Source organism: Juglans microcarpa x Juglans regia, chromosome 2D (genome assembly GCF_004785595.1).
Source record: "Juglans microcarpa x Juglans regia isolate MS1-56 chromosome 2D, Jm3101_v1.0, whole genome shotgun sequence".
In the NCBI taxonomy this organism is placed as follows: Eukaryota; Viridiplantae; Streptophyta; class Magnoliopsida; order Fagales; family Juglandaceae; genus Juglans; species Juglans microcarpa x Juglans regia.
In genome coordinates this window covers 35,879,704-36,023,882 of record NC_054596.1, presented here as the reverse complement: position 1 = coordinate 36,023,882, position 144,179 = coordinate 35,879,704, and the positions used below count along the sequence as shown (strand labels likewise).

At 35.9% G+C, this 144,179-nt stretch overlaps 7 protein-coding genes and 3 long non-coding RNA genes across 19 annotated transcripts; 6 read left to right on the top strand and 4 right to left on the bottom strand.

Annotated features, from left to right (window-relative positions):
• Positions 1–2,633: 2,633 nt before the first annotated feature.
• Positions 2,634–9,040, bottom strand: LOC121251108. Its single transcript, XR_005937920.1, has 3 exons — positions 9,030–9,040; positions 3,423–3,427; positions 2,634–2,696 (listed from the first exon to the last, which is right to left on the bottom strand). It is a non-coding gene; the product is annotated as an uncharacterized LOC121251108 (long non-coding RNA).
• A 30,030-nt stretch (positions 9,041–39,070) lies between these two features.
• On the top strand, positions 39,071–65,805 carry LOC121251107. Its single transcript, XR_005937919.1, has 3 exons — positions 39,071–39,084; positions 54,683–54,697; positions 65,633–65,805. It is a non-coding gene; the product is annotated as an uncharacterized LOC121251107 (long non-coding RNA).
• Positions 40,309–43,079, top strand: LOC121251076 (protein IQ-DOMAIN 14-like). Of its 2 annotated transcripts, XM_041150391.1 has the most exons (4): positions 40,309–40,437; positions 41,067–41,511; positions 41,847–42,050; positions 42,165–43,079. In XM_041150391.1, the coding sequence occupies exons 2-4, from the start codon at positions 41,110–41,112 to the stop codon at positions 42,846–42,848; spliced, it is 1,290 nt and encodes a 429-aa protein (XP_041006325.1). In that variant the 5' UTR covers positions 40,309–40,437; positions 41,067–41,109; the 3' UTR covers positions 42,849–43,079. The 2 variants fall into 2 exon arrangements, with proteins under 2 accessions (XP_041006325.1, XP_041006324.1); XM_041150390.1 differs by lacking the exon at positions 40,309–40,437 and having other exon boundaries at positions 40,490–41,511.
• On the bottom strand, positions 63,209–66,355 carry LOC121251078 (probable pectinesterase 53). Of its 2 annotated transcripts, none has more exons than XM_041150394.1 (5): positions 65,812–66,355; positions 65,267–65,456; positions 64,972–65,178; positions 64,629–64,864; positions 63,209–63,769 (listed from the first exon to the last, which is right to left on the bottom strand). In XM_041150394.1, exons 1-5 carry the CDS (start codon positions 66,168–66,170, stop codon positions 63,727–63,729), a joined length of 1,035 nt encoding a protein of 344 aa, XP_041006328.1. In that variant the 5' UTR covers positions 66,171–66,355; the 3' UTR covers positions 63,209–63,726. The 2 variants fall into 2 exon arrangements, with proteins under 2 accessions (XP_041006328.1, XP_041006327.1); XM_041150393.1 differs by having other exon boundaries at positions 63,209–63,603.
• Positions 66,356–75,030: 8,675 nt separating this feature from the next.
• Positions 75,031–90,221, bottom strand: LOC121251048 (serine/threonine-protein kinase VPS15). The gene is given in 13 exon segments (XM_041150348.1): positions 75,031–75,467; positions 75,597–75,696; positions 75,782–75,791; positions 75,794–76,028; positions 76,804–78,071; positions 78,074–79,910; positions 80,022–80,198; positions 80,450–80,555; positions 83,320–83,399; positions 88,752–88,912; positions 89,006–89,051; positions 89,141–89,263; positions 89,732–90,221. Coding segments are annotated over 13 exon segments (4,593 nt in total). The 5' UTR covers positions 90,005–90,221; the 3' UTR covers positions 75,031–75,290.
• A 13,370-nt stretch (positions 90,222–103,591) lies between these two features.
• Positions 103,592–114,756, top strand: LOC121251073 (arginine--tRNA ligase, chloroplastic/mitochondrial-like). Of its 5 annotated transcripts, none has more exons than XM_041150386.1 (17): positions 103,592–103,933; positions 104,129–104,265; positions 104,411–104,486; positions 104,580–104,681; positions 104,877–105,092; positions 107,473–107,553; positions 108,174–108,257; positions 108,393–108,497; positions 109,192–109,370; positions 110,373–110,457; positions 110,559–110,745; positions 110,940–111,009; positions 111,872–111,941; positions 112,391–112,480; positions 113,049–113,117; positions 113,236–113,334; positions 114,709–114,756. In XM_041150386.1, exons 1-14 carry the CDS (start codon positions 103,925–103,927, stop codon positions 112,427–112,429), a joined length of 1,440 nt encoding a protein of 479 aa, XP_041006320.1. In that variant the 5' UTR covers positions 103,592–103,924; the 3' UTR covers positions 112,430–112,480; positions 113,049–113,117; positions 113,236–113,334; positions 114,709–114,756. The 5 variants fall into 5 exon arrangements, with proteins under 5 accessions (XP_041006320.1, XP_041006319.1, XP_041006318.1 ...); XM_041150385.1 differs by lacking the exon at positions 114,709–114,756 and adding an exon at positions 114,031–114,160; XM_041150384.1 differs by lacking the exon at positions 114,709–114,756 and adding an exon at positions 113,598–113,898.
• A 41-nt stretch (positions 114,757–114,797) lies between these two features.
• On the top strand, positions 114,798–115,229 carry LOC121251106. Its single transcript, XR_005937918.1, has 2 exons — positions 114,798–115,025; positions 115,111–115,229. It is a non-coding gene; the product is annotated as an uncharacterized LOC121251106 (long non-coding RNA).
• Positions 115,230–115,351: 122 nt separating this feature from the next.
• Positions 115,352–125,540, bottom strand: LOC121251080 (mitogen-activated protein kinase kinase 6-like). 2 transcript variants are annotated; one of them, XM_041150397.1, is made up of 9 exons: positions 125,356–125,540; positions 124,765–124,849; positions 120,157–120,291; positions 118,820–119,044; positions 118,533–118,715; positions 118,116–118,339; positions 117,486–117,531; positions 117,318–117,392; positions 115,352–115,517 (listed from the first exon to the last, which is right to left on the bottom strand). In XM_041150397.1, the coding sequence occupies exons 1-9, from the start codon at positions 125,427–125,429 to the stop codon at positions 115,503–115,505; spliced, it is 1,062 nt and encodes a 353-aa protein (XP_041006331.1). In that variant the 5' UTR covers positions 125,430–125,540; the 3' UTR covers positions 115,352–115,502. The 2 variants fall into 2 exon arrangements, with proteins under 2 accessions (XP_041006331.1, XP_041006330.1); XM_041150396.1 differs by lacking the exon at positions 115,352–115,517 and having other exon boundaries at positions 117,062–117,392.
• A 4,572-nt stretch (positions 125,541–130,112) lies between these two features.
• Positions 130,113–134,009, top strand: LOC121251051 (probable RNA-dependent RNA polymerase 1). Its single transcript, XM_041150352.1, has 5 exons — positions 130,113–130,393; positions 130,700–132,358; positions 132,395–132,540; positions 132,661–132,811; positions 132,986–134,009. Exons 1-5 carry the CDS (start codon positions 130,172–130,174, stop codon positions 133,805–133,807), a joined length of 3,000 nt encoding a protein of 999 aa, XP_041006286.1. The 5' UTR covers positions 130,113–130,171; the 3' UTR covers positions 133,808–134,009.
• A 1,737-nt stretch (positions 134,010–135,746) lies between these two features.
• Positions 135,747–140,448, top strand: LOC121251069 (glucan endo-1,3-beta-glucosidase 13-like). Of its 3 annotated transcripts, none has more exons than XM_041150374.1 (5): positions 135,749–136,141; positions 137,660–138,934; positions 139,727–139,757; positions 139,849–139,938; positions 140,077–140,448. In XM_041150374.1, the coding sequence occupies exons 1-5, from the start codon at positions 136,087–136,089 to the stop codon at positions 140,129–140,131; spliced, it is 1,506 nt and encodes a 501-aa protein (XP_041006308.1). In that variant the 5' UTR covers positions 135,749–136,086; the 3' UTR covers positions 140,132–140,448. The 3 variants fall into 3 exon arrangements, 2 of the variants coding, with proteins under 2 accessions (XP_041006310.1, XP_041006308.1); XR_005937914.1 differs by having other exon boundaries at positions 135,751–136,141; positions 139,849–140,067; positions 140,206–140,448; XM_041150376.1 differs by lacking the exons at positions 139,727–139,757; positions 139,849–139,938; positions 140,077–140,448 and adding an exon at positions 139,152–139,708 and having other exon boundaries at positions 135,747–136,141.
• The last annotated feature ends 3,731 nt before the right edge of the window (positions 140,449–144,179 follow it).

Genomic DNA, 144,179 nt, shown 5'->3' with positions numbered 1-144,179 from the left:
TCAATATTACAACTCAATGTAATTTTGAAATAAAATTTAAACGGATTGATCCATTATCGACCCATTTATTAACCGCGTTTTAATGAGTAAACCTTTTTTGACCCGAACCTATTTATATCAAAACCCAAACCTTGTTTTTTTTTCCCAGTAGTACGCAGGTCATGCGCGCCATGATCTGTAATGATTAAATCTAAAACTTTTTTCTCTTTTTAATTAATATTATAATTAAAGAACTACATTTCTTCAAAACACATCTTTAAAATTAGAATTAACCAATGATTTAACACTGCTTAATTTACTACTTCACCAAAGATATGATATACCAAACTAATATAAATTCAATACGAATCAATAATATTCATGACTTTCGCATATATATCTTCTTCATTAATAATGTTTTGTGGGCAATGACAAGATTGAAGCTGTCATGTTTTCAGATGAATTCCAATGCCATATTCCTATCCTTAATTATCATTTTCTTTTTGTTAGAGAGTACTTATAATATATAGTGTTCACTGACTTTGCATTTGTCAACCCTCTCGAGCGGCGGCTCGATCGATCGTCTTGTTTAAAAGTGCTCATGGCCGGCCAACCTCACCAATGATTTGATCAGATATTAAACGTACATGGCCACGCATATGATAATCTAAATACGCACTCAAACTTTCAAAACTGGCTTGTGCCCGTCTCTCTCGAACCCTCTAAACTCCCGTCCCTCTCGAACCCTCATTACAGACCTGTCTCGAGGGGGTGGGAGCTTCGGCTCCTTCCCCCTCCCCCCATCCTCCACCGTCCCCGTTGTGTAGTGCTCATTTTTTTTGTGTTTGTTGTGTTTGCAGGTTAAATAAGGGAAAATCGCGAATCTTGAATGTCCGGCGACTGTAGATCAGCACGCGCCTCTCCATGGCGTTGCCAAGCCACCAATCTTCAAGACTTCCAAAGGCGGCGCCAATTGGAGCGGCGAGTTACTCGCACGCGCGGCCAAAAGATCTCGGAGACGTTCGGCGAGTGGCTCTCTCGCGACGCCAGGAGGCCCTCTGCCGTCGTCACGCGCGGCGCCACTGGAGTCTATGAGTCCGGATCTTCCAAGATCAGTCGGCGGTTTTCTCCCAGGGCACGCGCCACCGTAGCCGCGTGGAGCATTGTTCTTTTATGTTTGCTACAATAGTTTTTCCATTCTATTTTTTTTTATGTCCTATTTTTCTTTTTTTGAAAAATAAAAAATTCAAAAATATTGTCCCTTCGGACCTTGGTCCAAACAATGTGATGTCCCCTCTCCGCTTAGGCGGTGTATGGGGTTGGTGCACCCTACTCCACATAGTCGGGGTATGGGTTTTGTCGTTTAGTTACTATTTCTCTGTCGGGGATAGAGTTTGTGCACGACGGATCCTTTAGACCTGGTCTTTAGAGATCTGTCGTCTGGACTAGACCATGTCAGTCACGGAAGTGTGCTGGAGAGCTATTAACGTCTGTAACTAACTTTTTTAAGTCAAAATTGTATGTTCTTTATGAATAAAATGTGATCCCTTTTAAAAAAAAAAAAAGACGCACTCAAAGGTTCTGTTAAATTACTACTTAATTAGTCGACATTTATACAAAATTTCCTTAATTAAACCGAAGCCTGCAAATTATAAAAACACACACACACATAGCACGATCAAAAGGCGCATGTTTGCTTCAAACCTGATGAAAAAACGATGACCAGCTGCATGCCAGCCATGCGGCATGCATGTTTTTCATTTGACAAAACGATATCGCTTAATTAGTCAGCCCAGGCATGCAACCCGATGTCATGAAGATGATCATTGCGTACAGCTCCTGCCATAATATTTATCGCAAAGTACTCCGATCCCTTTAGTCAAATGATCAATTCGATCGTAATTACTTTCCCTTTTATGATTTCACTACAAGAAAAATAGTCTTTTTCAGTACTAAAAATCGTCAAAAATAACCCTTAAAATCACCGTATTTGATCTTTCTCAGCAATTTTTACTACGCCAAATGTTTATCGCAAATGTTTACTCAATTATAAGTCAGAGATATGCAAAAATCGTTGGAAAATGCCTTCTTGTTTAATGTTAAATCGTTGAGAAAAGTCACTAGCAGCAATATATCGTCGCAAAAAGTTAAAAAACCGCCAGAAAAGCTTAGATATTTTTCTAGTGATTTTTAATGATCGTTGCAATTATATTTTTCCAGCGAAAATTATTCGCTGCAAAAGAATAGTTGCGGCAATATTTAGTCGCCGCAAATAAAAAAATTATTTCCAGCAAACTGTACTCGCCAAAAATGATGTTTTAGAAAATAAAAAAAAATGCACAAAATAGAATAAATAAAAAATATAGTACACATCCAAATTATATTCACTATGAAATTTTTGGATGGCCACACAAAAGCTCAAGCTATATAAATTGCAATTTAGTATTTATATCAAACAATAATTAATCAACTATACAACCACACCACCTTATATAACCAAGAAAATCTCTAAATTCGATTCCCATATCTTTTCTTTTTTCACTTTACCTAGTTCCACTCATAGAAATGTGGAAACTACCAAATCAAAAAAACAATCAAACAAGAAAGAGAGTAAAATGGAGAATAAAAAGTGAAAGGGTGCTCACAATATCACACCAAGTGACAAGTTCTCGTACATGTGGTTACAACAAATTTTAGATTAACATCTATAGGTCATTCTTGTCCATATGCAAAAAAAGAATTAGAAATAAGAAAAATAATAGAAGAATGTACATTATTGAGGGAAAAATTAGTTGATTGGCATATTCTTGTGAAAACCTGTGTAAAATTGAGTTATAACAAATGTTGAAGCAGTGTAATATAAAAAAGATTGAAATGTGCTCAACATGGCTCAACTAGCGCTCAACTGGCGCTCGAGCGGGACCTTCCAGAGAGGTTCACTCGACGTGCGCTCGAAGTGCGCTCGACTCAGCGCTCGAGCGGAACCCATACAGAGTGTTTCGCTCGATGTACGCTCGACGAAGCGCTCGAGCGGAACCATACAGAGAGGTTTGCTTAAGGTGCGCTCGACGTGGCGCTCGAGCGGAACCTATCCAGAGTGGTTCGCTCAAGGTGCGCTCGACGTGGCGCTCGAGCAGAACCTATCCAGAGAGGTTTGCTCAAGGTGCGCTTGACGTGGCGCTCGAGCAGAACCTATCTAGAGAGGTTCGCTCAAGGTGCGCTCGACGTGGTGCTCGAGCAGAACTCATCTAGAGAGGTTCGCTCGATGTGCGCTCGACGTCTCGCTCGAGTGGTTTCAGAAGACAACTTGCGCTCGACCTTCGCTCGACACCTCGCTCGAGCCAATGTTCAAGGCAACCTAATTTTGAGCGCCGTGTCTTGCTGGGACTATAAATAGAACAGGTTATTTCTGTTCTTTGGTGTGAAGAAAAAAGAGCAAAAACACAATCTCTTTTCAAGAGCATTTGAGAGAAACTTTTCTCTCATTCAAAATTGAATCTATTGGAAGATTTACCTTCACCAAATCACACTCAAGATAAAAACATTGTAGAGTCTATTGAAGTGGACGTATTCATTGGCCGGAAAGTTTCCGGAGCTGCCGTGCTGCAGAGATCGAGAGGTTCTTGTGGGATACTATAAAAAGGGTTATTTATAGAGTTGCAAGCCAAGATTTAGCTACTACAAATGTTTTGTGAGTGTTTCTAAATTGGTTGTAACGAACTTATATTTCTATAGTGGATTTGTGGTGGTGACCTACACCCGGAGTGGTTTTATATTTTGAAGAAGTTCTTCAAATGAGTTTCCACTCCGTGAACAAATCTCTGCTTTGATTACTTGTGTGATGCATATTTTTTATTAGTTGTATGGGTGTCAATATGTTTAGTAGACTAAGAAAATTTTGAACTACACCTATTCACCCCCCTCTAGGTGTTGTATTGGGTAGAACCACTGCTTTTTCAGTACATATTAAGAAAAACTAGTTACCTCAAACACAATTTGAAATGAAAATGCGAGTGAGCAGTAATGAAGTATCATGTTTCAAACACAACACTTCATTTAGAAAACAACCCTCCCCCCACCCAAGCCGAAAGAAAAAACAAAGATAGAAGTATCCCAAACATCATGCAATTTCACATAGTACAATATTAGAAATTAAAACTGACAAATTAAAAAAACTAAAAAAAGAACATAAAATTATGTTAGCATTAAAAAAAATCAACAAAACCAATCAAAATTGTGATACTATTATTGTAAGCCCACTTATTGACACCAAATGAATCACCTTGTGAGTCATCCCATTGTTGCTATCTACCAATTTCTTTGGTACCAAAACTTCATAACATTCATTTGGCCCCTCATTTATGTCTTCATTCATACATTCTTTTGTTTCATTTAAATCATTTTGTTTTAACTTTCATTTCATCATTGATTTCACTAACTATATAGTAACACAAACATCCAAGAGATCCAAACCTTAACTTCAAGGCTTGTGGCATCCTTCATTAAATACATCCTTATACCATCCATGGCTTTATCACTTAGATCAATAGGTACTCTTAGACACCCCATTACAACACTTTTGCAAACCATGGTTCATAACCTTTGAACCATAGGTTTTAGCACATCAATCTCAATAAGGAACCGGAGACTTAACTTACATAACTAATCCATAGCCTCACCATTTTTTCTAAACAAACTTCATGCTCCGTTCACTACATACTCTTAACTTCAGAGCCATAATCAAGGAGTCCTTAAAGTCACACATTTCCAACTTATTACATCCAATCCATGGCTCTACACATCCCTTGCATCTTCTAAATACAACTCCATTTAATATCTAATTCTCAAAGTAAGCCTCAAAGTGAGCTTTCATGCTTCACTTTATAGTTCATTACAAAGATCCAAGAACTTCGTCATTCCATTCAAACGCCCATTTAAAATTTAAAACATCAATCCAAGCTACACAATTTAATTCAAATTCAATGTAAAAAGCCTTTCCTCCATTGCTACACAAAAGCTAGCCCAAAAATACTACACAATACATATTCATTCAAGTTCCATTCACCTTTTCATATTCTATATTACATAAAAAAATTCAAGACCTTCCATTGAACAAACATAAATGTATAACTTCAAACTAACTTCAATCACTAAACATCACATTTATACATTACATGGAAACAGTTTCCAAACAAGAGATAATATGTCCAACTAGTATATATGCTTCATTATCCCATAAAACATCAATCCAAATGGAGCCACAAAAGCTTTAGCGGCCAAAAATGCATATATATTGAATGAAAATATTAATTGGCAATTTATACCATCGCATGGCATGCAAAAGAATATAACTTCCAATATAACTTCATTCTATTTGGAAAGCTTTCCTCAAAAAACTGGCAACAATTTTCCAACTAGAACTCTACAAAAAAATAGTAGAACAATAGATGAGGGTCATGAATCAGGAAAATGATAGCAATAAATTACTCTAAAGGATGAGGCAACTGTTGCTGCCTCAGGCAATTGTCACACACTATGAAGAAATGTGGGAATGGCACCAGATGATGTTTTGATAGAAAAATAACTTCCAATAAATACAAGTACTCAAAAGTAAAATACCAAACCATACACAAAGCTTCACAAGTGAAAAATGAAGGAAAAGCAGAAGAGGAAGTGATGACAATCAAACACTAATAATATCCATGTTGATCAATCAAACACAAATTTAAGCAATTAGGAAAATATATGCAATAAAATCTTAGTAATTGGCAGAACCCTATGCTTAAGGCTATATTTTTTTATAGGTAAAATTAAATACTTAAGGCTATATTTTGAAACTAAATGTATATATTACAAAAAACAAACCTCCCCAGATGTAACATGCAGGAGGAACTTAGCCTCAAATTCACGGCAAAGTTCCAGGGCTAGAGCTCAGGTGCCCTTAGAACTTTGAACCAATTGCTCACCAAGCCTCACCAGCTCATCCTGAACTATTTGCGACTTCCCTTCTAACCTGCAGAAATGAAAAGAATAGGCATTGATAGGAACCCAATTTCATCATGCTTGATAGGAAAAGATATTGATATGAATCCATTCAAAAGCAGTAGTTTCAAGAAAGGTATGTGGCTAATTATGTGCATGTTATCAAATTTAGACATGCAAAATACTTAATAAACTAAATCTATACAACCTAGAAAGCTGGATTTATTGGTTCAATACAATCTGCATGTCAGCAGTACTTGATAGTGTGGACTCTAATCAAAGTAGACAACTCAAAATCTGGGAGACTTTTTGAAACATTTGGACGTGACTTTGTTTCCTCTATATTTATTTTTTGTATGCTGAACTGGATTGTCCCTTTCAATAAAGTTCAATTACTTATGAAAAAAATCTCATTATTATGACTCGAAATACTTTTTTTATAAGTGCATAAAAAACTACACTAGAAAGATACATAAAAAATATTAGGCATTACAGGAACTAAACTTGCAAGTTAAAAAATATATATCTAAAAGATGCATAAAAACATGAAAAGATCAAAATAGAATGTCGTATAGCATCAGCAGAACACACACCCAGAGAGGAGGTTTGGAAGCCGAACGTTCCTGTGATTCCTAATCTGCTGCGCCAGAGCATCAACCAAAGCTATTCTCCCAAGCTTAGTTTGCGGGGCTCCAGTTAATATGGACTTAAGACTTTCACTCTTTGCTCTCCATGCAATTAACATATAATCATCTCACATGCCAAAAATATCAAACAGAGAAGTAAACGGTAACCTCGCAACTGGACCATTATGTGCATCCCCTTCAACATCTATACGGTCAACTGTAAAGCAGGGGACTAAATTATTGAAGGAAACCTTGCTAAAATAAATAAATAGCAAGATTAACAATCTTAAGCCTTAAACATTGTCCAAAAACTTATCTTGCATTGAAGGACGTGGGTTGCGAACAGAGCAAGGGAGAGAGGGAGGGCCTCGGGCTACTGGGCTAGGCGTGAAGGAGAAGGGGGCTCCGATGGCGGACTGGCGATGGTGTAAATGTGTGATTGGTGGCGAACGACACCCCTAGCAGCGACGATCATAGAGAAATCTGAGAGATAGAGAGAGAGATGAGGTCAGATTCTAGAAAATTGATATTTTCGACATGGGGGTTGGGGGAGAAGGAAGGGGTGACCTTCGAGGTGAGGTGGCAGTGCTGGCGACGGGTTGTGCGCGGCGGAGGCTTGAGGGAGAAGAGGGATTAGGGAGAGAGGGGGAAGGGGGGAGGGTGACCCGGGGAGACTACGCTGGAGGGAAAGAAATGAAGGGAAAACATTAGGCGCGGGGTTTAAATTTTATTAGCTTTTTCCGGCTACAATATTCACCTTAAATATTATGTATTGCGGCGATTTTTCTAATCGACGGAAATTTAATGCCGCTACAATTAAAAATACTTTATTGCAACGAAAAAAATCGCCGCCATAAGTACAATAGTCGCCGCAAAAGTGAATTGTAAATTAATCTACTTTGTGATTTCTCACTTCGCACTGGATATTAAGTGGCGACTTGGAATTCACCGGAAATAAGGTCTAATTTTTTTTCAACGATTTTAAAATCGCTGAAAAATGCCTAATTATTATTTGCGGTGATTGTTAAGTAAAAAAATTGCTGCAAAAGGCCACTTTTGCTATTGCAGCAATTAACAAACCGTCGTAAAAAGTTTTTTAATATATATGCCAGCGAAATTTTTTTGTGGCAAAAAATGAAAAATCGCTACAAAAGACCAATTTAGTATTTGCGGCAAATATGTCTGTCGAAAAATCGCCGCAAAAGCCCAGTTTCAAAATTTTATGTAAAAATATCGCGGCGATGTAAAAATTGCTGCAATTAAAAGCTTTATGCGACAATGCAATTTTCAACAGACATAAAATCACTGCAAAAAGTCTTATTTCTTGTAATGAATTTGATTATTTGTTTATTGACCGGGACTTTTTCATGTGTTAACATGTCATACTGACTATATTTAATTGTATCAATGTGCATCTTATTGTAAAAAGAATTTGTATATACTATATTTAATTAATCACTATAATGAATATATTTTATATATATTTCCTTTTTTTTGTGGTGTTGGGGGGGGGGGGGTCTATATATCTTCACACCAAACTAGACGATGTAGGCCGGTATGACTATTTTGCCCTCATTCCCATGTATACATATTGATAACTTTTTATCCTGAAACATCACCCCAAGCGTCTGTGCTGCATGCATGCCACGTACTATATATATGCATATGCATATATACATGCAATACGCGCATATATGTAGTATATTAAAATTAAACTACCGAGATATAAATGGAGAGTAATTAATTCTACCTACCATCTCATTTACCATTATTAATCTTTCACTATTTCATGACGTGATATTTAATGATTAATAAAAATTATTTATTATATTTTACTTGTGAGTCAATTATTTAATATCATATTAAAAATGTTGAGATCAGGATATGAAAAAAAGATGGTAAATAAAATTTTTCATAAATAGAAATTAATTATACGGTACGTCTGTAGGTGGTCGTGTGTGTATACAGAAAAAAGAAAAAAAAAAAAAAACTATACAGAATTAATTACGACGAAATAACTACATTCAACGAAAAACGAACCATACATGCTCTCTCTGATCTTATCGAAATGATTTTCACAAAATGCAGAAAAAGCCAACTATTCATGCCAAAAGTACAGTGATGTATGTATGTATGTATGTATGTAATAATAGTATTCAGGTTGTTGTTCGTTCTGATCCCTTTTATGTTTGAGGGGCCGGGATGACCCCATGATTTTAAGTCGAAGAGAATATCATGTCATTGTGAAGATAAGGTAGACCCCTATTAATAGTTTTGGCACTGCATGTCCACCAAAGAAAGAAGGAAAAAAAATCCTGATCACTTGTATGTATACGGAGAGAGAGATTCAATTATGTCCCCCCATGTACATATATCCATACAGATAGATACACACATATATAATAATATATGAAAAATTCTATTCATCATGCCGTCCCAAACACCACACAACACAACACACATTTTTTTTTATTATTATTTTTTTTAATCTTACCAAATGAGTGGTATATGAATGATATATACACGAATTCAATAAGTTTAATAAGAATAAAACAAAAAAAAATTAAAAAAAATATCATGTGTGAAAATAATGAATAACAAAGTTATATATATACATATAAAGATGCTCTTGGCGTTTGGTTGGAAATAAAACAAAATGCAGACATAGATGACTTTGGTCGTAGATGAAGCTTATAGTTGGGCCCCAAAGCGCGCGCAATGAAAGAAAGGAATTGAAGAGTAGTGGCCCAATGGCCCCAATCAGGAGGTATGGTGAATTGCAACTTTGTAGGGCTGTTAGTGATCCTAGATCCTAATTTCTAAAGCGCCATGGTCCTGCATGCTGTCACAAACAAGACCATTATACAGTGTATAAAATGCCATATTTTTTCTGCAATATGTAACATGATGAGCAGACGTGGTCCTCTTTGTGCACTAAAATTTCTCAGGTTGTCTCCTGCTTTCATATCATGCGAGACTTGACCCGGCCCCTAGCTAGCACCTGGAGGCTGGAGCTGGTCAGGACAAACTCAAACTTAATATCAGTGCTAGTTAGTCAGAATCACGTACCCTTCCTTGGTCATGTATCGCTCAATGATACTATTCTAACAGGTCGTGAAGGAATGATGTCGAATGTTGTAAAAGACTTGATCGAATGCGCATATATTAACACCAATTAATTATTAAGTGAATTGACAGACAAGATAAACAAAAGCAAATTACTTGTACCGATTAAGCACGTTTAGGTTGTAGAGATAAAAGTCCTTTTTTTCTTTTTTTTTTATTTACTACTTTCGACAGCGTATATATGAGTCATAGAAAACAGACTAGCTAAACAGTGATTAGGCAAACTCAATCATCTAGTTTGGTTAATAGCGGATGCGATTGGATATTGAATTAAGTTGAGTTGAGTTAAGATGAAAGTTAAAAGTTGAATAAAATATTGTTAGAATATTATTTTTTATATTATTATTATTTGGGGATTTGAAAAAATTAATTTTTTTTATTATATTTTATGTTAAAATTTAGAAAAATTATAATAATTAAATAAAATGAATTAAGATGAGTTTGGGATCAAAGCTGGCTTACAACTAATTAAGTCTCGCAGCTGGTGGTACATTTCGAAAGAAGTGAGGATCGATCATGGCAGCCATTCCTTTGGTACTAAAATAGAAAGGCAGGAAGCATATACGGAAAGGAAACCTAGACAACATCTTTTTAGACCATCATGCTTCTCACATGGATACCCTTTACAGCAACTACCACCACACCCCATTTTTCCCTCCATCTATGACCCTTTTTCTCTGTCTCCTTATCTAAAACTTCTTTTTTGCTTTTCAAGACTTGTTGCCATTCTTTCATAACCCCCAACAGCCCGATCATAATTCAAAGTTCAAACAGCTCCATCATGCCTGTCCCTTTGTATGAAAGAAAGAAAACCCTATTGCCTTTTGTCATGAATATATCTGATCAGCATTGTAGGCTAAGTTTGCGCATAGGAGTGGCCTTGTCCAGCTTAGAAGTAACAAGAATGGCACATTTCACATACTTTTTAACATATATAATTCCTCCTTGAAGCTCTGCGTACGTAGGGTTAGTTTCATGATTTGCCCAACTTGTTGTTACTACTTTTAGTACTGTATAATTTCCATTGGCATGACATGATCTATGGCTGGCTTCCATGATCAGGAGCTGCTGATCCGATCTTACACATGGCTTTTCTGTGGCATCATCTATGCAGCCAGCAGGTACTTAGGTCTCACTTAATTGCTTACCCATCATGCCCTACCCCTTGAGAAGCCGACACGTAGGCCCACTCTAGATGTGGGCGAGTGATTAATTAATGCAACAAATTCTACGTGAAAAAAACTAATATATATATGCATACATGCATTGTGTTCTGTGTGGATAAGTAAGCGTACTTAAAGAAATTGCTTTGTTCATGGGCATATCTCTTCTTGTACGTATTATATATAGGGCGTATGGTATACCAAATCTGGTTGGAATTGTTAGGCTGATGTTTATTAATTCGTGTTAGGTTTTTAGTGCCAATAAATTATTATGTGTTAAGATTTGTTTAGGGTTGAGCTGATATATATGCAAATTTCTGTGAAAACTAGTCATGTCTGTTCTAGCTGTTAGCTAGCAATTAGCTAGATGTCTTGGACATGAATTCATAACTCTCTCATGAAGTTAACAAAAGTTGCAAAAAAGATGTTTTGGAGATTTAACTAGCTAGCTAGGCGCCTCTCGTCGTATCGATCGATGGTTGATCATCAGCGAAAATTGTGAGATTCCAACTGCAAGCTAGCTAGCTAGCTAGCATGCATGACAAGATCAGTACCTATCCTGACGACAACATGCATGCGCGCGCGCGCGTCTGGAGCCAATCCATAATAATGCAATTTTTTGAATTAAAGCTAGCCAGGGGTTGATTATATTATAAGGAGCTATTTTCTCATGACTTTCCATGGCATGCATGACCCAATCGATCACATGTACAACGTCTAGGAATGGGTCATAATTTGTCGGTACAACTTCTAAGGATCTTGCTTTTGCGAAAAGTTTTGTTGAAAAGAGATGATTTGTAATTAGATTAATTTGTAAGTAAATATTTAAAAAGTACTGGATTTATTTTAATTTCTAAGCAGGACGTGATTATATATATATATATATATATATATATATATACATACTCACTACAAGAAAAACGGACTTTTGTGATCAATTTATTGTAACCAAAATACTATTCGCAATCAATTTTAATTACAAATAATCATTTCGTTAGAATTAACTAATCACAAATAAGTAATTTTCTTGTAGTGACTGCATGGCCGAGTATTAATTTTAAGTAGAAATAGTACTAGTTTCACTTCCTCTATTATCAAACTCGTTGTTTCTTTTATTAATGTTTATTAAACATGAAACTATAATTAGAATACAGATCATATGCTCTTGTACGTCAATCAAAACTAGATCTGTATAATATTTTGATTTCCTAGACACATGCAGTACGTACTAGTACTGTTACATGCATCATGCACGTACTACATTTATTCACCCAGACGTACGAACGTAGATCTTGCTTAATTTTACACAAATGTCTTTTAATTATTTTATGCCATTTCTAGAAAGGAAACTACTACTTAACATGAATTAGTTCAAGTTTATAACTATCGATACTGTGGCTATAAATATCATCTCGTGAATTACTCCACGTAACAATTCCTAACCTAATACATTGGTCATGAGTTAGCTAGCCATCATGATGAGTTTGAGTTGGTAGATTCATTACTCAAGTTCTAATTAATTATACCCTTGAAACTTTAATTAGATTCGTAAAATTACAAAGAAGGGAAAGCAATATTAAATTATTAAGAATTATTCTATTCAGCAGTCTTACACCACACATGCACCAGTTGAGGGAAACAATAAAATGATAAAAAATAAAAACAGTACCAAAGGTCATTCTAATGAAATACATTTAATCAAATGATATTGTTCAAATGTGAATTAGGGACGAAAAAAATTTGTCCCAAAAATTCTGTACGAATGTAATTGTTAGCGTTCAAATGACTATTAGGGACAAAAAAAATTTGTCTCAAAAAATCCGTTCAAACAAAACTATTGGTGTTCGAACAACTATTAGGGGCAAAAAAAATTTTGTCTCTAAAAAATCCATTTGAACGGACCTATTGACGTTCGAATGATCATTAGGGACAAAAAAAATTGTCTCAAAAAAAATCCGTTTGAACGCTTTCAAATGGTTCTGCCCAATTTCTTCTCTAAAAATAATTTTTTGAGATCTTCAAAAACCTTTTGAGACAAAATTTTTTCTTCTTCAAAAACTTTTTGAGACGAAATTTGGATATTTTGAGACAAAATGATTTGTCTCAAAAACCCCAATCTCTTGTAGTGAGTGTAAGGTATAGAACTGCAGATTGGAATTTCTCAATTAGTAGTAATTAGATTAATTCGAGTTCTTTCCTTAATTTTCAGAATGAGCAATTTGAAATTTCGCTTCTCGCACATGGGTACTCGATTCATGAATATGCATGGTACTTAGTTAATTTCTTAATTAATTTTTCTTCAAAGGTCTTTTAATTCGCATACCAATGTGATCTATTAAACAAACAAAACGCAAACAGAAGTTCATGATAAATGCTAGCTGCATGCAATTCAGTACTACTCTCGATATATAAACCAGTGTCCCAACACTCCGAGTCTTTTTAGTTTTATGTTCTGAACATGATCAGACAGTATCGTTCTCGAATGATTTCAAAAATCAATAAATTAGCTCAACCATTCCACCGACCATTTGGGTGGGAAGCTGTCTCTCTCTCTAATGCTTTTGGACCAGACTACACTAACATTACAGCCTTAGAAAATCTAGGTTAGGCCTGTGAAAGTTATATATCATGCTTTTGGCCCAGACAGATGGATATCTTACATTTCACAAGCTGATCATGATCTGCAGCAGGCTAAGTTGGCAGCATTTTGTCACCTCACATGCCTAACTTGATGATCTATACCACTATGCAAGCAAATGACATAAGGATTTGGCCATAATGGCATGCAGAACAAAAGATTTCCCAACATTTTTGGCAATTTTAAAGTACGCAGCACATGAAAAGCAAGGCAACATACGTACTTTTCAAATGTACCTCAGCCTACATCACAACATAATGGGCCTATAAAGTTCATGCCTGATGTTGTAAAATAAATGCATGGGTTTAGAAAAGGCAGGCCTGCTTAGCATCAATCTCAAGCTTGAGAAGGCCTTTGACCTATTGCCTTCGTATATGCATTGGTAGCTAAACCTGGGCCTTTTTCTGTTATTAGTCTCCCAAATCGGAAAGTCTGCAGCCCTTTTTTTTTAGGGAGTAGTCCATATGCTGAACCCAACACAGCAAAAGCCAGACAGCTCTGGCCTTAGCCCAATAATGATGAAATCCAAGTAGAGATTAATCCAGCGGAGCCTCCACCAAAACTCACTTAAACTTTCGAATAATATTAAATACAATCATAAATTATATAAATATTACGTACTCTTTTAAAAAAAAGTAAGATTTATTATTAAAAAATTAATTTTTTCATGTGATTCATATTTACACATTTTTTTCAAAGAGTGCGTTTGTGCACTCATGACTGCAAATATCATTTCTCTAATTTAAAATTCATTCTTGTATAATTTTTTTAATTGCATGAACAATATTACTCAATAATATTTCGTATAATATTTCAAAAAAATATCATCATTTTTCTTCCTTAATTTATAAAGAAGAGTATTAAGCGGTGGCATATACCAAAAGCCCCTGCAAAGATGGAATATTGCCAGTATCAGTATTACGGAAAAGTGGCAGTCTGATGCAGTTTAGGATGGAATATAATTTGCCAGTTTCTTGTGTATGAGGGAAAACGCCAGCAGCAATATTACATATATTTCTCAAACGATCACTTTATTTTTCTCAAATTGCACCTTGCACACTTGAAACCCAAAATCACCTAAAATGCACACTTTAATCAAATGCTAATATTACATATATATATATATATATATATATATATATCTAACCTTAAGTTGCAATAAAAAAAATAAACAACAAGATATCAATAAATTATTAAATATAAATAATAATAAATAAGTAACAAAATAGACATCTCACTTATTTTTATTTCTGTATTGACTCATAATTATTATTTAAATTAATAATCTTCTTAACAGTTTTGATTGAATATGAAGAATGGTACTCCATTACAAATTTCTAAAAAAAAAAAAAAAAAAATTCTAGCATTTAACATATATTTATTTGGATTTGAATTTAATTTATAAAATAAAATAAAACTCAAATATAATAATGTCGAAAGTATGGTTCGTTGATACTCGAAGCTAATAATTTCCAGCTCAGTTATGGTAAGAAAAATAAACTATAGTTCCATAAAATTAAAGTCAAACGAGGGTTTGTTTTTTTATGATTACATGCATCCGTACAACTGTACAAGAATGATACCAGCCTGAACCTGCTTCACAACTTTATTTAGGCTTTGATTTGGATACTTTGAATAAGTTATCTCATCATCTTGAATTTTATTTTAGATTTATTCTAATGTTTAAACACATAAATTTTAAATCACTAAATATCACTTAATTTAAAATATTTTTACACGTAATACCGATAATATTTTTCAACTAAACATTACTTTATATTTGGGATCCACAATTTTTTTTTAATTTTCTATAAATAGATCTAAATTTATCTTAACATTTAAATATATTTAAATTTATCTTAAGTAGACTATAAAATTCATTTTATTAACTTAACTCAACATCTCAACTAAAGATTTGAGAAGAGTATAAATTCTCATCCTTATTTTCATACTAAAGATTATATGTGAAATAGAAGACAATATTGACCCAAATTCGGAGATGACACACGATTTTGTATGTGGCAGGCCAGCCAGCTAAGCTAGGGAAGCTAGAATTTAGTTCGGGAATCAATCAAAGAGAAGTACAGATTCCGAACTGAGGAGTGTTATTTATTTTTATAAAGGGGGTGGGGGGTTTGAAGTTTGAACATGGTTCTTCCAGAGATCAAGCTTTATACCATCCAGTCCAATGAATCTTGGCGAGAAGTGTGTTATTAGTCTAACAGAAATGATTGGTACAAGTTATATTAGTTATAAAAAAGTGTATTCAATTAGAAAAAAATGTATAAAAAAAATACATTTAAAATGGAATCCACGTTTTTACAAAATGCCTATACAAGATTTATTTATTTAGAACTTTTAGAGTATTAGTAGTGGACTCAATAAAATTTAGTTAAAATTTGACTAGAGAATTCATTTTTATAAATTTAGTTATCTACTTTTCAACAACATCAAATAACAAACTCTCCAAATCTATTATTATACTATTAAAATATTAATTTTGACATTTTCATTTATTTTAATTCTAATTATAATTTGAATATTTATTTATTATTAAAAAAATACACATTAATTTTCTAATGTTGGTATAGATTTTAAAAGAAAAAATTGGCATCAACTAATTATAATATTACAGAACTAGAACTTGAAGCACTCTAGCAAGATGATACTTTTGAGACGAAGAGGAATTTTCTAGAGTTGTGAGCTTGGGATTGGGCGCTTCATGCTTTTGAGATGAAGAAGAATTTTCTGAAAATGTGAGCTCGTGCGAAACGAATAGCACGCTGGAGAGAGAATTTTTTATGTCAAAATAATATTTGGCCATCAACTTGGACTCAACAGATTTGGCTAGTGAAACAGATTTGGCTAGTGAAAATGATCAAAGTTAAAAGTACTGTAGTTTTTATGCAATCTAGTTAAATTGTGGCCAAAATATAATTTTGTTGAGTTCACTACTAGTACTCTTAACTGACATTACTAATCTCAACTCACGCGTAAAGATTTTATAATTTTTTCAATAATTTTTTACATTCTAAACCTAACGTAATTTGAATTCAGAGATAAGTTGAAATGAGTTGAGATGGTTTGTGAATAGTAGAATAAAAGTTAAATTGTTTATTATATTTTATATGAGAATTTGTAAAAGTTGTTTTGAAATTTGAAAAAGTTGAATTGTTTATTATATTTTCTGTGAAAATTTGATAAAATTGTAGTAAAGAGATGAGATGAGATGAATTAAGATAAATTAGGGTGAGTTTTGAATTCAAACGAGGCCAGGTACGTTTAGTTACCAAACTCATCTCAACTCATCATTATAATTTTTTTAAATTCCAAAACAAAATATAATAAACAATTCAACTTTTTCAAATTTTAAAAAAATAATAATATTAAAAAATAATTTTCTAACAATATTTTATTGTCTCAACTCAATTCAGTTCAAGATTCAAACGCAGCCTAATATCTAAATCTTTATATTCTAGGAGGGTGCTACGGCACTGACAAAATCTACCAAGACTTTGTACATATAGTATTAAAAATATTTTTATTTATTTTATTCTTTAAAGAATTTTGTTGTGTTTATTTAAAAAAAGAGAAAAAAAAATACAATACTATAAAATAAACAAACACAAATGCTAAAAAGAAAAAAGAAAAAAAACTTCTTGTACAAATAATAGGTACACTTTCTCGGTATACCTATCATTTTCCTAAATTCTAAATCCTAAATTTTAGACCCAATAATTATTATTTTGATCATCATATGAGGTGGCAACCACCTTTAGATGTGACTAAAGATCTACCTTGAATAAGAGTAATGTAATAAATTACACTCTTATATTACACTCTTATAAGATAATAAATAATATCTTCTTATTATGTAAAATGTGGCAATCTCACCATCTTTAGATCATCTTTTATTTAAAAAAAAAAAAAAAAAATCTACATGTTGATGGACAATGCCACGTCATCATAACGAAATGAGAATGGGATGAGGATATAACCTATAGAATTTTCCCTTGGATAAGGGTGTGTCTCGCAAAATGTAGAGTATAGTCTTTAGATTTTTGAATATGAGGAGTAATTAGCAGTTTAAATTGGATGATTTACCACTTCGCCTTCACAAGGATCTGGTCTTAACTGAAGAAGAGCGTTCTGATGTGTTCATCTCTGCAACAGAAATGGAAAATATTGTCCACAAAGGGGAATGCTGTTTATTAGGGCTCCTTGTTTCTGATCAAGTTACCCAAAGTGAAATTGTACAGAACATGATGCGCGAAGTTTGGCGTTTGAAGGGGTCTCTCTAATTCTCTAGTGTGGGTCCGAATGCCTTTCTGATCAAATTTGACAACAATGACGATATCCACAAGGTGAGTTAGGGTCGTCTTTGTTTGTTTGATAACTGCCTTTTTTCTATTCAAGATATTGATGGGCTTGTTTCCTCACATGATTTGCATTACTCTATGGAATCTTTTTGGTAGGGGCGGCTCAATACAAGTTGAGACCTAAGGTAAAATTTAAATAAATTATTTATAATAATAATACAATAAAATATAAATTATTGTATAGAATATTTTCAATAAAATGAGATTTTATTTAAAATCTTTAAATACAGTTTTTGTAAATTTATATTTTCAACAACTTAAAATGAGGTTTTTTTGTACCTCAATTTAGCAAGGTCTTAAAAAACTTATTTAATATATAAATAATTCATTATATTAAATATTAAATTTAGTATTATGAGACCTTGCACACATTGAAAACTATAAAAATTATTTAAAATTTTATTTAATGAAATGGTTTTTATTTTTATTTAAAAAAAAAAACATACCTTATTTTTATTTTTGGGGGCCTTAGGCAACGGCCTAAATGGCCTTAGCATTGAGCCGACCCTGCCTTTTGGGCTCAGTTACACGGATTGCCCTTTGGTTGATGAACTGTCAAGTTGGAGAGCATATTAGCGGTTCACTTGGGACAGTGGAGCAAGTTGATGTGGATCAAAATGGTATTGGTTGGGGCCAGTTCTTAAGGGTCAAAGTGGCATTCAATATCCCCAAACCTCTTGCATGAGGGAAATCACTGGTGGTTCAAGGTCAATCACTCTGGATTTCTTTGCGATACGAACGACCTCCCGGATTTTGCTTTGTGGTATAATCAAACATCCTTCAAGTGGGCGTCCACTTCCTTCTAAGACAACCTTACATGGCGGTTCTTCCAAAGTATGGCCTTGGATCCGTGCAGCCCCAACTTATATTTCTCCAATGCTAAAAAAACCTCGTCCTCCTCCACATTCCATTCCTCAACCTGCAAAGGCAGTTACTCGAGCGAATTTTACGATGGTTGAATCGGTTGATAGTTTATTGGCAAACCCAATCGTTGTCTCTAACACATTTCAAGGGGACAATTATGCAGTTACTAAGGACGAGTTTTATGGATTTGGGGGATGGAAAATTTCAAATTTTACCCGTGCCCAGTCCGGGTTAACATTGATCATCCAACTGAAGTCGTGGAGGACTCGTCTGCTCCTTTTGGTTTGGTACCACTACAAAAAAAGGTCTTTTGCTGCGTTTTTTTTTTTCGGCAACTAGATTTCGTGGCAAAAGGTCTATAATCACCCACACCACATGAAAATGCCGTCGATTAAGTCTCACGCCGCAAAAAACCATACTTATTGCCGCGGAATCTAGCCGTCACAAATAAGATTGTAGGTATAGGAGGCGTTAATCGCAACGACTTCCATAATCGTCGAGGTAATACACAATTGTGGTGCTTTCGTTTCGCCATAACAAAACTATTTGTTTCTGACACGCATTTAATCGTCACTAGAAGGAAATTACGGCGAAATATTTGTTACGGCAGAAGGGATGCTCGCCAACATATGAGTTTGTGTATTGCAGCGGATTACGGGTCGACGTAATAAAGATATTGCGGCAACGACTTATCTACGTGTAACAGACTTTTGACTTGACGTTTATTACAGCGGAAAGAATTCACCATAATAACCATTATATATATATGAACTCTAATTGCAGGCTTCTCTCTACTCGCGTATTTGGAGGCGAATGACGTTTCCTTCCCCTTTCGTGATTCCTAATCCTAGTCGGAAATGGATTCCGCCACTCCTGCCACCGTGAGGCTGCTGCTGCACTGTTGCCTAAATAGCAGGTAAAAATCCCGAAGTCTCTGATCTGATATGAGATCATCTTCATCGATCTTCACTCTCTCTCTCTCTCTCTCTTTCTATAACTCTGACTCTGATCTGTTTGTCTCCCCCTAGGCTGTGCCCCCCGTTTAACTGCAGCCCCACCGGTGCCGCCATACCAGACAGGAGTTGTGGATCTCTGTTACCACCGTACCGCATGGTAAGATCTATCCTTTTAGTATAAGCTATTGCCTTCAATTTGAATGGGTCTATACACAGATCTATCAAGTAGACTCATTTCTTCTAGATTAGTTGTTGTGCAATATATATGTACCCACACGATTGAAACATGGCAATTTCATGTGAAACAATTAATCACTCAATTTCTAGATTACAGTAGATGATGTTGTAGCCGGATTTTTGTTGAGGCATATTGATTGTATCATAGGTCCATACTCCTGACACAGAAGCTTATCAATGTTAAGTATTATATCCCAACTGTCATTAAACGTCTGCTATGATTTGAGTGATTGTGAATGCCACCAATGATGTTATGAACTGTTTTTTTTTTTTTTTAAGTGATGTTATGAACCTATTTGGCAACGCAACGTTTTACATCTAGGACACCAGCATTTCATTCCTTGTTTATTATTGGGTTGGTAGTCATCCCTGCGTTGATATGAGAGGAGTGAGGGAATTCATTTTGGTTATCTGAACATTTGCTTGAAGCTGGAATTATTGGAGGAATTGGGAGCCTCGAACTTGGATTGGCGTGGATTCTATTATCTATGTTGTACTTCCTAGACCGATTCTATTATCTATGTTGTACTTCCTAGACCCCAAATACCCTCTGTAACAGTCTCAGTGAATGAAGGTTATGCATATTTTCCATTGTCATCCAATCATTTGCTTATACACGTTACACTAGTCCTCTTATACACATTACACTACATATCAGATTATCTTTGAGTATTCTCATCAAACATATTCTGTGCATTTCTTGTATTACTATTTCCATCTTGTGCTTCCATTTCCTTTAACCAGATTACATACCAAAGCAGACTATGTTATCGACTACTGTTTCTTGTGTTCTTAGTTTCCAATTTGTGTTCTTCATCTATTCCTCAATTGGAACCATAACAGAGGGTATCTAGAGCCGTCAATCCATGCTATGATTTTAGTGATTGTGAATGCCACCGATGAATTATAAATTCCCAGATTGATCAACAAAAATTTACCCTAAAAACATAGGAGAAAGGGTTAGTCAGCTAATTAATGTGGTCATCAAATTATTTGTATACAGTGAACTAATTCTATGTAAATAATTAAGAATATATAGAATTAATTCTTTGGCTAGTAGGTTCTTAAAATCTATTTTCCTACTTTAACTTACATAATCTTGACTCTGTTTGGTCAATATTAGGTGTCAACACATCTAGAGTTTGAACACCTTTCATACATATGTGTGGATAAATTAAATTTATTTGATCAGACTATCAAATTTTATAGCAACTTGGCGTAGTTTTCTCATGGGGTTTGACCCTTTATTTTCCTTATTCTTGTATTGTTTAAATTAATTTATCATTTTTAGCAAAGTAGCTTAACTTGAGTCATTGTTCTGGTTAAGGTTTCATTCATTTCCCCCAGTCGATTAAGGTTGAAATGGATAAGACTTGGATGCATGTGCCAAACATATTTACGTCACTGAATACTTAGAAAGAATTAATAATCTCCTCACAATTGCAAAATGCAATGCTCCGGGAAGTATTACCTTCAAGTGTTCATGTCGGAGATGCCGTAATAACCAATTCCTACCAATCAATGAAGTCGAAGATCATTTATTCACGATAGGTATTGACCCAAGTTATACACATTGGATATTTCATGAGGAGGGTGAAAGTTGGAGTGTGAATTCATCAAACGGTGATGACGATACATTTAATGACTCATAATTTTGTTGATGATATGGATGACATGTTAAAGGACACGCGGGTTGCATCATTCATTGACCATCCATTTGGGGAACATGGTACCACTTCACAACTCACCATGAGTGATTGGCAATCAAAAACATTTGAGCAATTGTTCAAGGATGCGAGACGTCCACTTTGTCCAAGTTGTGAGAAGTTTTCTAAGCTCACATTTATAATGAAGTTGCTTCATATCAAAACTGTTGGTGGGTGGACTATCAAGTCATTTAACATAGTTTTACAATTGTTAAAGTTAGCTTTTCTAGATATTGAGATACAAACTCATATCACGAGGCCTGACATTTAGAATGTGGTTTGGGTTTTAGTTATGTGAAGATAGACGCCTGTCCAAATAATTGCCTTTTATTTTGGAAACACAATGCAGACAAAGAAGTTTGTCCTAGATGTGAGGAGCCGAGATGGGTGGCAACGAGAGGGAAAAAGAGAAAGATTCCACAAAAGGTTTTGTGATACTTTCATCTGAAGCCGAGGTTACAAAGACTATTTATGTCTAAAAATATTGCAATGTCCATGAAATGACATAGAGAACAATGAATTGATGACCATAGTACCTTAAGGCATCCTGTTGATTCAAAGATGTGAAGACAATTTGATAAAGACCATAGTTAGTTCGCCCAAGATGCTCGCAATGTCAGACTGAGACTAGCAAGTGATGGGTTCAACCCTTTTAATAATATGAGCAAACTTTATAGCATATGGCCAGTAATATTCATTCCATACAACTTGCCCCCTTGGTTATGCATGAAAGAACAGTACTTAATGTTATCCTTCCTTATTCCTTGTTCGAAAGCACTAGGAAACGACATCGATCTGTATTTGCAATCTCAAGTCAATGAATTAAAAAAGTTATGGGAGGACGGTGTGCAAACCTATGATGCTTCAAAGCTTGAACACTTTTGCTTACATGTTGCACTACTATTAATAATTTTCCTACATATGCCCACCCTTTTGGGTAGAGCACAAAGGAAAAGATGGCTTGCCCGTTATGCAACAAGGATATTGATTCAATGTGGTTGAAACATGGGAGGAAACATTGTTGTATGGGTCATCATCACTTCTTGCCATCAGGTCACCATTGGAGGAAAAAAAAATCACCTTTCAATGGAAAAGAGGATCATCGGGTGGCTCCTTCTGATCTCATGCCTTCCTCTGTCCTCCAGCAACTACTGCATGTGGGTGATGTAGAATTTGGCAAAGGTTCTCGAAAGAGAAAATGAAGACCAGATGAATTGAATTTGACTAAACAAAGTATATTCTTTGAATTACCCTACTGGTCAACGTTGCCTCTATGACACAATCTCGATTAGGGGTGCTACCCGTAGGGCCCCCACGCTGCCCCCCGCCCCCGCATGGGCGGGGGGGCATTTTTGAATCCGTCCCCCGCCCCCAAAGTGCGGGGGCAGGGGACCCCGTCCCGAATAACGGTGTGCGGGTGGAAGGGGTCCTCTGTCTGCCCCCCCGCACCTTACTGGGCCAAAGGCCCAGAAACCGATGAAATGTGCCTAAAATGGCCCAGAAATTTTGGGCCCATAAAAATGAACGTTTTTTTTTTTTAAAAAAAAAAGAGATTAAAAAAGAAAAAAAGTTACATGAATAAAAATAATATATACATACACAATTTTATATAATTAAGACTCTAATGAAGTACTACTATAGATTACAAGTCTACTACCTAATAAACTAATAAATAATAATAATAACTAAACTATTACAAAAATAAAATGGAAAGTCTAAACAATTACAAAATTACAAATCAAATACATAATACGTACATTTGATTCAAATTTCAATATTCTAAGAAATTAATAATCTAAAAAAAGAGGCGAGCTGTTTGGGTCTTTGACTTCAATTTAGAGGTTCAATCCAAAACCCTAAAATTTAAGGGGTTTCAATTGAAACTCCTAAATTTCAAGAATGGGTTTCGGATTGGAACCCTAAATTGATTTAAGGTTCCAAATCCGAACACCTAGAGGCCAGAAATAGTAAAATACAAACTACAAGAAAAAAAAAACGAACAAACAAAAACACACAATGAATCAAACACATGCACAAATTTCTCCACAGCACACAAATTCACAATTATTCCATCCTCCATCTTCGATTCAACCATCCTTCCTCCAATTTCCAATCCAAAACTAAAAAATAAAATTTAGGGTTTCGGATTTCTTACCTTTGAGTGGCGGCGAGTCAACGACGGTGGAGCCGTGGAGTGACTGGAGTCTCGGTGGTGTGGTGCTGCTCGTGCAGTTGTGCGAGACGGGGAGAGAGACTGAGAGAGCGCGAGAGAGATGAGAGATTGAGACAGAGAGAGAGTGAGAGAGAAGAGAGTTCGAGAAGGAGGGAGAAGGACGTGCGGGGGGGGGGGGGACCTTAACAACTTAACTAAAAGTGAAACCGGGGGGGGGGGGGGGGGGGACCTTAACAGCTTAACTAAAAATGAAACGGCGCCGTTTCACTTTTAGTTAAGCTTTAAAGTCTAAACGTGAAACGGCACCGTTTTGTCCATGACAAAACGGTGCCGTTTCACTTATGGGGCTTTTTTATATATATAATTTTAATTTATATATGTATTAAGCGGGGCGGGGGAAAAGCGGAGTGGGGCTTCGCCCCCTCTATCCCCTGCCTCCGCAGGAGCCCTGGGGTGCGGGCGGGGCAAACGGGGTTGGTCAGCAGGGTGTGGGGCCCTGTTGCCCACCCCTAATCTCGATATCATGCACATTGAAAAAAACATATGAGACAATGTCTTGGGAACATTGATGGATATTGAAGGAAAAAATAAAGACATTGTTAATGCACGTAAGGATTTGGAAGAACTTGGGTAAAGAAAGGAATTAGATTTACAGCCTTCAACTAGTGGGTACTCCATGTTGCTTGGCTCCTATATGTTGGATTTAGATCAAATGAGACGTTTTTGTGAAGGGCATGCAACTATAAAATTTCCAGATGGCTTTGCCTCAAATATTTCTAGATGCGTTTCAGTCGGTGGTGGAAAGATATTAGGAATGAAAAGTCATGACTGTCATGTATTCATGTAAAGATTACTTCCAGTTGCAATTGGTGGATTTTTCCAACCTGATATATGACTTGAATTAACCGAGTTAAGTTCCTTCTCTAAGGCTTTGTGACTACAATATGACATTGCAGTCATCCTTTGCAAGCTTGAGATGATTTTCCCACTTGGCTTCTTTGATAAAATGGTACCCCTCACCATTCATTTGTCCTGTGAGACTTTTCTTGGGGCCTAGTTCAATATAGGTGGATGTATCATTTTGAGCGATATTTGGAAAAATTCAAGGGGTATGTCAGAAATAAGGCTCGGCCAGAAGGTTCAATTGCTAAAGCCTATGTTCACGTTGAATGCTTGACCTTCTGCTCTTTATATATTCATGATGTGGAGACCATATACAATCGGGAGGAACGAAATGGGGATATAGATAAAGATACTAAATCTGGTGGCTTCCCTGTTTTCTCATAGAAGGTACACCCTTTGGGCTCCCCGACTTCCAACCGTATGGAGCAGACAATACTAATAAAGGCACGGTGGTGTGTGCTCAACAATTGTGCAAAGATTAGCCAGTACCTCAAGTAAGTAGGCTTCAGCTTTACTCTGCATTTACTTTGAGCAATATAGTAAAAAAAATGACTATATACGAAAAACATAAGTTTTGTTTTTATGGATTTCTAGTGAGCACTATACAAAGATTAAAGAAATTTCCCTAGATAAAGTAGATCGTAGACATCAAAATTAATTCCCAACTTGGTTTCGCACACGAGTAGGTTTCACTGACTATTTTAAGTTCACTTCTAACTTTAAACTTCTGGAAGTCGACTATTTCATACCTTTTGCAACCTAATATGGACATATTCAAGAAGAGCATTTAGAGAGTCCAGATGACTTATCTGATGACTTATATGCACTTGCTTGTGGGCCAAACCCATGGGTTTCATCATTTTCTGCTTGCATCATGAATGGCACCAGATTCCACACGTTGTCGTGTGGAGAACATCGTCGAACCCAAAATAGTGGGGTGGTTGTTAAAGGGAAACATAAATCTAAGCCTATTGATTTATATGGTGTTTTGATTGATATATTGCAACTACGCTACATGGGTTGGCGTCATGTATATTTGTTTAGATGTGACTGGCTTGACATTCGTGATACAAGGAGAGGAATACATTTTGGGGATCACATAACTAGTGTCAACACATCCCGCAAATGGTATAGAGACGAGCCATTCGCCCTTACCTATCAAGCAGGCCAAGTGTTTTTCATTAAAGACAATAGTAAATGTGATAATTGGTCTGTCGTCCAAAGGGTGAGCAATAGGAACATGTATGACGTTCCAACTAAACCATTAGTCAATGACGATGCTGAAGATGAGGAGCAGAATCTGGATGACGTTGCTTTCCAAGAGAACAAGCCCTCATATGTAGAAGTAGAACCTAATTATGATGATAGTGGCATGCAGAATCCCTTGCATAGGTCCGACGTAGAACCAATCCATTTCGCTGCTGAAACAACATTTGAAGATGCAACAAAAAATCTTGATGACAAAGCTTTTATTGATGACGATAAAGATGAAGATGACGATGTCGAGACTTGTTGCAGCGAAGATGTTGAATATGACTGCGGGACTTCATCTGACAATGAAGGTGTGCATTAATACATCCAATTAATATTTAATAGCAACATTTTACATTCAAAGTTTGTGAAAACATGTCCTAAACCTAATAATTCCATGCTCTTACTAAATATTAAAACTGATATTTTTTCTACAAGTGACTAGTTTGTAAATATGATGTTGAAAATAGCTACATGATGATGAAGACTAGTATCTCCTTCACTACTCCATGTGTAAGAAACATTACATATAATAATTGTTGTATGGGAAGTATTCTAATTTCTTGTTGTATGGAATTGATACTTGCTCATTATTACAAGCTTTAATTTACTTTCCATTCCATAAAAACAAATCTCTTACATGATAAAGCTATTCATTTGCATTAGTACCCAGATGCCTAGTGTTTATATCGACGATGTTTGCACTTCTTGGTTACCTTACAATAGATGACTGCTATTTCTGAAGTTCACGCAGACTTGTAATTTCTTTCAATTTTCTGTAATGCTAGATGGAAAGTAATTATAGTTAGTCATTCATTCACAATCTTGCATAGGTCAGCCATTCGAAAATGGTTAATGCCAAATGCATTCGGAATTCACAAGCAGATTGTTGTTTGTGAATTCTAAATGCAATTCCATCGTAAGTCAAGAGATGGCTTCCATGTTGTCACTCTGTTTTCATAGCATCTATAGCACATTAACAACCTTATTTCTACTGGTAAATATATTAGTTGGGATGAAATATTAAGTCAATCAAACCATTGTCAAAATGCAGGTCTAATAATGCTTCAAGATAAAAAAAAAATATATATATATATATATATATATATATATGAGGCCTTATCTGAGACGCCTACTAAGAAATAGGACATCCAATGTATACAGATACAACAAAGGAAGTAGCAGAGGCTGCTACTTACAAGATTTCTGAAGCAGAAAAACAAATGAATGATTCCACGGATTCAGAGGGAATTTTTGGTATGGCCAAAGACACGGATTCACTTGTACAGTTGGCAAAAGATATTTTTGACAAATGTATACTTTTGAGAAATGTTTATGGCTTAGGAATATGATTCCACTCTATGAAATTAAATGAATGACACCTCTGATTAGCATTTGAGCAACTTAAGTTTACTTTATTTCCATCCACATTTACTCCAGGTGTAGTCGAACTAGTTTGTTTTATTGGTTGTGAAAAAATGACATTATATCTTTGCTTGGTTTCTTCTCCTTTATGCTTTTAATAAAGTCGATTTATTAGTCAAGAAAATCATGATATTAGATCTCTCCAGACTAGGGAGATTGATGGTTGAAATTTTAATGTGTTTTCTAAAGTCTAGATGGATTTTACAATGCCAGATATTCTTCATGTTTATATTCTGTTTTTCCTCAATTTCTTAGAAACCAAGTTTGTATCATAGAGTAGTAGACAACTTTGTGGTTTGGTTCAAAAGTTGCAGATGAACAATATCTGTTTTGAAATAAAGGGAATGAAAAACTTTTGCTGAACATTTACAAACAATATCAACAGTTACAAGAGATATAATTCTCAGGTACAACCAAACAAAGGTGGCAAAGTTTCTTCTGATTCATTCGTTCCTATGTACTTCATCCATTATATATATGGAATCTCATGTGATTCAATAAACAAATGAACATTCTATCATTGCCAAATCGATCCACATGTGACATTTGATGAATAATGGGCAAATAATGGGATTCTTTTCTATGAAAGATAAATGAAAATGCATCGGGGGCTGTTTCCTATATATCCATAATATGTGGAAATATCAACTCTTATCCTGCTTCACCTTAATTGCTAGTTGAACAAGTAAAAGGTATTGTCTTGACAAATGTAGTTGAACATGTTTACATGGTAGAACCCTTGGCAAAGGTCCTCTCCCTGAAAACATATTAGAGATGGTTCAGTTTCACTAAATATATAGTGTATGACATCAAGTTATCTGTGGTTAGGAAATTTGTCTAAACTTGCCACAGTTCATAAATTTCAGCCAAATATATAAACCATGTATTGACTTACACCGAATCTTTTATCAAGTACTTCGTCTAAGGTCATTCCTCGATTAGCTTAATTATGAGCGATTTTATATTACACGAGCATAAATATTACCTATAATATATGGTGCATATTAATATTTTTTACATCCAAATGAAATGTAATATCCATATCTCATCAGTGTCTCCTCAAATTATTCTCACAGGTAGGATCACGTAATATTGATTGAGAAGTTTTAAATTCTATAAATCCAATATTTTAAACTTCACCTCTAATTTTGAGGCTTCATACAAATAAAGTGATTTCTAGGAGTCTATTTTTACAAAACTGATTCCATACATTATTCAGTAAACAACATGTGAACACATGAGCTGCATGTAGATTAAAAAATCAAAATAAAAGAAAGTGATGATAGCTGCTGCAGCTGATAATTGTCAAGTGAACATAAATCAACTATAGAACCGACAACATCTACTTCTTCCCAGTACAGAAGGCGCAGGAGATGGGATTTATTTAAGCGGGAGACAATATTTTCGTCACATCACACGCCAAAATAGAGGGGCAAAGGGCATTCGAAGACTAGAGGTGAGGATAGAGCATTTCATATGCTGAGAGGATATTTTTGTTGGCCAATCCTTGGAGGAAATCCAACTGTACTGCTTCATCTCATCTTCTTCTACCTAATATGTCCATCCCTCCAAATAAGGAAAAACTATACATACTCCAAAATCTGTCTAGCCTCCATCTATAATATTTTCCCATTTCATGTATTTATTTCTTTTGCCCAACATGCATGGACTACATACTACAAAAAAACATAATACAATATCAAAATACAGTTCATGTATTCATTTAACTTCCTAACTTGTATTTCGTTTGAATATGGTGCAACATAAATGAGTCAAGCAAATAGAAGGAGAGGCCGAGGAGCTGCTAGACCAACTCGAGGGGTGTTACCTCCAGCTAAACCAACCCCATAGCCAGGACCAGCAGGTTGGACTCTAAGGGATGAAGTTGTCATAGACTCTGATGACTCCACTCAACCTCTAAATGATGTACATGCATCGATTTTTCCATCCAATACTCCTACAGATAGTAATCCAACTGTCGAGGGTAAGTATAAATTTGGTTTCACATCTTTATTGTCGTATTTCATAAACTATACATAGGATATCAATCTGCTACATGGGTTGTAGAAACACAATTTCTGAAAGTTTGTGTTTATGGTATAGTATCAGTAGGTAGCAAACGTGGTAGGAGTGTAGCGAAAGGGACATGGTTTGAAAGGATGCGTAGGTATGACAAGATACCACTTGAAATCAAAGATGGGAAGATAGGTCTATCATACAACAACTAAACAGTATACACAACGAGAGTCACGTGGATCGTGAAACACTATGCAGAAATGAGGCATCTTAGCTAGAGTGTTGTTGACAAGAAAGAAAAAGATGAGCTTATACAACGTGTTCGGGTATGGCTTTCATTTAAAATGCTTTGAATTGTATACAATGTTGAGCAATGAATTAGGTTTCAGTTTTTGTATTTTTTGTTGGTAGAGGAATTACATCTGGTTATACACTTAAATAATGATTTATTCTCAACGTTTATCTATGTAAAACCTATGTTGTAATAAATAAATATATATATATATAACCTTTCATATATCCAAACCTAATTCAAAGATGGAGCCACATAAATTTTAACTCTTATATCAAATTGCTGAAGCTTTATTATGACTTAGGAGTTGTAATGTTACATTGGGAACTGGGCAATTAATATATCCTACATTATGAGTTTTCAATGGAATGAACTGAAATATACTTTAAACAGTTTATGAGTTATTAACAAGTGTGCTAACAAACTTAGAATATGCATGGTACATGGGTTTTAACACAATGGCATTGATAGGCTAACTTTGTCCTGGATTGGACCAAGAAAAATCACAGTGGACAGTCACCAGTCAACTATCTCATGCATAAAATGCGTTTCATTGCAAACAGCATATTAAATACCTGAGTTATGCAACACATGAGAAGGCATTAGCGAATGGAGGTGCATTGGTAGAGAAGCCAGTTTGGGAGTGGTTATGCGTTCAGTGGGGAGTGATTCATTCAAAGTAATAAATCTATTTTTCATGAGTACTTATATGCCATATTGTTAAGAAATTAGTAGTTGTAAGCCTATCAATCTAGGTAACCACGTGCATGAAAATGCTAAAGTTAATTGTAACAAATAGTAAACTGAATATGTGTAGCTAAAACAGATTCATAATTTCAACTAAGTGGATAGTGCTTTATGACTATTAACATGGAAAACTTAATCTGAGCCTATGAAATTGGAGAGGTTACATGTGGAAATATTATGGTGTAGATTCCTACATTAATTTAGACTTTTTTTGTGTACCAATAAATTTTACTGGAGTCATGTTTTATACTAGAAAATGTTAACCCAAAAAGGAGAAAATAAGAGTAAACAAATAGTCAACCACATAAGTGGGAGGACTTCTTTTGTTGTACTAATGGAAAGAAAGGTATGTGACATTTGATCAATTAATCTGGATGGTGTGGCCAAAGATAAATGCTGGATATTTGGAATAATATGTACAAGAGGTTGACTGGTATGGCTATGTTCGTGTACAAGGACAAGAATCTGATTGATTTTTACAAAGATGTGCATTGGTCAAACAAAAAGGGCAGATTTATCACACCAACTACAAAAGACAATTATGTGAGCATATATTTACCATGCCTGCATGTTTATATGCAAGTTTGAGTTGTTATTTTAACTTGTGTTTTTCATGCCACAGAAGCAGATGGTGGAAAAGCTGAATGCCAAAGAGCTAGAGGCTCGCATAGATGAAGCAACAACAACTATTTTTAGGGAGGTTTTAGGGCATAGACCAGGGTATTCGATAGGGCTAGGCCACTCTGTTATGCCCAAATCGAGTACGTACCTGGAGTACCCAATGAGGAGTATGAACAGCTTGCCGAGGAAAATGAACATAATAGGAAAGATGCAGAGCATTATCGAAATCGGTTTGAACAGGTTGAAAATGGATTCTTGGCTTTGAGGGAGCATATGGAAGAATATGAGGCACGCATGGGAGGCCGAATGTCAGAAATGGAGACACAGTTTGAGTCTCAAATAGAGATTCAAACTGCAATTCCTTAGTCATGCTGTGTTTGCTAGTAGTCACTACTTTTGTATTTTTATCATCATATTTTGGAAACACTTTTGATGAAGTTGTATTTTGAAGGATGAATTCTAACATGCATGCAACACTACTTTTGAGTATTTTGGAATGTTGTTTTCCCACCTGGGTGTTGGAGAGGGTGAAGGATGCATGAGAGGTAATGTGGTTTCTTGCATGTACATAATTATGCTTTACATATATATTCAAAGTTGACAGGTCATAGTAATTACAATGGCATCCTCATCATCTTTTTTAGAATCAAAAAGTGACTTGGGTTCAGAATTGTTCTATTAAATGTGATGTGTTGCTCAAGAAGGACTTTCTAGGCTTAACAAGACTATATGCAATGTGTGCTAAATTAAATGTTTTTGTAACTTAAGGAGAATTTCCCATTGTTGATTATTGACCATTAATGGAAATTATGAAAATGTCTTAGGAACTGCATGCAAATAAATTATATAGGTTACAATAGACAATTAGGCAGCAAACAAAATTAAATTATAACATGATTTGCACGGGCTGAAAATGATTTTTTGCTTTAAACAATTGTTTCCTAACTCAACAACTAGTATAGTGCTCTAGTGATCATGTGAACGAGATATATCATTAAACAAATTGTGTAAAACTAAAGATTTGAATAACTTAGCTTTTTCATACACAGGGTTGTCGAGCTAAAGTGGGCACATATGGAAATGAATGTAATCCATTTCTTTGACTGGTATGAGTTGAGGTTGTTCATGGCCCTATCAATGTGGGTAGACGAAAACCATCAGCTTCAAATGTCATTATAATTAAATGTATTAGGAACAAAAATTTGGTATCAACATGTAGCTAAATTGACATCCCACAACTTCATATAAACCATCAGCTATCACACATTGCAATACCCACCACAAATATATCCCATCTCAAGTCGAAGTTAAAATGAAGGAAAAATGCAACATAAATTTAAGGTAACTTGAAGTTGTTTTTTGTAGGATATTTTAAGGTGAAGGATGATATTTTGTCGATTTTATTTTTGAAGCCTATATGACATGTGGGGATTTTTGTAGCCTAATTTTATAGTCTACTTGTTAAGAAATTCTTGTACTGCATGATGCATGATTTCACATTCACCACTGCTAATGGTATATGGATTTTAATAACTTATAAAAGGTTGGTGGTCTGGTTGCAGGAATGCCTGCTATGGTCAAGAGCTTCCAAGGGCCAAGACTTGTTTTGGATGGTCTAGCCGATACCCCAAATAAGTTTAATGTAAAAATTCCCGTGTACATGAATATGGTACACATGTACATGTAGAAACATGTAGGACTACTGGCATGTTAAATTAGAAATCAACAAGTGATGCATTGTATAACCTATGCAATTAGAAAGAGTAATATACGGATGATGATTGAGGGAAAGATGACATTCTATATAGTACTACTTCATGAAGTCTTATGTGGATTACGGTTATTCTCTATCATCTAAAGTCTAATGGTAGTTGTATGCAATTTAGTGGAATAATGTTACATACCCACTTTAGTTTGTGACATTTGTGATTGATTTCCATGCAAAACACATGAACATGCAAGCATACAAAAAACCAGATGGCAGCTCAACTGATCAGGATATACATATATATAAATAGTGTGTGTGTGTGTGTCATGTGCAGATGCATGTGTATTTGTGAAAATCACCCCATGATCATGTGCAAACGCATTGGATTTTCAAAATTCAGCAAACAGAGTCCCTTACTCATGTGAAAACATATTCAAGTACTTGAATATTTGTGATACAGATTGTGTTTGGTTTGATTTGTATTCCATCCAGCGCATGCAAGTCATCAAAGTACACCAATATATATATTACATGCACAATCTGATCAGTTGGGAGAGATCAAGTTTCTATAGATTAAACTCATCAATATTTTAAGTCCCAATGCAAGTTTAGGTTTATGTATTCCAAATAATAATATATGATTGTTAATTTAGGTTCAATTTTGTAATTGCCCTAGATAAATTAACAAGTCATTTTCAAATTTCACTTCACGAGGAGTAATTATTATCAAATTAAAAGCAAAATTTAAACGCTGGTAATTAATCCATACCTAGGAATTATGGGTTATCATCGATCACAGTTCAACATCGTGAATGGTCTTCTGCCATCGGCTGAAAAATCTATTCTGGCAGTTCTTTCACTACAGCGAACTCCGCTCACTGGCAGATTTGGCCTCGTCGTGACCATATACTCAATTGCGACGAACAAATGGTCGAAGCTAGCTGATCTGAAATCACCTCAGAGTTTTGAGTTGTTGAGATGAACAGATGGTCACAGGTGACTGAATCTAGCATCGCCAAGACCATTATTGTTTACTGCGACGAACATACAATCGTAGCGGAGAGGATCTCCAATCACCAAGTGGAAGACAATCTCTTTCGACGATTAGGGCATCGCAACATTTACTATTTGGATTTTGCGGCGTCTGAGGGACTTGGTTGGCCTACAACAGCAGCAACAACGACCCGTCCATTTCTCGGTGGGCAAATCGACGGAAATACCCAAACCCTAGTTGGTGGTTCCATTGCGGCGAAGAAAAGAGCAAATGTCAGGCTAATTTTATTGCGTTTGAGTGGCGATAGGAAAACCGTGGCTTTAATGAATTTGCCACGGTTTTTCGATTTATTATGACGACAAAAGTGCACCGCAAAAAGCATTAATTCTTTTAGTGTATCTTGCACAAACTTGCTTCAACCATCAATAGAGATTAAAACTTGGAAAATAGGAGCTCGCATTGTTGGGTTTGTGGGGCCTGGTTTATTGTTGTGGCGACTCAACTTGATGACCTGTCTTAATAATGATTCGTTATGGTTTTTAAGTAGATTTTCAATGAGGCTCCTCTTGGGGGTTGTGAAAAATCTTGGCACAGTTTTTTACTCAAGAAATGTATACATAAAGTTTGCTCGACAGTGGGCTCAAGCGAAGCCAAGACAGATATTTCACTATACTTGGTGCTCAAGCGAACACCAAATAGAGAGTTCGCTCAATTGCTCGATCGACACTTCTCTCGAGCGAATATCACAGAAAAGTGAAAATTAGGATTTTCGTCGTGTAACCCTATAAATATGCTCATTATGAATAGTTGGCTGCGATGAACAGTAATATTTTGCTCTAAAGTGTATTGTGTGATTCCTCAGCATAATAAAATCCTCTGCAGCTGCGTAGAAATAAGTGTTGCCAAATCACGTAAATTTGTGTTGTGTGTTTATTGTTCGTTTATTTCTTGTTTACTTTTGCTTTCTTGTCATCATTTTTTGCAACACACCTTGGTAAGGAAAACATTTCACTGGCCATTACTCAGACTGCAATGTAGGATAAGAGGAAATAAGGTGTAGTCCTTTATGAGAATTAAAAGCCAGGTAAATTTTTGAAATTTCATAACACTCGATTGGTCAAGAATTTTTACTTTGAAGGATGTTGAGTAAGGTAATGAGATATCGGCAATGGCTGCATTGCAACTCTGCCAAAAATTATGAGTCCTATTAGTTGGAATTGTCAAGGGCTTGGAAACCCTCAATCAGTTAAAGCATTTTGTTGTCTAATAAAGGATAAGAAACCGCCTACTTTATAACTGCTAATATTCCTACTTAAGTAATGAAATGTGCTTTGTTTATAGAGAAAAAAAAGATGGCAGTGAGCCACCTAAAATCTATTTACTTCATTTTTTAACGTGGTTCATGGTACAAATATTCTCGATTTCGTTGAAGAGATTGATCTAAAACAAAGAAGCTTTTCTGCACAAATTTGAAAATGTTACCTTTAAAGAACATGATAAAAGAATCCAATTTCATCTATAGTTTTTTAAATGTATAATAAAGAAAACTAACCAACATCATTGATCAATGGTTTATTTGTAAGAGTAAGCTCATCGTAGAAGGTTACATTTCTTATGCAAATGTATGTTTCTGATTATTTTCTTCTTTCATGAAATATTTGAAAATAGGTCTCTCAATTGGCATTTTTATGACTAAAAGAACTTGTAGCAGACAATTTATTTGTTTCACAGTGAATAATCTAACAATTTTTTGAATTTAAATATTCTGATATTTTTATCTAAAACTTAAAGTTTTAGAGTGAGAGATCGTTAGACACATAAAATAAAGGATGTAATGTTTATTGAGCATTTAGTATTATTGAGAAATTCACTTATGTAGCCATGAAGCTATAATACAGTAGGGCTTATTGTTTGTGTCTATTGCTCTTCCAGTTTAGGCCATAGAATTTGGATAAAAACTTTAGGGGATCTAAAAAATATTTCCTTAGATACGATGGTTTCCAAGAAAAATCAGACATATTTTTTACCAGATTATCATTGCATATATTAAATCACCATTTATCTAAACAAAAATTAAGTCAAGACGATCAAATATATGAATTTAACCATTTAATTTATATCCTAAATATGTTTGTAACAAGAAGTTTGCAATCCACTCACCAACGTGTGTCCCTAGTAAGCCATCATCGTTATGGTCATCCAATCCTAACTTTTTCTTTTTTTAAGTAAAAATCTCATCTCCATTCCATTAAACCAAGGAAGAAAAACGTGAAGGAATCTCCTCCAATGTTACAATAAGATTAGAAAATGTAAGATTTTTTTGCTAACAAGTGAGCCATAGTATTGCCATTTCTCCTAATATAAGAAACCTCCCATTTAGCAAATTTTTGAAGTAGCATTTTAGCTTCACACATAAACATACTAGCACTATTCCAGCCTTCTTTATCACTCTTGAGAGCCTTAATAACTTGTAGTGAATCCCCTTCAAGGATAGCCTGTGGAAGGACAAGGACTAGCCCAAATTTGACTGCTTGAAGTGCACCAAAAGCCTCAGCAAGTAAAGGATCAGGGAAGAGATGTTTTCTAGTTCTCATTGTGGCAATAACCTGGCATGCACTGTCCTTGACAACCACTCCTACTCCAATTAGGCCTTGTACCTTGTCTACTGCCCCATCCCAATTCAACTTGAACCAATGCAAAGAGAGAGTCTACCATGAGTCTGCTAAGGTGCAAATCTTGTTGGTTCTGAGGCCTCTTCTTGTGCTCTCTTTTGCTAGTAGTTCAAGAGTGGCTCTAGCCTCCTTTATAATGACAGAAGAGTGGGCAAACTCTTCTTTATAGATGAATCAGTTCCTCCTCTACCATATTTTCCTAGCCACAACTGTAAATTCTTGAACCACCTGAGAGTTCATGGTACTGGGAAGAGCTTCAAAGAGCTGCAACATAGACAACTGAGGTAAGTAACATTTTTTTAGACTTTTTGCGCAAGCACCCTAGACATCCCTGGTAGATTCGCATCTCCATAGTGCATGCACTGTGTCTTCTATTTCCAGTTTTCAAATGAGATAGAGGGGTTGATCCACAATATTCTTCTTGAAGACGTTGGATTGAGTAGGAAGGTACTTTAGGCACGCTCTCCATAAGAAGACCTTGTCCCCAAGTGACACTTTGAGTTGCCAAAGTTGAAACCATACTTCTCTGAATGAGTTACTGCTCGAGGCTTGGGTCTTCTCTGAGAATATCCTTTCATTTTTCCATGTGATAGGCACTTCTAACAGAGAAAGTGCCATCTTTAAAACCTAGACAAATAAATCTATCTTTGCTATTTAGACTACTTATAGGAGTTTTCAAGATAGTATCAACTTCTCTTAGGACAAAAATTTCCTGCACAATATTAGTATGCCACTATTTAGATACAGGATCTATCAGGTTTGAGGTAGTAGCATTACTATCCAGCACCTTGACAGGGCTTAGGCTTTCGCTAGGAGTAGAATGTGCAATCCATTTGTCCTTCCATATGTGTACCTCACTGCCATTCCCAATCCTCCAGTAAGCACCTACTTCAATAAGAGGTCTAGTTGAGAGGAAGCTCCTCCAAATAAATGATGGCTTGGATCCCAGTTTTGCTTGCTGAAAGTTGGATCTTGGATAGTATTTGGCGTTCATCACTTTGGCTACAAGGGATTCGGGTTGTTGGATCAGTTTCTAGCACTGTTTAGCAAGCATGGCTTTGTTGAATGCCTTGAGGTCCCTGAAGCCCATACCCCCTTCTAGTTTACAATTCCCCATCCATTTCCAAGAAATCCAATGAATCCTATTTTCTCTGTCTTGTTGCCCCCACCAAAAATTATGGATTACACTATTAATGTCTTTGAGAAGAGAGTGAGGCAACTTCAATACACTCATGGTATAGGTGGGGAGGGTTGGAGCACAGCTTTGATGTAGATTTCCTTCCCTGCCTAGGATAACATCTTGACTTTGTGATTGCTTGTTCTCAATCTTACACCGTCTAGGATACCTTTAAAGGATTTACATCGATCCCTTCCAACAACAGAGGGCAAACCAAGGTATTTTTCATAGGGCATAGCAGACCTCATTCTAGCAATGGAGAGGATGTACCTCTGGGCAACATGAGTTGTATTCTTCCTGAACATGATTGATGTTTTTCTCAAGGTTAAGCCTTTGTCTCGAGGCTAACTCATACACTCTCAATAGACTAAATAACTTTCTCCATTCAAAGGCATTAGCCTTGCAAAATAGAAGGCTAGCAAAAAATAGGTGAGAAATTATGAGCTGGCCTCTAGCAATTGGAACACCATGAATTAGGCCAATGGCTTCAGCTTGATTGATCAGGTTGCTAAGTGCTTCAGCGCACAAAATAAAAAGATAAGGTGAGAGGGGATCACATTGTCTTATACCTCTAGTTGGATGGAAGGATTCTTGAGGTATGTCATTCACCAAAATTTCATAAGAAACTGTCTCAATATACTGCATAACAAGTTCCACCCATCGGCTGCAGAATCCTAACTTGTATAACACAGCTTTAAGAAAACTCCACTCAATTCTATCATAAGTCTTGCTCATGTCAAACTTTAAAGCCATGTAGCCCTCCTTACCTGTCATTTTACATTTCATAGTATGCAAGGCCTCGAAAGCCACTATAATATTTTCAGAGATAAGTCTGATAGGAACAAAAGCAGACTGGGTACAGGAGATGATTTGAGGCAACAATTTCTTTAGCCTATTGGCTACAACTTTAGAAACCAATTTATAGAGCACATTACACAGAGAAATAGGTCTAAACTCAGTCACCTTTGTAGGGCCTTTTGTTTTTGGGAATTGAAGTGATAAAGGTGTTGTTAATCTTAGCAATACTACCTTTGGAGTTTAGCACCAGTAAAACTACATCACAAACTTGAGCTCCAATGATAGGTCAGTGCTTTAGGTAGAAAGCTGCATGGAAGCAGTCTGGTCTTGGGGAGCTTAGTCTCTCCATTTGGAAAAGGGCATCGTCCACTTCTTGTTGAGTGTAGAGGCTTGTGAGTAGATCATTCTGAGGTGTTGTCACTCGAGGCTTCAATGAGGCTAAACATTCTGGTATATTATCTGGTTTTGAGGTGGTGAATAGGTCCTTGTAGTAGCTTTGGAAAAGTGCACTAATGCCTTCTTTGGAGTGAACTTCTTGGCCAAAGTCATCAACTAGTTTGTTAATCACATTGGTTTTCCTCCTCATCCAATCCTAACTATCAACCCATGCTTGATCAGCTTTTTGCAATTGAGGATCACGAGGAAAAAGACGTGAAGACCCCCCTTCAACATTGAAAATAGTTGACTACAATGTTCCCTCTTCAAATATGACCCAAAATCGTATTACAAGAATCTATTGGCCAAATTATAAAATGGCTTATTTGATAATTCTCTATTAAGTTCTCTAAAGAACATGGATCTTAATCTAATTTTTTGGACTCATTATCCATTTATTTGTTCTTTCTTTTACATTATTATTGTGATATCCATACTGTAATAAGGGGTTGATGGTGTATGAAGTCTAATATTGCTTGAGAATTAAAAGTTCATTCTCTTTATAATAAATACAATTGGGCTCCAATTGTATTATTGATTAGTCATTTTGGAGTATAGACTTATATGTGGTTTGAGACTCCCTTAGGGCATTACAAATGTTATTAGAGTTTATTTCAACTAGAAATGTTAGATTTGAACCGTACCACCTATGACGGACAAGCTCGATGAGAATGTAAAAAATTTAAGGAAGAGAGATTGTTATATCTATATTGTGATGATAAATGATATATAGTATATGAAATCTCATATTGATTGTGAATGAGAAGTCCTTGTTGTTTACAATTGATTTAATAAAACTTCAATTATATTATTAACTAGTCTTGAACGTTATAACTATTGTCTAATGCGATTTTTAGTAGGATGTATCATTCTATTCTCTCTTCTTATATGGTTGTATTCAATATTATCATAGTCTTACTTATATAAAAAGAAGAAGAAAAAGATAGAAAATAAGCATTCAAACATAAAGGTGTAAAAAAGAATTCTGAAAATCACTGTTAGATTCTGGCAACAACCAAAAGATCTTTTCAAACGCAAGGTAGAGAAATAAAAGAAGGTTGGGGCTAAAAGCGCTTCGGCCATCTGCCCATTTATAAAGAAGAGGGCACAAAGGAGCAAAAAATATTCAAACAAAAAACATATCTCTCATTGGCTCTGCTTTAATGGTGAAACAGAGAAAAGAGCACATGCCAGACAGAGCCACAGAGGCCATACGATTTGTTTCTCTTTGAAACCTCACGAAACCAATCGACACAATTTATTAGGTTACGGGGATTTTTTCTTTTTAAGCAGGTTATGGGGATTTTAAGAGCAAAAAGAAAGTAATAGGTCTCTCATTTCCATTTATTTGCTCGAAATGGAAGGAGGGAAACAGTAGCAGAGAATAGATAAAAAAGTTGTTTTGAAAAGAGAAGTCTACGTATTATGAGGCTGAGACATTAGACATACAAATATGTAAGGCTTCACGAGATTGTCAGAAGCTGAGGACACTGAGGTATCTTTCTTTTCAAGGACACGTCGCTCCAGAAAGCAATCAGAGAGAGAGAGAGATTTCAGTTTTCACTAGAGGTGAACTTTTCTGCTTTTAATATTAGTTTTCTGAGTTTCTGATTGGATTGAGAATTCGAGCGTTTCACTTTCATTCTGCTTTGCCTTGTTGCTTTTTCTTTTTTATTGCTTTTCGTTCAAGAATCTGATTCTATGAGGGTGGTTTTTTCTCTCATCTGTGATTATTTTACTTTGATTTTCCCTGATATAATGACCAACTTTTGTTGTTTTATTCACTTTTTTGTAACTTCTCAATGAGTTCCTACGTTTAGTTTTCTTAATATTTAATTTTAATCCTCCTGCACGTTCAGGCTCAGCGACAAGTTTTTGTCATGTAATACAAATTTTCACGAGGTTTGGACAGAGTTTTTCAGCTCTTTTTTTTAATCTTCCTTTTCCGAAAGGAAAATAAAAAATCATATTTCCACTGATCTTATTTGTTTTTGTCACAAAAACTTTTTCATTTTTCAATCATGAACAGATTCTTAGACATTTTCTTCTTTGAGAACTCTTTTCCACAACTTTTAGGGACATGGAAAGCGCCTAAAAGATTCCGAATTGTAACCCTATTGACAACATTTTCCTCTTAAAAAACGTTTTGACTTGCTTCTTACCGATTTCACTCTTCCGAGTCATTCCTTCTTCTGCAGTAACGTTTCTTGGGGTGCTCCCCACTCTACAAACTCGAAGAAAATGGGTAGGGCAACAAGGTGGCTAAGGGGCTTGTTCGGGATAAAGAAAGACAGAGAGAGTTCCAATTCCAGTGACCGGAAAGACAAGAAACGGGGAAGCTTTGGCAACTCCGGCAGAGACTCTAGCGGCTTGTGTCATAATCCGGGGACAATACCACCCAACATATCCGCTGCCGAGGCTGCGTGGCTAAATTCATACTACACTGAATCAGAGAAGGAGCAAAACAAGCATGCAATTGCGGTGGCGGCAGCCACGGCGGCGGCCGCTGATGCAGCAGTGGCTGCTGCGCAGGCGGCGGTGGCTGTTGTCAGGCTAACCAGCCATGGAAGGGGCACCATGTTTGGTGGTGGACATGAGAGGAAGGCTGCTGTGAAGATTCAGACCGTTTTTAGGGGATATTTGGTAAGTGTGTGTTAAGATTGTCGTGCTAAAATCAAATATTTGCTATGTATCAGTGTTTTTAGTCGTAGGTGCACTCTTTGAAACCTTGCGTATGGATTTGAATGTTCAAGCTTATGGTCTCAACTGAACAAAATTCACTGAAAATGAAGAAAAAACAAATGACTTCGGACTTGAAAGATCTAGTCAGTTGCTAAAAAACGAGTCTTTAAATTAGCATATCAGCTTTTGTTTTAGAGCTGCTAGGACCTGAATACTCAGTTTAGTTTCTAATTCTGTTATCTGTTTGGATATCTAGAAATTGAAATTTTTCCTTGGATCTTGGATTCTGAATATAGGCCAGAAAGGCCCTGCGAGCACTAAAAGGACTGGTGAAGATACAGGCACTGGTTAGAGGTTATTTAGTGCGCAAACAGGCGACTGCAACTCTTCATTGTATGTTGGCTCTTATTAGAGCTCAGGCCACTGTTCGTTCCCAGAAAGCTCGCGGGATCATCAACAATGAAACTAACAGATTTGAAATCCGAGCGCGAAAATCCATGGTGACAACTCAAAAACCCAAGTTTCAAATTTCCCACAAAAGTAAATAAAAATATGGAACATTTTATTATCTGCATTAGCATTTATAGTCATTATTGTTTGATCTAATTTTGCAGGAGAGATTCGATGACACTAGAAGTGAACACACAGGCCCACTCCACAGCAGAAGGCTGTCAGCTTCTCTGGACACCGCAATTAACTCCATTGATGAAAGCCCCAAAATTGTGGAGGTCGATACTGGCAGGCCTAAATCAAGATCCCGTCGAACAAACACTTCAGTTTCAGATTTTGGTGATGACCCAACTTATCAAACACTGTCTTCTCCACTCCCGGCAAGTGGCCTTCCTGCCCGGATTTCGATACCCGATTGCCGGAACTTTCATGACCATGACTGGGGCTTAACTGGCGAGGAGTGTAGATTCTCCACAGCACAAAGCACCCCGCGTTTCTTCAACTCCAATGCCCCGGCCACGCCTGCAAAGAGTGTGTGCGCCGACAACTTCTTCCGGGGATACGGGAACTTCCCGAATTATATGGCGAATACTCAGTCTTCTAAGGCTAAGTTGAGGTCCTATAGCGCTCCTAAGCAAAGACCTGAACCGGGGCCAAAGAAAAGGCTTTCACTGAATGAAATGATGGAATCTAGGAGCAGTTTGAGTGGAGTTCGGATGCAAAGGTCGTGTTCACAGGCTCAGGAAGTTATTAGTTTCAAGAATGCTATAATGGGCAAGCTCCAGAGGTCCTCAGAGTTTGTGAGAGAGCCAGCAGAGAGACATTATTCATTGCAGAGGAGGTTGTGAATATAAATTGAGGCTAGAGAAAGAGCATTGCTTGGCTTCTAAAAATGTGTTGTTCGCAGCCTATATAATAGCGCTTGAAGTTTTAGATGCTAAATTGCAATTGAGATAAAATAGTTCGACAGAAAAGAAAGATAATGTGGTAAGACATCCACTGGGCTCTGGACTAGATATTAGTACTCAGCTTCGAATGAATTCCTTTCTACATTTATCAAATGAATTTCAATTTCAATATCAATATATTTGGACATTGCCAACCCCAAGTGGTTGATATTGGGTCTGGTTTATATATTCCATCGGTATATGCTAGTGGTCATGACCTCTCTTTCACGTGAGACATGACAGATCAGGGAAGTTAGGTTTGGTTTTTGGCCACGGGGTCCCGTAATCTGGAAGTCTTTAAACAACAAAAAAGAAACGTAGTTCAATGCATATATGGTAGAAATTTCAAACTTTAAGAATGCGTTTAAGTATTAAATTGAGTTGAATTGAGATGATAAAATATTGTTAGAATATTATTTATTATTTTAAAATTTAAAAAAATTGAATTATTTATTATATTTTATATTAAAATTTAAAAAAATTATAATGATAAGTTGAGATAGATTGAAATGTATTTACTTTTTAAATAAAGCCTAATTATTGAGTTAGGACGGTTTATGTTTGTGTCTTTTTTTTTTTTTTTATTTATATATATATATATATATATATAAATAAGTTGATGTTGATGTGTTTGAATGTTAATTGATGATAGCTTGAAAATTTATTGAGGAATCAATCAACGCACAGTCGAATCCAAGACAGACTTTGTTATCAGAATCTGTCGGCCCAAGGATAGGATGAAAGACAAAATGGTATTTATGAGTTATGACCATTGGATGCTTGGTACATGATGGGTTTGTGGCTTCGAGATGGATGGCGGTGTTATCCTCCATGGAGTGAGTAGGGCCTATTGACAATACAGATCCTTCTTTTCTTTTTCTTTTTTTCTTTTTTTTTTTTTTTTTTTAAGTGAAGATTATTTTAATTAATTTAAATATTATTTTACTTATTTTAAAATTTATTAGATTTTTTGTTAAATTTATTTTATAATTTTTAAGTTGTAAAATTTATTTTAATATTAATTAGTGTTTACATTTGAATTACTCTTTGTTTTAATAAATAATTTTATTGTTGGATTTTAATTATTTTTATTTTTATTTTTTTCAACTTTTCCCTACGCACAACACTATCCATGCACATCTATCTCTTTTCATTCTCTAAGATTTTCTTATCACCCATATAAATATACACTTTCATCTTATACTTTTGAAAATTGCCTTGTACCGTCGCTGCAATCAGCCACAAGAACCACCCAGCCTCTCCTAGATCGACGCCAACCTCCATCTCCATGTAAAACCGACGCCCATCCTTCCACTGTAAACGACCATCACCAAGGCTCAAAGCCTCATCGTGCGCCACCACCTCCTTCACGACCTCAGCCGCAGCAACAAGCCATTACCGTGAGAACGTCCTACTCATATGTGAAGTTCAGCAACCGTGGGCAACCATTGCACCACGTCTGGCCACCATCGTCTGGCCACCGCCCAACTCCACGCACCTCCGTTGATAGCCAAAACTGTCTGCTTGGCCTTCATATGCACCTCTGTTTTTACATCTAAAAAACAGAGCACTACCAAAGGAAGTAAGACCCCACGTCCCTCCATTGACAGCCACTGTTTCTCGCTAAAAACGGCCACAAGACACGGTTGTAGCTTAGTCATGCTACTCTCGCATCCACCGTACGCAAGTCCCTCTTTCTCACCATGTTCTCTCTTCTCTCTACCTCTCACTCTCCGTGCTTTCTCTCTCTCATCACTCTCTCTCTATTTGTGTACACCGTCGTCGGTTCAGCCACCACTTTGCCGCTCGCAGCCTTGTGCTCTCTCTCTCTCAGTGTTATTTCACGTCGCCGACCACCTAGTACTGCCCCAATCCACTGTCGCGATGTCCCCTCTAGTGAACAAGGATCTGCCGCATGTCTCCCTTCCCTCTTGGTAAGCTTTCAAAATAGGAAAGTATTCACACGTAAAACCTTTACGTAGAAAGAAGAATAATTTTGAGATTTTATTACAATTTTGCCCTTTAGTATGATGTTTTATGATATGTTGTTACGTAGATTTAGTTTAATGGGTTTATGTTTTAATGGGCTTGGTTTAATTGGTTGTGTTTTAATGATTGGACTTGGTTTTTATTATACATAAAGAAAAAAATGATTATATTGTTAATTTGAACTATTTAGTTTTCAATTGAACTCATTTTTAAGTTGGCCTTATTTAATGGGATTTTAAGTAGCCATAGTATTCTATTAATCTATAATATGTTGTGGGTACTTTAGTATTTAAAAAAAAAAAAAAACACAGGTATTCAATTATCATAATATTTATTCGATTACTCACTTCGATATGGATTCATTTAAGTGGATATTGATGAAATTAAAAAGTGATGATATTTAGAGTTAAGAGAATTTTAAGTATTGAGGAATTAAAATAGGTACTTCAGGTGTAATATGAGATTTTTCTTGTTCACTGGAGATTTATTTAAGTTACATGAATTTTTATAGGTCACGAGTGACAATTGTTCAGTACTGTTGTGCAGAATTTCTGAATAAGTTAAGAAGTCCAGGTAGGCGGGGTTCCTATACTAGATTTTGCATAAAAGAAAATGAACTGAGGTTCTTTTTGGCAAATGTGCATGTTTTGTTATGAAAAGAAATCTGAAACGACTTCAGTTCTTTGTTCTGCATTACTCATGAAATTATGTATAAGAATAAAATATTTTCTAGCATGATTAGTGTAGACATGAGCTTATTCTTGGCATTCTGTTATTGAACTCAGAAAAATATAAGCGAATATAAAAATTGATAATTTTTTTGCATATGACGTGAAGATATTCTGAATCTGTTTTTGGAAAATGTGAAATGATCTGAATTTCAGTATTTTGCTTTGATATGATGTGGCATCTGAAAAACCTTTTGCATGACTTTCTGATTTAGTTCTGACTCTGATTCTGATTCTGATTCTGACATGGTGATTCTAATTCTATTTTGCTCTAATATGTGGTCTTGTCACTGGATATAATAGTGACCACTGGCCTTGTCATGGGATACAATAGTGACCTCTGACCCTGTCACAGGATACAATAGTGACATTTGGCCCGCCACGGGATATAATAGTGATTTTCTGTTCTGAGTGCAATCGCTTTAATAACATGGTGATTTATGTTCTGCTTGACTTTCCGCAGAATGCACAACCCTACCACGGGGGTTAAACACAGCTTCTGTTCTAATATGATGCTCTGATATGATATGATGAGATGAAGATGTTCAGTCATGTTGTGCCAAAGGAGTCATTAAATATGAAAAGTTGGTTTCTATATATGAAATGTTTTAATTGTCGCTCTAAATTTCTGATAATATGTATTTTTGAGATTTGCATATTGAAACTGAAATGTTTTGTTTCTGCATTCTGAACTCTGTGAAAATGCTCATGTTTACATACTAGCATATGTTTTCTGCTTACTGAGTTGTTGATAACTCACCCCTTATCTCTATAATATTTTTCAGATATTTTTATAATTTAGTTGGAGAACAAGAGTAGAAAGTATTGGAAAAGTTTGATGATCATAGATGAATGAGTACTAAGGGTACAAGTATTTTGGAGGATCATATTTAGTAGTTTTATCTCTAGCGGTTATTCTGGTACATCAAGTTATAAATAATTTGAGTCTTTGTGGAGATGTTATTTATTTTATTGAGGTTTTTATTTAGTATTTCTGTAGAGGGACACGGATTTTTGGATCGAACAAATAAGTTAGTATTTTGTGGATTTTTTGTTTATTTATTATTGATTATTGGAGATGTTCTTGGGTAATAGAAGTTAACTCTCCGGACCTCTAGGAACGGAGCGTTACAGTTGGTATCAGAGCCAGGTTTGAGGTTCTGCAGACTATAACATATGAGATTTTGGATATTGCGGGTTTAGGATGTAACTTCTCATTTGAGGTATAGAAATTCTAGGACTAAGAGATGATGAAATTTATATTTAAGGTTTTAGAATCTGACAGACTTTTGGGAATATGTTCTAGGAAATTTGAGGTCTTAAAGATTGTAAATTTTAAGAACCGATCTTCATGACATTTAAGTTTTTAGATCCAGTATGCTTTTTGATGGAATGTAGAAAATGATTTTGATAAGATTTAGGGTTTAGATTTTATAGGTGTAAATAAGCTTGATTAAAAGCCAGGTTTGAAGTTCCGTAGACTTTGATATATGAGGTCTTGAAATTATGGACTTTAGGAAATAAACTTTTGAATTGGGGTTTAGAATTCTGCAGACTTCAAGAAATAGATTACTGATTCGTGATATATAGCTTAATTGGTAGTGATGTTTTACGCCCAGTTATGTTTTTATTATTTTCTTCCTTTGAAACGTTTAACCAAGAATGAGTCTTCTAGGATGGCTGCTCGACGTCGTGTTCGAAATCTTGGGGGCTTGAATGTAGGAAATGAAGAGGACGGATGCACCATAGAGTAGTTCAATCAGATGCACCCTCCCACTTTTGATGGTCGTGGCGACCCAACCTTAGCGGAGGACTGGATCCAGGATATTGAAGAGATACTTTGTGTCTTGAATTGTACTGACAGACAGAAAGTATTGTACTGCGCCTTCAAGCTGATCGATGAGGCTAAAAGATGGTGAATATCATAGAGAACAATCAGGGAAGCTGATGGGAGGGGAGTGGTTAGCTGGCCCCACTTCAAGCAGATTTTCTTTGACCGTTTCTTCCCAAGATCGATTAGGGACACTAGAGCCAAGGACTTTGCGGACTTAGTGCAAGGTACTATGACGGTGCACCAGTATGCGGCCAGATTTGTTGAACTATCACGTTTTGCCTCATATCTAATACCTGATGAGGAGAAGAAGACCCCGAAAGTTTGAGGACGGATTGGACAACCAGATTTATGAGCGAGTGGTGCCCTTCAGATCCAGAATTTCTCAGAGTTAGTAGATAAGGCCACAATAGTAAAGCGAAGCCTCAAGGGAAGTGTTGAACTTCAGGAGCAGAGGAAGGGGTCAACGCCATTGGAGTTTCCCTTGAGCGAGAACCAAGGACCATGGAAGAGAATGAAGTTAGTGAACAACCCAGGCCAGAGCCAGGTACAGGAAAATCAACGGAATAACTCCTGCAAATCATGCAGTGTAGTACACTTTGGGGATTGCAGAAGGAGAACTGGACAGTGTTTTCGATGTGGGAAGCATAGCCACCTCGTCAGAGATTGTCCAAAGCAACTATGGGAGCATGAACCCCAACCCGCCTCAGATGACTGATTTAATGGCACGAGGCAGGAACCAACACAACGTAGTGTAGGCTCGAATTCAACTCAATATAGAGTGTGCAGTGGAAGCGTGATTAGCCCATTAGAAGTAGCAGTAGTTAGCTAAGCAAATTTCGAGGACGAAATTTTTTTTAAGGGGGGAGGATGTGATACCCCATATTTTAGTGTTTTTTTTTTAGTGAAGGATTATTTTAATTAATTTAAATATTATTTTTTTTGTTTTAAAATTTATCGGATTTCTCGTTGGATTTATTTTATAATTTTTAAGTTGTGAAATTTACTTTGATATGCTTTATTGATATTAATTAGTGTTTGCATTTGAATTACTCTATGCTTTAATGAATAATTTTATTGTTGAACTTTAATTATTATTATTTTATTTTTATTTTTTCAACTTCCCCCCCGCACGACACTACCCATGCACGTCTATCTCTTTTCATCCTCTAGGGTTTTCTTATCACCCATATAAATATACACTTTCATCTTATACCTTTGAAAACTGCCCTGTACCGTCGCTACAACCAGCCACAAGATTGGTAAATAAATTTGAGTTACAGGGATGTGCAATGTTTATAGGAGTTGCTCGCTAAAACAATGTGAAAAGATTTGGAAAAGCTCTGCATGTACGACTAGTGCCGGGAGAGTGATCTGCTATATATATAAAAGTATGAGTTACATACAAGGTATGAATTTCTGAACAAATATGGAAAAAATTCTTAATACAAGGCTGTAACAGATTCCTATAATCAAGGGAGAAAGATGTAGTGGCTTGACATGATCTGATCTGAATCAGTACTATTGGGCATGATTGCATGATGATCTTTTGAGGATTCCTTAATACGCCCTTGCAAACTCAACGGGGAGGGAATGACGTTGAGTTTGTCCCTTAGAAATGCAAAACGTGTAGAGACCACTGGCTTTGTAGAGACCACTGGCTTTGCTGGAGATAAACTGAACTTCCAAGAATTTGTGCTACACCTTTTCCCGAATAAAATGATAATCTATTTCAACATGCTTTGTGCGTGCATGGAAAACTGGATTGGCTGTGAGGTAAGTAGCTTCGATATTATCACACCACACAATGAGACATTGTTTGACAAAGACGCCAAATTCTTTTAAGAGGGATTGAAGCCAAAGAGATTCGGCAGTAGCATTATACTCTCAGCCTTTGTGCTTGATCGTGCAATGGTGGGTTGCTTTTTAGAGCTCCATGAGGTTAGATTTTTACCAAAATAGATACAAAAGTCGGAGGTAGACTGCCTATCATCTGGGCATCCCACCCAATCAGCATCTGAAAAGATTAACAGTTGAGTGGATGAACTGGGTTGAATGAGCAGGCTAAAGTCAACAGAGAACTTCAAATATCTTACTATGTGTTTCACGGCCGACCAATGATCCTCAATTGGTTTGTGCATAAATTGGCAAACTTTGTTTACAACAAAAGGCAATGTCAGGGCAAGTCAAGGATAGGTAGTGGAGGGCTCCAACATTGTTGTGATACAGAGAAGGATCAGCACAAGGATTTCCTGCAAAAAGTGAGAGTTGGTGAGAGGAAGACATGGGAGAAGACACAAGCTTGGCTTCATCCATATTTGTTCTTCGAAGCAGGTCCAAGATGTATTAGCGTTGAGTCAATAAAATTCCTTATGGTTATGGTGAGCTTCTATCCCCAAAAAATAGCTTAAATCTCCCAAATATTTCACAGCAAATTCTAGACTAAGATCACTAATGAGTTGGGAGATAGCAGTAGCACTGGAGCCAATAATTAATATGTCATCTGCATAAATGAGGACAAAGAGTGTGGTCAAACAAAGCAATAAATGAAGATGGAAGTGTCCGAGTTTGAGTTTTTGAAGTCGAGAGAGAGCAGATATTCATTGAGGCTGGAGTACCACACCCGAGGAGCCTATTTCAGGCCATACAGTGCTTTGTGCAACTTGCACACATGAGATGGGAAATTTGGATCGACATACCCCACAGGTTGAGACAAATAGACTTCTCCGAACAATATACCATGAAGAAATGCATTCTAGATATCTATTTGACAGATTTTCCATTGTCTGGACACAGCAATACTTAGGATCAATCGAATTGTTGTAGGCTTGACCATTGGACTAAAGGTTTCATAGAAGTCTACTCCTTCCTGCTAATGATATCCTTTGGTGACCAAGCGGGCTTTTCACCCATCAAGTGTGCCATCTGATTTCTTTTTGGACTTGAAAATCCACCTCGAGCCAACCACGTTCATCCCCTGTTTAAAAGGAACCAAAGACCAGGTCCCATTTTTCATGATGGCTGTAAATTCTTCATCCATGGCAGAGCGCCACTTTGCATGCTTGCTTGCTTGCCTCGGAATAACATGTGGGGGCATCAGGTACATTAGTGAACGTAAGAAGAGCTTTGGGCAAGGGGCACTTGATGGTGCCGTCAGTATGGAGCTTTGGTTTGCTGATGTTTTTTTTTTATCGAGTCACTATCTAGTGAGGATGTTGCACAGGGTCAGGGGCAGCAACAACAGCAAGTCTAGGAGAAGCTTGGGTGGGCTCGAGAGTTATGTGGACCACAGGAGTAGGTGAGGCTGGTGATGAAGCAGGTGCATGTTCATTAGCATTTGAGTACTCAGGAGGAAGATGAGATGTAGCTGTTGGAGTATGGATAGGTGGCGAGTGCATGAGGGAGTCGATGTCAAGGTTGCAAGAGTTTTGGTGCCTATTAAGTTGAGGAGATGACACGATAGTAAGCTGAGAGTTTTCGGTTGGCTGTAAAAAGAGTGGTAGTGAAGTGGTTTCAGGAGTGGAAGTGGTATTTGGTGCAGATTGATGAAAAGGAAAAGAGTTTTCATCAAATATGACGTGTTAGGATAGAAAACATTTTCCAGTAGATAGATCCAAACATTTATACCCACGGTGCATGTCGCTAATGCCCAAAAACACACAAGTTCTAGACCAAAAATAAAGTTTATGAGAATTAAATGGTCGAAAGAATTGGAAGCATGCACAACCAAATATTTTGAGAAGGGAAAAATTAGGGATTGTTTGAAAAGTTTTTCAAATGGGGATATACCAATAGGAGCAGTGGGCAAACGGTTGATAAAGTATGTTGCCATAACAAGGGCATCATCCAAAAATTGATGAGGAACAAAGCTGTGAGAAAGTAAAGAGAGACCCATTTCAACAACTTGTTGATGTTTTCTTTCTACCAACCCATTTTGTTGGGAGGTCAGGTGACACAATGTTGGACTCCAATGTCGGAAAAGAATTTATGAGCAGATCGATATTTGCCACCCCAGTCTGTTTGAACCAATTTGATTTTGCAATTGAATTGATGTTCAACAAGTTTTTTAAATGATCAAAAAGCTTTATAAACATCAGATTTGGTGAGGATTGGAAAGAGCCAAGTGTATTTGCTAAAATGATTGACAAAAGCAACATAATATTTATTTTCATTCTAAGACAATTTTGGAGAATGTTCCCAAACATCCGAGAAAATCAGATCAAAAGGACTATCAAATTTAGAATAAGAATCTATAGATGGTAAATGACGGCTTTTTCCTTGTTAACGTGCAATGCATATTCCAGGAATTTTATTGGAAGTAGAAGGTAAAGAAAACTTTGAGACAATATGTTGAACAATACGATAGGAGGGATGTCCCAACCGGCTGTGCCAAACTTCAAGGGGAATGCATTGAGTAAGAAAGGATTGTGATGCTCTGGAGGTAGTTGGAAATGTGTAAAGCCCGTCATTAGACTTGCCACGCAGTAACACCTTCCCTGACGTTTCATCTTTCATCTTTCACCAAAAAGAAAGAGGGATGAAATTCAATATAAACCTTATTTTCTTTAGTAAATTGACTTACAGAAATAAGGTTCTTTTGAATTGTAGGAACATGAAGGAAATTAGATAAAGTGAGATTTTTAATGGGAGTAGTGAGAGCAGAAGTTTCAATATTTTGGATGGTCAAACCTGTCCCATCACCAACTTGGATTTGATCACTACCATTATATGGTTCAACATGAATGTTCAAATTTCGTAGATCATGAGTCAAGTGATTTGTTGATCATGTATCAGGATACCAAGAGAGATCCTGAGCTGGTTGTTGGGACATCAAGTATGCTACCATGTTTGGAGGATTCCCTTTATACGCTTGATCAAAGCGATGGTAACATTGAATTGCCATATGACCAGTCTTCCCACACACTTGACAAGAGGGACGTGAGTTGGAAGAAGAAGGAGCTTCTCTCCCACGACCACAAGAGGTGTTGTACTAGTAAGCATATTGTTGAGGAGAATGTTGAAAATTATTTTTCTCTCCACGACCCCAAGAGCCATCATTTTTTGTGGCTATATTGACAGAGCCCATAGTAGCTTCTAGAGCTAAGTTATTTTGTTCCATTCTTAACTCAAAGTTGAGGAGATGACCAAAGAGTTCCTTTGCAAACATAGGATCAACTAGATTGGATATTGATGTGACTATGGCATCATAAATTGAGTCTAGTCCTCCAAGAAGATAAGCTTGGAACTCATCCCAGTGGAGAGGTTGGCCAACAGCTGCCAGTGTGTCACCATGGGACTTGATTGCCTAGAAGTATTCTAAAATGGACAAACTTCCTTTCATCATATTGGAGAGAGCACATTGTGTTTGCATGATCCATGCATTTGAGTGTGATGAGAACATTTTCTCTAACGCTAACCATACTTTAGCAGATGATCAGATGCCCACCATTTGGGCCAAGATGCCTTTAGACAGGGAAGACACAAGAACACTAAGTACAATTTGGTCTTGATCCTACCAACTGGAAAATTGTGGATTGGGAATTTCTATAGGAGCAGTGGGGGAAGACTTAGTTTCGAGGTTCCATATATGTGTGGGAGGACGAAGAGTGATGCCATCCATAAAACTGTAAAGTTTTTGTCCTCTTAGGTAGGGGACCACCCTGAGCTTTTCAAAGCAAGTAATTGTCCTTGGTTAGCTTAATGGTGACCAGATTTTGCATGTTCACGGGTGAGACAATGATAGAAGTGGTACCAGTTGCTGAAGACATTTCTTAGGAATAGAAAAAAAAAATAAATAAAGGAGGTCAAGAATGACTCTTGATACCATAAACAATGTGAAAAGATTTGGAAAAGCTCTACACGACTGGTGCCGAGAGAGTGATCTGCTATATATATAAAGTATGAGTTATATACAAGGTATGAATTGCTGAACAAATATGGAAAGAATTCTTAATACAAGGCTGTAATAGATTCCTATAATCAAGGGAGAAGATGCAGTGGGTTGACATGATCTGATCCCTATGAATGGGGAGAATGATCTTGCAGAGATGCTATCCCTTTGAATCAGTTGTATTGGGCATGATTGCAAGATGTTCTTTTGAGGATTCCTTAATTGTCGCCCTGATCTCTTTCTCTTGTTCTCACCTAAGCCGAATCTCTCACTTGTGTTTTTCCACCATTTCACTCCAATGCCAAGGGAGAGCTTCGGCTCTTACATTCCATTTCGCCTACTAGCACATGACAAGCTGAGCTATCTTTTTGTGACCTTTTTGAGATTTTTTTTTCATGGCTTTTGGTGTATAAAAACCCAACTATAGGTGAGTCCTAATACAATGTGGCAGTTCAAGAGGTTGGGTTCCACAAAGAGAGAGGGATTCTAAGGGAATCAAACTGTCTCATTGTGCCGGTTGTTTCTAAGCCTATGAGGTTAGTTACGTGGTCACGGCCTGCTACTGGTCTTTATAAACTGAATGTTGATGGTGGCTCCTATGGGAATCCGGATGCGTCAGGTGGAGGGGTTGTCATTCGAGATGAAATTGGACGTGTTGTGGCGGGTTTTGCACATTCTTATGGACATACAACAAACACCGTTACGGAGTGTCGTGTTTTTCTAGATGGTTTGAGGATGTGTCATCAGCTTGGCTTAAGGAATTTATTAGTTGAATCTGATTTGATTGTAATGGTGGGGTAGTTTATTTCGAGGACTTGTAATTATTGGTATTTGTGAGATTTTTGAGAATAAGCTATGGGTCTCGTTATTTCTCTCAATGTTCGAGTGCATCATATTCTTAGAGAGGCTAATATGGTCTCTGATTTTCTGACTAAAGAATGGGTTAAAGGTCAGGTTATGAATTTTATAGGATAGATGGCATATCCCTTATATTCGTCGGTAGTCTTTTTTTTCTTGTGGTTGATGTTTTTATTTGGGGTGAAGTTGTATTCATGGTTATTTCTCCACCACCTTAGTGAGGGTTATTTATTAATAAATTGAGGTTCTGCCCTCCTTCTAAAAGAAAAAGGTGACGAGTCCTAAAACTCAAAAGGCGAGAAACCCTAGCTCAAGTTATAGCCAAGGAATGATGGCAATAAAGGTGAAAAGAAAGAGTTTGCAAGGAAACAATAAGCAAATGGCAAAAAACTACCTAGTTAGATGGAAGGCAAAAGAAAATGTGGGGAATGCATGCCAGATCACAAATGAACAAGTGATGAACACTAGAAAGGACCCATTGAGGATGCAAATGATGAGGACACATACAATTAGATAGATGACAGGACAGGTAATGGGATGTTCACTCAATGAAAGGGGAGACATTAAATGCGAGGAGACATCAACAAGGCAGTGCCGAACTGAGGCCAAAAGCATTAAATTAAGGAGGAGGAAAACTTCTGACCAAAACCACCCAATAGTCCCCTATAAACATCGCTTCAAGTGGACAAAGGTAAGGTTGAATACCATTATACTCTCTATAGGCTAAAACATTTATCTCATAAGATACACTTATGACTTGAGCATCCAAGGATCCCCACCAAGATCACCTAACCCTTTTTCTACCACTTTTGCAAGAGCACCTGGTGGACAACCACGTGGGCCTAGCTGACGAGAAACTATATCGACAATGACATTTGTTCTTCAGTATCCTAGGAAGATTAGAAGTAGATCTTTACAAATTCACCCATCACAAACTGAGCACGAGCCTCATTGGAAGGTTCCTAGCATCTAGGTTAGTTGAATTAATCATTTGACCTCCATTCACACCTAGCACTTGGACCAAATGAGCCATCGATGGTATTTTGGGTGGTGATTCAAAATTAATAGTTTAGAGATGATTGCAAACTAAAGGGTAAATTGAAGAAATTTGAGGATTTTTTTTTTCTGAAATATATTTCTAATTATGAGAATCCTGCCAAAGAATGAATCTTCTAATTAGAAAAAGCGTTGATTTTTTATTTTGATAAGCAAATGACTTCACCAAAGTAATAAATCAAAGTACACTAGGTGGGGGTTGGGGAACCTTATAATCGTCCCAAAGCTTTCAAATTTATGTGCTAAACAGTCAAAGAAGTGTAAAAGGAAATTATAGGAAGAAAGACTTAAAGACTAATGGAGTAGCCTAGGAGCTATGCTCTCTTGTCCAAGCCTGCAATATAGTTCAAAAGTGGTTAAGGACAAGTGATTAAGGATCCTGTTGAAGTTGCCTCCGAAACTGATCAACATTAGAGTCCGAAACTGCTCAATAGCAAAATCAATTCAAATAATGAGAATATCTCAGCAAACTTTTGTATTTAAATATCTTACTGTAATCTGGTTTATCCGATCTCAATCTCATGTAGCAAACTCATTTGTTTAAAGTCTATATATAGCAACGTCGACTCCTGCAATTGAGGCAAGGAGATTACCCACCAATCAATTATTTGTGTATTCTAACTTGGTATCAAGAGCCACCACCAAGACTTGCGTCTTTCCCCTATTCCAATAGACAGCCTCATATCCTCACCACCATCTTCTACTGAAACCCACCCACAACCATCCCTGAATTCCACTTATGTTCCCGTCACTAGCCTTACCAACATTCATCATCTGATCACCATCAAATTAACCCATGAGAATTTTATCTTCTGGCGTGCTCAGGTCACCCCTTATCTACGTGGCCAGCATGTCTATGACTTTGTTGATGGCACCAACCCTCCTCCACCTTCCACCATACCCAACCCCACACCCATCTCAACTGTTGCTGCCACCATTCCAAATCTAGCATTCCACCTATGGAGCCAACAAGACCAGATCATTCTCAGTACCCTCATATCTTCCCTATTTGAAAATATCCTATCTCATGTCATGGGCTGCACCACTTCCCGTGATCTCTGGCTCTCTCTCATAAATATGTTTATTTCTTAATCTCAAGCTCGTATCACTCGCACTCACTATCAATTTGCCACTATGAAGAAAGAATCCTCTACCATACCTGAGTACTTTCAAAAAATGAAAGTCCTCAGTGACACACTTGTAGCTACGAGACGACCTTTAAATTCTTATGAAACTGTCTCCTATTTGCTTGCAGGTTTAGGGACTGAATATGATCTCTTTGTCACGTCCTTGACAACTGTGTGGATCCTCTGCCTCTTGATGAATTGTATGGACGTCTTCTCGCACATGAACAACGCTTTGAGCAACATCAGACTCCCACTGACCTTGCCATGTCCTTTGCCAATATGGCCTCTCGCAATCATCCCAATCAAGGCAAAAATCAGCGGCCCTCCTATAGCAACTTTGGTGGCCAATATAACTCTAGTGGTCATGGCCAACGTGGTCGCAGTAGGGGTCGACATTCCCCATCAACTGGTACCTTTTCCAATGGCTCTCGCCCTGCATGTCAGGTCTGCAACAAGGTGGGTCATATTGCTCTTAACTATCACTAAAGGGTTTAACCATGATGTTCAACAAGCTCCATCTCAGCCTCCTCAAGCATATTATACTTCTCAACAAAATGCACCTGATGAGAATTGGCACCCTAATACTAGTGCAACCCATCACCTAACCAGTGATCTCTCTAATCTCACCTTGTCTGCAGAACCTTACAATGGCCCTGATCAGATGCATGTTGTTGATGGCTCAGGTTTGTCAATTGATCACATCGGCTCCTCCCTTCTTTGTACATTCGCTCGTTCCTTTGTTTTAAAACATCTCCTTCATGTCCCTCATATAACAAAAAATCTTCTTTCGGTCAGTAAGTTTGCTCTTCAAAATTTCATCTTTTTTTAATTTCATGGGTCTCATTTTGTGATTAAGGATTGCAACACAAAGAAAGTAATCCTTCAAGGGCATCTTAAAAATGGTCTCTATCAACTTCCTTCAAGTTCAATAAAACAAGCACTTGTCGATGAGCACACAACAAGTGTCAACTGGCATCGTCGCTTGGGGCATCCAGCTTTTCAAACTGTTCGGCGTGTCATCTCCAAGCTCCAGCTTCTCGTGTCCTCCAATAAATCCAAGGTTCCATGCTCTGTGTGTTTGCAAGCTAAAAGCCTTCAGTTACCTTTTTTCTTCTTCTACGCATGTGTTTTCGTCTCCTTTAGAGTTAGTATTTAGTGATGTATGAGGTCCATCACCAGTTGTTTCACATCTTAGAAATAAGTTTTGTGCTTCTTTTATTGATGCATTTTCTCGATTTACTTGGCTATATCCGATTCAATGCAAATCTGATGTCTATCCCACGTTCCTAAAATTTCAAGCACTTGTTGAACGACAATTTGACACTAAAATTAAATGTTTACAATCTGACTAGGGTGGTGAGTATCAGTCCCTCCATACTCATCTCCAAACTCATGGCATTCATCACCGTTTGTCATGCCCACATACCCATCCGCAAAATGGATGTGCTGAGCAAAAACATAGACATGTCATTGAAACATCCCTAGCTCTTCTTACCGACAGCTCCTTACCAAAGAAATTTTGGGATGAAGCTTGTGAAACTGCATGTTTTCTTATCAATCGCATGCATACCGCTGTGCTCGATAATTTATCACCTTATGAAAAATTATACAAGTACAGTCCAGATTATAATTTTCTCAAAATTTCTAGGTGCGCATGCTATCCACAACTTCGACCTTATAAAACCAGTAAATTGCAACCTCGTTCTTCTCCCTGTGTATTTATCAGATATAGCATGCATCATAAGGGTTACAAATGCTTAAATCCTAACACCAATCAAATTTACATCTCTCATGATGTTATCCAGGGGTGTAAATTTAAACCAGAAAATTGGTCCGAACAGGACCAGTTGGTCCGGTTTTGAACCAGTCCGGTCCGGAACTGGTTTTTATTTTATGCAAACCAGCCAGACCGGGTCCGGTCTCGGTTCCATGGTTTTTGGGACCGGATTGGCCCGATTGGGGAAAGAAATATATAAAAGTTAATATTTGATATATATATAAGTTTTATACAAAATTAATATTATACAAAACATTTTATATATATAAGTTTTATATATAATATATAATTATATATGAAGTTTTTATATAAAATATATATAATTATATATCATATATGAAATAATTTTATATTATAATTTATAAATTATAACATAAAATGTTAATCTTAAACATGAACATTTGTAATTTGTTTACTCATATGTTATTAATATAATTATATATAAGATAAGATAATGTTATTATAATTTATAAAATAAAAGTTTAATCTTAAAGATGAGAATTTAATTGATCATATGCTTTAAACATAAAATATATATATTAAATTATTAATAACATTTTATATATAGCTATACTAATATATAACTAATACTAATATATTATATATATCTAAATAATCACTATACTAATACTATCACTATAATAAATTAAACTCACTATAACAATTAACAAATACTAATATAACAATTAACAAACTCACTATAGCTATATTTATACTTATAGTCTAATATAGAATATAGTTATACTAATATAGTTATACTAAATCATTATAACTAATACTAACATATAACTAATACTAATATATAGCTATACTAATTTATAACTAATACTAATAGTCTAATATAGACTATAGTTATACTTATCAGTTTTTACTATATCTAAATCAATATTAATCACTATAACCAAATCACTATAGTCTATAACTATTAACTATGTATTAAAAGTATTACAAATATATATAAATTATAATTATCAATTTCCCAAACCATCAAAAAAAATTTTAATGATCATTTTTTTTTAAAAAAAAAAAAAGAACAAAACAATTGAAAGTTGAAACGAAAGGAAACGACACCGTTTCCTCTCACAATTACAGTTTATACTATAAACCCTAAAACAATTTCAAAGGGCGCCCCTCTCCTCACTCTCGTCTCTCATCCCAGCCTCTCTAGTCTCCCTCTCGTCTTCGTCTCTCTACCTCCCATCACCGACAGTCGCACACACCGTGAGCTCACGGCATCACTATTGTCGTCGAACCTCCCCTCATGGACTTACGACCTCTCCTCACTCTCCCCTCACTGGCCGTCGCACATATCGTGAGCTCATGGAATCACTGTCGTCATTGAACCTCCCCTCACGGACTTATGGCCTTACCCCACGTCTCTCTGTCTTCGATTCCTCAAGGTAATTTTTCTCCATTATTCTTTCATTTCATTTATTTAAGTTATTTGAAATTAATTCTAAGTTATATGAATCATTAGGGTTTTATGATTGTTTTTGTGTTATTAGGGTTTTGTTATTGTGATTGTGAAATTACCTGAAAGTGCAGTTTATTGTTGATGGGAAGCTTCTGTAATTCCCCCCCCCCCTCTCTCCATATGCGTGAACTTGAATGGCAAGTTGCCAATGGCTAGAAGTCTGTGTTTGTGTATATGGATTAACTTTTTTGAATTTATGTGTTTTTGTGTGTCTTTGTATGTCTGTGTGCGTTTGATAGTTTGTGTATATGGATTGCATTGTAAAACAGATTGTGTGTTTTATATGTGTGTTTGATAGTTTGTATATATTGATTTTTTTTAGTACAAGACCGGAAACCGGTAAAATCGAAGATACCGATTCAGGAAGGTAATCGGTGCGTAATCAGTTTTTAAAAATGCAAAACAGGTACATACCGATTCGATCCTAAATTTTGTCCAAAATTGGACTAGACCGGACCAGTTACACCCCTAATGTTATCTTTGATGAATCCTCTTTTCCATTTGCCTCTCCCATTTGCAGGTCCACTTCTCAATCTTCATCACCAGCTCATGCAATTTTGCCATTACCATTAATTTCCTCATCGTCGGGCTCAGATGTGATTAGTTCGCAACTTGCTTCATCACCTATAATGTCATCGACTTAGCCACCTACTCCTCCTGTCACTAAGATCCCTCCAACACCAGCACCTAGGCGCATTCACCCAATGGTCGCTAGGTCTCAAGCCCATGTGTTCAGACCTCGACAACATACAAATGGCACAATTCGATATCCCATTCCCCGAGCTTTGCTTGCTGAAACTGTTGCAATGATTGAACCAACCTGCTTCACTAATGCGGTCAAAACACCAGAGCGGCAAGCTGCAATGCAAGATGAATTTAATGCCCTGCTTCGGAACAACACCTGGTCCCTTGTTCCATCTCATGCGGCTAAAAATATAGTAGGATGCAAATGGGGTGTTCAAACTCAAAAGAAAGTCTAATGGATCTCTTGAGCGCTACAAAGCGCGACTAGTGGCTAAAAGATTTCATCAATTAGCCATTTTGGATTATGTTGAAACATACAATCCAATGGTTAAACCAACCACTATATGAACTGTTCTCCCACTAGCTTATTCTGCAGGTTGGGCATGCGCCAAATTGATAATCAAAATGCATTTTCTCCATAGGACACTCTCTGAGGAGGTACATATGACTCAGCTGCCTAGTTTTTCACATCCTTTATATCCATCTCATGTTTGTCACCTCAACAAAGCAATTTATGGTCTCAAACAAGTCCCGAGGGCTTGGTTTTCACAGTTGAGCTCTTGTCTGCTTCAAATTGGCTTTCATGGATTCAAAGCCGACTCCTCCTTATTTATATTTCATGCTGGATCCACGACCATATTTATTCTTATTTATGTTGATGATATCATCATCACCTCTTCGATTCCGATTGCCATTGATGAGCTCCTTGCACTTTTGTGGAATGATTTTGTCGTCAAAGATCTCGGTGATCTCAATTTCTTTCTCATCATTGAGGTGCAACGACTACCAGAGGGTATTCTTTTATCTCAGCAGCGGTACATACTTGATTTACTAAGAACAACGAAGATGCTTGAAGCTAAGCTGATATCATCTCCTATGGCATCGTCCCACTCTCTATCGGCTTATAATAGTGATCCCTTCCCTAATACAACTCTCTTTCGAAGCACTGTTGGTTCACTACAATATCTATCGCTCACTCAACCCGACTTGGCATTTGCTGTTAACCGTGTGTGCCAATTTATACATCGCCCAACCAAGTTACACTGGCAGGCCGTGAAGCGCATACTACGGTACCTCAAGCATACATTATCTCATGGACTTCTCATCACTAAGTCATCAACTCAACACCTTGAAGCCTTTTCCAATGCGGATTGGGCTCGTTGCCCTAATGGTCGTCATTCTACAAGTGCGTATTGTATTTTTCTTGGCAATAACTTAATTTCCTGGAGCTCTCGCAAACGCAAACATCCAACAGTGTCCCGATCAAGCACCGAAGCAGAATACAAGGCAATCGCCAACACTGCTACCGAATTGCAATGGATCCAGTTCCTTCTTCGTGATCTGCGAGTTACACTCCCATGTGCTCCAATTCTTTGGTGTGACAACATAGGTACAACATACATGTCAGCCAATCCAATATTTCATGCCCGGACCAAGCATGTTCAAATAGATTTTCACTTTGTTCATGACAAAGTTGCTGCCAACTCTTTGACAATTTTTTTCATCTCCACTTAGGACTAGCTGGCCGATGTTCTAACAAAACCCATTGTGTCCTCGTGGTTTCAACTACTCTGTTCCAAGCTAAGCTCAACGTGCGTGCCTCCCCGTTGCACTTGAAGGGGGTGTTAAGGATCTTGTTGAAGCTTCCTCTGAAACTAATCAACAGCAAAATCAATTCAAATAATGAGAATATATCAACAAACTTTTGTATTTAAATATCTTACTGTAATTTGGTTTATCCGATCTCAATCTCATGTAACAAACTCATTTGTTTATAGTCTATATAGAGCAACGTCGACTCCTCCAATTGAGGCAAGGAGATTACCCACCAATCAATTATTTGTGTATTCTAACTAAAAGAAGACCAACCATGAAGGTGGTCTTTTTAGGCCGACCTCAGAAATTTCTACCCAGGTATTCTACTAGAGTCATGAGAGATTACCATAGATGGGATTGCTTCAGTTCTGGATCAACTTTGGGTGTTAGGAAAATTAGTAAGATAGGTGGAAATGCAAGGAGGATCGGCTCGATCATAGCTTTGCAAGCACCCGAAAGCATGAGGGACTATTTTAGCTTGTGGGGCCCCAATTGTGGAGGGGTATGGGTTGTCGGATCTTGAAGATATGGGCTCAGGAATTGGATGGAGCAGCACGTGTACTGTTTTGAGTTCCACCGATGGGTAGCACATAAGACACACTTGCCATTGTTTTGTAGCACTAGTTCTTACTCTTTGTAGATCGACAGCATGAGAATCTGATAGTTTAGTGCGTGTAGCTCGAAGATTGCCGGAACGTGGTAAATAGACCATCATCCATCTCAAATAAGAAAAATGAATAAATTTTACATCCTGCCTTGTAAACCATGGGAGAGGAAGGGGGAGGGGAGGGGCCACTCGGATCAATTTCTTTTGTGGATTGAAAAGATGTGTTTAGGGAGAGGTCTTAAATTTGGCTAGAAGTTGGCTAAGCCATTTTAGAGTGCTTGTTTAAAATGGGCTGTATGCCCCCCTCCCTCCAGCCTCTTTGTCTCTCTCTGTGAGTGAGGGGGCTTTGTCTTATCACTTGTTTGGATCCATTCCCAACGATGATTCTGTTCCTTTCTTCAATTTTGACACGGTTAATTGATGTAGAGATGTACCTTCAATTTTCTTTAGTTTCACTTGAATATAATTCGTGTTTTTATTTTTCAAGAAAGGAAGTTTTATTGTAATTCCAATTCGATTGACTTCTCGAAAAATAGCCTCAAATTAATAACAATAATAATAAAAACAAAAGAGAACAACAAGTGGAGCATATGAAACACATATTAATTTATCATATGATTTGTAATGCAATTCATGTGACCTTTCTAATTAATATATCCGGAAACATTATTTATGTTGGGTGAGGTTCCCACTACTTGATATTCTTCTACATGAATGATATATAATATCATCAAGAAGAGAAAAATTTCACACCGTCCAATATCAAGACTTCCACAAAGATGATCAATAACTGTAAAAAAAAAAAAATTAAAAAAAAAAATTGTGGATTTATTACAACTTAATCCATTCAGACCCATCAATGAAGCTAAGTGAAATAAAAGGCTTGGCTTCCTCATCAGTAAGTTCCCTGGACCATGACACTCTCCCCGCAAAGCTAGCTCCTGGTCCTGTGCACTTGTACTGCCCATAAAACACAGTCCTGCATTCGCACCAGAAAGCCCACAAAACATAAAAATCAGCAAAAACCAATTACCTTCATGCATGCGCATGCTTGCTTTTCTGTTCTGGCCAAAATGAAACTTCCAACGTCATGAACCAACCACTAGGAGTAGGTGCGCTTAACTGTGTAGACAACATGCGTATGCCTGTATGGTTGTACTAAATTACACTACCTTTCTAGAGTGGATATACGGTGTTCTTTTTATATGTATCTACTGTGGTGCATTACACGTAGACTTTGCAGTAGCAAAGGAGGAAAAGGACAATAACATATGTGATGGATTAGGTCACAAATGGATGTGTGATCGATGTTGCGGCGGATAATGCCCTTTTGGTGTATAAAATAAAGAGAAATGGCCAAGTCAAGTAGTTTTGGATGGATAAACATGAATGAAATGGGAAAAGATGAGCACTTGGGTTCTTGCATCTGCAGCACCCATGTACTGCAGTAGATCACTATGGAAACTAGATAGTACGTACCGTCCCACTTCCTCTAGGCCAAAATGGGTCGGCAAAATATATTTAAATAAAACATTTTTTTTTTTTTTTGAAGAAAAAGACAAAGAAAATCCACTGAGGTAAAATGGGCCCAAGCTATATATATATATATATATATATATATATATATATATATATATATATATATATAATAGTTGAGAAAATTGAGTCATTTTTTTTACACGAAGTGGAAGTACTAACAACTTATAATAAATGCAAAAGTAGACCATTTTCTTCAGCCTGATTAATATGGTTTTAAAATCACTTCGGTGAGAGAAAATCATTGTTATTATGTGCATAATGTATGGTATAAGATTATTGGGCTTGGTTTCCAAGAACCTCGTGCATGAGTAATGTACAGGGTTTAAGCACAGTCATTGGTACCTTTAAATTGATATGTTAATTAAAGCTATCATGGGGTATTTAGTCTACTAGTTGTTAGAAACTTCAGATTTTCTTTTTCTTTTTCTTTTTCTTCTAGAGAGAGAGAGAGAGAGAGAGAGTTACATTTCACGATTAGGGTCACCCCAGTTATACCAGCCTTTGGGAATGATAATGTTGTCCATATATGTGTAAGCGAAGACGACCCGAGAGAAAGGACCCCATGCCCTCCCAAGGAAGAGTGCTCCTGAGCCCGTGACCTTACAGTTCACGAATGAGAAACCCGTGTCATCTAAAAGACTGCTCCTCCCTTGTGCTGTTAGGGCCCCCATGTTCTGTGCTATTGCATGCACGTGACATCCCTATATATACATATATATATATAAATCCATCGTATTTTATATATAGTATTCGAAATTATTTTACCAGAGGAGATTCAATTCTTTTAATCATGTCTTAAACTAATTACCTCGAAAAGAGATAGACCATTGCCAAAGATGAAGTCCACAGAACCTTCAATGTAACAATCCTTGTAATAGTGCCTACCCACATGGTCATAGAGCGTGTCCTGTGCTCCCAAGAATCTACACCCCACGAATGATGCTGTGTCTGCTGATATTCTAAGTGCCACTGCTTGCTTTCCTATTGCCCCTGGTGCTGGAACTGGGGTTGTGTTCTGCATCACATTCTCTATCACAATCAGACATGCAGAGAGAGAGGAAGAGAGCGAGAGAGAGAGAGAGAGAGAGGGCTTTAGTAGGTACCTTGAATGTGATGTTCTTGGCAAAGAAATAAGGGGAATTCACAGCAAAAGTTGCAGAAGCGTAGGTCCCCATGGGCTGCCCTCTTGGTCCTGGTGTTTGGGCTGTGTCTCCCCATTGCACAATTGTTTTATCTGCGCCTGCTCCTTCAATGGTTATGTAGGATTTTAATTGTGGTATGTTAACTTTCTCCCTGAAAATTCCAACATTTCCAATTAGACCGATTTCTCTGTTTCATAATTGTGGCAATTTACAAGCCTAAAGAATATTTTCACACAAAAAACAGGAGATAAGAATCATAAACAGTTCAGGTACTAGAACATTAAAAGACAATTCATCAGCTGCAAAGTCGACTTGCTTGGCCAACAGTAAAAATGTGAGTTTTAATTTATACCATATTGAAATAGAAAAATAAAAAATAAATAACAAGAATCATCCCACTTTGGTAGAGTCCAGATAAAAACAAGCATTAAAAGCTAATCAAACAAACGACAACTGTCTAAACAGAATTCCATTAGAATGGAACAAAATGTAGGCCAAGTACTCACGTGTAAACACCTGCATGGACCTTGATGACCACTCTCACAAGGTTGATAAATGGTAAAGAATCAATGGCATCCTGAATTGATGTGAAATCTCCGGCCCCCGGATGTTTAGCCACAGTAAGAGTGTAAGAAGGGAACAGCTTATTCTTTGCGGTTCTGAAAACCGAGTGTTTGAGCTTACCAACAAACTTGACCCACTTCATAAATTGCTGTTCTGAGAATTGGGTTCGGGTCATATTCCTTGCTAATTGCTTCCCCATTGAATTCCTGGGTCGAAATCCTTTGGTGTGGCATCGTGTTGGGCTTACGTTAAACAAAAGAAGAAGAAGAAGAAGATAGAAAGCGTGAATTAGTTTTGACATCCTGAAAGAGAATGGAACCGAGAAGTAGAGAATAGTATAGAGGGAATGTTATTTGCAATTCGAAGTGCCATAGATAGCGGCTGTGTGTATTCTTTATATATACATGTGTACCTATAAGTTAGTACTGGTTTTAGGTGGAAAGTGAAGCAGACTTGGAGAATCAATGACAGAAAGTGAGAGGTCACGGGTGCTTCTACTGACATCTATGTTGAGAGAGAGAGAGAGAGAGAGAAGTTGTAATGAAAACAATCTGAGCCTCAGATCAGATGTTGCACTGTTCGTTCTTAAAAAAACATTTATTTCTTAAAAAAGTTTGCACCTTTTGTTGTTGTTTTTTGTTTGGTGGTGCCCGTGAGTGTTCCCTCCCCCTGTTTGTGTGTGAAAATGAATATATTCGTGAAGGGTTGATTGCCTGTTTCTGTGATGCAATTATCCTAATGCATTGTCACCAACTTAATTCCTACCTTCTGTTCTTAGTGAATGCCAACTCCTGTACAGTGGCGCTAGCAAATAGTTGGACCCAAAATTAAAAAAGTAATGCTACATGTAGTCGTGGAGTGCGCAAGCACCATACAGTCACTTTAAAAAAGAGTGAGGTCTACTATTAAAAAATTAGTATTTTTTCATGTAGATCACATATTTATTCAATTTTTTCAAAGTGATTCTACGACGTTTGCGCACTCACAACTGCAATTATCATTTTTCAAATTAAAATAGCAATGCTAGGTCATGATCACCGGGGCAAGTTTCTCTCGATATACTTCTTTTTTTCCTTTTTCTTTTACGGGAAATTCCACCTATTTTCAAAGAGCTTGTTCGGACTTTCACGCCTAAAGCTAGTAGGTATAGGTTAGTTGTTTTCTACATACAGTATCGCAGAAGTTTGTTTTCACAAACTATCTCATCTCAGCTCATTTCATATCATCTCATCTCATTTAATTATTATAATTTTTTTAAACTTATACACAAAATACAATAAACAATTCAACTTTTTCAAATTGCAAAAAAAAAATTATATTAAAAAATTATTCTAATAATATTTTATTTAAATTTCATCACATCTCATTTGTATAACCAAACCTTATTTGTGTGGGCATGCAATTTGGTGATATCAGCTACAGTAAACTATTTACATCAGAGTATCACTACTTTGGAATCCTCTCATTTGATATGTCTTTATCTGTGTACGTTGTTCTTGATTAATCTATTATGAAGTTTTAAAAGAAAACTTATAATAGAAAGAGTGATTAGAAAAAAATAGGGAGAGAGAACTATATATATATATATATATATATATATATATTATAACTACATGACATGAATTCCATCTTTGGCAATAATCTTCCATGAGAGAGAGAGAGAGAGAGAGAGAGAGAGAGAAGCCTTTGATGAAGCTTGTTTGCAACACGAGCTACTCAAATGAGGATTTTCAAGAATATTGTTTGAATGTTGAGTTGGTTTGGGTTCAGTTATAATTAGAACTAAACCCATTAGATTTGTGTAAAATGGTCCATTTCTAACTTAAAATGAGGAAACAACAATTCACATGTTTTGGAATCTGTGAATTTTAGGTATCCGAGTCATGTGGAAATAAATTGCAAATATGCCTGTGAGGAAAATCTGGTTGGCAAAGAGCTTTCTGTTTTCTAACAAAAAAAAAAAATCATTTTCCTCAAAAACATACCAAAAAAATCTCCTTTCATGTTTATTTTAATCCTGATTTTAATGATTAATGAACTGAAGAACTAAAAGTAGAGCTTTAACAAAACTACATTTGAGAAAGTTTTCTTCTCAAACATATTTTCTGTCCAAACTAAATTTTTTTCCCTGAACATAAAACTTTCTTAATCCATCAAAGATATTTTAGAAAGCATATTTTGTTTTGCCTAAACTCACTATACTTACAAAACTTTTTATCAGTGATGAGACAACTTCGTTTGTTTTCACAACTTTTTTCAACTCATCTCATTTAATCATTACAATTTTTCTAAATTTTCATATAAAATAAAATAAACAATTCAACTTTTTCAAATCTTAAAACAAAAATAATATTAAAAATATATATTATAATAATATTTTTTTTAACTTTTAACTTTAACTTCAACTCATCACATGAAACAAACGAGATTATTTACTAGAGAATTAGGCCCCGTGATCAACAAAAAACGAAATGCGGGCCGGGTCACCTTCTACGGCCTCTACTGTCAAAGTTAACTAGACGGACCAAATCAAAATTTGATCAAGTCAAGAGCATATATATATATATATATATATATATATATATATATATGCAGCTGATTACATGAACTGTTTATTTTATTTTTTTCAAAAAAAGTGGGAACTCATAAAACCTGGAGAATTAGGGAGGATTAAAATGGAGAGGGGGGTACTTTTAGATGTGGTGGAAGAGTGTCGGTATGGGAATGCTTGCTGCGATGTCCTAAGTAGCGGACAAACTAGCGAGATTGGGCGCAACAAAGTTGACATTTCTGTAAATGTTTTTTAGTGCAGTACTGAGTATCCTTTAATCTAGCTGATTTTTTTTTTTTTTTAAACGGTGGATCCTGTTTTTTAAAAAAAATGAGTATACGAAACTTACACATTAAATTAAGATTGTATTTAGCATTACTATTTCTGTATTATTGGGGCAATCTCAGATCTGTCCTCAAATAGCTGTAATTGATGACGATGATAAGATCAAATTAAGGGAGTTGCGTGCCTTATAGCTTAAAGATATCCATTTCGTTAGCATGAGTCGACTTCTAGTACGAAGGGAGTTGTTTACTTACCTTTCAATTATTAATATTCCTATCCTGTATTAGTCTTCTTATTGATATCGATTATTGATCTGATCATCTTATCATAAATGCGTGCCCTATATATACACGGGAGTGATTGGATCTTAAAGTTGAGTTTGGATGTTGAGATAAGTTGAGTTGAATTATGATAATAATATTTTATGGGTTCCATTAAAATGGGTTTAACTTTTTAGATTAAGATGAGTTTAACTTTTTTACGAGAAGTAGAAAAAATAATGAGTCTTATCAATGATTGATTTGAGATGAGTTGAGGTTGGTTCAATAAACAAACACAGCTTTTTTTAGACTGAGAGGACTAAAAACTTTAAAGTTGTGTTTGTTTGTTGAACCAACCTCAACTCATCTCAAATCAATCATTTGTTAAACGATTGGTATTACCTGAGAAATTCATTTGGGCAATTATAAATACTATAAGGTTCACTTTAAGGCTTCGTTTGGTTAGTTAACTCCTCTCAACTCATCTCAACTCATCATTACAACTTTTTCAAATTTCAATACAAAATATAATAAACAATTCAACTTTTTCAAATCCTAAAATAATAATAATAATATTAAAAAATAATATTCTAATAATATTTTATCATCTCAACTCAACTCAACTCAACTCACTTCAACATCCAAACACAACCTAAGAGTTCGGGTAAGAATCTTAGGAGATTCAATTAGTCCCTCGAAAGTTACTCACAAAGATCAAATCATAGCCCACCACAAATCATATTTTGGGTAGGTTTAATTTTAAAAAAGAATATCTATGCTGCCTCTGATCAATCACATGATATGCATGTCCCAAACGGGTACTCATGCATAATTGTAGTTTCTGTCAAATCCAAGCATGTTTGAAAAGCTGGAATTAAAAGAACAGCTACTTGATTTCTTAGGTTGTAGAAAAGGGGAATTAAGGAATGTTGCCAAGAAACAAAGGGTAAGACCACCTCAATTATACGATCCGTGACCAAAACTCGAGAAGCAGTGGGTGCTATGCTATCAAGTGGTCAGTTCGACCAATAATGGGTGGTCACGAGCCTCCTATGAGGGTTATGTTTGGTTTCGAATTTTCTTTTTCAAATATTTTTAAAGATTTTTAATTTCAATCTAAAAATCTTTTAATTTTCTCTCCCTCTTTCACCTTCCTTTCGCTAAAGTAGAAGTGAGCTTTTGCAACGAAAATAAGTTTCATTGCTAATGCATCATTTGCAACGACTAAAAATATCTTGTTGGAAATAGTTGGATTTGCAACGACAAATTCTCATTGGTATCAACCACAAATTCCAACGAAGATAGGCGTTGCAAATCAGAATACACATTACCAACGACCATAATTTGGTTGCAAGTAAGAATACGTAGATTTTGCAATGATATTTTGATAATTCTAAGATGGCCGTTGCAAATAATAATGTACATTTCCAACGAATCAAAGCTCGTTGCTAATAACAAGTTTTTTCAAAGAAAATTAAATCCTCGCAAATAAGTAGGTAATTGCAATGAAATATGAGTATTTCCAACGAATCTTATTGTTACAAATCATCAAATTTTATTCACCGTGATAAATAAAAAAAAGTCACTTGGAACGATTTAATTTTTTGTTGCAAGTAATCAGATACTAATACATATACTTTTGCAATGATAATATTTTGTTGTTAATAATCACAATTTGTAATGAAATTTTGACGTGGCTAATAATAGGTATTTTCAACGGCATATTCTCGTTGGTATTAATAATTTTTTTATGGATTTTCTAATGAAGATGATGATTTTGTTGCTAATAATGAGTATTTTCAATTAATTCTATACAGTTACAAAAAATTATTACATTTTCAACGATAATAAAATCATTGCAAACTACTGCATTGTTAAAAAAAAAATCAAAACAAAGTTGTTTTGGATTAACCCTAACCCTTATTTTCTTCTTTTCTCTTCCTCGTCTCCTACGTCCAGCCCCCGACTTCTCTCTCACTCATCTCTTTCTCTCTCTTCCATCTCTCTCATCCTTTGTGACACCCCAAAAAAACCTACATTGCCTCATCCTGTTGTAACTCCACTCTCCTCTAGTAAGTCTTGTTTCCTCCTCTGCATCTCTCTCTCTCTCTCTCTCTCACACACACACACACACACACACCCGTCGTCGTCATCCTCCTCACTATCTGACACCGAGTTTGCCTCAGTGGTAAGTCTCTCTCTTCCTCTCTCGGTCCATCCCTCTCTCGCTCTCTTGTTCTTGCAAGGTATGGCTCTTGATACCTTGATGCTTTACCTCTTTTTTTGTTCTCCCTTGGATTTTGGATGCTGTTTTACCCTCTCGATCTATTTGGAAGTGTGTGTTTCGTCCTCCATTTTCTAGCCCAATGCATTGCTTGATCAGTTTGGGGACTTGTTTTTGTTTGATTTTGACTTATTTGCTTAATATTCATCATTTTTTCTTCGATACAGACTGATCTATTATTTTTAAAAGAGAGAATATTTGTGGCTGCTAAGGAAATTAGGACATATATGAGAATGTACTAATTTAGTGTTAGAGGGAAGAGAAAAGACAAACCACTTACGCACCCCACCCTCTCGTACGACATGGCACAGTTTAGGCCCCCTTCATAGCCCCAGTGACACCCAAAGAGAAAGCATCAAAGATGTCCACCCTGACACCACCGCCGCCACTGTCGCTTGGTGGTGAGTTCAAAGGAGGGATGGTGGGAAACTCAAAAGAGGGTTTGCCAACCGAATCTAGTTCCTTGGAAGGAAGATCGAAATCGAATGCCATAGCTAGATCAACAAGTGCTTGACCCATGAGCCCACCAAGATTTCTAAGTCCTGGAGACGCAGGCGGCGACATGCAAGTGGGGGAAACAATGGCCGAGACACGCCTAGCAGCCAAATCAACACCAGAATCCATAGTAGGACCTGGCTCAACAACATCTTGAGGAGGAGAAGCAACGGGCGCTTCACCCTCAATTGGGCAAGAACGTTTCTTAGGGGTTTTAGAAGGTGGGAAGGCAGGTCGTTTCTTAGAGGAAGGCGCCACAACCTTCAATTTGCGACCCTTGACTTGAGAACGATTAGGCACGACAAGGAAATACCTGGTTAAATTGGGCCCAATTAAGGACTATATCGACACAAGATTGTTCTCGGTTGGTTAAATCGATAATGATTTTCTTATCATCGGGAACCCTTCCCCAATTGGCCCGAATAGTGAAGTCGTCTCTCGTCCTCAGAGGCTAGGAATTCTCAGCCTTTACCAACAATAAGGAAAAAAAAAATTTCCATTGTTTGGCATTCAAATGGCGACTCTCAAATAGCGCTAAACGCTAAGAACGAAAGCAAAAACTGTAGATGTTACCTGGCAAGCCTTTAACAGAATAGAAAGACAATAATTCATGAGTAGTTAAGTCGGGTTACTCCTCCTGAAGAGGTTCAAGAACCATACGGAACACTATAAAAGAACATAGAAGCACCCATCAAGCATGTGAATGAAATTGAGCAGGAGCTAATCCCAACAGTTTGAGAACATCGCGCACAGGGAGATAGAAGGGGAGGCATAAACCATGCGTCAAGGCACAAACGAGCGAGGTGACTATCCCTACAAAACCCTCCTCGTCAATAGCTCCCTCAGAGGGGAGGTCAAGGACCATGGAATCCAGAACGCGATATGAAACCCTCAATCTTGTTAAATCCCTAGAAGTGAGGGAGGAACGCCAGTTGAAGCCTTTGGAGAAAGGAACAATTTTTCCAACGGAGGATTGTGGTAGGGAGGAGGAAGAAACCCTATGTGGGTTTTGGGAAAGAGCTCGATTGGGAGTGTGAGAAGAACCACGTTGAGCCATGGCAACGAGTCTTGAAAGGGAAAAGATTAGAGATAGAGAAAGGTCGCTAGAAAGGAATCTGGAGAAAGTGAGTCTAATGAAAATGGGGAGGAAAAGGAAGAGACACCAGGGAGAAAAGGGAAGGTAATGATGAGAGATTTCATGCGAAGAAAAATGGACGTTAGGTTGAAAAGGAAGAGAGTGCCGTCAACACTAGATTTCAAAACACGAGAGTAAAGAACACGGGAACAATTAAAAGTAACGTGGGTCACACGATCGAGAACTTTCAAAATCCCACACCTTAGATAGGAAAAACATCCAGTGGGGTAAGGGGAGAATTGGGGAGAATCATCCTAGAGATTCTCCACGTGCTCCTAAACAACAGGGTAAGGAGAAAACAAATCAATAAATATTTCACGTGCTGACACGAAGGAAATAAGCAAGGTAACTGGAAGGGTTATTTAGGCCCCCAGAAGAAGTAAGCCTTTGTAATAGAAAGCCTAAACCCGAGCTTAACCAATCAAGTCCAATAATTCAATAGGGTTGCAAGCCCCAATATTCAACCAACTGGCACGTGAGGGATAAGGTGATAAGGAGATAATGCATTCACCATTACTAGGAATGTTATGTTATCAGATCATTTGAAATAATATAGGGTCAACTTGGCGGTTAGTCTGTTCCTAATACTCATCATCGAATTTATGTGTTTATAAATAACACCCAAATGTAATGCATAAGGGGGATTCATTGATACAGTTCATTATCGCTTTCCTAATTTAGGCATCAAAGGTCCTCTAGGCCCACTGTTCCGCCATATTCTTTGTTGTAGGTCACGCATGTGGTTGGAGGTGTGTGGAACATATCCCAAATAAAAATATTGTTATAATATTATTTTTAATATTATTTTTGTTATAGGATTTAAAAATATTAAATTGTTTATTGTATTTTATATGGAAGTTTGTGAAAGTTACAATAATTAGATGAGATAAGATGAAATGAGTTTAGATGAGTTTTGAATTCAAACCTCCCCCTACCAACTTTAAGGAGATTAAGGCCCTGTTTGGATGTTGAGTTAAGATGAGTTGAGTTCTTTATAATAGTAGTGAGTTGAGATGGTAGAGTGAGTTTTGTGAAGTCCACTTAAATTGAGTTTAGATTTGTTTGGATGTTGAGTTTAGATGTCTTTATAAGAAGTTGAAAATTGTTGTAGGTCTCGCGTGTAAAGAGGTGTTGAGTTGAAAAAGGTTGTGGTCCCACATGTAAAGAAGTTTTGAGTTGAGATGAGTTTAGTGATCTAAGAGTTGAGTGTTTTGATGTTAGACTCAATTTAAAATTATACTAAACTAAGTTGATTTCAATTCAATTTAAGTTCCAAATGGAGCTTCAATATTGAATCTTCATATTGCACAGAAAATACCTGAATGTTGATTATTTCTTAGCGTCTCCAGGAAACATGAGACTGGCTTCTTGTAGCCATTTCACACTTTTTCTTTTATTGCATTGTATTAAATTGGTTACGGGGTTTCCCACCCCACCATTTGAGCTTTCTTCTATTTTTAATACAATATTTACTTTGCCCCAAAAAATAAATTCTATCCAGCCTCTAACAATATTAATCTTTTCCTTTCTCTTTACTTATTTATTTTTTGTGAATGGGATGTCTCAGACGGGACAATGAATCACTACACCAAACCATGAGTGTCTTGGAGAAGGTTCTCAAAATGGTAGTCTTGGAGACCCCCTCAATTAAGATGCATCGTGATATAGAAATAAAGAAGATAAATGCTTCATCCATAAGGAATAAGGAATCTCATAAAAGTAAACTCAAACTTACGTCAAATTGTCGAGTTCTTTTTACTATAAAATAGATTAACATATCGCAACAAGTCATATCAGCTTGTGAATCTACTTTTATGAGATCTATTTGAATAGTGCTACATGTACTTATACTTCTACTTAAAATACTAATTTTGTTATTTTTCTTTTAAATTTCAAATTCTGAATTTCAAACTTCATGATTTTCAGCATATCAATAACTGACATGTAGAGAAGTTTTTTTGTAAGCTTTTCTTAAATACATTTAGCATTTTTCTTGCAGATATAAAAGGGGGCAAACAGAAGGAAGCACATCACTGTAATTGAGATGATTCCAAAATCTTTAATATTTAATGTGGGATATGAAAGGCTCAACTCAACAGACCAGGAGGCATTGTCACAATAGATTTTTCCATGTAGAAGCAGAGGTACAAATTACTTGGGAAAATCTATTTCCGATCTCTAGATTCACTCTTTTTATGGGCAAAATATAATTTAAAAGAATATATAAAATAATGTCCTCGAAACCTAGCATCCAGCACTACAATCTGCTAACTAATCCTACATGCTTACGTGCTGTACAACTCAGAGTGGTATAACTTCATATGTATGTATGGTAGTCATGGAATATAATATACAATTTCAAACAGCATTGGCCTTAAATATGTACATCATCATGGGTATGCCTAAGTCATTTACTTCCAAATCTTGATAGCCCCGTCTCTACTGCTCGATATCAAGAGTCTCTGGTTCAACTTTACAGAAGCGAGAGCTAGAATGGAGTCACGGTGGCAACCTGCAGAGTCGGTGGCAGCAGTTGCAAGAACTGCCTTTGATGTCAACTTACTAGTTAGAGGCCGTCTCCTTGTCTCCTGTGCGCCAGACAAAAGCACCAAGTTACAGTTGCCATAAAACAAGCATTAAGGATAGTAAGATAACAGAATCATTGGGCTAAGATGCAAAATAAAATTGTGAAAGATTGACAGAAACATAAAACATACCTGCACAACTTGCACACCAAAACTAGATCTAGCTTCATAGAAATCATCGTTCCCAACTCCATTCAAGTTTGGCCCACAGATACAATAAGTTCGATCGGGACTGCAACATTCAAGAGTTAATAATCAAATACATGACAGCACTCCGGGGGAAGCAAGCAAAGAATGACTGGAAGTTAGATTGAAACCTGTAATGATCCATCGGCGTATCTTCAAATCAGAACCACCAGTTAACAAATCACCCCCAGGTAAGGGAAGCAATGAACGAATACCAGGAAGCCGAGAAGATGGTTCATTCAGTTCATCAACTCTGTACCTTGGATTGACATTCCGTCTCAGATCTGATTTAGGGTTTGACTTACTCGATGGTCTTGCTAAGGCCCAAGGACCATCACCCATTTCAGCATCATTGTCATAGTTCGTCACTCGCAACACCTGAAAAAAAAAAAGCAAAGAATGTGATAAACAGATTTTACTAGGTAATCCAAGCGGTGGCAATCCAGAGTGCTCCATTCCACCTATAAGCAGTTAAGAACACAACACTAAAATGATCACAAAGTATGAACCAACCCCCCCCCCCCCCCCCCCCCCCCCCCCTCCTCTTTCAGTATCAAGACAAGTGACACTTGGCAGTTTCACTAATACCTTTACAATTCCCACAACAATATTTCCAGAGTACAACTTCGAGCAATAATCAAGTAAAGGAGGTGGCACATGCTCTGCTCATCCACTTCACCTAGCTAATATATTTCCCCTTTAGCTTATCCACTTGGCCATTGGGATCCTATTCTAGGGCTGCTAATGAGTTGCAAAATTTAGCCCATATGGAATTCCGGTTTTAGCCAACTACCAAAAATAGCTGAAGAAAGGGATGTTTAGATATTTCACAATTTAAAGACAATACAGGCTACAGGCTACAGGCTACTTTCTAAAAAGAGCACAGAATGTTATCACTATTATCTCAATTTCTGTTGAACTGTAGTGGTTTGCAAATTCAACTTTTCTTTCCACCAAAACCATGCTATAACAACTATCAAATAATTTTTCCATCTTCATAAGTGCAATATATGTGGTCTGTGATTCCTAGCTTGTCCTATAGTCCCATGTGGGCACTCCTAACTAGTGCATTGCCATCACGTTTCTTTTTTTAATAAACAATTATAAATGCCCAGAACAAAAAGATAAACAATTATAAATAATCTCCATGTACCTGGTGGCAGCTCCCATTTTCTGCATTCCAAAGAGAAACTTCATTGCAACCAGCAGCAACGTAAATAAGGGGTCTTGCAGTGGTAGATACAGAAGCATTTTGGGGAGGAACAAAAGGAGCAAAAGGGCACATTTTCTCTATGGGGCATGGAAGAGAATACTGCCATGAATTCACAGGTACAAGGAACCTCAGATCCCAAAGAGTAAGCACACCCCTTGAAGATCCTGACACGAACCAATTCCCACAAGGACCGTTTACCAAAGACGACACATAGCCCTCCTCTGGAGTTGCTTTAAGTGTCCATGAGCTGGAGTTTTTTCTTGTATCCCACAGATGGATCCCACAATTTTGGGTACTAAACAGTACCATCTGACTGAAAGAACTATCGGCAGAGTAGGTCAGAAGGCTGAGTATAGCACCTTCCTTAACATCCTTCTTTTTTATATCAGCAATGCCTGAATACTTCTCGACAACATTGCCAAGACCTCTAGAAATATGATCAACAGAAAACATGTGTATCATGCCATCACATGCTCCAACAATAACTTGAGCAGAGCTCGGAAGCATTGTAGCACACAGTGCCCGGCTTCCTTCTAAGTGATAAGTTAGCCTTGACCTAAACGAGATGTCCTTTTCCAATTTTCTCGAATCCCAAACCTTGACAGTGGAATCATCAGATGCACTCACAAAAAAGTTATGATCAGAAGTTATGGCTATGTCATTAACCGCCGAGCGATGCTCCTGAAGGTGTGCAACCAACACTCCTCGTGGCCTCCAACCTGAATCTGGAATTGATGATGTTCGTGCAAAAGTTGGCAATCCTGTCAAATCATTTGAACTGGAGGCATCTTCCACCATAATAGAACTGCCTTTCATTATGCCAGATGATCCAGTCTCTTGAAATTTTCCATTAACACAAACCATTTGATCATTATCATTGCCATCTGGTTCATGTACCACTCTATGGAACTGTTTAGAACCATTGCTGACGCTATATGAGCCTGAAACAAGCTTAGGTGCTGGAACTGAACTAGCCAGGCTAAATGATTTATTTACAGGATCCATCCAAGGCATGGATGATGAACCAATTCCAGGGGAGTTTACTTGTAATGGAGAATCAGATGAGGCAGGAGGCATTCCAGCTGCCCGCCTGTCCAAGCTGAAGGAATACAATGGTATCCCTTCAGATGATTTATCGCACATAAAACTACTCACACCACTAACCTGTGGTGACATAAAGCCTGAGAATTTTAACTTTTCTGAGCCTAGGGGTCACGAATATCAATTGTGCTAGAAGCATTGCGAATATAGTTTCCCACACTTCTCAACTTAGCCTCACAATCATCATATTCAGCTAGCTCAGGCTGTTGTAATGCATTGCCCACAGGTTTTTTATCTTCAGTACTTCGTTGGTTATCTGGCCAACTCTTCATTGACCCTCCCTTGAATAAATCCATGGTTTCCCATTGTTTAGAATGTGGTGATGAGTTGTACCATATCTTTCTCTGTCTCTCTAACATATCCGAACTCCTAGCATTTTCTAAGACTTGATAGCATGCCTCTCTTGTGACTGGAGGGTTTAAACATGAAAGGAGAGCCTTTTCAGAAGCTAAAGATGCTGGTTGTCTGCGGAGGAAAGGCCGTATAAATGGGGCAAGGAAAACATAGGAATCTACTGCACCTAAGCTCTCACTGCTGGCTGCAATGAAAGTTACAGCAGATCTTCGTACCCATTGACTGGGATAACATAATAATGGAAAGGCACGTTCTATCATCTCAAGCAGTATCCTCTTCCGTAAGAAGTCCCTTTTACACAGAATGGCCAAGCAATCCAAAGCATTGACAATTACAGCCTCGGATGCATCACTTAAAGCTTGCTCAATGTAAGGTAGAAGATATTCCTCCACACTTCTTTGGCCCACGAAGAAGCATACATACACAATTTGGCCGTAGAACACTGCCCTTAGCTGCACATCCCGATCATTTAGAAAAGCAGGTAAGATGGGCAACAGAAAGTCATTACTCTGTCTCTGCCCAAAGAAACAGCATAGATTGCCAATATCCCGGAGGAGTGCCCTCCTGATATTTGGTGTCTGCTTTGGACCCATAACAAGTTCTTGAACAACCTCTGCAATGGATTTCCTCAGCTGTGCTAGTCGTGCATCACTATTTATCCTTTCAGATGTCTCATTATATGATGCCATTGGCTTCTGTGTGGAAGTCAATTCATTAAGAACTCCTGCCTCACTCATGCTTATTGAGTGAATCAAGAATCTGTTAGCAGTGAGTGCTAGTTTAGCAATATTGCTGGCATAACAGATTCTGACACTTTCCTCGGGATCATCAGGTAGCATGGAAAGCATTGGAAGAATATACTCTGGAAAGATTTTTGCATCACTGGGAGGAAAATCTCGAACTAAAGGCAGAATATCGCACAAAGTCTCCAAGGCAGCACAACGCACAATTGCGGCTGGATCAGAAAGCATTGCAACAACATATGGAAGCACTCGCTGCAACCGATCTTCGTCATCAATATATAGTGCAGAAGACTTGAGCAAAAGTATGGCTACCCTCCTCAAATGAGGCAACTTGACATTTCTTATGCAGGAGCAAAGAAGAGAGGCAATCAGAATCATTCCTTCGCATCTCATACTGTCTTCAGGTAAGGGTAAAAAAGGCATGCCAAAGGTATCTGATTGGCTGTCATACTCAGTCATCAATGTGTTCAAATCATTCATTGTAAACTTTTTCAGAAAGGGATGATCATTTCTCCTAAATGCATTGGAGATAGTTTGAAGTAGATCACCAGGTGATTGCATTGCATGGGTTTTAAGATTTTGGGAAAAATCAGTATTGGCTGCATCTTCAAGCATCGGCTTGGCACTAGGGTAATCATTATTCTGTTTAACATCCCTGAGCAGCATATTAAAGTCACCGAGAAGTTCAAACTGGTCACGAATTAACATCTGCTCTCTCTTCCTTGAAGAGTCCTTTGTCCAATTGATGTTTTGTTTTGCAACCATTTCTTGTGACAGTTCATCACTAGAGCCATTACTGTTCATCATATGCTTAAGTAACTCACGGAAAACTCTCTCGCATACCGCAACCTACATATATCAATTACAAAGGAGTAAGGTACCATATGTAAGTCATAATAAGTGGAAGCAGTTGAGATCTTAAAATTTGAACTTCATTATTACATAGCCAGAGCTGTTTACCCTTGTATCAGAATGAAAAGGATTCAAGTAGCAGTAGAAATTATGCAGAAATGGCGAGAAATATCTTGGAAACACGACAGCTGCATATTCCTGCAGGTAGCTCTCAGCAGAAAGTCGCGACTCTGGTTCCAATTGAATCATATGTAGTATCATCTTGCGGATTCCAGAATCAGGGATCTGCACCCAGAGAGCAATGAATGCAAATCATTGAGATAAATGGAAGTTCATACGAAGAAGGTAAGTGAAACTTAGCCAACTATAATACCCAGACATGAGCAAGGAAATACATGGATCAAGTCTGATGTCAGATACGAATGAAGGCAAGGCTAAAACATTAAGGCTGAGGCTGGAGGGACTAAATGATATTATGTAATTAAAAAAAAAAAACTCCCAACTGAGGATTATGAATCAGGAGAGAGAGAGAGTACCTTCTCAAGATGTTGGCTAGGATCATATTGCCCTCTACGATAGGCAAGAAGCTGGGAGAGTTCAAATAGTGGCTGACCCTCAAGGAAAAGCTCAGCAATTACACACCTAAAGCAGTCAGATGATGAGTGCAGCTTTGGAGAGAGAGAGAGAGAGAGGGGGGGTTGGGGGGGGGGGGGGGGGGGGCGAGGGGGGTGCTGGAATGAGGAGAATTGACACATGTTTTAATTTGAAATTGAAAAAAAAAAAAAAAAGGACATGAAATATATCACTTTCACATTTATGTAACCAAAAAAAGAATTAAATTCAATTTATAAGTGAGAATGGCCATCTGAATCTCCCATCCTGTGAACTTGAAAAATCAACCTCTAAAAATAAAAGACAGAAGAACGCATATTTTAGGTATTTTTCTTCTTCATTTTTTGAGTAGAAGTCACTGCCTACCTTCCAGCAACTAAATCAAATGTGATAATCCTAAGTTTTCTGCTTCTTTTACACTCCTACAGCACCCATATTAAGTCCTAACAAATCCCTAATGGCTGCAATTCTTTCTGCAACCTCAAAGTTGAACCCAAGGTAAGTTTCATCAAGTATTATCCCTAAATTCGAAATTCCCTATCTTTTGTGAACCGAACATATTCTTTATTTTTTATGTCAAAACATAAACTCGGCTAGAAAGTGCAAGGAATCAACTTTGGGCAAAGGAAAACAAATGACAGATTCTGACACTTGATCTTCATCTTTAGGATACAACTGGAAACTCTAGGTAAGGTTGGTTTAGGTTTGTTTAAGGCTTATGAATGGTATGCTATGATGATATGTGACAAATTGATCACTTGAAGCCAGGTTTTCACTGAATATCAGATTTTATAGATGCTATCCAATAATGAAAACTGGTTTCCTTGTGTTTTCTCTTTAAAAATTTATAAGTCGGCATGATCACGACGTGCATAGAAGATAGAATTCATGAGTGATGCATTCTATATGTGCTATAATAGTCATACATGTAATTAAGGGTAATGGTTGGCCATTGCAGAAAATTCTGCAGCACTGTGACATCAAAGAGGTTGCTGTTTGGACTTTTTTTCGGGGCTCTGATAAGAATTAAAAGGAGTAGTTTGACCCCAAAAAGCCACCCTTACAGTGACTCAAACCTCCTAGGTATTTAGACAAAACCTTGCGAGTTTTAAGAGGTAAAACTCCACAACCACAAGCTTGCGATCTTCAAAGCTTCTACCATTTCTTTCCCTCCAAAGGTACCATAATAAATAAGTAGGAGCCATCTTTCAAATTGCAGCAATTTACGGATTGCCTTGTAAACCTCTCTAACTTGCTAAGAAATCAACCACCCTTCTAGGCATCACCCATGCCAATCCTACCCTATCAAAAAAGCTCATTACACAGTATCCTTGCTATCTCACAATGCAGAAGTAGGTGGACAACAGGATTCCTGTTCCTTTTGCATATGCAACACCAATTCGTTACAATGATCTGGCATTTCCTTAGGTTTTCAACAGCAAGAATATTCCCTAAGGAAGCTCTCCATGCAGAGAAGATGCTTTAAAGGTGCCTTAATCCTCCAAATACTTGTCCAAGGAAAAGGATTAGTATCTTGAACAGCGAGCGCGATATACAGTGCAGATTCTAAACTTCCCTTTTTTTGAAGGGATCCCAAAAACTTGGTTTTCATCTCCTATTCTACTCCCCAATCATGTGCTCCTATAGTAAATATGGTGTTCCATTGGATAATGCCATTGGAAGACTTAAACAAATCAATTTTTGAGGCTTCCTACACCACACTATCCCCATACACACCAGGAAAGGCATCCTTAAGGACACTATCATCCTTAAGGGATGATTACATCCCATAGTATACCGAAACCCCCAATGGACACAGGATGTGAGACCAATGCACAACCTCGCACACAAGGATTAATGTGTGCTGGCCATTATGCAAGTAAATGTAAATACGATAAGTGTTTGATTGATTTTGTTCAAACGTATTGTGTTCAAGGAAGCTTTCAAAACTAAATCCTGATTCAAAACCTTTTTACATTATGATATAATATTTACTAAGTGGTCAACTCATTCTTTTTTATGTTTTAAATTTCCCATGTGAGATGAGAACAGACAAGCAGACCACAACTAGTAAATGCGTAACGGCCTAAGAAAGGCTTGGGCACATCTAAGTCTATTCCCAAAAGGACAAGTTGATGTCACTATTGGAGTCCCTTGTAATTACTATAAATGGCCCAAACTTCTCCCTCCCATTTAATGTGGAATTTCATTCACCAACTTTCTATATACAATCCAAGGTATTACAAAATGAGACTACACCTTAGACGCGTCCCATTAAGTGTTGATCACATAGTGTTAACTTTTGGGTTATAAGGATGCAGTGACATCAAAGTATTGTTTACTTTTAGACTTTGCTAAATTCCACTTTATAGTTCATAATAAATGAAGTAGGGATGGAAGTATTAATTTTTAGGGATCTATTACTACAAGGTTTTATTTTGAAGTGTAGTATATCTAACCCTATGGGAGGAGCGTGTACATAAATTCTTCAAAAATCATGGTTGTCTTTCAACCATCATGAAAATGTTATCAAAATTGCTTCTGATGTTAACTTGCGCACTTCTAAGTAAACAACCTTACGCAACAATGTCACTTTGGCACAATTTTTCTATAATTACAGCCTCAATAATAAATTCCTCACGCAAATTCACACAAATTCTTAATTTCTCAATAAGACCTGTGCATTGATACATCTATAACGTTTTAGATATATGATCTCAACGATACTTGTCAAAATTGAGATTTTCAAAACAATACTTTCAAGGTAAAGATATTTAAGGTAGAGAAAGCTCACCCTACAGCAAAGATATCCATAGATGGTCTTAAAGGTGCATCGTGTGCAACCTGCATCTCATCTCCATGCTCATAAAATCTCTGAAATTAACCAAAGCCCGAAAACAATCAATTAAATGGTTTTCTAATTCAGAATTGATGACTGCTTGCTACAAAGTCATGCAGATGCATATCACTAGTATCAATTATCATTAACCGACTTCTGGTATAGGCTGTTAAAGAGACTTGAGCCATGAAACAGCATTTTAGTATATCAAAACAAGCAAGATTCTATAAAAAGACAAGAAAGTCTTGCACAAAATTTTCAGGAGTAAGGGTGTACATATAAACCAAAAACCGAGTAGACCGACCGGAATGAGCTGATTCTTCACCAAAATCGGTAGTTCATCAATCCTGCCAAGTTACAAAATGATCAAATAGGTCCAGTCATTGGTCCAAGTAACTCAATCCAACTGGATCAGATCGAACCGAATCGATCGTATATATAAACCCCAACTGAACCTATTTATATAAAGCCCAATATATTAGCCTAGCCCAGCCTTTCCTTTGAAATCCAAACCATCAACTTCCAGCCTTTCTTTAGTTGATTAGCATCTTCTAAATTCTGCCTCCTCTCTCTCTCTCTCTCTCTCTCTCTCTCTCTCTCTCTCTCTCTCTTAATGTCAAATGTCTGCCAAAACATGCTTCAGGACGCTGGCTCCACTGCAATGTTGCTTCTCCCTCTGCTACTCGGTCTCACCAAGTAACAATTCTTCCCCCCTTAATAATCACTGTTTGTCTTTATTTGGATTGGTAGAATAATTGTAAAGTTGGAATCATTTTTTTATATGGATTTGAGTTTTGTTCATAAACGCAGTAGAGTGATTGGTCTCTCCAACCAGATCGAAACTGGCTGACCATCATTGAGGTCAGCACTGTTTGACTAGCACCGACTCTTTGTGCAGTTTCAGTTGGTGCCAAAGGAGTTTCTCACCCTTCAGCTCGATCTACACTTTGTGCACTAGACCGACAGAAAATGAAGGTCGGTCTGTACACCCCTAGACTTAGGAGAACCAAAATTCTTTTTTTTTTTTTTACAAGTAATAAGAGATTGTATTCCCAAGAATAGACATAAGCCCAAGTACACAGGACGTTTACAAAGGAAATACCCACTACTTTCTAAAAACAAAAGGAAATCTAAAACAAATTCTGGAAATTTTTTTTTTTTTTTTTTTAGGCAATAAAAGATATTGTATTTATAGAAATAGGCAAAGCCCAGGTACACAGGAAGTATACATGAAAAAAGCCTAAGTCCATTACAAACTATAGCCCCCGCCCATAGGAACAAAGACTTAAAAAATAAAACTTTAAGCTCATCCATTGTTCTCTCTTGATCATCAAAACATCTAGCATTTATCTCCCTCCAAATACACCAACACATGCATATTGGTACCAATCTCCACATTGCTGCTACCTAAGAATCTCCACGTAGTCCTCTCCAGCTTGCAAGGAAATCCACCAATCTACAAGGCATAACCCAAGACAATCCGACTCTTGAGAAAAAATCATCCCATAGCACCTTGGCTACCTCGCAGTGTAAAAGCAAATGATCAACTGACTCCCCATGCTTCTTACACATACAACACCAATCTAGGACAATAACCCGTCATTTCCTCAAATTATCTGTAGTGAGAATCTTGTCCAAAGATGCTGTCCAGACAAAGAAAGCTGCTTTTGAAGGGGCTTTCGTCTTCCATATGCTCTTCCACGGGAACATAGAACATAGAAAGCTGAGAAGATACCTTTCTTAGAATGATTCCAAAGCATCTTGTCTCCGGAGCCCCCTGAAATACTTGCAGAATATATTGCCGCAAAGAACTCCGTAATAGACTCTAACTCCCAACCATGGGCTGCCCAAATGAAGTCAATATTCCATTGAGGGGTGCCATTTGAAAAGGTCAAAAGATCGGCAATTGTTGCCTCCTGTAATCTAGCAAGCGCAAAAATGGCAAGGAAGGTATCTCGTAGACAATAGTTTCCACACCATATATCAAACCAAAAAGGGACACGCAAACCATCGCCTACAACAAAATGTTCATGTCCTCAGAAGGTCCCCCAAAGGCTCCTTATATTTTTCCACAAACTCACTCCATAAGAGCCACGTACCTCATTCGAGCACAAATTCTGGAAATTATCTTCCATTACAAAAGTTTTAGCCCACAAACTCGAAGTACTAAAGAAAAAATCCCTAAGGTCTCCCAATGAACGTTCTTTGTCTTCAAAGCATCTCTCATTCCTTTCAAGCCATAGACACCACATGAGCCAAGAAGGAATCATCTTCTAAATATCATCAGCATTCTTGCTACCCTTCAATCCCTTCTGCCCTACCAATAAATCCACCACTTCCTCGATCATTATCCAAAGTAGACCAGTCCAATTCAAAACCTATTCCACAAGAACTTGGCCACTTCACAATAAAGAAAGAGATGATTAACAGATTCCCCATCCTTCTTGCACATGACACACCAGTCAGCAATGTACATACCTCTCCTTCTAAGATTTTGAGTTGTCAACACTTTGCCCAAGGATACCACCCAACAGAAAAAAGCAACCTTGGAAGGAACTTTCACTTTACATATGTTTCTCCAGGGGAATTCACAGCTCCTGTGGCTGGTTAATATTTTGTAAAAAGAGGAAACTGAGAACATAGAATTTCCTGCTGGAACCCACAGCATGCTGTCCTCCCTACCTAGCATCAACTTTTAACTTGTAAAGTCTTTCCAAAAAAGCCTTAACATCATCCACTTCCCAGCCATTGACGTCCCTAATAAAGTTAACATTCCACTGAATATTATTGTCAATGCAAAAGAAAGAATTTCCCACAACTGCATTTTTTTTTTTATATATAAGTAAGAGATAAATATTATATATATGAGTGAAATAGACATAACCCTTGTACACAGGAAGTATACAGATGGGCCCCAATTACATTCTAAAAGCAATAAATTAAAGACAAGAAATCATGAACATTATCCCCATGCAATACAATAGAGGAAAACCAGCACATTAAAGTATGGAGAAAAAAAAACCTTCAACACGGCCATTGTGCGTTCCTTATCATCGAAGCATCGCGCATTCCTTTCTGTCCAAATGCACCACATAATGCACAACGGAATCATCTTCCACACTGCAGCCACTTGATGATAGCCTTGCATCTTTCTCCAACAACCCAACAAATCCACCAACCTCATAGGCATAACCCATGCAACATCAACCCTTTGAAAAATCTCATCCCACAACACCCTAGTTACCTCACAGTGTAATAAGAGATGGTCCACAGATTCTCCATTCTTTTTACACATATAACACCAATCCATCACTACACATCCTCTCTTCCTCAAATTGTCCATGGTCAATATCTTCCCAAGAGCAACATTCCAAACAAAAAAAGCTACTTTAGAAGGCACACGAGTCCTCCAAATATTCTTCCAGGGGAACGGAGTATGCTCTTGTGTTGTCAAGATGTTATAATACGCTTTCACTGTACATATCTTATGATCATAAGACCTCCACGTCAATGTCTCTCTCTGTGCCCTATAAGTCCCCATAGAATATAGTAGGCTAAAAAAATCTGAAACAATAGATAATTCTTAGTCATGGAAATCCCTAATAAAAAGAATGTTCCACTGGTGTGACCCATGAGAAAAAGACTGCACATCCGCCACTGAAGCCTCCCAATTACCTACAATGCGATATAGAGCTGGAAAAGCCCTTTCCAATACTTGATCTCCACACCACACGTCCCTCCAAAAACTGATTTGATTGCCCTCACCAACAACAAAGCGAATTTGATTTACAAAACTTGGCCACCCCTTCCTTATAAATTTCCATACACCCACGCTATACCCCCCTCTCACTTCGTTAGAACATCAACCACCCCCAGCGACACCATGTCTAGTGTCAATAATTTCCTTCCACAAAGATCCCTCCTCCAAATGATATCTCTAAAGTCATTTCCCCAATAAAACTTTATTAAAAGTTCTCAAATTACACACTCCCAACCCCCCCCCCTCCTCAACTGAGATACATATTGTCTTCCATCTCACCAGATGGAATTTCTTCTCCACCCCCATGCCTCCCATAAGAATGGCCTAAAAAGTTTCTCCATCCTGTTCACCACCCCTATAGGCTAGGAAACAGCGATAAGAAATATGTAGGAAGGTTAGTGAGAGTACTCTTGATGAGAGTGAGACGGCCCCCTTTTGATAAATACACTCGTTTCCAACTAGCCAACATTTTTTCTACCTTCTCCACCACCCCATTCCAAATAGCTCTATTTTTTAAAGTTGCTCCCAACGGAAGACCCAGATATTTCATTGGAAGAGAGGACACCTTACAATCTAGCAGGCTTGCTAAACTACGGATATTAGAAACCTCACCCACAGGAACCATCTCAGACTTGCCAAGATTCACCTTAAGCCCTAACACTGCTTCAAAACAGAGTAAGACACAACTGCATTTTGATCCCTTGCAATTCTAAAAAGAGAGGGAAAATCCAACTTAAGCGTAGAATTCCCACACTACTAGTCATGACAGAAAAGTATTATCTTCCCATCTCCCACCTTTAATCTAATATGATTAGAAAACTCCCCCCATCCTTTTCTAATGAACTTCCACAAACTCACCCCATATGCACCTCTAGTATCTTTTGAGCACCAACCTCCCCACTAACAACCCTATTTTACATCAATAACACTTTTCCATAAGGCATGTCTTTCCAAGTGGTATCTCCAAAGCCATTTCCCAAGTAATGCTCTATTAAACAATCTCAAGTTTTTTATCCCCAACCAACCACAATCATTCGGTTGACAAACCTTCTTCCAACTAACTAAATGGAACTTTTTTTCATCTCCTTCACCACCCCATAAAAAATTCCAAAATAAACTCTCAATTCTTCTTTCTACCCTTGCCAGCAACGGAAAAAGAGATAAGAAATAAGTGGGAAGATTAGACAAACTACTTTTTATTAGAGTTAATCCTCCCCCTTTAGACAAGTAGATCATTTTCCAACCAGCTAACCTCATTTCTTATATACTCATAGGTTAGACAAAATTCTAACCTATGAGTATATAAAGATGCTAGTCTAAGAATTGACCCACGGAATAATCTTAACCAGCATGCTTCCTATCAAGATAGATAGAATGTCCTTTTATGAACCCACAAGTTTGAGCTGTAATTTTACAGTACCAATTTGTAGGTTATAACATCCATTCTACAGGTTGTTATCAAACTTCTGGGAGAAAAAAAAAATGCAAACATATGAATGAGAATTATCTCCTCAAGAAATAATATAATAGGGAATAATGAAAATAAAAGGAGAAACTTCATAACGATAAAATCATCCAAAGGAACAAAATGGCATAAAATAATTATAGAAGTTAAATAAGAACTGACTTCAGGTGCAAGATAACAGAGCCTTCTTCCTCCAGTATCAAAGAAAAAGGAGAAATCAGAAGGGTCATCATAGGGAATATAAGTGGGTTTGAAGGATGCAAAGTCAGCAAGGTAAAGCCAATTCCAAGAAGTGACCAGCACATTCTCACACTTTATATCACCTGAGAAGATGCAAAATCAACGTGTATAAAACCAACTAATTTTTAGAACAAAAAACATATCACAAGCAGATTCCTTCAACTATTAGAATTCACCATGGCAAATTCCTTTCTCGTGGCTCTGTTTCAAAGCAAGAAGTAGCTGCAAATCCATAAAAGTATAAAAATGATGAGAATAACTGTCCATTGAACAATTAGAATTCAGGGTTTGAGGGTCAGAGAAAGATAAACCTGAAAAGCCAACCACTTCTTTTCGACTAGACTGAGGAAAGGCCGAGTACTTAGTCGATCATGTAGATTATTGAAGAAGTACTGCCTCAAAAGGTAAGCTGCTTTATCTGTTTCTTGCCAGAACTGCAAGCGAACAGAAAACCATACGAGTATTTTCAACAATAATGCTCTACTCAAGTGCCTGAAGATGAAGATGAAATTCAAGTACTGCCTAAAAATCCAACAAAATTCTTCATGACTCCACCTCTAGAACCAAAACATTCCCGCAATCACAACAAGTGCCATTATCTTATTCAATCGAAATAAACTCTACAATTATCATTAAATTAAGCAAAACGGCATCTAGCATCAATCTTATATCCCCATCTCTTACCCAATTTTTGGGTAACCCAAAGAAACTTAGAACTTTGTATAGCTAACTTGAAATTTTACATCTCGAGGCAGCTCAATTCTAATAAAGCCACACAGAAGTTTAAAATTCAAAAAACCGAAGTCGCGCTAATTTTCTTGAATCTTCTCGGCAACAAAACATTGCGTTCAAATTCCCAAAGAAAAAAGGAAAAGGAAAACAAACGCGGTGAGAACTGGGACCTGAAAGGGCCAAACGTGAGGGTGATCAAGGGCAAGGAAAATCTCTTTAATCTGGAAGAGACGGCGCTCGTAGTCTCTGAGATCAATGGAATCGCCACGCTTGAAATAGACCTTGACGAGGACCAAGCCCTCGTCGTGCTTGCAGAGAATCGACTTGAAGAAACGGCCTCGGCCGAGAACCTCCTTGAGGACCAAGTTGTAGGAGGACGGCAGGTCGTGGAGGTAGTACTCGGAGGCGGAGACTTGGGTGGTGCGCGCGATCTTGTTGCCCATTCCGTGCCTCTGCGCCGCGCACGCTTATTCTCATTCTTCTGTGGTTGCGTCCTGAGCAACCATTTGTGTGTCTGCGAAGGAAGGGGACGACTGAGGCCTTTTTGCTAACGGTGATTGATTCCGAAACGTATTTGAGCGTCGAGTTTCCCGTTTCGAGCGAAGGATCTTCAATTTGTTGTGGATTGGGATCGGGTGATTCGGGTTTCCAATGTTTCCTATATGCTACTTAGCTGACAGGACCAAGGTTTTCGAGCAAAATATTTCATCTGATTTTATTTTATTATTATAATTTTTTTTAATTTTTTCATAAAATATAATAAATAATTTAATTTTTTTCAAATCTTAAAATAATAATAATATTAAAAATAATATTATAATATATTTTATTCAACTTTTAACTTTCATCTCATTAAAATTTAAAATTTAAATTTCAAATAAAAAAAAAACATGAATAAAATGAGGCTACTACCCACTCATTATATATAATATTGTGCGTACATATAACATTACTGAAAATATTTGTCCATCGTCCTCTTAATTATATCATCTTCTCACTATCCTTTTATTTGGCATCCAATGATTGGATGATAGATAATGAGTAATAAATAATTTTACAATTATTTATAGTACTACGTTAGAAGATGATGATAAAAATAAGAGTAGTGCTATATAGCATCAACTGTAGTGGTGCACACAATACATACACTACAATTTACTAACTTCTTCTTCCCAAATGGATGGCTGAGATGATACCACATAAGATGTGTAAAATGATTACTTCCAAACAGTAACTTCTCTCAAAATTATTTCTAAAATTAATAATATATAATATTTCTCTTAGAATATTATACGAGTAGCTAAAGCAGCCAAATCTCAAATAGAAGTCATTCATTTTATTTATAAGCTTATATGAAAAAACATCATTTATATTATTTATATTATTGATGCAACACAATTTGAATGGTAAGATTTAAATTTATAATTATTATATGCATGAGTTCGTTTATTAGTAAATCAGTGTATAGAATACACCATTCAATCACTTAATAACAATATTAATTTGCAAAATTTAAATTTTAAAATTCATCTTCTAAATCAAATTATATCATGAGATACTTAAAGAAATAAAGAGTAATGATAAACGATATTTCTTGTTAGAATTATTCTATTTTTAAGCTAATATTTAGAGCACATCATGTACATCACTTAAATAATAAAATTTAATTTATAAAATTCAAACTTTTACATGTATTTTTCAAATCAAATTATATAATATAAACACTATTAAGTATGTTTTACACATCGGGATTTGAAAATAAAATGTTGTAATTCATTTTTAACGTATTGGTATCTCTTGATCCAAATCTTCAAATTTTGATGAATAAATCTTCAGAATTTTGATCCCAAAATTATGATTCAAAGGCTCAAAGCTACTCCTTATCAATTTATAGGCCTTTCATATTTTTTTAGAATTGCTAGTTTGCATAATAAAGTTCAATTTGGATTGAGAAACATTCACATGATTTTATTTCATCATTAAAATTTTCATAAATTCTTACATAAAATATAATAAACAACTCAATTTTTTTAAATTTCAATACAATAATAATATTAAAAAATAATATTTTAATAATAATATTTTATTCAATTTTTAACTTTCATATTAACTCATCTCATCTCAAACTTATTCCATTCTAACTTATCTTAATTTATTTTTAAATATTATTTAAATATAAACACTTACAAACTAAATATTATAACTTTTTAAACTAATTATCATAATTTTTTATATTTTTAAATATAAATTATTTAAAAAAATTATATTATAAAAATATTTTAATTTTTATAATATTTTATTCTCATATTTCATAATTTAATAAATACTTAAATCAAATTATCTTATTAGTATTCATAAATTATTTTTTTATTATTTACAAAATTATTATCTTATCTTATTTTTTAAATATTCACTTACATTCTTGAGAATGCAATTTTCCCATATTTTCTATAAAAAAAATATATATATAAGAAGATTGCTATAAATATAAAAGAATCTCACGCGCTAATGCATGCCCCACTCCTTTTTTTTTTTTTTTTTTTTTTTTTTTTTTTTGCTTTCTTTTTGTCCACCTTCCCGTGCGTATTCCCTCCCCTCCTCTCTCTTTTTCTCTCTGTCTCTGCCTATCTCCAACCTCTCCATGGCCGTCATAGTGGTCGGAGACCACCTCAAGACAGGTAGAGGCCACCAGCAATCCAAGCAGCACCATCCCCTTCACAGCAGCGCCTCTCCCATACGTCTCCCCTCTTCCTATCACTCTGTCTCTGCCTGCCTCCACCCTCTTTGTGGCCGCAATGGTGGTTGGAGACCACCTCAAGGCCGATAGAAGCTACCGACGGTCCAAGCAGCACTGTCTTGCAGGGGATGGAAGCTCCCGTGAATGACACCCGACCACCATGGCAGCCAAGAAGAGGGCGGAAGCAGAGCGGCAAAGGCAAAGGAGGGGAAAGGAGACGTACGAAAAAAAAAAAAAGGTGCGACTATGTCACATCAGTATCCTTTTCTGTCTCTAATATTTTCTAAAAAATAATCTAAAATTCACGTAAAATTTATTTTTTTAGTTGTGATCCGACTTTTTTTCAAAATAAAAAAACACGAAATTCCACACTGCGACTGTATATAATATTAGCCGATAATAATCAATAATAACTTGTTATTAAATCAAAACATTAAAAGAATTATATAAAAAAAATTATTTTTATTGATGATTATCAAGTGCTCCTAAATCGATTCATAACTTTTTACAAATACTAATCCTTTGGATAGATAGTGCAGTCCCTAAAGTCCAGAATTATATAAAATGTTTAAGGAATTCTGATCCAGTTTAGATTCCCTTCCACAATTTCGATGTTCTAAAAATCAGAGTTGGAATTTGGACAGCCCAATTGGGAGATCGAGCAGCTAAAAGAAGTTAGTTTTCTATCCAGAATTCTAAAAACAGTAAAAAACTATGCACACATTTTATTGAAAGGGGAAATGATGGATCACAGTCCAGGATTATTTACACCTCATAGTCATTATCATAGTCAAACCTACGAGTACGATCATCGTCGCCACCGCCGCCATCAAACCTTTGCGATTTCTTCTGGATCTTCGAACATCGGGTCCTTGGCATCCGGAGCTTCCTTTTCGAAGCCGATCTCGGACTGAGAGTAGCCAACTCCTGCCCACGTGAACTTGCCGCCATGGCCGCCCTTCTTCGGAGATCCGTTCATGCCTGTCCCCGATCTCCGATCCTTTCTCCCCTCGTTTTTCATATTGGATTTGAAGCTCTTCCCGGCGTTCTTCATTCTCACTCTCAAACTCCAATCTCAGAGTCTTCACTCAGATGGGTTGGTATGAACCAGGACAGCTGTATATATACGGAGGGATGTGAGAGGGATGGCGGAAGATTTTATTTTGCAGGGATTCTATGAGCGTGTAACGATGTGGTTGGAAGATCGAAGTAATCGGATAAGATCGAGCATTTAAAAATTTATTTTATAATTGAGTTGTATTGATTTGAAATGATAAAATATTATTAAAATATTATTTTTTAATATTATTATTATTTTAAAATTTAAATTATTTATTATATTTTGTATTAAAATTTAAAAAAATTATAATAATAAATTAAAATGAATTAAAAAATCAAATCAAGCTTAAAGTTACTCTCACCGTGTCAAATTTCTTTTTTTATTAAATAAGTATTTTTTGATATTATGTTTTTTTTTATTTTTTAAAAAAGAATTTAGAATGTTAAAAATAATATATATATATATATATATAAAACAATTATACTAACGATAACTTCCAACGGAAGTCGGAAGCAGCCACCCTGATATAAATAATGTTAATATGTCCATCATTTTATCCTTTCATTAATTTTTTTTCTTGATTAAAGAAGTGATTCGGTTTGTTTGGATAGATAAACGATTTCATTTTATATTATCATTATAATTTTTTTAAATTTTCATACAATAACAAAATATAATTAATAATTTAATATTTTTAAATCTAAAATAATAATAATATTAAAAAATAATATTCTAATAATATTTTATTCAACTTATTTAAAATTATCCCATCTCATCTCATCTCATTATCCAAACCATTTCTTTGATGTTGAAAAATAAATTTAAAAAAATAGAAAAAGACAGTTTATAAGAGTGGATATTCTTCAAAGACAAATTGATGATTGTCTTGTTTAACCCATTGATTCATTCGGTGAATGGTATATAATTGGTTTGACTTGAAAGGAAAGAAAAATATATTTTCCTCTATTTCATTTAAAAATTTATAATATTCCCTTTGAATACAAATTTCTTAAAGTTTTAGAAAATGTTGCAAAAATTATAATATTCGTTGTATATTACTATATTTTCCTCTTACATAAAATATAGTATTTGTACTAACAAAATAAAAGTGTATAAAAATAAAATTTCATGGAATAACTCTTTAAAATTAGCCCATTGATTATTCAAATTCTATGACTTATTTCAGAAAATTTAAATAAATATAGATCTAGGTGACTAATAATTTGAGGATTAAGGCATTCTATTATGAAAAAAACTATTTTTTATATGATTTAAAAAATATATGGACTAGTCTATCTAAGTTTTGTTCAATATAATCAAGATTAAATATACCATTACTTTCAAGTTTAAATAATGGAGTTATACTTTATAGTTTCCCATTAGGAAGAATAATTTAATTACAATTAATTTGTTTAGAGATTTGTATGCTAAAGTTCGGTATACTTGATATATCGAACTTTAGCATACAAATTAATTGTAATAATAATATATAGTCTTTAGGGCTAGGAATTAGAGTCGGAGCCTGTAATATTATTTTTATTAATTTATAATGAGTGCAATAAATAAAAATTACTATTTTCTTCATAGGATAGCCACTGATTTTAATGATACTAGAGAATGTAAAATATTAGTATAAAAAAATCATAACGAATAATTAGGATAATAATTAAAATAAAAAAACGCTTTAATACAAGTTAAAGTAATGAATCATGAAATTTCTAATGACTCCCATTAGGCAAATATGATAATAGTAAAGTACTTAATCCACTTCTTGCCAATAGTTTAATAGCAACTTGTATTAATCTAATATAAATAAAAGAGTACTTTTATTCAATATGTTTTAGCATAGCCTCTTTAGTTTATAATTGCAATGATTCATAATCATTAATTAAACTAATGAGTTTTTCAACAATTTTAATTAAATAATTGAGAAAAAATAATTTTAAAAAAAATAATTGCTCGTAAATATGATTTTTAGCACAAGGGAATAGTCCACTCATTCAAATTTCTTTTAATATCTATGGTTCTATAATTATTTTGATTAATACATTTAGGTTGTTGGACATGGAAGATCTAGAAGAATTGGATCGAATAAAAGAATTTATAAGTTGACGCTGGCCATAATTAGAATTATTTTGAAGACTAGTTAAACGATGGAAACTAGAGATTGAAATTGAGAAAAGATGCAAAATAGAAAGTAAACTCTAAAAGTTATTTGTTAATGATAAAATTTTGAAATCATTTATTGAAACCCAAGAGTCGAGCTTAAATGCCTGTAAAATTTGAAATTATGAATACTTTTTCAAAAATGAAAAATTTAAATTATTGCATGAAAATTAAAAACACAAGTAAACAAGAATCTTGCAAAACCTTTGGCCAAAATCGAAATCAAAATCACTTTCAAAATTTGAAACGAAATATTTTCTAAGAAGCTAAGAAGACAAAAGTGAACGTAAATATAATATTTGAGAAAAGAAACAACTGGTATTGCCCCAATCAAAGGAAGATGATATTTTTCTTGTCATATTTGTGCATATTCACATTTTTAAGGTAGTTTAGTACAATTAGCGTAGAATTTGGATTCGAATAGCAAATATCAATTTGGGATAATTCATCCTCGAATTTTGAACTTTCTTCCTCAATCTTTGATTCAAAATATGCGAATTTAAAGATACATACAAAATTTTCATTTTTGAAAAAATCTTCCTAATTTTGAATTTTGCAGCTATTTATGCGAATTCTCCACGTTTTATATGACTCTTCTTGCAGTGTCATTCTAAATGATTTTTCAACTGGGAAGTACCATGTCATTTATAGTGATAACCATAAACAATACCACAATTAAATTTTGTATTTAGGTCATTGGGGTCATCATCTTTTAATTTGATAAAATGTCCTACATGATGAAGATGATTTTTTTATTTGGTGGACCCATGAGTGTAGAGGTAATACTAATGATCGGTGCAGGGGAGGTAATACTAATGTTAGTCTTTAGATTTGGAGAAGTATTTTGATCACTGACACTAGCACAAACACCACTATCCATGAAACTAAAAATATATCAAACACCTGACATGTTGCAAAGTATAAAAAATTTTAGGTTTTTAAAATACACAAAATCACAATAAAATCACACAATCTAGTTTTGGGTTCAAATTCAAATTAAAACCCCAAACTATTTTGGGGTCTTGGGTGTACGATTTAATGAGGCTACTATGCAATATTTGCTGATGAGTAGGCTTGCTCTTCTATTCTGGTTCATAGTTTTTCTTGGATATATGGTTCATCTGGGGCCGAGATCCAGCTTCAAGAAATAGTGAATGGTCTTATCAATACACAAATATATAACTCCCTAGGAATTTCAATTGTGCTTATATACATCACTGTCGGAATTGTGTTCAAGCTTTTCCTAGTCCCTTCCTAGTTTGGAGTTTCAATTTGAAACCCCAAAATAGATTGAGTTAGGTGTTCGAATTAAATCCTAACCTAAATTAGGGTTTTGGATTGAAACCCTAAATCATCTATCAAAATCAAATCACAATCGAAGATTCAGAAATAAAGAAAAATCACAATGAACAATCAAAATGGTAGCTCACAATTTAACTCCAAAGCATCCAAAACACAAACCCATCCTCCATTGGTCATGTAAGACAATCTGGAATGTCTATGCATTTTAGGGTTTCGAGTTACTTACAAGTTACAATGAAGAGGACGATGGTGTAGCGACGCTGAGAGAAGCGACAATGATAAAGTGAGACAAAAAGAAAAGTTGAGACTGAGAGAGAGATGAGATAGACTGAGAGGCATGGGAGAGAGACAAAGACACAAGAGGAGAGATTTTTACCCTCAAACAAAATGAAGTCGTTTCATTTAATAATTTTTTTAAAATAATATGTAATATATATTTATATATAAATTCGGAGGGGGCAATGCCCCACCCACCCTTAGTCTTCTTAAAGGGCTTCATTACTACCCGTTTGCCCACCTTATGTGGGTGGACTGCCACGCTTGCCCCAGGCAAGGCTTGTATGGGTGGGCTAAGCGGGTCGAGTGTAGGTAGCTAGCCTGTACTACTCAGGCCTAAGGCCCATACTTGAAGCCCAGGCCCACAAAAGAAGCCCATGCCTAGAAGAAAACGATGTCATTTTCATTATGAGGTTAGTGATTTTATTTTCCCTACTTTTCCCCCACCTTGAGATTTTCTTCTTCCCTAGAATTTCTCCCTCATTTTCTTCTCCTCCCTATTTTTCTCTCACATGCTTCGTTCCTCTCTCCCTCCCTCCACTCAGCAGTTTCTCTGTGCAACATGCCTCCATCCTCATCATTGGTTTCTAGAGTTTTTACCAATCACACGGAACACTAAGATTTATGTGGTTCAGCTCAATGTGAGCCTACGTCCACTGACAGGGTTTGTATCAGAGCTTTCACTATAAACAAAGATGGAGTACAAGATATTTAATACAAAACTTCTTTCACAAAGAAGTTAACTCACTACGCTCTCAACTCTCACAAAATATCACTCCTCTGTAAAACTCAAAATGACTGAAGTGAAAAAATAAAGTAAGTGTCGTTTCCTATTTATAGAAACTGGTGCGGACCCTTGCTGAGAACATTGGCTTGAGCGAGTAGTCGAGCAGCGCTCGAGCGAACGTAGGGTTTTGGCACCCCTCTCTAGCTGACTGTTGAGCAGGTGTCGAGCGAACTCTCAGACTTGTATACCGCTCGAGCTAAATGTCGAGCGGTATCGAGCGAAGTCTCTGACTTGCATTCTGCTCGAGCTGAATGTTGAGCGGTATTAAGCTAAGTCTCTGACTTGCATTCTGCTCGAGCGGACATACTGTAGAGGCGCTATTTCAACTAGATTCAAGCCACCTCTTAACAAATCTCTACTCTACCTTGGCTTGAACTCTACCAAGCCCAACACAAAAAAAACCTATGACCACAGAACCGACCCTCTCCACCAAATCCCCTAAGGGAATCACAAACTCCGAACACCAATGAAGTCCAAACAGAGTTTGAACTTGTACACTGCAACTAGCTTTGTCATCATATATGCTGGATTCTCAGAAGTACCAATCTTCAGAATCTCTATAACACCCTTTGTAACAATTTGTCTGAGAAAATGATACCTAGAATCAATGTGCTTCGTTCTCTCATGATACATTTGATTTTTAGTCAAATGTATTGCACTCTGATTGTCACAGAATACTGAAATCCCATCTTGCTGTAGTCCCAAGTCACTGATCAAGCCTTTCAACTAAATGGCCTCCTTAATAGCCTTTGTTGTTGCCATGTACTCTACCTCTGTAGTTGATAAAGCAACGGTGGATTGCAGTGTTGCTTTCCAACTAATAGCAGACGCACACAAAGTGAAAACATAACCTGTCAATGATCTTCTTTTATCGAAGTCCTCAGCATAATCAGAATCAAGATAACCAGTAACTCGGGAACTGAAATCAATATTAAGCCAAAGTCCAAAGTCCCTCTCAAATACCTGAGTATCCATTTCATAACCTGCCAATGAGTCTTACCTGGATTAGCCATATACTTGCTAACAACGCTCACTGCCTGTGAAATGTCTGGATGAGTGCAAACAATTGCATACATTATACTGTCAACTGCACTGGAATAAGGAACACTAGCCATGAACCGTTCCTCCTCATCTGTCTGAGGAGATAAGGAAGCTAAAAGTTTAAAGTGTGTAGCAAGTGGTGTACTTACTGGTTTGGAATTAGACATTCCAAATCTCTGAAGAACTTTCTCAATGTACTTTCCCTGGGACAAGTACAACTTTCCAGCTTTCCTATCTCTGTGGATCTCAATCCCCAAAATCTTCTTTGCAACACCTAATTCATCTCAAACTCTTTTCTGAGTTAGGTTTTTAACAAACCAATGTCAGGTATGCCTTTAACAGCAATATGCGAATCCTCAACATAAAGTAGTAAATAAATGAAAGACCCATCAGATAACTCCCTATAATAAACACAGCTATCATAGTTACTCCTTAAATAACCATGATCAATCATAAAGGAATCAAAACATTTATACCATTGCCTTGGAGACTGCTTCAAACCATACAATGATTTCTTCAATCTACACACATGATCTTCTTTACATTCAACAATGAAACCCTCTAGCTGATGCATGTAAATGGACTCGTCTAGCTCACTATGTAGGAACACTGTTTTAACATCAAGTTGTTATAGCTCTAAGTCATACAAAGCTACTATAGCAAGTAACACTTTAATCGAACTGTGTTTCACAACTGGAGAGAAAATTTTATTGAAGTCGATGCCTTCTTTCTGGCTGAAGCCCTTAGCAACTAAGCGTGCCTTGTATCTTACATCTGTATCACCCTGGATTCCCTCTTTTCTTTTGAAGACCCATTTGAAGCCAACAGTCTTCATCTTCTTCGGCAACACAACCAAATCTCATGTTTGGTTTTTGTGAAGAGACTCAATCTCTTTAATCATAGTTGAGCACTACTGTGCAAATTCCTTACTCTTGACAGCTTCTGAATAACTAGAAAGCTCCTGACCAATAATGTCTTCTGCCGTAGTAAGAGCATACATCACCATATCTTCATGAGCATATCTCTGAGGTGGTCTAATCTGTCTACCAGTAGCTATATTGTAGTCTTGCTCACCATGTGCACTGCTATCAGAATCAGAATCATGCTCATTTGCAATAACATGATCTTGGGCACCAACTGATAGCCCCTGTGGTGCTTCCATCTGAAACACCACCTTCTTGTCAATATCCTGTTCTTTACCTGTAGACATAGTAAACTCCTTTCTCGGATTAAACATGGATTTTTCATCAAATACAACATCTCTGCTGATTACAAACCTAGGTGATTCAGGCTCAGTACACCACAACCTAAATCCCTTCACCCCACTGGCATATCCAATGAATATGTTTTTCTTTGCCCTTTGCTCATGTTTTCTATCATTAACATGAAAATATGCAGGATAACAAAAAATTTTCAAATTTGAATAATCAGCAGAAGTATCAGACCATACCTCATTTGGAGTTTTCAAACCAATAGCTGTGACTCGAGAATGATTGACCCGGAAGCAAGCTGTGTTGATTGATTCAGCCCAAAACTCCTTAGACAAGCCTGCATTAGAAAGCATATTGTGGGCTCTCTCCAAGAGAGTCCTGTTCATTCGTTTAGCTACCTTATTTTGCTATGGAGTATGTCTAACTGTGCGATGCCTGGCAATACCTTATTTTTGCCGAATTCATCAAACTCACCTCCGTAAAATTTCATACCATTGTAGTTCGAAGTCGCTTTATTTTCTTGTATGTCTGATTTTCAATCAAAGTCTTCCACTGTTTAAAGTTAACAAATACATCGCTTTTCTGCTTCAAAAAATAAACCCAAACTTTTTGTGAGAAATCATCAATAAATGTAAGCAAATACTGAGCTCTACCTTTTGATAGAACAGAAGATGGACCTCAAAGATTAAAATGAATATAGTCCACAGTACTTTTAGTTCTGTGAACCCCTATAGAAAATTAAACCCTGCACTGTTTTCCAAACACACAATGTTCACAAAAATCAAGTTTTCCTATCTTCTGGTCACATAAAAAACCTTGCTTACTCAGAATAGACATTTCCTTTTCACTCATATGACCCAAATGCATGTGTTACAGACGGGTGATATCTGAGTCTAGATCATCTGAAATAGACACTGCAGCTGAACCTGTCACTGTAATGCCCTGAAGGAAATAAAGACCATTTGTCTTATCTCCTCTCATCACAACCATGGAGCCCTTACTGACTCTAATAGCTCCACCTTCACCAGTGTACTTAAAATCCAAAGAATCAAGAGTGCCCAAAGAAATAAGATTCTTCTTCAAATCTGGGATGTGTCGGACGTTAGACAATGTCCTGACAATCCCATCAAACATCTTTATCCTGACTGAACCAATTTCAGCAATTTTACAAGCCACATCATTCCCTAACAAAACGGAACTACCATTGACTGGTTCATAATTAGTGAACCAGTCCCTCTTGGGACACATGTGAAATGTACAAGCTGAGTCCATGACCCACTTGTCACTGAAGCAACTACTGGAATCGCTAATTGCTAAGATAATATCTGAGCCGTTAGACTTTTCATCAACAACGCTAACGGCATTAGAGGAACTAGTGCCTTCATCTTTGTTTTTCAGTTTAGGACACTCATTTTTATAATGACCAAACTTATGACAGTAATGACATTAAACATTTTTCTTGTTAAACTTCAACTGTGAACTGCCATTGGATTTACCCCTGTAATTCTTTGAACCCTTGTCACTGGATCTACCCCTGCTTGAGGAACCCTTAACAAACAAACCATTGGCTTGTTCATCAGTGCCCTTCACACTCAATTTATTCCTCAATTCTTTAGAATTCAAAGCAGATTTCACATATGCCAAGGAAATTGTATCTCTACCATACAACATGAAATTCACAAAATTTTCAAATGATATGGGCAATGAACACAAAACAATTAATGCTTGATCCTATTCTTCAAGCTTAATGTCAATATTCCTCAGATCCATAATAATTTTATTAAATTCATCTAAGTGTTCAGAGATAGGAGTACATTTCTTCATTTTTAGAGTGTATAGTCGTTGCTTCATATATAAATAGTTGATGAGAGATTTCTTCATATACAGACTCTCAAGTGTAGACCAAAGACTAGTTGCAATCTCCTCATCAGCAACCTCCCTAGAACTCCATCTGATAATGACAAAAGAATAGTACTATGTACTTTTTCTTCTTCTTCTTCTTTTAAAGGTGCCAGAGAATCATCAGACACATTCTCTTATAATACTTTTGACAAATTCTGTTGTCGTAGTAAATCCTTCATCTTGATACGTCATAAACTGAAATTGTTCTGACTGCCAAATTTCTCTACTTCAAACTTACCCATAGCTATCCCTCCAGATCTCGCACAGAGCCACACTCTGATACCAGTTTGTTGGGAATAACCAGATATCAAAGACTAATTTGAAGTATAGCAGCGAAAATAAACAAAAGAAAATAATAACAATCACATACAGAACACCAAGATTTAAGTGGTTCGGCTCAATGTAAGCCTACGTCCACTGGTGGAGTCGGTATTATAGCTTTCACTATAAACAAAGATAGAGTATAAGAGATTTAATACAAAACTTCTTCCACAAAGAAGTTAACTCTCTATGCTCTCAACTCTCACAAAATATCACTCATCTGTAAAACTCAAAATGACTGAAGTGAAAAAATAAAGTAAGTGCCGTTTCCTATTTATAGAAATCGGTGCGGACCCTTGCTGAGAACATTAGCTTGAGCGAGTAGTCGAGTGGCGCTCGAGCGAACGTAGGGTTTTGGCACTCTGCTCGAGCTAATTGTTGAGTGGGTGTTGAGTGAACTCTCAGACTTGTATACCGCTCGAGCTGAATGTCGAGCAGTATTGAGCGAAGTCTCTGACTTGCATTTTGCTTAAGCTAAATGTTGAGCAGTATTGAGCGAAGTCTCTTACTTGCATTCCGCTAGAGCTAAAGAACCATCGCTCGAGCGGATATACTACAAAGACGCTATTTCAACTAGATTCAAGCCACCTCTTAACGCAAATTAAGTTTTTATGAAAAGACCAAGGTCATCCTTTTAATACCCTATCAATGTTTCACTTCCTTCTGAAATTCAACAATGTTAGGACCTACTTCGTTGAAGCTTATAAATCCTTCAGGGTTCCATATTTTGGTCATAGTTGCTTTGAAAGCTTCTCTATTCAGATTTTTTTTTCCATAAGAACATGAAGAAGTAGACACCTGTTTGCTTTTGCATCTGCACGTCTGGTTTCCTCCTCTGTGAAGGTTATCTCTTTTTTCTCTACTCCAATTAAGGTAAAACTTTCCCATAGCCTAGCCAATTCATCTGCCATTTCTCCGTTTCTCCGTTGTTGTTAACTGTTAAACTCGGCTGAAACTTTTGAACTAAACCTGCTTCACCGCCTTACCCTTCTAGGAAGGAAAGGACTCGCTATCTTACCCGTTAAGGAAAGGAGTCAAAGGACCCATCACCTACTATTGTATCTTCAGTTCGTTCTTAAGCTCAAACAAAAGGGACAAAGTCAAAAACTATACAAGAAAAGGAAAGTCGATAGGGTCGTCCCGAGCCCAATTGCCGTTGTCGGTTTCTCCACCTGATTCCTTTCCTTCAATCGCCTCTCACACTCTTATTTTATGGGTATCTCTAGTAGGAACTTGTTTTTCAATTTGATTACTCTTTTCGGTTTCCACCATCTGTGATTTCAATGTTAGTTATCCAGAGTGTGCGTGTGTGTGTGGATTTATTCGCTTCGGGTAGCAACTGAACTGAACCATAATATTGCAAACCGTTTGTTTGTTTTTTTTTGTCTCTTCTATGCACCATTTCTCGTTGTGTTTTTATAGTCCTTTACTTTGTTTTGAAGTAGGTTGCTTATGGAGCTCGTGATAATTTGATTTGGTCGATGCCAAACTAGACATACTGGTTGTGGGCGACATCTAGGCGGCTCATTTTTGGCAACAGAGATACAATCTGTTTCGACAATGGAAAATGTAAGTTAACGTAACTCAAACCTACATACTGCTGTTAGTTCCCCCCAGCCACCCAAAGATAATTTATTTATTCAAGCGTGTATCTGCAATATTGTGGGCGATCAATTGGTTTTTTTGGTGATAATTGCTTTGCTAGTTTCAGCACCCGATGCGACTGAGTTGTTGCTGAAAAAGTAATTTTGAATTTTGGCACAGGAGGAACATACTGTCGGGAATGTGAAGCGACAGTTGGCAAAACTGTTTGAAGCAGCACTCGAGGAAACAGTGCCTAATGAGCCAGATGTAGAGCCTTTGGTTGCTGCTTGCACTGCAAAATTTGGTGATTACCAGTGGTATGGCACTCATCTGCGTATGAAGAATATATGCGAATTGTATTTATGGAATTTGCCTGAGTGTTAGACATGCATTTAAATCTTGGCTTCAGGTTTCCTATAGTGTTTTTTTGGTGCTAATCAGGGACTTTTATCTTCGTTGCAGTAATAACGCAATGGGCCTATGGTCTAAAATAAAAGGAAAGCAAAACGAGTTGAAGGGTCCTCTATCTGTTGGACAGGTATTGACATTTACAACTATGTTCTAATGTCTGTTAGATTTTAATTTAATAGTATTGTATAGTTATCTCTACTTTTTTTTTTTTTTTTTGTATGCCATAATCCGAAACCTTCCTCAATCTGAAATGATAGAATCATGCTCTGTTGCTGGGCCAGGATTTGTGAATGTTGTATTATCAAAAGACTGGAGGGCCAAGGTGAGCGCACATGTTTTAACATTTTTTTGGCTGTAATTGGAACTTATCTGTGTTTTTTTTCTGCTTACCTTTGAGGGAAGGAACTTTTCTTTTACCTTTACTAATCAATATCATCACCAAAACAGGGAACACGTAAAGGAAGAGAAGGATAAACCAATTTTTGTGGTTGGTTAAAGGTAAATATTGCTGCTGCAGAGTCTTCAAAAAATGTTAGTTGATGGTATCGATACATGGGCACCACGGCTTCCAATCAAAAGGGCCATTGTTGATTTTTCATCTCCCAATATAGCGAAGGAAATGCATGTAGGCCACTTAAGATCTACAATTATTGGGGATACGCTTGCCCGTATGCTCGAGTTTTCAAGTGTTGAAGTTCTTCGGCGAAATCATGTTGGTGACTGGGGGACACAGGTATTTCTATTATGAATAATGTACATCTATTACGTAGTAGCTGTTTATGTTTAATAATGGATCAATTTATGATTATAGTTTATTGCTCTATGCATATAATCTCATTGATTCATGTTTCTTTTGAGTCAAATCCATTAACTCGTAGTTATGGACCTCAAAAGCAAAATGATTTCTTGACAGAAATTGTCGAATAAAACTTCTCTTCCAAGTTTGCCATCATCTAACATACTATAGGTCTTCCTAATTTGATAAAGGTTGTGTCACACCCCAGATTCTAGGGTTTTTATTTTTGGAAACTAGGGTGCCCTTTATCTAGGGTTTCTATTTTTAGGAATTTTTCTGATATGGATGTCAAAATATTCCTTGTATTTTTTTGTTAAGTTTGGTAAATCAGTAAAACTAATTTGTATCAGAAAAATAGGGGAAAGTTATTTTAGAAAAGAGAATAAGGACTGCCAGGAGTCTTTTTTTCTGGAAAAACCAAATTTGTGTAGAGGAAAATTGATCTGGTTGAAGGGAGTTGACCCCATGTATAGGTCTAAGCTGGATGGGAGTCCTAAAAATCTTAAAACAGATTAGGAGTACTAGAAACACCAATTTTCATGCAGCCTTTTTCCTCCAAGGCAGGGGCAGCCTGGTATAAAATAAGGCCTATGGCAAAAATTGAAGACGAGGCCTTTTTATTTTTAATATAATAATATAAATTAATTTATTATATTAAATATGTAAGCATTTAAAATTTATATAAAGTTAAAAATATTTCTAACTACTTAAATATGATACACTTACTATTATAACGGCATCAAAACTCTAATAAACAATAAAGCTTAACATCTTGACAATCTCAAGAAGAGACTAAATTCATCACAATATCTAAGTAATGTGATCATGTCCTTTCCTTTCGAAGTAAAATGTTGCATTTTTTCCTCTAATGAATTCCAAGTTATATGTTATGATACTAGAGCCTTTCTTGTAAGCCCATTTTATGGGCCTATTATATGATATGTTCACAAGTTTAGTTTTACAAATTTGATGCATATGCTATATATATGTGTGTTAGTTATGAAAGCTAAGTGAATGTCTTTGATTTGTGAAGTCCTGAAAGGGCTCGTGTTATAAAGTTATGAGAAAGTAAATAATGAAAAGAAAGAAAGAACTATAATGTATGAATGCATGAATATTAAATGTTTGTAGAGGATGCGATAGTACTGAAGTTGGAGGGGTGGATGTTCAAACCACTGAGAAGTTGTAGTTTATCAGGGTGTTTTACATCCAATAGGAGAAGCAGTACCTCGATCTCCTTTTGCATTTTTTTAATGAAGTTATATTTTTTATAAAAGGGGGCAGAGATAAGTGTTTTTTTTTTTCTCTTGATGATGTGCATATGATATTAAATGTGTTTCAAAATGTTTTAAGGAAATACAAGGTGAAAAATTTTTAGAGTTTGATGCTATTCACATATTTGACTCATTCTTATTTTTATGTTTTATAATGTCCCAGGTAATATGAGGATGAGTCTGCAGGCCAGAGTCAGTAGAGGACACTTATTGATCTAGTGAAGATTGGAATAAGTGTTTATAATGCAGGGATTTTGTTTATACTTATTTATGAAATTATGTTTTTCTTCCCTTAAGATTAGATATGTTTCATCTGTTACATATATTCTTTTGAGATGTTAAAATTTTTAGAACTCTTATTACCTGATGTTATGGAAAGTAGTTAAGTAACACTCCTAATCCCGGTAGGAAGGGCATGTTATAAGCATAATTTGATGCTTTTGTTTGCCGCCTCCATGTTGTCGCATAGGTAACCTCATAATGACATTCACCTTCTAGATTGCTTGTAAAGATTGGATCCAACACTTGTATACTTTAGAGACTAGGTAACTCATATTCATTGTGCAAGTCTGAATGCTGTGTTGTTTATGGTTGATGTCAACTTCATCCATAATGAAATGGATGATGTGAATTTATAATATCTTGAACTGAGTTCTTCTATATCAAAGGTAAATATCCCCCATTTTCATTTATTCCAGTAACATACATTGCAGCATTGTGGAAAATGGTTCCTATTTCCCTTTTATAGTGTATTTGGAGGGAAACATATAATATAACTTTTAGGACTGTGAACAGACGATGGAAGATTCAAGACTTTCTTTTTCGATACTCATTTGGACAGCTTCTATAGACTTTCATGGGCTCAATTTACATGATTTTCTTGTATCTGTCTCTCTACTATATAGGTCTCTCTCTTGTATACATACAACTTGTGTATTGGAGAGTGGGCTTTGCATTTTTTAATGAAATTTCACTGCTTATCAGAAAAGTATTGTAGCAGTACCACTACCATATAGCTCAAAGTCGTCCTCTGTGTTTTGCAGTTTGGCATGTTGATTGAATTCCTCTTCGAAAAGTTTTCAAACTGGGAAGATGCTAATGAAACAGCTGTCGGGGATCTGCAGGTAAGTGAAAGCATTAAGATTATGTGGGGTCTTGATGGATCTTTTCTTCTTCCTTTTCTAACCTAAAGGTTCAATTTGGGTCACAAATACAATTTGAACCAAACAAGTGCAAGTAAATAGTGATGAATTCATTCATGCTCCAGCATATAAGATGCGCTCTTGATAAAAGGTAGCCACACATGTTAGTATTTTAATCCCAGAAAGGAAGCTGCAGAACTCAGATTTTGACAAAACTTGTTTATATAGTCACTATCACAGAGTTGCTCTTTATGCTTTTCTTTCTTAGTAAGGTAGCAAATCTTTAGGATGGGTTACATTTGAATAATCTATCTATTATAATTCTTCTTCTTCTAAAAAAAGGTGATATTAGGGAGATCATGGGTCGAAACGAATTGTTTTGTTTGGAAATGTGCTTCGTTAAGCACTGAAGTCGGTTCGTGCAAATTGAAAGTGCGAGTGAAGATGTTTGAAGGGCATTGCATTCTTTTTAATATGATAGGGCATTTCCACCATGTGATTCTTATGCTTTGATGCATGTATAATGAAATTTTATCACACATTCTACAAAATGAGATATTAAGTTATGAATCTTGATTCTAACCTGAATGATACTTTTATAGGCATTCTATAAGGCATCAAAACAGAGATTTGACAGTGATCGTGAATTTAAGGAGAAGGCAAAAAAGGCAGTGGTTCGACTACAGGTGATTTATTTACATTTGAACTTAAGCACTGAAGTTTGTCTCTCAGACAATGCAATACCTTTAAAATATTTTAATAATTAAATTTAATTAAATATTTAGGGTTCATAAAATCTGCCAAATTTCAACTTTTGACAGGCTGGTGAAGCTAAGTATCATAGGGCATGGGCACAGATTTGTGAAATCAGTCGGAATGAGTATAACAGGGTTTATCAACACCTTGGAGTTCATTTAGAGGAAAAGGTATACAAATTTTTTTGCATGGAAAGTTATAAACTTCTGGTTTCTCCTATACATTGTAATCATCAAATGGGAAATTTTTGGAAACTTGCATGATGTGACCTGACTATTGCATTTTGGAAACTTCTAACTTCTGCCTTGAGTTTTGGTCAATTTTACTAATAAACTTTATTCTAGATTAGGTCTGTAGGTCCTTAAAATAGACAATGCAACTTTAAAATATATATGAATTCTAGACGTAACAGAATTGAATGCACCGTGAGGGTTGAAGTGGCCAGAATCATCTTATGCTAAATAAGATATATGTTTGATTTCACTTTCTTTTGTCTTATGGTGGAGGGTAGGGAGGATAAAGGGTTTGTGGAAGTTGAATTTACATTGTTAGTGCTACGCGAGCTTTACAAACAAAGCTGCCGTACCTGAAGTGCCTTTGTGGTATTCAACATTGCATGTGCGATGACATACATGCTATATTGAGTTATTGCACAGCACATTACCTCTTTATATTAATGTTGCAATTGAATAAATTCACAATTACGAAATTATCGATTTTCTCATGAAAGTTGCATGAAATACAGATGGAACTTTGCTTCATATGGACTACAAGGATCTTAGTTATGATATTTATGCCAAGTTTCTGAAAAGTTGGCAACATAAGGATATGCATACTCACACATATATAATTTCTTGCTGGCAGGGGGAGAGCTTCTACAATCCATATATCCCTGACGTTTTGAAGGAATTGACTAGTAAAAATTTAGTTGAGGACAGTCAGTGTGCTCGTGTGATCTTTATTGAAGGGTTCAATATACCTCTTACTGTTGTGAAGAGTGATGGTGGTTACAATTATGCTTCAACTGATCTAGCAGCTCTTTGGTTAGTTGTTTTTTGCTACTATCATTTTAGTTTTAATTTAATCTGTTTGTCTTAGTTTCCTGCTTTCTAGAGTGTAGTAGGTATTTCTTTTGTATACATCCTGGGTACTTGGGCTGTGCCTTTTCTTGGTAATAAAATTCTTATTAATTATATAAAAAAGGTTTTAACTTATTACTTGATTTAGATGATTACTTAGCTTTAAAATCTTTTAAACGTTCTTATAGATGTATTTCTTCTGCTCCATTCCTTTGCTATTGGATTTGTATGATTTAGTTTTTTTTTAAAAAAATAGTACAAAAAATGGTACTGGCGTTAGAATTGCCATAGTTGCAGCTTGATGATCTCCAATAATTTGCATCTTTGTGAGCATGTGGAGCTTGTGTGCTTATGTATGCAACTTTTTGTTAATCGCATAACCTATGCTCATTGGATGGGATATGGTATATTTGTTGATATCTAACATGGATTGATGGCTGGCCTAATGGAGTTTTGCTAACTTCCTGAAGCTGGAATTTTGGATAGTTGATAGTTTGGAATATTGGCATATCTGGTTGTTCAGCTGGATGCTTTTAATTTCCTAACTTTTGTACTCGTCCCTGCCATTTTGTTTAAAAAAGCTGTCTTCCTTTAAATAATGTTTTTTGGAAGGTTGAGATAAATTCACATTCCTGTAATTGTAATTTTCAAATTGGCATCTTTCCAACTCCACTTGCAATGATTATTTTAAATTGCAGGCTCCCCCCTCCCCCGCCCATCTCTTACCAACTCCTGTTATGCTAATATCTTTGCATTGATTCTGGTCAATCATGGTTGACTGTTATCACTGAATTGGTTAGTGTAAAGGTGTGTGAGGTGTCTCTCTCACTAACATGTTCATTTGAGATGAGGCTGCTAGTTTTATGTTCATTGTAATTATTTATAGAGTTTGTAATACCATTTGACTGCTGAGTTGCTGGTGGGGAGTGATAATAAGCTATTGACAGTGCTGCTTGCAATGCATAGGTATCGCCTTAATGAAGAGAAAGCTGAGTGGATTATATATCTCACTGACGTTGGCCAGCAACAGCACTTTGATATGGTGTTTAGGGTATGTATCCAAAGCCATATCTTTTATCACTTTGTCATTCATTCATGTTGTTCGCCATGTCATCTAAGTTTTCTTCAGACGCTTTTGCTTATATATTTCAGGCTGCCAAACGTGCAGGTTGGCTTCCAGCTGAGGATAACACATACCCTAAGGTTAGCCATGTGGGTTTTGGTCTTGTTCTTGGAGAAGATGGGAAGCGCTTTCGAACTCGAAACACTGAAGTTGTTCGATTAGTTGACTTACTTGATGAAGCCAAGAGTCGCAGTAAAACAGCCATTATTGATCATGGTATGACTTATCTTTTGTTTTATTTGTCACTAGCGTGGTTCTGTGTGTTTTATTTTTGTAATAACATATATGACACCTTCTAATTTACAGTTCTTAGATGTAGGATCCTTGATGTGCCTATTTCCTTTCCTTATAACAATTATGTATGTTTATAAACTTCAGAAGGCTGGAAATATTTCTTCCATCTTGATCAGGTAAGGATGTAGAATGGACTGAAGAGGAGCTTGAGCAAACTGCCGAGGCAGTCGGTTATGGTGCTGTTAAGTAAGCTACCTATACTCGTACATCTACATCAATAGTATACGTAAGTGTTGAAGTAATTGCAGAATTAGTATGGCCTGCAAGTATCACAATTGTAAGATGTCAAATGTCTTGCTGTCTTATGATGTTGGGGTATCCTGCTGGCACGTATCTAATTCAAACAGCGATCTTTCCCAGAGTAATGGTTATGTCGAATTTTAGTTGATCTCTAATACTGGGGTATCATTATTATTCTTATACTTATTTTTATAGCTAGGGGATACGGGCCCGTTTGGATACATAGAATATCTTAGTAAATCTATGAATAGTAGTGAAATGGTTTGAGTTAAAATGTTTTATTAGGTTTTGGGAAAAGAGAGAAAAAAGTTGAATAAAAATATTATAAAATTTAAAAATTGTTTGAATATAATTTTTTAATATAATTTTTGTTTTGAAATTTGAAAAAGTAGTATTGTCTTTTGTGTTTTGTTTGGAGTTTGGAAAAATTGTAATGATTAGGTAATGATTAGAAGAAAAAGTTGAAGATTTGAAATTGAAATTGAAAGTGTTTTGTGTTTGAGTGATGTTTGGAAATGAAATATCTTAGAATATCTTAGAATACTTGAAAATAATTGTGTTGCCAAACAGACCCTAAGTGAAATAGATCGTGACATTTACATTTTTGTTGAAAGTGAAAGATTTTCATTCTTCCTGAAAAATCTTTTAGGTCAATGAAGTCATCCAACAATTTTCTGTTGCACCATTGTTAACGTTATGCTTAAAAAAGTTGTGGTTTAATTCCTGGATTTTATATTTTACTGGAATAAACATTCTTTCCCTTTTCTGAGTGTTAGCGCTCTGATATTCTTTTAAATGGTCTTGGCAGGTATGCTGATTTGAAGAACAACAGATTGACAAATTACACCTTTAATTTTGATCAGATGTTAAATGATAAGGTGCATTTACCATTCACTCATTTTTGGTGTGCAGATTGTCTGAAGCTAAGCCATGAAAGCTATTAATTTATTGTATCATTTTTAGGTTACAGAATCCTTTTGCCTATGCCTACTCATATTTGCATTACTGCTCTTTTATTGATTTTATGAATCATGTTCAGAGTCTGGCTATAAAGCGGAGTACTTTTTCAGCTTTGGCAAATTTCATGTGTACTCTCTATGTACTTGGATAGCGTCCATGTTGCTCTCTAATAAAATCTCACATGTGAAAAAATGAAGCAGACTACTATAGTTTTTTCCAAGCAATTACTGCTAGTTATTATTAGCTTTTCTTGTCTATTTTATCTCCCCCCATGCACACTATAGTCGTGAGCATTTGTAGTTGCTACTTTATTACCACAACTTTCACTTATATTTGTTTCTGAATTCCCTAAACATGATATGTACAGGGCAATACTGCTGTATACTTGCTGTATGCTCATGCTTGAATCTGTTCAATCATCAGAAAATCTGGTAAAAACATTGAGGAGTTAAAGAATGTAAGTTCTCTTCCTACTTCAAGCCGTACTTGTACCTGAAGATTTTATGTTGTGCTTGCATATGTTCACAATTAAGTTTCGCTTGCCTCTAGCTTCACCTGAATTAATGTCACTCTGGATTGAACTTTGACTGGACCTGTGAAGCTATATATAGTCTGTAATCCTGAATGCCTGTATAATTTTGCTATAACTTCCACTCATGACTGTTATAAAACGTTCTCTACAGCAGTACTTCTTGCCACTTTTTTCTGCTTTTGATTCTCTACCTCTCCCCCCACCCTTCCCTGCCCCTTTCAAATTTCATTTGCATTTTTTCTTGATGAGTGACTATACCGAGATATAAATTAAAAGTGAAAAGAGGGGTGTCACCTTGGCGCATGGTGTGCATACACGAGAGAATTCCGATGTCATTTACATACAAAATTTGACTTCTATTTTTTGCCAGATTTAGATTTTTGACTTCTGTTTTGCACATGAAAGTGGTGTCTTCATGTTGATAATTAGTTAATCAACTAGTTGAAGTCTAATGCTGTTCTTTGGTTCTTGTATCTCCATTTGATTGAGATAGACTGGGGCAATAATGTTGGATCATGCGGATGAGCGTGCGTTGGGGCTTCATCTGCTACAATTTTCTGAGGTAAGATTTGCATCAGAAGAATTTGTCTCTCATACTTCTCGACCTTGGGATCCATGTTGCTTTATTAGCTGCCATGATGCGTGGATCTGACTGCCGTAAATGCCATTCCACTTTTCAGAATGTTGAGGAGGCCTGCACTAATCTACTGCCAAACGTGTTGTGTGAATACCTCTATAATTTGTCAGAAAACTTTACAAAATTCTATTCCAACTGTCAGGTATGGTCCACATACGTGCAATCCACTGCTTTTTTTTCATGTTGTGTTGATTAAGTTGCACTAAAGGGGGTTGAGGGTGAAGCAGCCAACTAGCTTCCTGAATTTGTTTGGTCTTATCTTTCTTTTTCTTGATTTTCCATTCACGGAGATGGCATAATCAAGTTCCTATTTCTAGGGAGATGCATCAAAAGATACAAAAGTGAGTGAGGGAATATTAACACGAAAACTCTCCGATTAACTTTGTTATATCGAAACTTGTTTAGGTCGTTGGTTCAGCTGAAGAAACAAGCAGACTCTTACTGTGCGAAGCTACTGCAAGTGTGATGAGGAAATGCTTTTATCTCCTTGGAATAGTACCCGTATACAAGATATGATGTATTAAATGGTTTAATACACATTTAAAGTAAGCTGTCATTCAACGTGTACATAGTAATTAGGATTGCATTAAACATATTTACTCGTATAATAGAGCCATAAGAGTGAATGTCAAGTTCTAAAATTAAAAATAAATCAGCAGGCATGCACATAAGCCATCATGAAGGCCATGGCTTTGTTTTCTTTTTATGTTTTTTTGGTTCGTATTGCCTGAAAACCGAGTGCTCACTCCCTGTGTGGTCATCCAAAGATAAAAAGGCATTTGCCATTGCGTCGTTTTAACTACATTTTGTATAGTATTGGATCGTATTGTGTTTGCAGGAGAATATGAGTAAAACATCCAGGCTGAACGCCTCCAGCTATCGTTAATGTATACGGTCTTGATCTTCAGCAAAGCGGATGAAATTCAAATATATAAAACAAAGGATTTATACGAATAAGTAGTCTCTAATATATAAAAATAAATAAAAGCCTAGTCTTGATAGATTGCATGAATATTAGCTTTGGAGCAACTGCTGGTGGTATTTAGTTTAGCCTGTATATCTGGGAATGAAAATCAAGAAAAGAACGGAGAAATAGACACAATGATTGGGATAGCCGATGTCACAGCTGCATGTGATGTTTTCCGGCCGCCGGCTACTTGGGTTAGACGATGACACCAATCCAATTATGTTATTGATTGACTGAAAATCTTGAAGACGAGAATGCTGGTCTCGTCTTCAAATAGTTTATAACAATAAACTGCAATGCACCCCACATATGGGTGGGGACTAACCTTTTCTCCCATTGTCTCATTTTTTTTTTATGAGGTGTTAATGATTATTTTATGTTAATGAAATGCTTGCTTAAAAAAAGAGACAAAATGGTTGGTCCGTACGAATTGTCTCAAAACCCATGTGTCAAGTGAAGAGTCTAGAAGAGATGGCTGTTGAACTATATTCAGAGAATGGTTGCTTTGATGGATGTCCATGACACTTACAAGAAGTCTTCTTGCTGCAGTGGAGATGGTAGCACTGTAGTCAACTGACGATCACTGGTGGTGGTGCGCAATGATTGGCGCTCAAGAGACGAGATGGATAGGAAGACGTGGGTTTAAAATGATGCACAAAACATCGTAGAGCTGTTGAACAGTGGGAGTACGTGAGATAATTCAAATGCGCCCATGACGGTGCATGGAGAGAACAGCCGAAAATGAAGGCGGGGGTGGATCAGAGAGCAAGAAAAATCATGGCGGAAGCATAATGAGAGAATAGAAAGGAGGGGTGACGAGAGGAGAATGCGTTGTGGACATGTTGGTCATTGCCATAGCTTGATCAGTATTTGCAAAATAATATGACATCTAAGTTGATTGAAATTCATCAAGGAGAGCATGTTTTCTAAAATTTAATTGAATATCCAAAGTGAGCATCGAGTTCCATTCTTTCTAACCAAAAAAAAAAAAAAAAAGAAGGTAAAACTAATTGAAGATTGCATAATTTCTTCCAATGAGTATGCAAAAGATAAGCCAGTTAGTTGTCAAACCTTATGTGGTTTGCATATCAGAAATTCTTTTTTGTGCATGGAAAGAAGGCCTAGAACCACCAAACAAACCACCTCTCTTACCCAAAGAAGATAAAAAAGATCCTCTTGAAACCTTCTTTGATATGATAGCCTTAGGGGGAGTGCTTGATTTATGACCATCTAAACCACCTCCATAGCTTTTGCATGACTTCAGTTTCTTTCTCTTTGCAAGATCTTCTAAGCTCTTCACACTCGCTAGAGATGTGAAAGACTCGGACTTCCCTTGATAATGCTTAGAGAGTCCTCTCCTGTACCAACAAAACACAATCCAATCAGACTTTAGAACCCATACGATATAACTAAATCAACCAAAAGAAAGATTTTTTTCTTTGAAATGTGAACATGAGTCATTGATAGTAAGTTGTGTATATAGATTTGCTTACTTTATGGGTAGATGGACCATGATCTCAGATAATTCATATAAAGGCCCATTTGTTAGCAACGAGGATGATGAATATGACATTGAAGAGGAAGCATCCTCTACCAATTCAGATGAAGAGGACGATGCAACAGAGTTTGTGGAATTTGTTGAGGATTCGACGGATGTTGTAACGCAAATACCATCACCACCTTCCATGACAAGCCAACTTTGGTGCCAAGCTCCATTAACACCAATATTTTCCTTTAAATCTTGATCACCAAATACAGAATTTGCTTGTTCACCCATATTTTCTCGAAGAATAACCTAGTTTTGGAAACTTGCTGTATATATGTATATATATATATATGTATATATTATATGCATATTACATGCTTGATAGCACATAAGTTCATAAATGAAGAATGTGATAAGATTGAATAGTTTGTTGAATTGAAAATGTTACCTTCCAATAACGCTTTTATCCTAAAAGATGTCATTATCATCACATGCTACTAGGAAAGAGGATAAGGTCTGTTGAAGACAATCCATCCATATCCGAGTCACCCTCTTGTTGTTGTGTTGTGTCGTTACTGAGGTCAACATCTAGGATACTTTGCCTCATAAAGCCATGACATATTTGAATATTTCAATGTTTCAAGGCATCATTCATCTTTTAAAAAAAGGAACAAAAGGCAATATAATAGTTATGGGGGGCCATGGCCATGCATATATAGCACAAGGTTTTACCAAGGTGGAATCCCTCTTGGTGGATATGGGTCTATTTTTCCTCCCTCGTACCCCCGGGACTTGCTGGAAAAATTATTATTTATTACTTAATCTTAGTTTATTTTTAAATAATCTAGAATATTTTTTTATTTTCCCGTATTTCATTTTCTTCCCTCTAAATCTATTTTTTTTTTAATAAATAATACTCGAAAAAAAATTCAAATTTAAAAAACTCCATCAATTTGTAAACGTAATTAATAATCTTTTCATATGTCCACGCGGGTTCACGAATAGTAGCGTTATAAATTACACAGTAAAGTGAAATGACATGAAGCATTCTAAAAAAGAAAGACAAGATCTAACATCCTTCCGTGTTAAGATTGTCATTTATTAAATTACATTAATCGGAATCATAGCTAAATATAAAATTAACCTTAAGATTTGTTTTTATGTATTACTTCATCTTAATTATTAAGATAATAAAAGAGATTTAAGTCTGCACGAAAGAAAATAAAGTATATTCCTTTTGTAAAATAAATCAAACATATCACCAATCACATTTTTTTAACGAATCAGGTCTCCATTCTCTGCGGCTTGTTTGGTTTTGCAAGCAAATAGATACATGCTTTGCAATTGGTGATCCTTGTCCAAATATCATTACTAATAATAGTTGAGCTCAAAATTTTCAGGGAAGCACGAGACAACACAAAATCAACAGTCTCGTTTCTTCAAAGGTTTTGAAGGCAAAGACTGAATCATTTCATTAGAACTTCCATCATATTTTCTGTAGACTAGTAACAAATTGGATATCAGACCTTGTCATGTGAAGTTGAATTCTATAGATCATATGCTCAAGCCGTGCTCCATGATAATCCATAATATGTTTGACCAAAACAGATGACTGATATATTTTACACTCAAAATATAATATTACAGGACAAAACTAATGAGAGAAACTTACAGGAGGCTCCAGGCTACCAACAAGAATTCCCAGATCAATATCTTTGTCTTCGAACTTTTTGATAAAGGGATGACTCTGGAAGCAAAATGGGAGTTAGCAACCAAGATTCTGGCGTAGACAACATGAATTCCTGAAATGGACTGATGACGTATATACCAAGTCACTTACCAAAAGATCCAAAGATGATGATCTGTCTCGAGGATTCTTTTGTATGCTGAAAAAGGCAATCAGAAATGAAATCAACTCAGATTTGTGAACTGAGAACTATTTACATTGAAGAGTTGAACATTCCTGAATGAGTCATTCCAGAATTGGGTTATAATTCTTATTACTTGTTTTATGTAACAGTTCAGCAAGGTAAAATAAAGAGTATTCTCTAAGACTTCAATGCAATACAAATTAGGCTAAACTATAAAAAATAGTGGCTATCACCACCATCTACATCTCTTTTATATATATATATATATATATATATATATATATATATAATTCAATTAAATCAACTACTTGAGACCACCCACAGCCTATCAAGTTTACATCATTTGTAGGATAACCTGGTGGAATCAAACTACACAAAACAAACATCAACTTACCTTACACAACTTGGGACTTGGGCTTAAAAAACCTAAGTTAAGGGAAGGTTTGAGCTATGAGATTATGAACTGTGTTCTGCAACATGCAGGCATCAAAAGCATACACACTGAAATGGCCGGTAGTCCAAAATTCAAAAGTTCAGATAAAACAAAGTTGAGACTTCAAAAACATAACATAGAATGTGACATGAGAACATATTATTACCAGGCCGAGACAAATGAACAGAACTCTGGGGAGAACTGATCTGCTGGTGCAGAAGGTGGTGGCCTTTCCACTATTGCTTCCAAAAGCTCATAGAAGCTTGGCCAGGTTTGCTGATCTTCAGATTGCATATAAGGGAAGCGTCCAATTGCACACTCAAGTATAACCATGCCCAAACTCCAGATATCACTGCTGTAATCATAAGTACTCCCACTAATTCTCTCCGGCTAAAAATAAATTAAAGAGAAGCATCAGGATATGCCTTTTCTTTTTTTTGTTAATAAATTACCATCAGAATGATCTACATAATGGCTAGAAATATCAAAAACTTTTTTGAGCACTAAAGCAAGAAACTGCAACAGAAAAAGTTGTACCAACCCAGTGTCTGAAGTGATATAGAAGGTAAGAAACTACACTTACCGACATGTAGTTATAAGTTCCAACAAACGTATCCCTTTGACCCATAGAGCTAGCTAGAACCGCACTCACTCCAAAATCTGTAATCTTCACCTCCCCTTTGTGGTTTACCAGCAAATTGGATGGTTTAATGTCCCTATGGATTACATGTCTTTCATGGTGCAAGTACACAAGACCTTGTAAAACCTGAGTTACAAACATATGTTTAGCCATATGACAAGGCTTACTTCAAACTTTGCAGACTTAATCTTAGTTTAATATTAAAATCCAAAAGAAATTAGCTCACAGACCTGCTTACAAACAACTGCAAGATATGGTTCAAGAATTGTTTTGACTTGTCTGATCACGTCTGCCAGAGACCCACGATCCATATATTCTAACACAAGAGAAATGGCTCCATTGTGATAGAAAGAATGGTAGCAAACTACAACATTTGAAAATTGAGATGCTTGATTTATTTTCAGCTCCTGCACAATCTGCTTACGAATATCTTCTTGTATGTTCATCTGGATAACCTGTAATACAAAGTACTAATTTAGCATAAATTCAACTTCCTAAATTGGAAATGTCATTCTCTAGATCATTTTAGATCTTCTCTAAGTGTATGTTTGGGAAACACATCTCATCTTATCTCAAAATTTCTCATGATTTTCTTCCCAAACATCACTCAAACACATACTTTTTCATTTCAAATCTTCAACTTTTTCATCTAATCATTACCTAATCATTACAACTTTCCCAAACTTCCAAACAAAACACAAAAAATAATACTACTTTTTCAAATTTCAAAACAAAAATAACATTAAAAAATTATATTCTAACAATATTTTAACTTTATAATATTTTTTGTTTAACTTCTTGTCTCTCTTTTCCCAAAACCCAATAGAATCTTAACTCAAACTATTTCACTACTATTCACAAAATTCTTATCTCATCTCATTCCCCAAGCATTAATATATGTAACACTAAACTCAGCATAGAAGCCCCAATTGCAAATACTTTCAGTGCAGATGCTAAAAGAAGCAGTAGGATCAGATATTAGCCTCAACTGTCCAACTTTTAGATAAACCTAAAAAGAAAATACTCCAGTTTCAATTTTTCAGTGGATAATATTTAAAAAATATGTTTTCAAGAAGTGGGTAAGCCTGCACTGAAAGACAAATACAACTCAGGCCAAGAGAATGCCTGCTCAGCAAGTTCTATTTTGGTCTTTAACCATGTCTCCACCAATACAATTTTGATAATGTCCAAAGCTTTCAAAGTTCACTTCTCACGACAGTCTTGCCATTTAAGGTAACAAGTAGAAATTACACCGGCAGGCGGCTGCCTCTACCAAACACCTCCATGCTTTGGTTAGTGCATTTGCATCCATAACAAATTCCACCCTCTTTTATAACAAATGGTGATGTAGTTCTTCCCCAGTATGTATTAAAAACCCTAAGAAGATTTTATATCTCCTAATATTTGACGAAAAAGTTGACATTTTTCATTGCATCATGTGACATGAAACAATATGAAGCTCAAAAGTAAAAGCGATAGTTATATGATAATAATTTACCGAGTATCATACAGGCATACCCAAAAACTGACAAATAATTGAAAAAGGTGGTTTTGCTGGTACAATGACCTTCAAGGCAAACAATTTTCCGACCCATTTATGGCGAACCAGTTGTACCACGCCACCACTTCCCTTTCCAATAACTTTGATAGTCTCAAGATCTTCTGATGAGAATTCACAATCTAGCTCCTTACTGTCAGAAGGCTGTCCAAACATGACAAGACAGCAAATGTTATGAAGGTCAACACTGAATCTTAAAGATGAACCAAAAAATAAAGTAGTGTAATGAAAACATAAACGATAAAATTAATGAATATATAGCAAGGAAAATATTCACAAAATATGAGAACAGACATAAAGCGTGAAAATGAATAGCCTGTGCAAAGAGCCCAAAAGGATAAGAAGCCAAGTTACAGAATAAGTATGACAAGATCCATCATCAGAGGCTTAGAACTTTGACATGTTGAACTAATGTCTTTTAGTTGCGGAGGCATCAATAGGTATCAAATTTGAGGCTTTTAGAAGTCTCCAATAAACATACCAAACAGTCCAATGCTTTCAAGATTGAAAAAGGCTTCCATGCCCTCCTCCTTTGGTTGCCTAATTGTCTAATTCACATATTTTGGTTGACTCTTTGGAAACTGAAAATTGTTTGCGGAATGATAAAGTGAATCACTTGAAAATGTGAGTTGTATAAAAATCAATTGAAAAGGTTTTCTAGTGAAAAGCTTGACTGTTTGTTGATTCTCAGAAGCCTCATAGCGACAACGAAGGTTGGGGTTTTAAATCTGTTGCTTCTACCTCATGCACTCTTCTTGTCACTAAAGGCAAGATCACATTTGTTTCTGCTACCACTGATAGAGGTAATAAAATTAGCTTTAATGGTGTACCTAAGGTTAAGTCAAATTATCCTCTGGGTAGGCAACCTACCTCTAGATTTATCCCTACCTGCCACCATTGTGGAAAGGTTGGTCACATCTGACCAAAGTGTTTCTTGCTCAGACTTTGTGAAAGTGTACATGATAATTTCTATCTTAGGAGCATAGGGGTTGATCAAAATTGATTAAGGATGTGATAGTTGAATTAGGAGTTTTAGATGTTCATAAGTCTAGGAATTCTAAGACACCTCACAATCTTAAGAAATTTTGGGCCAGAAAAAGTAACCATATAACCATGGAGGGAAGATAATGGTGATTTGATTTCAACCTCGAACATTGGATTACATCCCTGCAATTGCATTTTGTGTTAATTTTTTTTAAACAAAAGAAAAGGAGGTGGGCAACCATATGCAAGCATTATACAGTCCTTTAAGTCAAATTGACCACATGCTAGTTGAACCTAGTAGTTGCTCTCTTACTACCTCTCCTATATACCTTATAGCACAAGTGCTTAAAGAATCATGTTCATAAGAATTTTAAGGACACTGCAGTTCAAATGATTAAATCAAAGTCTTTATAGAAATAGCCATTATTCAATCAATGCGGAAATAGGTAAACAATGGACATGGTTAAATTCTGGTGCATAAAAGTGAGTAGTGTATGCATGAGGGGTATCTAGGCCTTAGTGATAAGGTTTTACATTGGTTTAGGGGACTTGTTTGGCTCTGGTGTGATATTTCATATCAAAGTCTGACCACAATTTTAGGATCTTAAGTTCACTCGTGAGACTTACCACACACCACATGCAATCATAGTCTAAAAGAAATATTCAATGAGGGCATACTCCATGAATGTGTTAATCCATCAAAATTGATGATTAAATGCATTTGATCCACATTGTGAATCAGGTTTCAGATTTTATATTAATTTTTCCACAAGTTAAATGCATTTGATACACAATGTGAATCAAGTTTCTGATTTTGTATTGATTGTTCCACGAGTGCAATTTGACGTTGTGACTAAGTGTTACTTATTCGAGGAGGTTTTTTTTTTAGCTAAAGGATAAAAATAAAAAATAAAACAAGGTCAAAAAATGTTTTGTGGATGTTCCATTGTCAATGTGATAGGTTCCTTGATGGTCATCAGTTTGATACAATGTTTTGAATACCGTACCGGACAGCGTACCGGTCAAGGCACTGGAACGAAATATTTCGGTACCGGTACCGTTTCGGGATAGCGTTTCAGGATAACATTTCGGGATAGTCGATTTATAAATAAATTATATATATAAATATATATAAAAATTATATTCTAAAATAATAGTCTATATATAAATAAATTATATACAAATACATATATATATATAAATTATAAATAGTCTAGTCTGAATTGAGGGTTAAAAAATAAGTTTGTAGTTTGAAAAAACGAAAAAAAAAAAAAAAAAAAAACACAGGCCGAAATATCGGCCGGTACCGGCCGAAATATAGGCCGGTACAGGCCGAAATTGAGGCCGGTATGACCGGTACCGGCCGATACGGCCGGTATTTTGGCCGATACGGAACAGGTATAGTACCTGTACCGGCCGGACGGCCGAAACGAAAAATTTCGGCCGTACCGGCCGGTACGGTACGAAATTTAAATCTTTGGTTTGATATGCTTTTTAATGTTTCACTTGATATATCTAGTGTGTGTGTGTGTGTGTGTGTATTGAAATGAGAGTATTAGTTATTTTTACTTGCCTGCTCGTTATGCACCTTTATGTTTTGGTTCAGTGTTTTCAAGACATAGGTACATGATGCAATCACCCTGTCATTGCCTACATGTAATTGAGGTAGTCCTACTTGCGTGGTGTTGGGATTAGGTTTAATTACTTGTATTAGTCAGGTGTTTTGCTATAGAATTGCCAAAGGGGGAGATTAGTAATGAAAGAAATATTTCTTGGCTTATTTTAGTGACAAAATCTAGTCTATTTAAGTTGGATTTGTTATGGTTGAGTTGGGGTAGATTTTGGTTTGAAATCGGATCATAAAAAAGGTGCAAAAATTTGCAAAACCGAAAGTTGGCCCCACATTGGCTTGAAGTTAGCTCGGGCTAATGTCAAAAGCTCACTCAACATTGGTTCAAATGAAATTGAGGCTGAAAGTTCACTTGATACCTGTCCAATGTTAGCTCGAGAGGACATTTGAAATTTGTAATATTTGCTATTTGGGGTTAGGGCTGTACAACAAACTGGAGAATCGACCGAAACTTACTCAGACCGGCCGGCCGAGCTCAGAACCGGTGGAGAACGGGTCGGCGTGCAGTACAAAATTGAGAAAACTGATATCGGCCGGTTCAGCATCGGTTTGAACTTGGTTCAAACCGCTGAACCGGCCGACTAAAGAAATTAATTTTTTTTTTATATACTCTGTACTTAAAACGATGCCGTTCTACTTAAGTTTAAGTGGAATAGCGTCATTTACTCCCATAGTTGTGTTTCAAACATAACTGAAACGACACCGTTTGATAATAAACCAAACGGCGTCGTTTTATTTATAACGTATTAAAACAAATAAGTAGAACGACGCCAAACGGCATCGTTTCGATATCAATCCGTCTTCTTCCTCGCGTCTTCTTTCTCGCATCTCAGTTCTCATCCTCGCTCTCTCTCTCTTCTCTGCAACTCTCTCTCTCTCTCTAGTCTCTACTCTCTCAGCCAAAGCTCGGTCTAAGAACCGACCGTGAACCGCCACAGAAATGAAGCATCTGCCGACGTCGGCGTGCAGTACAAAATTGAGAAAACCGATATCGGCAGGTTCGGCATCGGTTTGAACCTGGTTCAAACCGCTGAACCGGCCGACTAAAGAAATTAATTTTTTTTTTATATACTCTGTACTTAAAATGATGCCGTTCTACTTAAGTTTAAGTGGAACGGCGTCGTTTACTCCTATAGTTGTGTTTCAAACATAACTAAAAAGACGCCGTTTGATAATAAACCAAACGGCGACGTTTTATTTATAACGTATTAAAACAAATAAGTAGAACGACGCCAAACGGCGTCGTTTCAATATCAATCCGTCTTCTTCCTCGCATCTCAGTTCTCATCCTCGCTCTCTCTCTCTCTTCTTTGCAACTCTCTCTCTCTCTAGTCTCTACTCTCTCAAACGAAGCTCAGTCTGAGAACCGACTGTGAACCGCCACAGAAATGAAACATTTGCCGGCGTCGGCATTTCTCCTCCCCATAGACTAGTTTCGGCCGGTTTTCTCCCCCAAAACTTAAGCGTCGGTCAGCGTCGGTTTTGCCTAAAAACCGCGCCGAAGGGGTCGGTTTTCACCCCTATTTGGGGTTTGGGGTCTAAATCCAGAGTTTTCATTAAGAATGACAAAAGCAAGTGAAAATTGGATCTGGTTAAGAGAAGCAAGAGAACTGCAAAAATAATGTTTTTGATCAGTTAAATTTCGAAATCAGAGCAAAAGCATCTCTTTCTCATGTTTTCTCTCATTTTTGAAGATTAGGGTTCTGTAGGGTTAACTTAAAATGACCAATTCCAACTTCCAAGCGATGTAGATAAAGCAATTTACCAAGGTAGAAGAGACAAATTACGAGATTCATTTGCACTGCAGGACTTCCCCAATTTCCATACAATTCTATTCATCGAGATTGCAAGTGAAATACGTCGTATGGTAATAAATACTTTAGGGTACCATCAAATGAATTAGCTGACGACCGATAACTAACATTAGAATTAGCCAAAACAATGTGAAATGGAGTGCAGCAATGTGAAAGCAAGAAATAGTATATGAATCAAGATAATCTTACTCGGGACTCCTTTTCTTCAGAGATGAGCCGCAACCCTTTCTGGTTCAATAGCAGATCACCGTCATGAAATGTACCACTCGCAGTCCTGAAAAGTTACAATATCTAAAAACGATTAACCGTGGAACGGTTATCAACCTTGCTTTTCAGTTACTCGAAAAGGGAGGGAAAAAAGGACCTCAATTTCGTGGTTATGTAATTTTAGATCTCAGAAATTGATAAAAATGTAAATAACTTCACCAAGAAGAATACCTGTAGCAGTCTAGTAAAGAGGGTAATCCGTTTCTTTGTTTCCGAACATTAAGGAATATTAGACACTGAAATTTAAGCTATTTGCAAATTAACCCACGATGTGTCGGCATCTATCTCTCACAATTGAAGAGCTAAATATACAAGATTTAAGCTTCTTTGATTTTTTCTATGTTTTCTCGGTAACCAAACAGAGAAAAAGCATAGAGGATCAAAGAACCAAAGCAAGATAAGTACAAGAATTATAGGCAATACAAAGATCGATCCTCTCGAAGTAACGAAGACCAATGGGGGGAGAGAGAGAGAGAGAGAGAGGGGGGGGGGGAACCAAATAGAGAAACTGACAGGAAGGAGGTAATTGGGGTTTCTTGAGCGGGCACAAAGAGCTTCAGTTGCTTCAACGGCGTCATGGTCTTCATGTTTGCTCTGCTGCTTAGTTCCTTCGATCGATTCTAGAAGTTCTATGGTTTCAATGGCCGACTCAGAAAGCGACGATTGAGATCGTGAAAGAGGAGAGCATCAAATTCAAATGAAGAAGGCCGCGCATATTTAAATAATAAGAATAAAAAGAAAATGAAAATCTAAGCTGTTAATTACGATTTACCCCTTTACCTTGCCCTAATTGCTGATTTAGGGTTGCTTTGAATTTAGAGATGAATTGAAATGATTTTATTTGAAAGATGAAAGTTTAAAAAAATATTATCAAAATATTATTTTTTTAATATTATTATTATTTTAAAATTTAAAAAAGTTGAATTGGGATTTAAAAAAGTTAAATTGTTTATTATATTTTGTTTGAAATTTTGAAAAAATTGTAATAATGATATGAGATGAAATACTTTCCGAATCCAAATGTAAACTTACTTTTTTTTAATTGAAGATAAATTCTATTTTTCATTCTATCTTTTCATTATATATTTGGACATATGAGGTAGAAATGAGATACAAAATTCTCAAATCAAAACTTCTCATAATTTTATTTTTAAATATTATTTAAATATAAAGCACTTTTTTTAATTTCAAACTTTTAACATTTTCATCTAATCATTATGTAGTCATTGACTTATTATCCAAATATAAAAACCAATACTACTTTTCTAAATTTTAAAATAAAATATAAAAATCAATACAATTTTTACAAACTTCATAACAAAAATTATATTCAAAAATTTTTTTAACTTTATAATATTTTTATTTTATTTTTTCTATCTCATTTTTCAAAATCCAATAAACATCTTCACTTAAATTATTTTACTATTATTTATAAAATTTTAAGATACTCCAAATGTTCAACTAATCTTTGAGTATTCTTAACGTAATTTAGTTTGGAAAATGCTACGTGTCCCGACAATGGATTTCGATTGTGTTTGTGTGTGTGTGTTTTTATTTAATAATTAAGAAAATATTTTTTAATAATGTTGTAAATTTTTTTAAAAAGAATATTTAAGAAAATTAGAAAAATGCATAAAAAAATATATTACATGTCTCGGGATCCAAAATGGAGACTCAATATCGATAGACGTAGCACTACATATTTAGGGTTTGTTTGAAAAAAAAAATTAATCCTAAAATTATCATCTCATCTTATTCCTAAATATTATTCAAATACAAATAATTTCAAACTAATCATTATAACTTTTTCAAACTAATCATTACAACTTTCATAAAGTTTCAAATAAAAATAAAAAACAATTCAACATTTTCAAATCTCTAAACAAAAATAATATTTTAATTTTATAATATTTTTATATAACTTTTTCTCTCTCATTTTCCAGAATCTAAAAAATATTCAACTCCGACTATCTCAATACTATTTATAAATTATTTTACTATTATTCACGAAATTCTTATCTATCTCATTCCCAAGCAACCCCAAATTGCTATAAAGTACATCATTGAACTTCTGATTTAAGACCCATTTAGATAGTGAAAGTATTTCATCTCATCTCATCATTATAACTTTTCCAAATTCTCATACAAAATATAATAAATAATTCAAAATTTTCAAATTCTAAAATAATAATAATATTAAAAAATAATATTCTAATAATATTTTATTTAATTTTTAACTTTCATCTAAAATTATCTCATTTCATATCACTATACCAACCGCACCTTACATAGAGATTGTAGAGCATCAAAAAGTGTTATTCGAGTCAATGACTTAGGGCTTGTTCGGGGCCTCTCCCATCTGATCTGATCTCATTTTATCTCATTTCATCTTATTCTCAAACATAATTCAAATACAAAATTTTCAAATTAATTATTACAACTTTTTCAAATCAATCATTACAATTTTTTCAAACTTTCAAATAAAAAATAAAAAATAATTCTAACTTTTTCAAATCTCCAAATAAAAATAATATTATAAAAATATATTCTTACAATATTTTAACTTTATAATATTTTTTATTCAAATTTTTCTCTCTTTTCTCAAAACTTAAAAAATATTCAATTCAAACTATCTCATTACTATTTACAAAATATCTTACTACTATTCATAATATTCTCATCTCATCTCACTCTCCAAACTAACGTGATAAAGCCTAAGGGGCGAGGGGGGACCTGGCCCACCAAGGCTATTGATATTGCTAACAAATTTTTTTAACATTTTTACTAAAATTAAATAATTTAGATATATTATTTCTCGTTGAATTTTTTTTCATATAATATTTTGATAGAAAAAAATCTAACTCTTAGGAAGATTTATTAGAAAATAATATTTAATTTTAAACACATTTAAAACATAGAAAAGATAAATAAAGTATTTTTTTTTATTTATAGTCATTAATATTCTATAAAAATTTTGTGAAGATTTTAAATCATAATTTTAACTTTTGCATTTGCTTAAACTTTATGTATATACTCTTTAATTAAAGGGTGGGCCCACCGCAATCTAATGTATTTTGTATTTTTTTATTATTTGGCATTTTTTTACATGAATTTTTTAACATTTTTAAATATTTTTTAAAAAATAAAAAAATTAATAATATTATTAAAAAATATTTACTTAATCATGAAGTTAAAAAAAATAAAAAATTAGCAGGAGCCCCCAATGGTGAGCACAGCATTTCTCTTGATTAAAACTTTAGATATAAACTTTTCTGCTCTTATAATTTCTGTGAAATGCCTATTTTCTTTAGATTTTAAATTTATTTTTTATTCCTTACTTTTAAATTTATAACTTTTTAATAAAAAGTAGTAATCAGTGGACGTTGAAGCATGGCCGAGGGGGTGTCCATTGTGAGTGGTTGTTTGGTGCATATTTAAGCTGTAAGCCTGTAAGGTCCTTGAAAAGCAAAAGGCAAAAAAATCACAAAACACGAAGGCAGCCTATGAAATGGATTGTTGGGATGTTCAATTAAACTCAATTCATTTTAATTTATTTTAAATTAATTATTAAGCTATTTAATACTTTTTTTAATTTCTCATAAAAAAAGCTAAACTCGTAACAACTTACTTCATATATTTTAATCTAAAAAATTAAATTTATCTCAATTAAATTTATAAAATATTATTTTTCACAACTCAATTTAACTCATCTCAATATCAAAGCCTAAATGACGAGGAAAATGAGTAATATAGTCATTCTTTGAGAATTTGTAATTCCACATTAGCCACTCAATGAAAAATAATTAAATACGCGACAAAGTTTTCTGAAAGTGAAAATTGATACAAGTCCAAAAGAATAAAGATAATTTATAAAAATAACAATATTTTACAAAAACAATAAAAATAAATATAAAAGAAATGATAAAAGAAACAATAAAACATTTTTCACAAGTTAAAAGTTCTTAAAATGCCTAAAAATTATAAATTAAAAAAAAAAGAAAAAAAAAACTATGAAGATTACATGAAGTTGGATAAATAAAAATATCTCCTCTGTCACTCCAGTCGGAACTGAGCCATCCTCTATGGAGGGATTCCCACTGTCCAAGAAGCACTTGGCTTGAAATTAGGGGGTGAAGGAAATGACCCTTTTCCCGTTATTTTTAGGTTTTTCATTGTTCATTTTTTCACATTTACAATTTATATATGTTGGCTTTCATTGTTTTATATTTTGAGTTTTCATTTTTAACTCTTTAAAAGAGTAAGACCTTGTTTGTTTTTGTAGATATAGTGAGTTGAGTTAAAGATGAAATAAGGATGTGATTGGAGTTTTCTTTTTTCCCTAACGCTAGTGAATGAGGTCAATTGTTTTGAGCCAACCCTTGCGCAGAAAGAAGGAATCCTCGTTGCCCAAGTTTGCACTTTTGGAGTTCTTCTCTTTTTTGGTCTAAAGCTTTGGCAGCAAGAAGGAATTTTCCCCCATCATTGGAAACAAAAGTAACAGTACTGACAATACCCACAAAACAGATCATTTCCATAAGCCCCACCAACACGTTAACTTCCAAACAAGGCTTAGAAAGTCCCGAGTGCGGAGTGCCCAATCGTTTTCCCAGACTTGGAACCCAAACAAGAATATATGAAAGAGTTATTAGACAACGTTTCGAAGATTAAACAATAAACAATAAACAAGTGTTAATGTTCCTTTCCTTATTAAACAACGTTTGTCATTTGTGAACTTATTAAACAAGTGTTACAAAAAAGCAATTAGATTCGTCAATGTTCCTTTCCTTAGCAAGCAATCACATGCTGCAACTTGTCACTTAAGAGTGAGCTGGGCTCCTCAGCCAATGCCTACGTCAGCTTGAGTATACTTCTGCTAGCGGGTAGTTTGTTAACACTACTGCTCATCTTTTGGCGCTAGAGACTCATGCTCTCTCTTTACCCTCCTCGTCTATATATAGTTGATCATGAGCCTTGGTTTTTCCCCACACTCAGTGCTTAATTCCTTTCAGGTCAATCTCTCTCTCTCTCTCTCTCTCTCTCTCTCTCTCTCTCTCTATTTTCATTTGAATGCTGGGTGGTTTCAGATTGGCTTGAATTTTGCTTTTGCTTTTGCTTGTGGGTTACTGTGTTTGAATTGTAGTTTCTCTCAAAGCAGTAATATGCATTGAATTGTGTAATGCATGTGTTCCAGTTATCTTGGTTGATTGACTCTCTTAATTTGCTGTGTAACCACCTACTGATATAGTGTTTGTATACTGAAACTGCAGTTGAAGCTTGCGACTTTAGTTTGATACTGTACCAGAGCCAAAGATCTTTCTATATATATAGCATGGAGAATATACTAGCGATGCACTTTGGAAATCAGGTTTCGAGGGACAGCTTTTCTGTGCTTTGGAAACAGGAAGATGTCTTTGGAAATTTTGATTTCAAAAACGAAAAATTGTACTTCCTTTTTTCCGCAGAGTACAAGTTTGAAATCTCTTATGAGAACATTTCGAAGATTGAGCTATATCGTCCACGTGCTCAAGCAACACAGTTTATTCTCATTCAGGTTAGCTGTTGACAAATTTAACCCAAAATAACATTTCATCAATATCTCTCGTATATGCATAGGTTGCCATACTCTTTTCTTAGAAACAGTATTCTTTAAACTATTACAGTTATTGATATCATTTATTCAATAATAACATAATTCTTTTGACCATATAACATCAATAAATATCAGTCTCATTCGAGTTTCAAATTTCATCATGTCTACATTTCATAAGTTCTATCCCTTGGAATTAATGGTTTTTATGTCAAAATTGCTACCCTTTTTCTTCAAACTTAATGAGTTCTATCTTCTTTATTTTGCTAGTTACTTGGTGCTCCAAGGATATATGTGAAAGATGTATCTGAGTGGGTCAGAGAAGTTGATTTCACTCCATCCAGCCGCATAGGCCAATCTTATGCTCTATGTTTAGAGCTTCCAAAAGAGATGCAGCTTTCGGAATTTCATCTTGATGATTTTTTCCATTATAAAGAAATTGAAGACCAATTTGTATTGATGGAAGGCTCTCCTTACTCATCCAGTTCAGGTCTTGTGCCCATTGTGAATCCATCAACAGGCTTTGACCTGCCCTATAAAATATTATTTAAGATTAACTCTTTGATTCAGCATGGGCGTGTTCCTGGGCCAGCAATTGTTGACGATCTTTATAGGTTGGTCGATCCAATGAGAATCAAAATCCAGTACATAGAAAGTGCCCTGGAAAAGCTTTTGAATTTAAAGGACTGCTGCTATGAACCTGTGAAATGGCTCCAGGCGCAGTACAAAGGATACGCAACATCTACTCGATTTCAAACAACTCCTGCTATTTCTTTAGATGATGGGCTAGTATATATACACAGGGTTCAAATCACTCCATCTAAAGTATACTTCTGTGGTCCAGAGGTGAATCTCTCTAACAGAGTCTTGCGCCATTATCCTGAAGATATTGATAATTTTCTGCGTGTTTCTTTTGTCGATGAGGACTTGGATAAAATGCGCTCAATAGCTTTATCTCCACGTTCATCATCTAAAAATGAGGACAAGCAAACAAGTGTTTATGACAGGATACTATCCACTCTCAGAAATGGAATAGTTATTGGGGATAAGAAGTTTGAGTTTCTTGCCTATTCATCCAGTCAGGTACGAGAAAATTCTGTTTGGATGTTTGCTTCAAGACCTGGCTTGACTGCAGCAAGTATTAGAGAATGGATGGGTGATTTTCGAGAAATAAGGAATGTGGCAAAATATGGTGCAAGATTGGGTCAGTCTTTTGGCTCTTCTAGAGAAACTGTCAGTGTTGGCATAGATGAAATTGAAATCATTCCGGATGTAGAAGTTAAGAAGGGACAAGTCACGTATTGTTTCTCAGATGGCATAGGGAAGATATCTGCAGAATTGGCTCGCGAAGTGGCAACAAAGTTAGGCTGTAGCCCTGTTCCATCAGCATTTCAGATTCGATATGGTGGGTACAAAGGTGTTGTGGCTGTTGATCCGACATCATCGGTAAAGTTGTCATTGAGAAAGAAGAGCATGTGTAAATACAAATCACATGACACAAAACTCGATGTTTTGGCATGGAGTAAGTTTCAACCCTGTTTTCTCAATCGACAGATAGTAACTCTTTTGTCTAACCTAGGGGTTAAGGATCGAGCTTTTCAAGAAAGGCAAAGGGAGGCTATAGATCAATTGAATGCCATATTAACAGATCCTTTGAGGGCTCAGGAGGCATTGGAAACGATGTTCTCAGGAGAGATCTCAAAAGTTCTGAAGGAAATGCTTATATGTGGTTACAAACCAGATGCTGAGCCATTTCTTTCAATAATGCTTCAAACATTCCGTGCATCTAAGTTGATGGACATGCGGTTGAAAACAAGGATTTTTATTCCAAATGGAAGAGCTTTGATGGGATGCATGGACGAAACCAGGACATTGGAATATGGTCAAGTATTTCTACAAGTTTCCCGCTTTAGTAGGGATCTGAGTAACCAATTATCTCTCATGTTTAGTGTCAACAGTTCAAACCCAAATAACTTCATCTGTGAAGGTCGGGTGGTTGTTGCTAAAAACCCTTGTCTACACCCAGGAGATGTGAGAGTCCTCGAAGCTGTGAACGTGCCAACTCTACATCACATGGTGGATTGCATTGTTTTTCCACAAAAGGGAAAAAGGTAAGAGTTTAATATCCCATTTATATGAGACTTTAATCTATATAGAAACATAAGATTCATCACATACTTGCAGACATACACGTGAATGTAATATTAATGATTGTCTATTTCTACTTTTAGACCACATCCAAATGAATGTTCGGGAAGTGATTTAGATGGAGACATGTACTTCGTCTCTTGGGATTGTGATCTTATTCCTCCTCGTCAAGTTAAACCTATGGAATATACTGCAGCACCAACTGTGGAAGTCGATCATGATGTTACAATAGAGGTATTTGATGATCATATAATTCAATTGCAATATGAATGGATTATATATATATATATATTAATTTAGCTCTCACTGAGATATTTCATTCCTATCCCATGTTTCTATGTCCTTTGCAACAAATTTCATGATCCATATGCACCTAACATGAAAAAGCATGTTGTTGTTGTCTTGCAGGAAGTAGAACAGTATTTCACAGACTACATAGTCAACGACAATTTAGGAATCATCGATAATGCCCACGTCGTCTTTGCAGATAGGGAGCGCAAAAAAGCAATGAGCCCTAAATGTATGGAGCTTGCGATGCTACACTCAATTGCTGTTGACTTCCCAAAAACTGGTATTGTAGCCGAAATACCTCGTTATCTACGCGTCAAAGAGTATCCAGATTTCATGGAAAAGCCTAATAGAAAGAGCTACAAATCAAAATCTGTTATCGGAAAGCTTTTCCGAGAAGTGAAAGATATTGCATCGCCCACGAGTCCTGTGGAATCCTTCACTTTGGAGTTAGCAAAACAGCATTATGACCCAGAAATGGAAGTAGACGGCTTTGAGAACTACCTCAACGATGCTTTCAAACACAAAAGTGACTATGATTTCAAGTTGGGGAATATGATGGAGCATTATGGAATCCAAACTGAAGCCGAGATTCTCAGTGGCAATGTTTTGAAAATGTCAAAACATTTTGATAGGAAGAGGGATCTAGATGCCATTAAATATGCTGTAAAGTCATTGAGAATGGAAGCTAGGAACAGGTTCAACGAGGGAATTGATGTAGACGAAGGTACTGATAGCGCAAAAGCAAAAGCAAAAGCAAAAGCATCGGCATGGTATCATGTCACATATCATCATACTTACTATGGTTGCTACAACGAGGGATTGAATAGGACCCATTTCCTCAGTTTTGCATGGTGCGTCTATGACCAGCTTGTGCAAATCAAGAAGGATAAAAGAGCATATAATTTCTTGACAACTGCCATTGACGCAGTATCCATTTAGGTCGATGAAAGCAGCAGTTTTATATGACTACTTATATTTTACCTTTGTGTAGTAGTACTGTTATTGGTATTAATTTGCTTGTAAATACTCCAAGCAGGTGTTTGGGGCTTAAAAATATGTATTAGTTTCTATTGTATTTGAATACATTTCCAGTTTGTATCTTGTCATTGATTCTACAATATATAAAAACTAGTCGCGAATATACACAATGCGCATGATTGTGGGTTTATATTTGTATAATTGTTTTGTAACTGTAACATTTCTCTAATTAAAATATCAGATAAATATGTATTATCTGTAGTGAAATTAGGATACATTCCAATAGAACTTTAAAAATAATTACTGTATGATCCGTACCTTGGTTTCCAAAAGGTATACCAATTGTAAATGCCAATTGAAAAGCTTGAGATAAAAGAATAGAGGGTTACATAATAATAATAATAATAATAATTTGTGAAATCAAACCACCCTTGATCCCTAAAATGAATTCAAACAGTTCGATAGAGGAAACATATCACCAAAATTAATGTTTTTTTACCACTAGCCAATTCCTTAGGTGTAATAAATACCAATGTAATAAATGCAAGTGCCCAAATAATTCAAAAATTGAACAAATGTACAAGGTTCGAAAAATTAGAATTAGGTTTGGAATTGGATACTGACAAATTTAATGAATCGAGAAATTGAATCAGACGATTCATAATAATTTTAAATCGGTTATTTTAATTTTAACAAAAAGTATTAAAAAGTATATATAATGAAATTCAAGCATTTAATATCATATATAAAAGGGTTAAATATAAATTCATTAATTAGTTTCAATAAAAATATAAGATGAATCTAAATAGTTTCAATAAACATATAATTTATGGATTTAACCTCAATCATTGACATTTTTTGCCTCATATATGAAGAAGATAAAAACCATTAAGTTATAAGTTATAAGTTACTTATCAAAAAAAAAAAAAAAAAGAAACCATTAAGCTATAAGTGTATGAAAAATGTAGTATTTTATGCAGGACCGCAAATTTAATACAAAATACTCTTTCTTCTTTTAATTTTTTTGTTCAACTATAAAAAATAAAGAATTACATGTTTGATTTCTCAATTCTTTTACAATTCTTATTGAATAAAATAATAAAAGAAATAATATATATATATATATATATTTAGTTTTATCGTATTTTTGTACAAAAAATTTAACAAAAATAATTAAGTCATTAGACAACTTAAAAATAAATGAAGTTTTGAACCAGTTGGAATTGGCTTGAAATAGATATAAAATCAACTAGAATTGATCTGAATTGATCAATTGAAACGGTTTAGTGAACAATTAAAAAAATCTATTAAAATTCTTTGATTTCTTATCGATTCAATTTGGATCGACTGAATCAATATGAATCGAACCATTTTCACGAGCCCCAAATGATTGAATGGTTGAACATGAGATATTTCCATATCTCTACAAACAAAGGTAAATAAGTTTGCGAGAAAATATAAGGGCATAAGTTTAAGTGAAATTATTTTTGTAGAGATAAAATTAAAATGTAATATTAGATATAATTATAAATTGTATAAACATAGTCTTCTCTTTTTAGAAAGTGTGATATCTCTTATTAAAAAATTAATATATATTATATTTATTTTTTTTTAAAAAAAGTGCACAGCTTAAATATTGTATAACTGTAAATATTATTTTTTAAAATTAAAAAAAATAATAATACAAGACAAATTAAAACTTTCAAAAATCTAGGCTGTAAAAGGGAAAAAAAGTGTACTGTGAAATGATTTTTCCTTTGGATTGTTGTTTTCCTGGTTTCTTAGCTTGCAGCGAGCCAGTAAGGGTCATCAGGAACAGTCCGCTGCCCACAGTAAGAAAGTATATGAACAGTGGAGAACAGACATGCCATTTTACGGAACCGAGGCATTATATTTAACTGAAATTCACAAACCACTCTGAGGTCCGGTTCTGGCGCTGACACACGGCCCCTGAAGGCCGAGTCCCTGGCACAAAACACCAAGCGTTACCGTACATCACTGTCTAGCTTAAGCTAAGCTCTCTAGCTAGCTAAGCTTCTACGCTAAGTGCTCGCTCTTGGGCTCCCATAGGGCAAAGACTACGGCTTTTCTCTTTTCAATAAAGCGAAAGAGCCGTTACGCTCTTGAAGTAGCTCAAGAACAAGGACGTTGCTGATCACTTTAGTGGTATTTAGAAGAAGAAGAAGAAGAAGAAGAAGAGGAGGAGGAGGAGGAAGGAGGCATTGCTTGCTTGAAGAGCTATGGCCAGGGGATTCAGGCTTATCTTTGCGTCTTCACTTTTGCTCATGCTTTTAGGTCCGTGCTTGGTGTTCTAGATTTTTCTTCTTAGTTTCTCTTTATATCTGTCTTGTTCTTGGGTTTAATGTATGCTTTGTTTTTCCACTTTTTTGAAATGTATCAGCTGGCATTTCTGTGTGTTTCTGGCGATTCATCTGTTCTGCGTTAACTAGATCTTGATTATTGTTAACGGGAGTTATCTCCGATTATCAACGATGGCTGGGTCTTTCTTATTAAACCCAATCTCCATTTTGAACAGTGTTTGAGAAAAAAATGTCGGTGCTTTTTCTTTAAGGAAAGCATTTTTAGCTATTGTGATGGCATGGTTGTTGAGAAAAAAAAGGCTTTTTCCGCTGACGACGATTGTCATTGTCTTAGACATTTCTCGGTAACTTGAACCTCGACCTTTTATGCTAACAGTTATTAGCCTGGTAATCTATTTTTATTAATAAATTTATATACTTTTTGGGGGGATAACTTTTTGCTATTCACGGTGGTGCTACATTCATCATTCATGGTTTTATTTTTTTGGGACTACGGAAACCGGCACCTGCATTTTCATCTTTTCTTCAAGTGGGTTACAGCTAGATCACAATTATCGAGTTTGGGTCCCTTTGTAATATGTTCTAAAGGCTAACAATAAGACATAGGAATATTATATAAACAGAAGCATGTTATTTGCTCTAGTTGCGTGGCTAATTTTAAATTCTTTAAGAGTGAGACTGTATGCAAACACCTGATATTTAGCACCATTTTTTAACTTGTTTCTGCTAACAAAAAAAAAAAAAAAACCCAGGAGTTGATTGCACTTCCGAGTCTCATAATTCGTTAGGAATGCAATGAATGCATTATTTTTCATGAACATAGTTGTTGCAGAGCAGTTCTTCTGGTTCTTGAGTGGAAGTCATTTTTGTTAAGTTTGTTGTAATATCTGATATGAAGAACTTAGCTATGACCTTGTTAAATCATAAGTATCCCTGTTTAGTAGTTTTAATGGTGGGCTTTGGCTGGCAAGAATGTTCTCCTTATGCGACTAGCACACTTATCTTGTTGTCTTTAAGGACAGGGACTGCATCATGTCATGTGTTTTGTCCCACACCATTTGTGATGGTTGAAACTTCAGTTTACTTTAATGCACTTTTGAGTGTTATCATCATTTAAGTTGTTACCCTTTTAACTGGCCGTTTTGTTTTACAATGTAAAATGGCTATTAAGAGTTATGAGTTTTATGTGGAAAAGACCAGCAATCTACTATTGTGTAAGCGGCTCATGATGACATTGGTTTCTGGTTGTTCTCCTTGTTTGAAATGTCTCAGCAGTTTATTTCAGAGTACTTCTACTTATAAACCGGTGTGGAGAACACACTCTTTACACCATTGACATGGTATGGTTTAATTTATAAGAGATTTGAATTAAACTTTTCTTGCAAATCAAATTTTGCCATGTCAACGGCATGGAGGGTGTGTTTTATGCACCGGCTTACAAATAGAATTTTTCTTTATTTCAGGACTATAGATTTATCAATATCTGTGACAGATTTCTGCAGGGGAAGCACGATTGGAGTTTGCTATGGAAGAAATGCCGATGACCTCCCCACACCTGATAAAGTGGCCCAGCTGGCTCAACTACATGATATTAAGTATGTGAGGATTTATGACTCCAATATCCAGGTTCTCAAGGCATTTTCGAACACCGGAGTTGAACTTATGATTGGAATTTCAAATTTTGATTTATTGCCATTCTCCCAGTTCCAATCCAATGCAGACACTTGGCTGAAGAACAGCATCCTTCCATACTATCCAGCCACAAAAATCACATACATAACTGTTGGGGCTGAAGTTACAGAAAGCCCCAGTAATGTCTCTGCCCTAGTAGTACCTGCCATGAAAAATGTCCTCACAGCTCTCAGAAAAGTTGGTTTGCACAAGAAGATCAAAGTTTCAAGTACCCATTCCCTTGGGGTTCTGTCCCGATCATTCCCACCCTCTGCAGGGGCTTTCAATAGCAGCCATGCTTTTTTCCTGAAGCCTATGCTGGAGTTTTTGGCTGAGAACCAGTCACCTTTCATGATAGATATTTACCCATTCTATGCTTACAGAGACTCCCCCAGCAATGTGTCTCTAGACTATGCTCTGTTTGAATCATCCTCTGAAGTTATTGATCCAAACACTGGTTTGCTGTACACAAACATGTTTGATGCCCAGATAGATGCTCTTTATTTTGCACTGATGGCTCTGAATTTCCGAACAATTAAAATCATGGTCACTGAAACCGGTTGGCCTTCCAAAGGTTCTCCCAAGGAGTCAGCTGCTACTCCTGATAATGCTCAGACTTTTAATACTAATCTGATTCGGCATGTCATTAACAATACTGGTACTCCTGCAAAGCCCGGACAGGAGCTCAATGTTTATATCTTCTCTTTGTTCAATGAAAATAGGAAGCCTGGGTTGGAATCTGAGAGGAACTGGGGACTATTTTATCCAGACCAGACGAGTGTCTATAGCCTGGATTTCACTGGCAAAGGTGCTGCAGTAATGACTACAGCGGCAAATGTTACCAGTTCAAATGTAACAACATGGTGCATAGCTTCAAATAAGGCTTCTGAAATGGACTTGCAGAATGCCTTAGACTGGGCATGTGGTCCTGGGAATGTGGACTGCACTGCTATTCAGCCTAGCCAACCTTGTTATGAACCAGATAATCTAGTCTCACATGCATCTTTCGCATTCAATAATTATTACCAGCAAAATGGGGCTACCGATGTTGCTTGCAGTTTTGGAGGGACAGGGGTTAAAGTTGATAAAAACCCAAGTAAGTATATTTGATTCTAACCTCTTTTGTTAGGCAACATGTCTATCTTAAGTTATCTTTTCATACGGATATTATCACGACCATTTTCCCTTTTTTTTTTTGGTGGAGGGACCAGAAAATTTACCAGTGGGGCACATGAACTTAGCTTCTTAAGAGAGGTAGTCAATCTATGAAAAGCATAAACAAGTGAATTTTTTAAATGTCGTTGCTTTCTCAGGTGGCATAAACTCCTTGAGAGTTATTGGAAACTTAGTAGACAATCAACCAGATAGCTCTAATAGAATATGAACTCTTAAATAAAGAGCTTAGATTTATTTGATGTGCATATGTTTGGCTGTATCTTAACATGACCAATAATGCAGACTCAAGGGCCTTTCCTTGTTATTTTAACTTGTTATATGATGCTGGCTTTCTTATTATGAAGTTGCCATTTATCTGTGCCTTTGGTTTGTGAATGGTTTGGCATATTTGATTAGGATAATGAAATTGACAAATAGCTTAACATAATTCTGTCAGTTTTACCTGCTGTCTTTATCAAAACGTCCAAACTGCTGAAGTATGTTTTGGTTTTCACCCTCTCACTAATGTATTCTGCAATTTGTCCAACTTCAGCCGTTAAGATAGATAAAAAATAGTTGAAAATGTCACACATGGCACTATCTTGGCTATTGTATATTAATGAATGGTGCACGTTGCAAGACACGTACTAATGGAGGGTGAAAAATGTATTTTTCTCATATGTGACGTCTTCTTAGGAAGCTTACTAAACTACTATTTATACTTTCTATGCAGGCTATGATAATTGCTTTTATATGACCACTGGGTAAGTTCAATGTTCGACATTACCTTCTCCTTTTTATATCGTGTTAATCAAGTCAAAAGCTTATCCTGGTTATGTTTGGCAATAAACACAGGAGCAACAAAACAGTGGCAAGTAATACAACAGCAATGTCTTCAACCACTTCTTATTCTACACAGAAGGAAGTTCCTGCATGGGTTTCTAGTTGTCTTCTCGTGACTTTCTTCTCATTCCTTTTGAACACCGGTCATGCCCGATAAGTTTGATCTTTAAGCAGTGTAAAGATTTAGCCTCCTCCAAAATGAGAGTTTGGAGCTTCTTGAGATGCAAGTACATGTATTAGTTGTCTTCTCGTGACTTTCTTCTCATTCCTTTTGAACACCGGTCATGCCCGATAAGTTTGATCTTTAAGCAGTGTAAAGATTTAGCCTCCTCCAAAATGAGAGTTTGGAGCTTCTTGAGATGCAAGTACATGTATTAGTTTGAGGTGAGCTCTCCATAGATGCATTCGGCTGAGCAGCGACACCCCCACCTTTGTAGTTTGTATTGTATGATGGTGAAAGTTGCTAAGAAGATGGCAGCAAGAGAATGCCATTTCTGGGTGTCGAGAACATATCCTGTATTTTAAGCACAAGAACGAGTGGATTGTTATGATGCCCCTTTTGTATCCTCAGAGGGCATGTTTATCTAAGTATGAAACACCCCTTTAAGTTCCTCCCTCATGACTGATCATAATTATCTTTCATTTATCATATTCAGCCTGAAGTGGGAGGAGACTGGGTTGGGGATTTGACCCCATATCCCCCACAATTCAGCATCGGCTGCCTTTCTTCAACAATGCCCTGGATTTTACCTCATTACCTGAGATTAAATTACAAAATTCTGGGCAGCATTTTAGACCCAGTAAAAGGAATACGCATTGATTTGTTCCCTCTTATGGACCGTTCGGTAACGCCAACATTGATAAACTGTCATCTCAATGTTTCGTTGTCCACAAGTCACTCTTAAGTATCTAATATAAGTATGCTTTTTTTGGACATATAACTGTTCTCAGACATTTTAAACAGCAATTTCATTATTATTTACAAACAGTTCACTATTATTTATAAATGAATTCATTACTATTTATAAATATTTATAAATGAATTCATTACTATTTATAAAGTATTTCACTTTCACAGAAATACTCTTGGGAGCCCTCAGATATGAGAGTGACACACATTTTTCAGGGAAATACAGACAGACATGTAGGAAGTTGTCATGAATATATGTAAAAATATATTGAAGAGAGAATCTTGATGAGTTTTAATTGAAAAAAAGTATTTCTCCCCCTTGAAATAGAAATAAAAGCTAAAAAAGAACCATCTTCTAGCTCTAAAACGATTTAAAAACTATTCCAAGTTATTCTTAGCCCCTCAAAATCTTATAAGTATGTAAAAATCTAAAAACCCCTCCTCCTCTATCCTAAAGAAAACTCTAAAAAACTCTTTAGTTTACAAAAAATTCAAAATAACTTTCTAGTTGTAGTTAGGAAATACATAGAGATTTTTTTTGATAATGTGTCGTTTGGATAGTGAGTTGAGATGAGATGAGTTGAAATGAAAGTTGAAAGTTAAATAAAATATTGTTGGAATAATATTTTTTAATATTATTATTGTTTTGTTGGTATTTGAAAAAGTTGAATTGTTTATTATATTTTGTATGAAAATTTAAAAAATTTGTAATGATGAGATGATACGAAACACTTTCACTCTCCAAACGAGACTTTAAATGTTTTATCCAAAAAGGTTTTTATAAGTCAAAAAATCATATTTTTGTTAAAAATCTATTTTTCTAAAACCACCAACAAAAATATGATTTTTCTCTACTATTTCTTATTGATTTTAACATCTTTCTTTCAATGATCATAATTTAGAATCGAGTTTTATGTTGTATGAGAAAATAATATAATATATAATTCATAATCTGTTACGACTATGATGTGGTTTAAGCATATTTAGATTGATGAATATGTGGAGTTTTTTAGGGATTAGTACACTTAACATCCTCAAAATATAAAGGATTTTGTAAGTTGCACTCCAAATTAGTAAAATTGACAGTGTACTCTCAAACTACAAAAACCTGACACTTTGTACCCCAATTCAATTATGACTATTGCAATTAATGGAGAATATGTGATGTGGCGTAATCTTGATGCTCAAATCTTAATAAAGGGTGGTCCAAAGTATTAGCTTTTGGGTAGTTTAAGGATATAATGTGTCGATTTTTATAGGTTTTTTTTTTTTTTAAAAGAAAATTGTACTCTTTAGTGATTGAGTTCATCAAACAAATGGTAGAATACAAGGAGGACTTTCCTCCAAAACAATAACATCATCCACACATTCAAATGCTTATTTAGCTAAAACATGAGCAACAATATTAGAATTTCGTCTCACATGATGTGGACTCCAGCTATCAATTTGGTTAAAAACTTGCTTAGGATTCCAAATGAAAACCCCTTAACTATGTAGTTAGGACTTATTATGACTGAGACTATTAACAACTTGTAGAACATCCCCTTCCATTATTAGCTTCCTTAGTCCAATGTCTAGTGCAAAAAGAATAGCCTGCAATGTTGTAACGCTCCGGTCCGGGAGAGGTTAGAGAGTTACTATCTTTCACTTAAAATCATATCTTACAATACAGATGTAAACTTCAATTTCTCAATTGCGCATATATCTTATTGTTTTAAACCGACTATCTCAATATAATTAAAGTAAGACACCACCAAGTTTCAAAATAAATGTAAACCTTTCAGAATATCAAATCAGCAGAGTAAAAACAAAACTACTAAATAAACTCTCCAATAATAAAAAATACCCTCTTCGTACTTAATCTGTTATGCTCGCACAATCTTATCCATGCTTTCTATTCTAGATCCTCAGCTGAAACATTCAAAACATCTGAAAATATTATAGAGATAAGGGGTGAGTTATCAACAACTTAGTAAACAAATAACATATGTTAGTATGCAAATATGAGCCTTTTCAGAGAGGTCAGTATGCAAAAATAAAATATTTCATTTTTAGAATGCATATCCCAAAAACATGTTATCAAAACATCAAAGCGACATTTCAAACTATTCATATTCAAAGACCCTTTGGCATAACATGACTGAACATCTTCATTTTATCATATCATATCATAGCGTATCGTATCATATCATTTCACTATATCATATCATATACTACATTTAATCCTCGTGGTAGGGTTGTGCTATCCCTGGTGGCTAAACCAGGCAATATCATATTGTGAAACTTTCCTTTATTCATTCTCGGAGTTCCGAGTGTGCACACAAGAAAAAACACACAAAAAAAAAACTATTTTACTTACAAAGTGGGTGCACTCATATCATATCATAAGTGTTGATACAAACCATATAACATAATTAGATCATCATATCAGAACCAGAATTAGAACCGAATTAGAAAGTTATGCCAAAAGTTTTTCAGATGCATATCATATCAAACCACATGTTGAACATATTCACATCATTTTCACATTACCAAAACAAATAAAAAATATTTTCATATAACATGTACAAAAATTCTCAGATTTCATATTCGTTTTTTTGCATATTTCATAAACATGACAAATTTGCTCATGTCTACACTATTCTTGTAAAAAAAATATTTTTCTTTCATATAGACTTCATGAGTGAATGCAGAACATATAACTGATGTTGTTTTCACATTTTTTTTTCAAAACATAACATGCATATTTTTACAAACAACCTTAGTTCATTTTCTTTTTATGCAAATGTAGCATAAAAACCCTCTTACCTGGACTTTTCAACTTCTCTGAATTTTCTTAGAATAGTGCCAAAAGAATATCAAACATTTCCTAAAGGATAATCATGTAACTTGAGTAAACTTCCAATTGAACACGTACCTAGTAATTGAAATTGAAATACTTAAGTAACCTATTTTAATTCCTCAAAACTTAAAATTTTTATAACCCTAAAATACCATTATCTTCTAAAATCATTGATATCCACTTAATTTCTACGACTAAGACAATAAACCTTAAATTATTTACTACTGAAATCTAATTATAAAAATCTAATACTAGATAATATAATTTAACTCCTTAATTATTTTCTCTAGGAAAAATAAAGTTTCTGGTTTAACATATCCCAACCTAAAATACTAAGCCCATGAAAATACATTTTCAGTTTAATATTCATTTAACATAATTATAATAAAATCTATTAAAGTAAATAGTATAATTTCGTTTAATAAAATAGACCATTTAAAGCGTTCAAAATAAAGTTAAATACTTACTGTTTATTACTAAAATTCAATTGTAAACGGGAAATTTAATATCAACTAATATAATTTAAATCTTCAAATATTTTCTGTTAAATATAAAGTGAGACGAATAACACTTAAAATAACTCAATAATTT

Coding starts and splice junctions, on each gene's coding strand:
- LOC121251076 (XM_041150391.1), top strand. CDS start 41,110: ATGGGTAGGGCAACAAGGTGGCTAAGGGGCTTGTTCGGGATAAAGAAA. Junction 41,512..41,846: donor CCGTTTTTAGGGGATATTTG/GTAAGTGTGTGT, acceptor TTCTGAATATAG/GCCAGAAAGGCCCTGCGAGC. Junction 42,051..42,164: donor TCCGAGCGCGAAAATCCATG/GTGACAACTCAA, acceptor CTAATTTTGCAG/GAGAGATTCGATGACACTAG.
- LOC121251078 (XM_041150393.1), bottom strand. CDS start 66,170: ATGTCAAAACTAATTCACGCTTTCTATCTTCTTCTTCTTCTTCTTTTG. Junction 65,457..65,811: donor GTCCATGCAGGTGTTTACAC/GTGAGTACTTGG, acceptor TGGAATTTTCAG/GGAGAAAGTTAACATACCAC. Junction 63,604..64,628: donor GGTGACCCTAATCGTGAAAT/GTAACTCTCTCT, acceptor GTGCGAATGCAG/GACTGTGTTTTATGGGCAGT.
- LOC121251073 (XM_041150386.1), top strand. Junction 104,682..104,876: donor CAAAAGACTGGAGGGCCAAG/GTGAGCGCACAT, acceptor TTGCTGCTGCAG/AGTCTTCAAAAAATGTTAGT. Junction 110,746..110,939: donor AACAGCCATTATTGATCATG/GTATGACTTATC, acceptor CATCTTGATCAG/GTAAGGATGTAGAATGGACT.
- LOC121251080 (XM_041150396.1), bottom strand. CDS start 125,429: ATGAAGACCATGACGCCGTTGAAGCAACTGAAGCTCTTTGTGCCCGCT. Junction 119,045..120,156: donor GAAAATTGTTTGCCTTGAAG/GTCATTGTACCA, acceptor TTTGTATTACAG/GTTATCCAGATGAACATACA. Junction 118,340..118,532: donor GAACTTATAACTACATGTCG/GTAAGTGTAGTT, acceptor ATTTATTTTTAG/CCGGAGAGAATTAGTGGGAG.
- LOC121251051 (XM_041150352.1), top strand. CDS start 130,172: ATGGAGAATATACTAGCGATGCACTTTGGAAATCAGGTTTCGAGGGAC. Junction 130,394..130,699: donor CACAGTTTATTCTCATTCAG/GTTAGCTGTTGA, acceptor TTATTTTGCTAG/TTACTTGGTGCTCCAAGGAT. Junction 132,541..132,660: donor TTTCCACAAAAGGGAAAAAG/GTAAGAGTTTAA, acceptor TTCTACTTTTAG/ACCACATCCAAATGAATGTT.
- LOC121251069 (XM_041150374.1), top strand. CDS start 136,087: ATGGCCAGGGGATTCAGGCTTATCTTTGCGTCTTCACTTTTGCTCATG. Junction 136,142..137,659: donor ACTTTTGCTCATGCTTTTAG/GTCCGTGCTTGG, acceptor TATCTGTGACAG/ATTTCTGCAGGGGAAGCACG. Junction 138,935..139,726: donor TAAAGTTGATAAAAACCCAA/GTAAGTATATTT, acceptor CTTTCTATGCAG/GCTATGATAATTGCTTTTAT.